The sequence below is a fragment of the Drosophila rhopaloa genome, unplaced genomic scaffold, assembly GCF_018152115.1.
Source record: "Drosophila rhopaloa isolate 14029-0021.01 unplaced genomic scaffold, ASM1815211v1 contig_2, whole genome shotgun sequence".
NCBI lineage: Eukaryota > Metazoa > Arthropoda > Insecta > Diptera > Drosophilidae > Drosophila > Drosophila rhopaloa.
Genome location: NW_025335083.1, coordinates 2318633 through 2458278, shown reverse-complemented (window position 1 = coordinate 2458278; position 139646 = coordinate 2318633). Strand labels below are relative to the sequence as shown.

The 139646-nt window shown below is 40.7% G+C and overlaps 16 protein-coding genes and 1 long non-coding RNA gene across 36 annotated transcripts; 9 read left to right on the top strand and 8 right to left on the bottom strand.

The window, feature by feature from the left end:
- Positions 1–8741: 8741 nt before the first annotated feature.
- Positions 8742–10570, top strand: LOC108043576 (male-specific sperm protein Mst84Dd). Of its 5 annotated transcripts, none has more exons than XR_001769252.2 (4): positions 8742–8853; positions 9679–9727; positions 10158–10318; positions 10365–10473. XR_001769252.2 is itself a non-coding variant. In XM_017122340.2 (3 exons), the coding sequence occupies exons 2-3, from the start codon at positions 9697–9699 to the stop codon at positions 10373–10375; spliced, it is 204 nt and encodes a 67-aa protein (XP_016977829.1). In that variant the 5' UTR covers positions 8743–8853; positions 9679–9696; the 3' UTR covers positions 10376–10570. The 5 variants fall into 5 exon arrangements, 3 of the variants coding, with proteins under 3 accessions (XP_016977829.1, XP_016977830.1, XP_016977827.1); XR_001769251.1 differs by lacking the exon at positions 8742–8853 and adding an exon at positions 9499–9618; XM_017122340.2 differs by lacking the exon at positions 10158–10318 and having other exon boundaries at positions 8743–8853; positions 9679–9889; positions 10365–10570.
- A 521-nt stretch (positions 10571–11091) lies between these two features.
- LOC108043577 lies at positions 11092–11453 on the bottom strand. The gene is made up of 2 exons (XR_001769253.1): positions 11355–11453; positions 11092–11300 (listed from the first exon to the last, which is right to left on the bottom strand). It is a non-coding gene; the product is annotated as an uncharacterized LOC108043577 (long non-coding RNA).
- Positions 11454–12416: 963 nt separating this feature from the next.
- LOC108043579 (sodium/potassium-transporting ATPase subunit beta-2) lies at positions 12417–26156 on the top strand. Of its 4 annotated transcripts, XM_017122347.2 has the most exons (8): positions 12417–12600; positions 14820–15147; positions 16985–17396; positions 24752–24892; positions 24953–25072; positions 25218–25510; positions 25574–25742; positions 25808–26156. In XM_017122347.2, the coding sequence occupies exons 3-8, from the start codon at positions 17252–17254 to the stop codon at positions 25909–25911; spliced, it is 972 nt and encodes a 323-aa protein (XP_016977836.1). In that variant the 5' UTR covers positions 12417–12600; positions 14820–15147; positions 16985–17251; the 3' UTR covers positions 25912–26156. The 4 variants fall into 4 exon arrangements, with proteins under 4 accessions (XP_016977836.1, XP_016977837.1, XP_016977838.1 ...); XM_017122348.2 differs by lacking the exons at positions 12417–12600; positions 14820–15147 and adding an exon at positions 15287–15634; XM_017122349.1 differs by lacking the exons at positions 12417–12600; positions 14820–15147; positions 16985–17396 and adding exons at positions 22041–22147; positions 23367–23541.
- An 8078-nt stretch (positions 26157–34234) lies between these two features.
- Positions 34235–43413, top strand: LOC108043581 (sodium/potassium-transporting ATPase subunit beta-1). Its single transcript, XM_017122351.2, has 4 exons — positions 34235–34809; positions 41981–42238; positions 42305–42564; positions 42639–43413. The coding sequence occupies exons 1-4, from the start codon at positions 34677–34679 to the stop codon at positions 42915–42917; spliced, it is 930 nt and encodes a 309-aa protein (XP_016977840.1). The 5' UTR covers positions 34235–34676; the 3' UTR covers positions 42918–43413.
- A 1906-nt stretch (positions 43414–45319) lies between these two features.
- LOC108043582 (uncharacterized protein KIAA0513) lies at positions 45320–52203 on the bottom strand. Of its 2 annotated transcripts, none has more exons than XM_017122353.2 (7): positions 51341–52203; positions 49966–50029; positions 49786–49899; positions 46734–48048; positions 46207–46301; positions 46066–46143; positions 45320–46007 (listed from the first exon to the last, which is right to left on the bottom strand). In XM_017122353.2, the coding sequence occupies exons 1-6, from the start codon at positions 51527–51529 to the stop codon at positions 46067–46069; spliced, it is 1854 nt and encodes a 617-aa protein (XP_016977842.1). In that variant the 5' UTR covers positions 51530–52203; the 3' UTR covers positions 45320–46007; position 46066. The 2 variants fall into 2 exon arrangements, with proteins under 2 accessions (XP_016977842.1, XP_016977843.1); XM_017122354.2 differs by having other exon boundaries at positions 45320–46004.
- A 1780-nt stretch (positions 52204–53983) lies between these two features.
- LOC108043578 (E3 ubiquitin-protein ligase lubel) lies at positions 53984–73653 on the top strand. 5 transcript variants are annotated; one of them, XM_017122346.1, is made up of 18 exons: positions 53984–54194; positions 55947–56074; positions 56138–56336; positions 57156–57292; positions 57346–57474; positions 57688–58020; positions 59143–59265; positions 59795–60083; positions 60144–61358; positions 61593–61762; positions 61820–62077; positions 63174–63606; positions 63815–67842; positions 67913–68179; positions 68493–68950; positions 71187–71558; positions 72783–72951; positions 73322–73653. In XM_017122346.1, exons 2-18 carry the CDS (start codon positions 56021–56023, stop codon positions 73355–73357), a joined length of 8670 nt encoding a protein of 2889 aa, XP_016977835.1. In that variant the 5' UTR covers positions 53984–54194; positions 55947–56020; the 3' UTR covers positions 73358–73653. The 5 variants fall into 5 exon arrangements, with proteins under 5 accessions (XP_016977835.1, XP_016977834.1, XP_016977833.1 ...); XM_017122345.1 differs by having other exon boundaries at positions 63174–63729; XM_017122344.1 differs by having other exon boundaries at positions 58984–59265.
- A 1977-nt stretch (positions 73654–75630) lies between these two features.
- Positions 75631–94719, bottom strand: LOC108043575 (serine/threonine-protein kinase meng-po). Its single transcript, XM_044460226.1, has 2 exons — positions 94202–94719; positions 75631–77865 (listed from the first exon to the last, which is right to left on the bottom strand). The coding sequence occupies exons 1-2, from the start codon at positions 94212–94214 to the stop codon at positions 76508–76510; spliced, it is 1371 nt and encodes a 456-aa protein (XP_044316161.1). The 5' UTR covers positions 94215–94719; the 3' UTR covers positions 75631–76507.
- LOC108038288 (E3 ubiquitin-protein ligase COP1) lies at positions 86972–87553 on the top strand. Its single transcript, XM_017115055.2, has one exon. It carries the CDS (start codon positions 87090–87092, stop codon positions 87405–87407), a length of 318 nt encoding a protein of 105 aa, XP_016970544.1. The 5' UTR covers positions 86972–87089; the 3' UTR covers positions 87408–87553.
- Positions 89741–91102, top strand: LOC108038286. 2 transcript variants are annotated; one of them, XM_017115053.2, is made up of 2 exons: positions 89741–90177; positions 90598–90764. In XM_017115053.2, the coding sequence occupies exons 1-2, from the start codon at positions 89831–89833 to the stop codon at positions 90656–90658; spliced, it is 408 nt and encodes a 135-aa protein (XP_016970542.1). In that variant the 5' UTR covers positions 89741–89830; the 3' UTR covers positions 90659–90764. The 2 variants fall into 2 exon arrangements, with proteins under 2 accessions (XP_016970542.1, XP_016970541.1); XM_017115052.2 differs by having other exon boundaries at positions 89756–90177; positions 90648–91102.
- LOC108038287 (E3 ubiquitin-protein ligase KCMF1-like) lies at positions 91099–91879 on the bottom strand. The gene is made up of 2 exons (XM_017115054.1): positions 91651–91879; positions 91099–91595 (listed from the first exon to the last, which is right to left on the bottom strand). The coding sequence occupies exons 1-2, from the start codon at positions 91662–91664 to the stop codon at positions 91232–91234; spliced, it is 378 nt and encodes a 125-aa protein (XP_016970543.1). The 5' UTR covers positions 91665–91879; the 3' UTR covers positions 91099–91231.
- A 3221-nt stretch (positions 94720–97940) lies between the features above and the next one.
- LOC108038285 (tubulin glycylase 3A) lies at positions 97941–104090 on the top strand. The gene is made up of 4 exons (XM_017115051.1): positions 97941–99309; positions 101391–101458; positions 101525–101969; positions 102961–104090. Exons 1-4 carry the CDS (start codon positions 97941–97943, stop codon positions 104088–104090), a joined length of 3012 nt encoding a protein of 1003 aa, XP_016970540.1.
- Positions 104091–105040: 950 nt separating this feature from the next.
- Positions 105041–109981, bottom strand: LOC108038290 (tubulin glycylase 3B). 4 transcript variants are annotated; one of them, XM_017115056.2, is made up of 6 exons: positions 108349–109981; positions 106547–107355; positions 105540–105729; positions 105386–105482; positions 105298–105336; positions 105041–105246 (listed from the first exon to the last, which is right to left on the bottom strand). In XM_017115056.2, the coding sequence occupies exons 1-3, from the start codon at positions 109667–109669 to the stop codon at positions 105598–105600; spliced, it is 2262 nt and encodes a 753-aa protein (XP_016970545.1). In that variant the 5' UTR covers positions 109670–109981; the 3' UTR covers positions 105041–105246; positions 105298–105336; positions 105386–105482; positions 105540–105597. The 4 variants fall into 4 exon arrangements, with proteins under 4 accessions (XP_016970545.1, XP_016970546.1, XP_016970547.1 ...); XM_017115057.2 differs by having other exon boundaries at positions 105041–105224; XM_017115058.2 differs by having other exon boundaries at positions 105298–105315.
- A 1041-nt stretch (positions 109982–111022) lies between these two features.
- On the top strand, positions 111023–112984 carry LOC108038284 (keratinocyte proline-rich protein-like). Its single transcript, XM_044460324.1, has one exon. It carries the CDS (start codon positions 111023–111025, stop codon positions 112982–112984), a length of 1962 nt encoding a protein of 653 aa, XP_044316259.1.
- Positions 112985–116627: 3643 nt separating this feature from the next.
- On the bottom strand, positions 116628–120246 carry LOC123037808 (liprin-alpha-1-like). The gene is made up of 5 exons (XM_044460323.1): positions 120199–120246; positions 117380–118005; positions 117114–117316; positions 116950–117058; positions 116628–116752 (listed from the first exon to the last, which is right to left on the bottom strand). Exons 1-5 carry the CDS (start codon positions 120244–120246, stop codon positions 116737–116739), a joined length of 1002 nt encoding a protein of 333 aa, XP_044316258.1. The 3' UTR covers positions 116628–116736.
- Positions 119933–129497, bottom strand: LOC108049174 (liprin-alpha-1). Of its 4 annotated transcripts, none has more exons than XM_044459833.1 (15): positions 129309–129497; positions 128166–128435; positions 128003–128104; positions 126829–127182; positions 126658–126759; positions 126419–126586; positions 126241–126360; positions 125621–125761; positions 124025–124948; positions 122012–122637; positions 121747–121949; positions 121584–121691; positions 121067–121386; positions 120885–121001; positions 119933–120826 (listed from the first exon to the last, which is right to left on the bottom strand). In XM_044459833.1, exons 2-15 carry the CDS (start codon positions 128412–128414, stop codon positions 120737–120739), a joined length of 3624 nt encoding a protein of 1207 aa, XP_044315768.1. In that variant the 5' UTR covers positions 128415–128435; positions 129309–129497; the 3' UTR covers positions 119933–120736. The 4 variants fall into 4 exon arrangements, with proteins under 4 accessions (XP_044315768.1, XP_044315770.1, XP_044315769.1 ...); XM_044459835.1 differs by having other exon boundaries at positions 125633–125761; XM_044459834.1 differs by lacking the exon at positions 129309–129497 and adding an exon at positions 128606–128684.
- A 1994-nt stretch (positions 129498–131491) lies between these two features.
- On the top strand, positions 131492–135812 carry LOC108049190 (homer protein homolog 1). Its single transcript, XM_017130301.2, is given in 7 exon segments — positions 131492–131589; positions 132176–132464; positions 132521–132966; positions 133026–133104; positions 133520–133792; positions 134032–134166; positions 134220–135812. Coding segments are annotated over 7 exon segments (1629 nt in total). The 5' UTR covers positions 131492–131575; the 3' UTR covers positions 134613–135812.
- A 201-nt stretch (positions 135813–136013) lies between these two features.
- Positions 136014–137685, bottom strand: LOC108049191 (protein Aatf). Its single transcript, XM_017130302.1, has 2 exons — positions 136244–137685; positions 136014–136176 (listed from the first exon to the last, which is right to left on the bottom strand). Exons 1-2 carry the CDS (start codon positions 137605–137607, stop codon positions 136074–136076), a joined length of 1467 nt encoding a protein of 488 aa, XP_016985791.1. The 5' UTR covers positions 137608–137685; the 3' UTR covers positions 136014–136073.
- Positions 137686–139646: the final 1961 nt, after the last annotated feature.

The following is a 139646-nucleotide window of genomic DNA, read 5'->3' as shown; positions in this document are numbered from 1 at the left end:
GAGTATCCTCTATATCTAAGCTCAATATGAATAAATTCAATTTACTTAACTGACCTTTCGGCTATCCAAACGGAGGTTATCCCAGGTTTTTTAAACAAATGCAACTGGCAAAGCCCTGTCATTTTCGGATTACTATATGTTGCCCAATATGTTCTAATCACCTCGCCGTAAAGGAGATATCGACGACTGAAATAAAAATGCGTTTTTTTTCTAATTGAAAGACACTACATTTTTCACTGACGACAAGCTTGGTGTTTTTTTTTCCTATCGCAAATATTTTTATACCCTTGCAGAGGGTATTAAAATTTCAGTCAGAAGTGTGCAACGCAGTGAAGGAGACATTTCCAACCGTATAAAGTATATATATTCTTGATCAGCATCGTCGGTCCGTTTCTAAGCAAACTAGTCTCTCAGTTTTGAAGCTATCCGCTTGAAACTTTCCCAAAAGTTGTCTTACTATTGCAGGTAATATATAAGCCAGAACGAGCCGGATCGGGCGACTATATCAAATAGCTCCCATACACATACCATAGAACAATCGGAAAAAAGAATGCAACAAAATTATAACTTTCTTGTTTTATTTATTTTTATGTTTGGTAATATTTAAATATTATGGAATTACGGTTTTAATAAAATTAAAATCGGACAACAATATCATATAGCTGCCATAGAAAGGATGTAAAAAAGGCAGCTCGAAATCGACATAGCTTCATTATTTTTAGTAATATAGGCAAAGAAATCAAAATGTAATAGATTTGTAACAACTGCAAGGGTATATAAACTTCGGCTTTCCGAAGTTTGCTTCCTTTCTTGTTTATTTTGTAATAGTCGAGGAATTTTAAGATTTGCTTTACATATATTTAAAAGGGCAAATCACGTTAATGGTGGATGCGGTGTGTATTATAACTTTGTTCGCCTGGTTAAAGTTTCATCTATCAGTAAAAACTATTTCTGAAGTAATTTATTTATGAAAAAACAGTGATAATAACAGTGATAACAGATATATTTAATAGACCACCGATTAAAAATATTATTTATTTATTACCCGTTTATATTCTTATTTAACACACCACACAAGGATCGATTTTCTTGTAGGTGTATTCTAAAATACCAAAAATTAATGATTTTATATTTTTTTGTTAGACAAGTATGAATTAGGGGGAAATAAAGTATTATTATGAAGGTAATAATGAGGTAAATATGAGGCTTAATAATTTTATTTCTGGCTTTAATTGGTCTGATCTTTACTTATGCAATAATATGTCCGATGCAGTTAATGTTTTTTATACTGCAATAAACTCATTTTTTAATTCCTGTGTTCCGTGGTACTATCCGTCAACTTCCAATAAATCACCTTGGTTTAGCAAAGAGTTGACACACTTAAGAAATGTAAAGTCCAGACTTTTTAGGAAATATAAAAATACCGGTTCTCAATCTGTTTTTACTAGATATCTAAGTACTCGGTCAAGATTTACCGTGCTTAATGCTCAGTGTTATAATAGTTACTTAAACCGTTGTAAGGTCCAGTTCTCTCAGGACCCGAAACAGTTTTATAATTTTGTTAACACCAAGCGTAAATCTAATTCTTATCCTTCCTCGCTGTCGTTCGAAAACATGACGGGAACCACAGATCAGGCAATAGCCGATATATTTGCCCAATTTTTTCAAACGACTTACTCTACTTTAGATTATTCATCTCAGCCTTATTCTTCCACCATGTCCAAGTCAAACCTCATATTCTGTCCCATTTTAACAGAAAGCTCTCTTCTTTTTGATCTTCTTCGTATTAAGCCTGTTTATTCGCCAGGGCCCGATGGTATTCCTGGGTGCGTGCTTAGGTATTGCGCTAAGGCCTTGTGCAAACCTCTTCACAAGTTGTTTACCTTATCTCTAGAAACCTCCCAATTCCCAAATATTTGGAAGGAATCATTTGTTATTCCTCTTCTCAAAAAAGGTAACAAGTTAGAAGCCAGTAACTACAGAGGTATTTCTAAGTTGTCAGCTATTCCTAAGCTTTTTGAAAAAATTATTACTCCTCATTTGCAGCACTTTTGCAGATCAACCATTTCTCCGTGTCAACACGGATTTATAACGGATTATGTAGATCCACAATCACAAACCTTCTAGAGCTCACTTCATTTGTGATAAAAGGCTTCAATAGTAGTTTTCAAACAGACGCCATTTACACTGACTTTAGTAAAGCATTTGACTCTGTAAATCACTTACTTCTCATTCAAAAACTTGACCTTTTAGGTTTTCCAGTTGATCTGCTTAAATGGATTTCAAGTTATCTAAATGGCAGGTCACAAAGGGTCCTTTTTAAAAATTCAATTTCTGAAATTCTCCGTGTTACCTCCGGTGTCCCACAAGGGAGCCATCTGGGTCCGTTACTTTTTACATTATTTATTAACGATCTTCCCTCAATTATAAGTCATTCTCGCGTACTTATGTACGCAGATGATGTTAAGTTGTGCCTGCAGTATAAGGACATTTCCTGCCATGTAGACTTGCAATCCGATCTAGATAATTTTCAAAACTGGTGCCGAGATAATTTACTAAATTTAAACGGCTCCAAGTGCAAGCTGATGACTTTTTATCGGGCCAATCCGATATACGCGACTTACACGTTAAGTGGCAGCTCTTTGGATAGAATAACTCTTGTAAACGATCTTGGCGTTCTCTTGGACCCTAAACTAAAATTTTCTAATCACATTTCGTCCATGGTTAATAAAGCCAGAGGAGTGCTTGGATTTATTAAAAGGTGGTCAAAAGAATTCGATGATCCTTATTTGATTAAAACTTTATTTATTTCGCTAGTCCGTCCGATTCTGGAGTATGGGTCTCCCGTCTGGAGTCCACAATACGGAATACATATTGGTCGTATTGAATCTGTACAAAAAAACTTCCTTCTTTTTGCTTTACGGCGCCTAAACTGGGATGCAAATCTTATCTTACCTTCTTATTCTAGTAGACTTCTTTTGATTAATTTACCATCCCTAGCCAACCGTAGAACGATGCTTGGTACTATCTTTATTTATAACCTTATACATGGTGATATTGACTGCCCCGACTTGTTAAGTCGGCTAAACTTTTCTGTGCCAAGTAGATTAACTAGAAATTATATTCCCCTAATTTTAAATCATTGTAGATCTAACTATGCCTTGCATGAGCCTTTCAGAGTATTATGTTCTGACTATAATAGACTTTTTCCTGTAATATCAAATCTTGACTCTCTGCCGCTCCTAAAACGATTAATACTTGCTTCATTGGCACAAGAAATCAAATCAAAAAAAAACAAGAAAGGAAAGCTAACTTCGGGCGGAGCCGAAGTTGATATACCCTTGCAGAATATTTTATAAATTATATTGTCCAAAATTATTCATATGATGTATTCTTAATACTCATAAAATGTCCCAACTTCCTAACTTTAAAAACACCAAAGTTATGTCATTTCCAATCGTTCAGTTATATGGCAGCTATAAGATATAGTCGGCCGATCCTTATGAAATTTGGTAGGTCGGATTGATTAGCCAAAAATAAAACCCACAGAAAATCCAAACTTCCTAACTTTAAAAACACCAAAGTTATGGCTTTTCCGATCAATCAGTTATATGGCGGCTATAGGATATAGTCGTCCGATCCTTGTGAAATTTGGTAGGTCGGATTGATTAGCCAAAAATAAAACCCATAGAAAATCCCAACTTCCTAACTTTAAAAACACCAAAGTTATGGCTTTTCCGATCGTTCAGTTATATGGCAGCTATATGATATAGTCGCCCGATCCGGCTCGTTCCGACTTATATACTACCTGCAATAGAAATACAACTTTTGGGAAAGTTTCAAGCAGATAGCTTTAAAACTGAGGGACTAGTTTGCGTAGAAACGGACGGACAGACGGACAGACGGACGGACAGACGGACATGGCTAGATCGACTCTCCTGGTGATGCTGATCAAGAATATATATACTTTATAGGGTCGGAAATGTCTCCTTCACTGCGTTGCAAACTTTTGACTGAAATTATAATACCCTCTGCAAGGGTATAAAAATCAAGAAAGGAAAGCTAACTTCGGGCGGAGCCGAAGTTGATATACCCTTGCAGAATATTCTATAAATTATATTCTCCAAAATGATTCATATGATGCATTCTTAATACTCATAAAAAGTCCCAACTTCCTAACTTAAACAAGAGAGAACGATATAGTCGGGTGCCCCGACTATCAGATACCCGTTACTCAGGTATAAGGAGTGCGAGGGAGATGGAGATAGAAACTTTGATCACGCATAACTTTTTAACGAATGGTCCGATTTGAAAAATTTCTTCTACATTTCGATAGGTATTGATAAACACAACAAAACTGCATTTTTACTTTTCCGAAATATTTAAATTTTTAAAGTCGTATATTAGCGATTGTGGGCGTTTAAGGGGGCGTGACACCTTTTTGAAACAAACTTGCGCTGCGTAGGAACTCCTAGAATCTGCATACAAAATGCCAATCTTCTAGCTTTTATAGTTTCCGAGATCTCAGCGTTCATACGGACGGACAGACAGACGGACAGACAGACGGACAGACAGACGGACAGACAGACGGACAGACGGACATGGCTATATCGACTCGGCTAGTGACCCTGATCAAGAATATATATACTTTATAGGGTCGGAAACGCTTCCTTCTAGCTGTTACATACTTTTGCACGAATACAATATACCCTTTTACTCTACGAGTAACGGGTATAAAAACACCAAAGTTATGGCTTTTCCGATCGTTCAGTTATATGGCAGCTATATGATATAGTCGCCCGATCCGGCTCGTTCCGACTTATATACTACCTGCAATAGAAATACAACTTTTGGGAAAGTTTCAAGCAGATAGCTTTAAAACTGAGGGACTAGTTTGCGTAGAAACGGACGGACAGACGGACAGACGGACGGACAGACGGACATGGCTAGATCGACTCTCCTGGTGATGCTGATCAAGAATATATATACTTTATAGGGTCGGAAATGTCTCCTTCACTGCGTTGCAAACTTTTGACTGAAATTATAATACCCTCTGCAAGGGTATAAAAATCAAGAAAGGAAAGCTAACTTCGGGCGGAGCCGAAGTTGATATACCCTTGCAGAATATTCTATAAATTATATTCTCCAAAATGATTCATATGATGCATTCTTAATACTCATAAAAAGTCCCAACTTCCTAACTTAAACAAGAGAGAACGATATAGTCGGGTGCCCCGACTATCAGATACCCGTTACTCAGGTATAAGGAGTGCGAGGGAGATGGAGATAGAAACTTTGATCACGCATAACTTTTTAACGAATGGTCCGATTTGAAAAATTTCTTCTACATTTCGATAGGTATTGATAAACACAACAAAACTGCATTTTTACTTTTCCGAAATATTTAAATTTTTAAAGTCGTATATTAGCGATTGTGGGCGTTTAAGGGGGCGTGACACCTTTTTGAAACAAACTTGCGCTGCGTAGGAACTCCTAGAATCTGCATACAAAATGCCAATCTTCTAGCTTTTATAGTTTCCGAGATCTCAGCGTTCATACGGACGGACAGACAGACGGACAGACAGACGGACAGACAGACGGACAGACAGACGGACAGACGGACATGGCTATATCGACTCGGCTAGTGACCCTGATCAAGAATATATATACTTTATAGGGTCGGAAACGCTTCCTTCTAGCTGTTACATACTTTTGCACGAATACAATATACCCTTTTACTCTACGAGTAACGGGTATAAAAACACCAAAGTTATGGCTTTTCCGATCGTTCAGTTATATGGCAGCTATATGATATAGTCGCCCGATCTGGCTCGTTCCGACTTATATACTACCTGCAATAGAAAGACAACTTTTGGGAAAGTTTCAAGCAGATAGCTTTAAAACTGAGGGACTAGTTTGCGTAGAAACGGACGGACGGACAGACGGACAGACGGACGGACAGACGGACAGACGGACATGGCTATATCAACTCAGGAGGTGATGCTGATCAAGAATATATATACTTTATAGGGTCGGAAATGTCTCCTTCACTGCGTTGCAAGCTTTTGACTGAAATTATAATACCCTCTGCAAGGGTATAAAAAAGTGATAAGAAGTCTCTACGTAAAGGGTAAAAGTTTATGTTTCGTCTAATTTGCAAGTTCTGTTGCTTCGAATATAATATAACGGAGTATCGTTAAATTTATTTAATCAATGAGATTTTGATTCGCATTTCAAAATGAAATTTTTTTTCCTTTGTTAGTATGAATTAAATCGTTAAATCGTTAATGGCCAGGATAACGTTTGTTCTACCACAGTTAAATATATCTATATTTAACAAGAAAGGAAAGCTAACTTCGGGCGGAGCCGAAATTGATATACCCTTGCAGAATATTCTGTAAATTATATTGGTTGGCCAATAAATCCCATAAAAATCCCAACTTCCTAACACCAAAGTTATAGCATTTCCAATCAATCAGTTATATGGCGGACAAGGTCGGCCGATCCCGGCCGTTCCGACTTATATACTGCGGGCAAAGGAATGAAGTGTGTGTGCAAAGTTTGAATTTGATATCTTTAAAACTGAGAGACTAGTTCGCGTAGAAGCAGACAGACGGACAGACGGACATGGCTATATCAACTCAGGACGCGATCCTGATCAAAAATATTTATACTTTATAGGGTCGGATATGTCTCCTTCACTGCGTTGCACACTTTTGACCAAAATTATAATACCTTCTGCAAGGCATAATAAGTTGACTCTAAAATCAGTAAGATAATTATCAATATAATTATCACTTTAAAAAGTAAATGTTGTTTTGGGTGTTTTGGAGACGCCATAAATTATAATAACTTAATGCTAAGTGTACATTTTATCTGCAATTGGAATTTTCTAGTCAACTCACTTTCCGCTTTATTCGCATATGAGTAATCAAAAGTGGCCTTGGTGTCTAATGGTGCCCACCAAAGAATTACTTGTATCACATTTTTTTTATGAAATATGCAAAAATGTTTCTTGCTGATAAGGGGTTCTTAAAAATAAGAAAATACAATTTAAATCAGTACATTTTAAACATTCGCCCTCGTAGCACATCGCTCTCGAAATGTTTCAGAACGGAATTTATATTTTCTACGCCTTTGTCGCCTATATCCTTTTCGGGATTTCTAAGTGCCAGGATAACACGGGTTTAGTTTCTCCACATGACATTACCGATCTCAGGCAGCAGTTGTATATTCAAGATGGCAATCTAAATGGAAAACTGGCGTTTATGGGCGCCATTCAAACAAAAACACTTAAAAAGTTGGATACAATTGAAAAAGAAATTTCGGCAAATATGGAAAAAATGCTAAAAGAAACATCGGCAAATAGGGACACAACACAGAAAGACGGACCATGGGTGCCAACGGATACCCCCAATCAATGTGGGGTATTCTGTCTTGCCGCTCTGAGCCCACTCTTTGATCACAATGACAAAGTTGAGGAGCAACTAAATATCCTTACCGTGCTAATAAAGGAAAATCGGGAGTCACAAAGGGAACTACAGGAAAATATAAAGAGCATTCAAAACGAATATCAGGAAAAGCTGGACAAAATTCAACAAGGAAATCAGGAAAAGCTAAAGAAATGCAGCAGAATGTAGACAGCATCGTAACGAAGAAGTTAATTGAAGCCAAAATGCAAAAAGAACCAGAACAGGAGCCACAGACATATATCCCTCCAGGATTTAAGCGGCTGGGGTCAAGATATTTTTATATCGAAAATAATAAACAAGCAAATTGGACTATGGCAGAAGAAAGCTGTCGTAAAATGGGAGGTCATCTTGCGGCCTTCCGAAATCAAAAAGAGATTGACGACTTGGAACCGCAAATCATGAAAGAAAACTTGTACTGGCTGGGCATTAACGATCGGGAAGTATTAGGCCAGCATTTATCTGTGGCTTCCGGTAAGCCACCACTATTCTTTAATTGGCCCACGGTTATATACGATGACGGCCCGAGATGCGCTTGTCTCCATTTCGCCAAAATATGGAAGCGTTTTGTATCGCTTATCGTCAAGAAAAAGTTTAGATTAAACGGCTAATAATAAAATGATACCAGTAAAAAAAAAAAAAAAATTGAATTAAATTCTGCTGCATTTCTTGTTGAATTCTGTCCAGCTTTTCCTGATTTTCTTGTTGAATTCTGTCTAGCTTTTCCTGATTTTCTTGTTGAATTCCGTTTAGCTTTTCCTGATTTTCTTGTTAAATTTTGTCTAGCTTTTCCTGATATTCCTTTATTAGCACGGTAATGATATTCAGCTGCTCCCGAACATGGTGATTATGATCGAAGAGTGGACTATGCGGCAAGACAGAATGCCCCACATTGATTGGGGGTATCCGTCGGCACCCATGGTCCGTCTTTCTGTGTTGTGTCCCTATTTGCCGATGTTTCTTTTAGCATTTTTTCCATATTTGCTGAAATTTCTTTTTCAATTGTATCCAACTTTTCAAGTGTTTTTGTTTGAATGGCGCCCATAAACGCCAGTTTTCCATTTAGATTGCCATCTTGAATATACAACTGCTGCCTGAGATCGGCAATGTCATATGGAGAAACTGAGCCCGTGTTATCCTGGCACTTAGAAATCCCGAAAAGGATGCAGGCGACAAAGACGTAGAAAATATAAATTCCGTTCTAAAACATTTCGAGAGCGATATGCTACGAGGGCGAATGTTTAAAATGTTTAATAACCCCTTATCAGCAAGAAACATTTTTGCATATTTTTTTTTTTTCATAAAAAAATGTGGTTTAAGTAATTCTTTGGTGGGCACCGTGACGTATCCACTTTTGATTACTTATATACGAGTAGAGCGGAAAGTGAGTTGACTAGAAAATTCAAATTGTAGATAAAGTGTACACTTAGAATTAAGACGCAGTTTTTATACCCTTGCAGAGGGTATTATAATTTTGGTCAAAAGTGTGCAACGCAGTGAAGGAGACATCTCCGACCCTATAAAGTATATATATTCTTGATCAGGATCACCTCCTGAGTTGATATAGCCATGTCCGTCTGTCCGTCTGTTCGTCTGTCTGTTTCTACGCGAACTAGTCTCTCAGTTTTAAAGATATCGAATTGAAACTTTGCACACACCCTTCTTTTCTTTGCACGCAGTATATATGTCGGAACGGCCGGGATCGGCCGACTATATCCTATAGCTGCCATATAACTGATTGATCGGAAATGCCATAACTTTGGTGTTGGGATTTTTTATGAGTATTAAGAATGCATCATATGAATAATTTTTGAGAATATAATTTGCAGAGTATTCTGCAAGGGTATATCAACTTCGGCTCCGCCCGAAGTTAGCTTTCCTTTCTTGTTTACTTAGGTTTAGCAAAAAGGCATAGAGATGGGGAAAAGTGCTTTTAAGTTGTTATAATAGCAAATTTGGGATTAGTAGGCCTAGAGATTCGAGAAAGTTGGCCATGACTTTCAGCTCAAGCCGAACAAAATCTTGAACCCGACGTGGCTTAGGAAGTAGGACTCTATATTCATTCGATATCCAACTCTCTGACCAGTCGTTTCGGCCTCTAAAATTTCCTAAATTCCAAATTATATTTCGAAATTATTCAACCAAAATAGTAAGTCCGTAAAAGGCGTGCAAGGGTATTTGTTTAATCGGGCTAATCTCTCGCCAACAGCGCTAAAAAGAACTCAACATGTGCAACGGATGTGGATGCTGTGGACCCTGTAATGAAACCCCCTGCTGTGGCCCGCACAGTCCCCCCTGCGGCGCTCCGTCGCCCATTCCGTGTTCTCCTGCCCCGGGCATGTGCTGCCCCCCGCTCCCCGAAGGCGGCATTCCCGATCCGCGTGTCTGGAACTACTACAACACGCCCGTGACGTACCCATGTAAGTCCGGTCCTGGGGTAGACCTGACCATTCCCCTCCCGTCCATCTGATCGTCCATCTGATCGTCCATCTGATCGTCCATCTGATCGTCCATCTGATCGTCCATCTGATCGTCCATCTGATCGTCCATCTGATCGTCCATCTGATCGTCCATCCGATCGAAATAAAGGAGAGCACGGGACGAGGGCGGCCAGCGTGCGTGCCACAGCGTCTTGGAACTAGATCCCCGCGATCAGTTCTTGGTGTGACCCTCGTTCCTTCCCCCAAGCTCCCTGCCCCAAACGCTACCTTGTGAACAAGGACAACATGCCCTGTGTTTGGTGTGCCCCGTGCAAGGCCCACTGCTACAACACTCCGCCCAAATGCTGTTGCTAGGGCGTGGAGCCCCGGGCTTGATCCCAATCCTTTCCACCCTACACCTTGCTGCAAGTAAGTAGTTTCCAAACTCATAGACCTTACTGATTTCTTTCTGCAGGTGGATTTTAAGTGGCTCCGGAAAAGTCTTGACGTCGGACACGTTGGGTGCCGCATTTTGGTTGGAGTCTCTTTCGAAACCAGCTTCAATCGAGATGAAGAACGCCAAGCTGCTGATTTTCCGATTGAAGCGCCCCATCATTTGGCACAATTTTTGACTGTAGATTAATTAAATTAAAATAAACCATAAACCATTTAAAAGTTCAATCAGTACTCAATCCTTTCTGGTAACAGGTCGCGATTAGAAATTTACAAGCAACAGCGACGTGCAGAATTTTTTTTAGGTAATCATCGTCTAGTCGCTTAATCCCGATGAGATGCAACCCGTTACATTCACCAATTTACTTGGCACTTTCCGATTCCTGTGTAGGCCAATACCTCGCTGTAAAGAAATCGACAACGATTGAAATTAGTGACTACTGATTAAAAGGAAATGAATTTTTCTTTTTCGTCTCGCGAAAATTTTCTATTTTGTAACATTCTACAGGTCAAATCCATTTAATAGTGCTTGCGGTTTGGATTATAACTTGCCTTGGTAAAGATTTATCTACACCGACTGACTTGTTAATTAAAAGCTGTTAAACATGGATCGTATTCTTACATCTATCATGAAAAAGTATTTCTGGTGCTATTTTTCTGTATTGTTTTTTATACACCAACCAACTTGATTCCCTCGCGTTTTGTAATATTACATTGACTTAGTTTATTTGATCGAAAAAAATGTACAATTACATCCGCTCACTCTTCTTTTAATAGTTTTGCTCAGTTGTCATTTCAGTTGCATTTGCATTTGTGCTACAGGGCGGATCATGAATATACAATCCGACGATAAGAACGATGGAAATTATTATAATTGCGATGATCAGAATACCAATCAAACCATAAACTGCAATTGTCTGAGGACCCGTCATTATTGAATGGCTAACGCTATCCGCACCTGCTTAATAAAGAAAACATTTTCAAGCTTTCTTTAAATGGCATTTTAACTTACCAACGATTTTTCCAAAAGAGTTCCGTTCTTATTATGCTTTAAAATAATTTCTATACTTAAAGATTTGTGTTTAAATATAATATAACCCTTTGAACGTAAGAGCTTAGGCAAACTGATGTATATAAAATATGTTAAAGCGCAAAACACATTTCCACGTTTTTATACCCTTGCAGAGGGCATTATAAGTTCATTCAAAAGATTATAATACAGGGAAGAATGTATTTTATTTTAATCCGCGGACGACAATGCTAAGCAAATTTGATGATTAATATTCTTATTAGAGCATTTTTAAGAAAAATGGAAACAAAAGCTAGAAATTATTGACCAATTTGACTTTTTTTGTGTGAATCACTGTGGACGGCAGTACACGAAATAAAATCTGCTGTGATGGTTCGATCGCAGATTGCAAAATGGAATTGTAAAATTTAAAAATGGGAGATGTTGGGGCCAGTGGGTCAACATTTTCCAGCCTTCCTTCATTTTTGTCAAAAATATGCGTCGAACGACATCACATCGGATTCACAGATCCTGGAACGATTTTTTTTTGTCTTAAGCAGTTCGATCTAAAACATATTTGTTCTACGACTCTTTAAGAAACAAATCAGCTAAGCGGGAAAACATTTTCGATGAATTGTATTTGAAGTTGTAGCCGATATTTGCTGTGTAATGAATATTTTTAACTACAATTTTTTTTTTATTTTACGTAAAAAATCCTATTTCTATTTTTTTAAGTGTTATTTTGGTATATTTTTACGACAGAAATCACCATTAATTTAGATATACATTTTCTGGACGAAAACTAAAAAGTCATGTATATAGTTTTCAAGGAAAAATTAGGAAATTTATATACCCTGTAATAAAGTATATGTATTTTTTACCAGCATAACCAGGAGACTCGATCTATGCAAGCTTTTATAAAGTAACCCAAATCAATCTCTTTGATTTTTAAAAAATTAAAACTAAATTAAAACAAAACTTGTCAAATAGCTTTTGTCTTTTCTGCCAAAAGCAGTATAGTTATTTATCCAGTCAAACAATAGAAATAGAAACTACCGATAGGAAAAAAAATTAAATTCTCTTCAAAATTATTGCCATTTTAATACATTAAAAAATGGAGACTAAAAATATAGTGATAATTTTCGCGGTTATTATTGTCCTGGTTGTTATTATTAACATTCTTCTCATCACGTATATTATATTAGACTGCTATTATCGTGAACACGTGTATGCAAATGCAATGCGTCCGGTAAGAGCAAATAAATTATAAACTTATTATTTATTTTTGGTAAATGTTCAAAAACTGTTTCAACAATTCAGCTGCGTATACTTTTTGTGCAGACCTATAATTTTTTCGAATAATATCAAGTAAAAGAGAGCGTTGAAAAATATAATACAATATTATATATCCTTACAGAAGATATTAAAATTTTCGTTAAAATTCCGATTTTGAATACGGTTTTAGTTTTATAGAAAAAGTTGGCAAAGCATTTCCGACTATCATATAGCCGCCATAGGAAATAAAGAAAAACGAGAAAGGAAAGCTAACTTCGGGCGGAGCCGAAGTTGATATACCCTTGCAGAATACTCTGTAAATGATATTCTCCAAAATTATTCATATGATGCATTCTTAATACTCATAACAAATCCCAACTTCCTAACTTAACAAACACCAAATTTATGGCATTTCCGATCAATCAGTTATATGTCAGCTATAGGATATAGTCGGCCGATCCCGGCCGTTCCGACATATATACTGCGTGCAAAGGAAAGAAGGGTGCAAAGTTTCAATTCGATATCTTTAAAACTGAGAGACTAGTTTGCGTAGCAACAGACAGACGGACAGACGGACATGGCTATATCAACTCAGGAGGTGATCCTGATCAAGAATATATATACTTTTTAGGGTCGGAGATGTATCCTTCACTGCGTTGCACACTTGACCAAAATTATAATACCCTCAGCAATGGTATAATAAATAGAACGAGGACGGAAGCTTACTTCGGCAAGCTGAAGTTTTAATACCCTTGCATACTTTTCCGAAATTGGTAAAAATGTAAAAAGTAGCGAAAGGAATAAGGTATATTGTTCCTATAGGAGCTATAGGATATAGATGTCCGATCGCCAAGCGCTTTTACCCTGATCAAGGTATCCATAAAAAAATAAGATTTGGAAAGATTTATGTTAATAGCTTTTACACTGCGCGAAATATCTTCCATTCTTGAAAGTTATATCCGATTGTTCCTATGGGTGCTTTAGGATATAGACAACCGATCGGGGCGGTCTTCAAACTTGATCTGCATACACATGTTTTAGGACAACTGTGAAAGTTTCAGATCGCTAGCTTTTAAACTGAGCTCGCAAACGGTATTGAAACAGACGGACAGACGGTCATGGTTATATCGAATCCTCTATTGATCCTGATCAAGAATATATATACTTTATGGGGTCGGAAACGTCTCCTTCACTGCGTTACAAAGTTCTGACCAAAATTATAATACCCTCTGCAAGGTATAAAAATAACATGCAAATGCACAGAACTTCGTCGTTTTCAAACATCTACGAAAATTGTCGGTGGTAGATTCTTTACGATTGTAGATCATATAGCTTCCATAGATCTGAAGATAATAGGAAAATTGCCATAGCTTTGTTCGCTGTTTTTCAACAAATTTGCAAACATTTTAGCTGATTTTATTTACCTTGCCTTTAAAACTGAATTTCTTGTTTTAATACCCCTACTGTCGTAGTTTTTCTTAATATCTTGCAAAATACTCATTGTTATACGAACTTCGGCTTTCCTAAAAGGTTTAGATCATAAATTCGTATACTTTAGGCTATAAATAGCCCTCATTTTAGTTCATTTTTTCTTTACATTTTAGGTGTTTTTTCATGCTTTATGTTTTATAATAGAAACATCTTATAAACAGCAATTATTCACCCTTGCAGCTGTTAAAACAATGAAGATAAGTTGATTTCCCAGACATTTTCCGATCGTTAATATATCTAAATGAAATAGTTGTCAGTTATATATAGATATAGCTTGCTCTAAGGTACTACTTTTGCAAGGCTTTAAAAATGGCTTGATTGTCAATACAAGTGATCTTGCCTTATAGAATTTTATATACTGGGGTCGTACTAAATCTAGCTATTTTTATTACCTCTAGCTATTTCCCCAGTTCGACCGGAATAACAGAACCAAAAAAACAAGTTATTTTAGACCAATTTGAAAATTAACTAAAAGTCTTGGATCATTTTGGTACCGATGGGTGTATTTTGTTTTACATTATTATTAAAATGTATAAATATTTACAGTACTTTTACATCAATTTTGTCCAATCTTTGTCCAAGTCGAAAAATCATGTTTTTTTAAACAAGAGTGCTCTGACTTTAAATTCGTAGATTACATTTTATTCAGACTACACCAAGTATGATTTTCTCGCATTATTAACATAAATCTTTTTTATCTAGGATCCAGTCGTGCAACCAAAGGCCGTTCCATACACAGCGATTAACTGGGGCTCTATATTTTCTGACCTCGGAGTTCGTCCACCTCCTGAACAATGACTCAACAAATAATACTTGCTGTAATCGGCATATCAGTTATTCTGTGCCTGACCGTTTTGAATTTACTCTTCATTTACTTTATAATCAACAATCCGTACCGAAAGAAAAAATCGACCACTACAACGCCCACGCCCACAACCACCATCGAGACGGAACCAGAAGAAATAGTGACTGAGCCTGGTGAAGGAGAGGGAGAGGGAGGCGATGAAGCTGCAGCAGAACGCTAAAAATTGTAAGTGTTTCCCGTTTCACAGGCGATGATGTTAACCCAAATCTAGGCATCAACCGTCCTGTGACTTAGTTTTCGAGGCTGTTTCCCTAATGTTGAGAACAGTCAGTCCAAATACTCCTGTCGTCGCGTCGCAGGTAACACTAATCTCCAAGTCCCGTGACACATACAAGTTATGGAAACGAAATTATTAACACTAATTCTAACTATCGTTGTAGTGATTCTTTTTTTCTTGCTCATGATCATATTTTACGTATTTTTGAATTTTGATCGCGTTATTACGACTCGACGTCCGGTTTAAGGCGACGCAGACTCTATTGGCACTTGTGCTCTCCGCGAAGTATTTAAGTTTGGTCATGGTAGAAAACACAACACTTGTCACAATTTTACTGGTCGTAACGGTGTTTCTGGTGACCTTGATGCTCATACTCATTCCCATGGCTTTCTTCAGGGGCAGGAGGGGTGAGGCGTCCTACTTTAGGTTTTAATAGTAAGTACTCTCTATTCAAATGGTATTCAAGGTGGTTACACTGCCCAACCGTTTCGCGCGTTTTCCGATGCCCCGGGGCGCCTGAGTTCATTGCCGCGATCGGCTTTCCGTGGAATGTCGTTACCCGTTTGGAAAATACAGTGCTGCCAGACCAAACTAGCGGTTTAGCGGGTTTCCCCAATTTCTCAGTTTTACACCTTGCACGCCCACCAGTGTCACCCCTTAAAAGTTGCGTCCCGATCCCAAGCAAATTCACCACGCTGGGCAGCGCCTCCAAGCCTCACGGCCGAAATCAGAACCTAACTACTGACGGCGTTGCCATTCTCACGACCCTTACGACTGACAGCCTTGCCACCCCTACGATCCCAACAATTTTATTTGGCGACATCTAGCGGCGCAGTTGAAACCAAATGAGCTAAGACATGTACCGGATGGTTAAGTACAGCCACGTCATGCCTAGGTGGCGTTAAATTCGAATTTTGTCCGTTCATCCGTTCGTTCTTATGGTCTGCAATCTTAGTAATCACTACACTCAAAAAGAAACCGAAAGTTTAATTTAAATAAACGTGTTTTAAAATAAAACTATCGACAGTATTAAATTATACGTATTAAGTCTATGCTTAATATAAGCCCTATACTTTTTAGTGCAAATTCTATACCGAAGAGTCTACAATTATAATATGTGGAGTAATTTGCATACCGCAAACAAATAAGTTTTCGGATTTAAATTAATACAGCTATGGTGTATTCCGCCCAGCGAATAATTCCTTCGTCTCTTCTCGACCTGACGTAATGTCGTATAATTTATGTACACTGCTCTCCGTCTACGGATCCGAGTAGGCGTACAACGGAAATAGTAGTTTCGCGTCATTAATGCAGCCTCATCCACAAATCACTTTATCTGGGAGTGGCTGACTTAGCCAAAACCTCGATGCGTTTCCAAATCAATCCCTTCCGATCTGCAGTTCACCGGCCCGGAGGCAATCTTCCTCCTCCGCCGGGCTAAACTTAAATTGTAAAAAGCGTTCAGTGCCAAAGGAAGCCATATTTCATACGGCAATTAGTGCGACGATCATCATACATAGTTAATTTTCGTTTGCTGTTCGGCGGCTGCGGCGGATCGGGATTTGTGGGGCAGCCAGCAGATGATAGTCCCGGCGATCTTAGACTTCAATTAAATGAAAATTGTGTCACGCGCCGCGACTCGCGTCTTCCACGATTTGGAACTGGAGATGCCAGCTAGCCTGGTAGCTAGCTAGCTTTGGTTGACATCCCGTGTCGGTGCCGCGGCGCGTATTTCCGCACACATGCTCACAGCATTTGATTAAGCCCGACTCTTGCGTATTCCAGATTTTCAGACCCATCACCCCCGGTTCGGTGTTGCTTGGTCTTTCTTGTCAAATTCGGATCAGTGTCGCGCGGCGCTCAGCGGTGTCAACTTGTCGTGTGCAGCGCAAATTCCCAGTGCCACAGAGTAGTCCAGTCCAGCAGCCTTCCCAGTGCAGACAGGAGCCTAGTTGGATACCCGAACCGATCCCCAGATTGCAAGCCCGATCCCGATCCCGATCCCGTATAGCCGTTGAACTGAGGAAGCGCCAGCTGCCAAAGCGCGGAAGAATGCCGACCATAACCGAAGACTGCATCGATGGATTCCAACAGTATTACTCGCGGCCGCCGGAGAGACCGAAGAAGAAGTCCCTGAAGCAGATGGTCTACGACTCGGAGGACAACTCCTACTTCGGCCGATCCATCGACAGTTGGGGTAAGTCGCTCCGTGCCCCATAGCCTCCGATTACGTAAGTGCCCCGTCGTCAGCGGTCGACAGTCTTGATAAAAGTCTGACCTTAATCAAGCGAATCTCTGAATCTCTGAATGTCTGAATCTGTGAATCTCTTTTGTCGTCGCATTAGCGCTGGCGGCAAATGCAGATTGCTGTGGATGTGGGTGGATGTATCTATTTACCGGCCTCCCGCCGATTCGCGTCCGTGTCCGTTTTGATTGCCCGCCCAATGGCGTTTGCGCTTCGAGGCCCCGGCGCGAACAGATCTGTGTGCTTGGGGCACTTGTGCCGCAATATCGGTCAATTACGCCATTATGCAATCAGGCTGTGGTAAGCACGCCAGCGTTCTCCAGAACCACCTCTGATTTCCATGGAGGGGTGTAGCCAACCTGGCCCTTGCCCATGAACCAAGCGAAGTGGGGGATCAAGGACTTGGCTGTAAGTGACTTGCAGGACGGATTGAATGCCAAATTTTATCTAAGCCGTAGTGGGAACGCATTTAAAACTAAAAAAACCGAAGATTTACGCCACTAATTAAGCTATAGGATCCAAAATTAAACAATTTTTATAAAAACTATTTTCAAATCGACTGTTAATTAGGATAGGAAATATATTTTAAACGAGAAAGGAAGCTACCCTTGTAGTTATACCGATATTATTGCCAATCGGCAAGATTTAACGCTGAAAAAGTTTAATAATCATGCCGATCAGCTGGTCTAGCCCGAAATGGTATGTTGAAATTGAGATACTCAGTACCCTATACATATACTCAACTTATTTTGTACAATTATTATGCAAATTATAATAACTTTAATAATAACTTTAAATAACAGCAAATTAAAAAAAATGTTCAATAGTTTTTAAACTAAGCTCATTCGTGCAACCAAATTATATTACAAAAGGGTACAAATATGGAATATTTAAATACATCGCTAGGTTTTATACTCAATAAGTAATGTACATATGTGGCATGCCATAAAACTACAAATTTTTCGAGGCACCAATTTACCCACCTAAAGCTAAATTAAATCAATCCTTTTTGTTTTTTCAAGCAAAGGTCGAATTGTATTCAATGCAATTTTATTGCGTGTTGAAAATTGAGATTAATTTTTACGAGTAGCATATATACGCGAAATATTTTGTACAATTATTATGCAAATTATGGTATATCAGATATGACAGCTTTAGGATACAAAACTTAATTAAGGGGATGTACTGGATATATAATTGAATAATAACTTTAAATAACAGCAAATTAAAAAAAATGTTCAATAGTTTTTAAACTAAGCTCACGAAGCCTAATATATCGCTAGGTTTTATACTTAATAAGTACATATGTGGCATGCCATAAAACTACCAATTTTTCGAAGCCCCAATTTACCACATAAAGCTAAATTAAATCAATCCTTTTAGTTTTTTCAAGCAAAGCTTCAATTGTTTTCAATGCAATTTTATTGCGTGTTGAAAATTGAGATTAATTTTTACGAGTAGCATTTATACGCAAAATACTTTGTACAATTATATGGAAATTATGGTATAACAGATATGACAGCCATAAGATACAGACAGATACAGCAAAGTAAAAAAATGTTCAATACATTTTAAACTAAGCTCTCGAACGACATAGATGAATTTAATGCGTTTCATTCTTGCAACCAAATAATATTATAAAAATGTACAAATATGGAAAATTTGGATATATCGCTAGGTTCTATACTTAATAAGTAATATTGAAGAATGTCAAAACACAACCAATTTTTCGAGGCCCCTATTTACCCACCTAAAGCTAAATTAAATCAATCCTTTTTGTTTTTTCAAACAAAGGTCCAATTGTATTCAATGCAATTTTATTGCGTGTTGAAAATTGAGATTAATTTTTACGAGTAGCATTTATACGCAAAATACTTTGTACAATTATATGGAAATTATGGTATAACAGATATGACAGTTAAAAGATACAGATCTTGATTAAGGGTATGTATTGGATATGGATTTAATTAATAACATTAAATAACATAACAGCAAAGTAAAAAAATGTTCAATACTTTTTAAACTAAGCTCTCGAACGACATAGATGAATTTAATGCGTTTGATTCTTGCAACCAATTGATATTACAAAAATGTACAAATATGGAATATTTGGATATATCGATAGGTTCTATAGAATTTGTAAGGTTAATTTGAGAAAATTTTTCTATTTTTAAGGGTAAATAATTTTTTAGGGCAGAATTTCTAATTTGAGGAAAAAAATTCTAAAAACCTGTACCATTTTTACTAAAATAGAGAAATTCTTCCTTGGTTTTAGGGTGAGTTTAGTTTATGGCGACAATTTCTACATTTGAGAAACACTTTCTTGATTTAAGAAAAGTTTTCTTGTTTTGAGAAAAAAATTCCTTGAAAATATAAATCTTTTCTTGGATTTAGAAAAAACAAGAGAGAACGCTATAGTCGAGTGCCTCGACTATTATTATTATTATTATTATTATTATTATTATTATTATTACTCAGCTAAACAACTTAATATTAATAAATATTAATATTAAACATACATACTTATATTGGCTAAACACATACATTCTTAAATAGTATTATGTATATTAAAGTCTAAATGTTTGCACAACACGAGTAACGGGTATAGCGATACATACATACATACATATGTATATGCTTACATACATACACACATACGCCATTGTTTGACTTAGACCTCCAATTTGGCTAACTAGATTTGATTTGCATAGTTCTTGGGATATAGTTCGGTATTGACAAATGAAAACCATCGCAATTTCCTTTAATAGAAATCCGTATCGAGAATTAACGTTGACTCTGTTGAGCACCTTGGCCAGCTGTTCCAAAGTCATCCGTTAGATGGCGCCATGAAAGGCGGAAATGTAGGCGCTAGCCAGGCTTAAGCGTTTAATGGATTTTTGGGCGCTAGAGTGGGCGTGGCAAACTTTTATTAGGCCAATCGATATTTATTGACGAAACAAATACATATCAATTCAAATTTTCATAATATCATCAAAACTGTGCCCACAGCTTGTGGCTTGTGGGCGTCAGAGGGGGCGTGGCACCATTTTGAAACAAACTTGCGCTGCGTTGGAACTCCTAAAATCTACATGCAAAATGCCAATCTTCTAGCTTTTATAGTTTCCGAGATCTCAGCGTTCATACGGACGGACAGATAGACAGACGGACAGACGGACATGGCTAGATCGACTCGTCTAGTGATCCTGAACAAGAATATATATACTTTATAGGGTCGGAAACGCTTCCTTCTACCTGTTACATACTTTTGCACGAATACAATATACCCTTTTACTATACGAGTAACGGGTATAATTAAGTTTTAAGGCGAATTTCTAAAATTTAGGGTTAATTTTGCTATGAGTGTATTCTTAATAAGTAATATACATATGTAGAATGCCAAAACACAATCAATTATTTGAGGCCCCAATTTACCCACCTAAAGCTAAATTAATTCAATCTTTATTTTTTTCAAGCAAAGCTCAAATTGTTTTCAATGTAATTTTATTGCTCGAACAAACATTGTCCTATCGCGTTGCTCGCAATAGTGCGCAATGCCGTGGTATAGTCCCTTAAATACAACTTCAACGGAGGAGTTGGCGAGTGGAAAGGAGAGCTCCATGAAACCCACCCCCTGTGCGTGTATGTATAGCAACTCTCAGTTTGGCCCACTTCCCTGGATATCTGAATATCCTGTTGCCGCTTTTAAACCAGTTCTTTCCCCCGTTCGGCCATTTGAGCAGGATTGCTTTAATGCTAATATGTGCGTGCCAACGATATTTAAATGAGCCGTTTCTTACAACCTTTTCGTGGAACTTTTTTAATCGTTTCAATAAATATTACCATACAAAAATTATTTTTGAAATTGTAGGCTTTTGAGTTTATTATGCTACCTTGATTATAAGAAACAATTTTCTACATTGCAAATAAGGTTAGGGATTTTGTTCCAAAATTGGCCAACGATATTTAAATGAGCCTTTTTTTACTACCTTCCCTTGGAACTTTTTTAAACGTTTAAATCAATATTACCTTAAAAAAATTATTTTCGAAATTGTAGGCTTTTAAGTTTATTGTGCTACCTTGATTATAAAAAAATGTTTTCTATATTAGAAATGAGGATAGGAACTTCGTTCCGAATACGATTCATTGGCCAACGATATTAAAATGATAAATTTTTCAATAAGAATAAAGGGAAGGTATATTTCCCTTGCAACTTTTCTAAATGGTTAACTACATTTTAGACGAGAATTGACACAAGCGTTATTTACTGGCCTATTCTCTCAGTGTGGCCATGGGTCTGGGATCGAACCCCGGGCAATTTGCACTAAATGCGCTGCAGTAGAATCGACAATCGGCGGCAGCGCCTAATTAAAACGAGTGCACAAGGAGGCAGCGTTTCCACGGCAATTACAACGCAACCCAATCTCAGTCCGGAAAAGCCGACCGATCCCAGCTCCGCTTCCACTCGGCTGAGAGATGCACTGCTGCCAAAAGCGCTTTCCACTCAAAACAAACTCGGCTCGAGAGAGCCGTCAAACAGACTCAAGCCAAGTCTGTTGTTTGGCTGCGAATCGACGTCGACGGGCAGCAGATTCGGGCTTCAGTCTAAAATTTGTTTTGAGCGGCGACCAAACGTGTCACGGAGAACTCGTAACGTGGTCGAATCGCGTTTACTTGCAATCAACAAATTAACAAAAAATATTGTGGTCCGTTCAGTGAAGTTTCCCCTGCACTCCTTTGAGAGAATTACAGAAAAAGAGTCCTTGAAAATAGTTAATAATTCTGATCCGCTCACAGCCCCCTGGGGCAGAATATTTATAAAGACAATAAACAGTTCCAGACGCAGTCTTAAAGAACGCTCCGATATTTCTTCTAAAAAGGTGTGGTTGTTTGTATGTGCCGATACGAAGCGTTAAGAGTGCCAGTTAAGAGATGCACATACAACTCACACCCCGCTCGCTCGTTTGCAAAGAGAAGGAAGGCACTGGTGCGCTTTGTTGTGGTGGTTTCGATGCGAAAATAAAAGAATGCCCATCACACAACGTGCCAGTGGATATGTGCTTAAATAAAGAACCGAGATACTTTTGTATCTGCCAGATTGCCAATGCCGGGTCAAAGCCGATGCGGCATTGAGAGCTACATGGCAGACGCGGAAATGCGACTATGTCGCCGACCGACCCACTTTGGGCCCACTCTGGCCCATTCCAGCATTGTATTCGTATTCGACGGATGCACCTCAGAGGCTAGACATTTCCCTTGACCAGGAGAGCCAAAAAAGGCGCCAAATTTTCTGCACGGCAAGAGGGTTGAAACGGCGGGCTGCGAGTGAGAGTGGAGAGAAATTAAGAGAGCGAAGGACCTGGATTGTAAAAAAAAAAGGATACAAAAAGTGTGTGAACGTGTCTGAATACTATTTGTGTACATCTGTAGAACTCACCGCCGGTGCAACAAATATTTGCAATTTAAAAATAAACCAAGTGCTGGCAAAACATCAGAATATAAGCCCTTTCGTGTACAATTCAGTTGCAGTGTTTCACATGGAATTTTAAATGTTCAAAACATATTACTACGTTTATACGCACGCCTTATTTACAATTTAAAAGGTTTCGATGGAACAATTGAGAAAATTGTTTTGCGGTTTAACATTAAAATAAGAATCCCCAAAAATGATATAAATAACGTAACTTACAAAAACGTGGGGACTTAACATTAAAAGCGCCAAAGAAATGCACTAGAATTTTGCCAAATTAAAAATATATCTATTTTTGGATTTAATTCAGGTGGGGTCACACCTACCAGCAAAAACTAATACCTTATAAATATTAAAAAAAGCGTATTGAAAAATTGTTTTAAAATGCAAAAAGCAGGCGTATATTCGTAGTATATGTTTCGATTCCATGTCATAATTAAAACTACTAAACACAGGCCTTTAGATCAAAAGAAACCCACCGATAAAACATGTCCAAGCCAGTACCGATGAGTCCGTCCTTTGTGGACGAGGATCTGCACAATTTGAGGAAGCCCAAACCGTTCAATCTCGGCCAGTTTTTATATAACTCCGAGGACGGCACGGTTATGGGCCGAAATCGTTCGTCATGGGGTAAGTTTATTGAGGTGTTTATTGCACTCTTTTGCCATAAATCTGACGGAGGAGTTATTTGTTTTTATCGCGTATGCCTGTTGTAAATCAAGCCAATAAGTCATATTTTGCTGTCACCAATTCGAGCCGGGCTTCGGAATTTATTTTAATAACACGGCACTGCGAAAATATCGCCTGAAGTGTCGAGAGTTGCACTCATTCGTAAATAAGTAGAGCAGAGGTTTGGAAGCGGCCGACAAATTAACGTCTGCATGTAACGATGCTCGGTAATGGGGACAAATTAGGGTGGGGAAATGTGGCATCTTATTTTTGTTCGCTTTCAATTACCGCTAGTTAAGCTGTCCGCTGCAACGTTTATCATCAATTGTACGGGAAAGGTTTTCTCAGCACGCCAATATTGGCATTTAAAAGTTGGCAAGCTCAAGGCCCAGTATATATATGCATATATATATATGTATATATAGACAAGTGTACAGTGCAATTATGCTGAAATGGGCAAAGCAAAGCTGAAAATGTACAAAAATGGAAATAAGTACTATTTACATTGGCCGGAAATTGGCAGAGAAAAGAATATGTGCATTAAGCACTATGTAGAGATTCGATTTTTTCGAGAATACAATAAATATTTTAAAAATAAATTACTAATACCATTCCTTAAAATTTACACTTGTCACTTGAAAATAGTTTTTGACGTGAAATGTGCTACCCTACTTGCTTTTTTATTGACCCAACTTCAGCTTGGCTTGACTTCTCTCTTAGCTGATAGTTCTCTTGCTGGCCAACTTCTCAGACTAATTGAGGTTATGTTGGTTCAGTATATGGAAGAGATGAGAGCGATCACCGCACACACACACACACACACACCCATGGACCTGGTCCTAACCAGTTAGCTCTTGAGCGCAACTGACTTGCCAGACAACTCTCTTACTCTCTATACGAATGTTTGGATTGTGGCGATGATTCAGCGGAGAAGCTCGGCGTCAGTTATCCGTCTACTTCGAACTTGAGAAGCAGCGCAGCTTGGGGGTTGGTTCCCATTTGTTTATGTAGCCCACTTGCGCCGGCTGTCGTCAATTATCGGTTTAACCCATGCTGACCGAGGGGCCAGTGGCAATTAACTAATTCAATCGCGTCAATTGACTGAAGATCGTTAGGAATGGCTTTAATCAGAGTAATTCAATGAGCATTTCCCGTTCCTTTCCTGTCGCAGCCAAAATCGGAATTTTCTATGTGGCCTTCTACGGAGTCCTCGCTGCCCTGGTGGCCATCTGCATGTGGGCCTTCTTCCAAACCCTCGACCCTCGCATTCCCAAATGGACCTTAGACCGCTCCCTGATCGGCACCAATCCAGGTGAGTCCTCGATTTCCACAGCTTTCGTTAATCTCATTTAACCGAGCTCTACGATCTTAGGTTTGGGTTTCCGCCCCTTGCCGCCGGTCGACAACGTGGAAAGCACTTTGATCTGGTACAAAGGGACTCAGCATGAAAACTACAAACACTGGACAGACTCCCTAGATGATTTCCTGGCGGGTAAGTAATTAAAAATGAGATGTGAACCCGAAGTTAAAGAGGGTTTCTCTAATTAATGTACTGCAAAAAATACTCTAGCAGTCAATGCATTGTTTTTCTGTTTGGTTTTATACAATTTTACTTACTGAATTTGTTCCCATTGCAGTTTACAAAGTACCCGGACTGACTCCCGGTCGTGGTCAGAACATCTACAACTGCGACTACAACCAGCCACCGCCGAAGGGCCAGGTGTGCGACGTGGACATAAAGTCGTGGTCTCCTTGCACCAAGGAAAACAACTACAGCTACCACAAGAGTGCGCCGTGCATTTTCCTCAAGCTCAACAAAATCTATGGATGGATACCAGAGTACTACAACGATTCGCGGGACCTGCCCGAATCCATGCCTTTGAGCTTGAAGACCTACATCGGTGAGGTCGAGAAGACGCAGCCACACAAGGTGAGTGAAGTACTCCGATTCAAAGCAGTAAACTAATTTACTAAATACCATAATTAAATCCAGCTAAACACTATTTGGGTGTCGTGCGAGGGCGAGAATCCAGCCGATCAGGAAAACATTGGAGCCGTCAACTACCTGCCAATCAGGGGCTTCCCCGGTTACTTCTATCCCTACCAGAACTCCGAGGGCTACTTGAGTCCCTTGGTGGCCGTACACTTCCAGCGCCCCAAACGTGAGTGGTCTTTGAATAACGTCGGTCTACAGTTCCCGATTTAATGGTTTTTCCTTGCTTTTCAGGCGGAATCATCATCAACGTGGAGTGCAAGGCTTGGGCTCGCAACATTTTGCACGATCGCAAGGAGAGGATCGGTTCGGTTCACTATGAGCTCCTTATCGATTAAAGTGTATCGAAATATTATCTATAACATAATGTAAAACAGAATCTCCGATGAGCAAGAATCTCGGAACCAGAGGGGTGAGGACGTCGTTAAATATCGTCTAAGACAATCCTACCAGAGGCAAACCACCAGAAGTTTGTTGTAGTAAAAATTGTGAAAGGTTCAGATTTCCGTTTGTAATTTAAAATTCAAAATTATTGAATTGTATTATTTCATGAAGTTATTAAACATACAAATTATAATCAAGACTTGCTACGGCTAAAATATACAATTTTTAAATTTCAAGATTTTTGTATGCACTTTACGACGAAAGTTTTCACATATAATTATAAAACCAAGATGGGAAATCAATGAACAGGATTGTAATAGCCTGAATCTCATTTAACGCTGGCCACTAAATCAAGCAAATGCAACAAAGTTACAGCAATTAATCGAAACTGCCATTTCAAATAAATCAACAAACAAATCCTTAGATATACAAATTTATAAAGAAAATTTAAAGATTTCATTTTTATACCCGTTACTCGTAGAGTAAAAGGGTATATTGTATTCGTGCAAAAGTATGTAACAGCTAGAAGGAAGCGTTTCCGACCCTATAAAGTATATATATTCTTGATCAGGATCACTAGCCGAGTCGATCTAGCCATGTCCGTCTGTCCGTCTGTCCGTCTGTCCGTCTGTCCGTCTGTCCGTCTGTCCGTCTGTCTGTCCGTCTGTCTGTCTGTCTGTCCGTATGAACGCTGAGATCTCGGAAACTATAAAAGCTAGAAGATTGGCATTTTGCATGCAGATTCTAGGAGTTCCTACGCAGCGCAAGTTTGTTTCAAAATGGTGCCACGCCCCCTTTAACGCCCACAATCGCTTATATACGATTTTAAAAATTTAAATATTTCGGAAAAGTAAAAATGCAGTTTTATTGTGTTTATCAATACCTATCGAAATGTAGAAGAAATTTTTCAAATCGGACCATTTGTTAAAAAGTTATGCGTGATCAAAGTTTCTATCTCCATCTCCCTCGCACTCCCTTTACCTGAGTAACGGGTATCTGATAGTCGGGGCACCCGACTATAGCGTTCTCTCTTGTTGAGTCTGCTATACATGTAACCCCAAAACAGACCAATTTTGTCAACCAAAAAAAAATTTTTTAATATTTACAGCTAGCTTCAGAATATACCATATTTATAAATAACTTAGTCTAAAGTGAAAGCTCTATACATCACATTAAGATGAACTACAAAATAATATTTGGCAACCAGAAACGCGAAACTTCGGCTAATTTGTAAGTTTAACATAACATAATTGCGAAAAGATAAATTTAAGGAAATTACTTGAATTAAAACGGCTGAGACGAATCACTTTCAAAACTTTTTCAATAAAAATTAAAAGAAAGTAGTCAGACATAAATAAAATGTTTTGTTTAATTGAAGGGGTTTGATATGATATACGAAAATGGCCGTCTCCAAACAATTTTCAGATGGCCATATGACATACTTTCGGATTTACGTAAACGCTGGAGTTGCCCTGCTGTGATAAGATAATGATGAAGTTGATAATGCCATATCGAAAATCTCTGCCGTCACCTGACAGTGGTCACCTACTGACTGATAAATAGACTTAAAGCCAGATCGATTGGATTTTGGTCATTAATAAAGTTCATTCTTTTATTTAATCAAGATTAACCATAGAAATACATATGTATTAAGAAATTAAATTAAATGTATTTATTGCGTACGTGTGTCAAAAGGGTGGTTCGATAGTTTCATTGGCAGAATTCCATAAAATTGTCTATGGCTTTTTGGACTTCCAAATCGAGGTTCAAAGAAGGAGACTGTCAAATTTGATTTTGTTTATAAGCCTTGTATATTTGTATTAGAGTGGGGACTTGTTTGAATTTGTATGAGTATATTAATGGCTTTCAAAACAATAGTGCCCTGGCTAAAATTTAGAATAACAGTTTTCAGTCTTCGAGTATTTGGATTGCACACCGATATATACAATATATGTATATGTTATATTAATCGGAAAAGGAAGTTTTTTGAACCACCCTAATGTACATATAACCATTTATGTATATAGAAGATTTTTTATCAGCCCAAATAATAAGTCGGCCAATTGCGTCATTTAAAATCATTAACGAAGCGCTTCTGTTTGCTTTTTGATATTCTGTTTATTTATAACGTTCCCGGCAAAAAGTATACACAACAGAAGTGATTAACACTTAGGAAAAAAGTTCGATTGCCTGGTGTGCAAACCTGGGTTTAATATCTAATCTAATTTTTTATGTGAGCCAAAAAAAATGAAACTATTTAAGTAAAATAATGAGTCTGTAAGGTCTTTTCCGTCCTAGGGTTTGTTTAATAATGCAACATACGTAGTTTTAGCTTCCCTTGCAGGCGAGGAAACTGGCCTATTTTTTTATTAAAATATTTTGAAAACAAAAAAATGTTTGAATTCCATCGTTTTATCTACAAATATGGTCTTCTTGAATATGTTCAATAAATTTGAGTAAAATCGAAATATATTGTCCATCAGGCAATTGAAATGCGTCAGGCTACTTGATCTCGAGGGCGAATGTTTCGAAATCTTTTGAAAGTGGCTCGACGATAGTGAAAAGTTTGGATGCATATAGCAGCCATGATTATAAAAGTTTCGGGGGAAAATGATCATTGTCATTGAAAATCGACTATCCATGATGAATGTACCAAAAATTAAAATGCCCATATAGATTTATTCGTCAAGTATTTGGAAAAGAATAATTCGAAATTCACCATTTCTTTAAATTCTGAAAAGCGTGTTTTCTAAATTATAATAAATTTTTTGGACACCAATTTAAAATAATAATACTTTCAATTGTTGAATGAAAAGGCAGTTGATATTTTTATACATCTTCTAGACCAACCAAAAAAAAAGGGCAAGACCAAATAGAGTTTTATTTAAGATTTTTATAAGTAATTATAATTTGAGATTAAACAAAATTAAATTTAAATTATTAAAAACAAGAAAGGAAGCAAACTTATACCCTTGCAGTTATTATAAAACTACGATTTTGTAATACTTAAATACTATGGAATTACGGTTTTAATTTAATTCCTATGCTCCCTTAGGAAAATGAAAAAATTAAAAAATATAAAAATGAATAAAAATTATTTTTTTGCTGTTATTATTTACTATATTAGAATTACGCTTTTAGTTTTATCAAAATCGGACAACAATATCATATAGCTGCCATAGAAACGATGAAAAAATGCAGCTCAAAATCGACATAGCATCATTGTTTTTAGTAATATGGCCATAGAAATAATAATAAATTAAATAATATTTTGTAATCAATAATTCAGGGCTTAAATAAATTGTGTACCGTCAGCAGATTAATGTTGAAAAATTATTACTTGTCTTTTAACGGGCTGGTACTTTCAGAGTAATCAAGTGGTTCCATACTTTTATCAGTCGGTCAGCTTACTGCATACATATGTATGTACATACATGCATGGCAAGAATTTATACCCGCTAATTGACAGCTAATTAGCTGAATGACAGAACATTGTCCACAGAACCTAAGCCAAATAGTTGCTGAGATCTTAGTAAAAAAAAATCAAAACGCATATCCAATGAGGAAGCTCTATGAGATTTAAAGATTGTCACGCACACAGGAGTCGCTGTAAATTCAGTTTCGACCGGATAAATCAGATAGAGTTGTTGGCCGAAGATATTCCCGGGAGCAAAGTCGGTCTGTCATGTGTAATTATGTACATTTGCTTAATTATACCCTTGCAGAGGGTCAAAAGTTTGCAACGCAGTGAGGGAGACATTTCCGACCCTATAAAGTATATACACTCACTCGCATATCTCTGCGTACACCCCAAAAAAATTTCAAAATCTGACTTTGAACATTAATTGTTCGGCCATTTATGCATGTATTTTATTCATTCTTTTTTTAAACAAAACTATGGTTTATTGTCTTCATTGACGTAGAAATATTAGAATTTTAATTTTAAACCTAACACTACGAAAAAGTGTACGCGCAAAAGTCTGCGTACAGCAGTTTTCAACTTCGAGGAATGCAGGATTGTGCGATTTCCGTTAATTTTGTTGTCGCCGATCTACTTTAGAATGTCTAAAAATAGACATTACGCAGTTAAAATGAAACTTTTTCATTATAATAACGAGCATATTGCAACATGGAACAAAAAGGCAAGGAAATTTCTGTTGAGGAGTGGAAAATTATATTAAAAGGTTTTTTGGATGGAAAATCTTATAGAGAAATTGGTGCTTTAGTTGGTAGAACCCACTCATCCATCCAAAGAGTGATAAATAACTACAACTCGGCTGAAAGTATCTTGACAAAGGCTCGTTCTGGCCGTCCGCCTTTGCTTATAAACCGCGGGCACAGGAATATTAACAAATCTATTCAGCTCAACCCAAGGACGACAGCTCATCAGGCAAAGCTGAAGGTCGAGGATAGATTTTCCAAAAGAGTTTCCGAAGATACTGTACGCCGGACCATAAAAAAGGCTGACTACCATAGCAGAGTCGCACGCAAAAAACCTCTCATATCGGAAGTCAATAGACATAAGCGCCTAACCTTTACTAATGAGTATATTTCCAAACACCAAGACTTCTGGAATAAGATTATATTTCCCGACGAAACTAAATTCTGCATATTTGGAATCAAGGGAAAGGTTTTGGTATGGAGGAAAAGCGGAGAAGCCTCAAATTAAGAAAATTTGGTTGGCACAGTAAAGCAAGGAGGAAGCGGAATAATGGTGTGGGGGTGTATGGCAGCAAGTGGCGTTGGAAAATTGGTATTTATCGAGTTAATAATGGATCAGAAAATCTATATTGACATATTAAAAAACAATTTAAAAGAAAGTGCTGAAAAATTAGGGCTCGAAAGTGAATGTTGGTTCCAACAAGACCACGACCCGAAGCATACGGCGCAGAATACCATGCTTTGGCTGCTGTATAACGTCATAAATCAGCTGCGAACACCTCCCCAAAGTCCTGATCTAAGCCCAAATGAGTATTTTTGGGATCTTCTTGAGAGGAAGATCCGAAGACACACGATAACATCTAAAAAAATGCTCAAGAATGTGATTCTCGAGGAGTAGGGGAAAATTACTGCAAATGAGACAAAAAAAAAGGGGTTTCCATCCCGAGACGCCTTACGGAAGTTTTGCAGAGAAAAGAATACCCTACCAGTTACTAAAAATAATATTATTTGTGTTTTAAACAGGTGTACGCAGACTTTTGCGGGTACATTTTTTGGTAGTGTTAAGTTTAAAATTAAAAATAAAATATAAGACACTGTTGAATAATTTCAAAAAAAATACGTCAATGAAGACAATAAATTATAATTATGTTTAAAAAAAGGAATGGGTTGAATATATGCATAAATGGCCGAACAGCTAGGGTTTAAAGTTAGATTTTGAAATTTTTTTGGGGTGTACGCAGAGATATGCGAGTGAGTGTACATATATTCTTGATCAGCATCCCCAGGAGAGTCGATCTAACCATGTCCGTCCATCTAGTCACTTAGTTATAAACCTATCTTCTTAAAACTTTCCCAACATTTGTCTTTCTATTGCAGGAAGTATATACATAAGTCGGAAGGAGCCAGATCGGGCGACTATATCATATAGCTCCCATTTAAAAAATTTCAAAACAGATAACCTTTTTTTTTTTTTTCTTTGGGATTTGGTGATATCTAAATACTATGGAATTACGGGGTTAATTAAATTAAAATCGGACAGGAGCAAATCGACATATGTAGCTTCATTGTTTTTAGTAATATAGGCAAAGAAATCGAAATGTAGTCGTAAAGGTATATAAACTTCGGCTTGCCGAAGTTTTCTTCCATTCTTGTTCTGAGTTCATATTAAACAGAAACAGGGGCCTGACAACGCAGCTTCTTTCATAGGCAACTATTGTGGAGATCTAACCGGACAAAACCAAACGAGAAAGTTACACATCAAGTCACAGTTTCCATACGTCCTAACCTGCAGATGTGTGACATTCGTATGCATGTACGTCATTAAAAAGGTATTTATTGGTTGAAGGTACTATATCAATTGAGGTTTCTTGAGGTAATTATACCTCTATCATTCATAATTCTGGCGCAGAGCATCAAAAACCCAACAAGCCAAGATATCACAGTAGATATGTACTTATATTCGTACTTATCAGCAAGTAATGATTAGTTAATACTGCCTCCGTAAATGCCTCTAGTCTGAGAACCCAATAAACTCAGAGGCAGGAATTGCGCCTTACAATTGAATTGTCGACATAATGTGCTCTGCCGTCGTCAAGTGTAATTTAATCAACTTGTAAAGATTACAACAGTGAAGCACCGAGATACATAAACATAATACCATGACCATTTATCCATGCATCAACGTACCCTTAATCAGCAGCAACAGCCCAAGAAAGAGGAAAATTGGAAATGGCAACCGATTGTTGTGGGAGTTGGGGTTGGACGCTGCAAGGGGTTGCCATGCAGGAGGAAGTGCACATTTATGTGAACTAATCAACTCAAAAGTTCTTGACACTTGGCAACGGTTCTTACACTTTACAAAAATGTAGATACTTCTGTTTCCTAACTAATAAGAAACAAGTTGTTTAGGTAAAGTTACTATAATTTGCTTTTCGCTTATTTTTAATTATCTAAATATATAATACATTTTATTTAATAAAATTAAAGATATTGTTCTTCTTATTTAAATGGTTTAAATATATTTTTCTTTATTTAAAAATAGTTATTAATAGACATTAAAGATGTCATAAAAGAGAACATACTAGAAATTACAATTGTTTCAGTGTACAACTAGCATTATGCAGATGCTGAGGACGACGTGTAATGATTAAGGAACAATAACAAAAAGTTTTCCCATTTTCCTCGTGGAAATTTCCGAAGCCCAGAGCAGCCAAAAACTGATCCAACCATTTTGGAGAGCGTGGAAAAGCAAAACAAAGCGAATGTTAGGTACAACAACACGCAAGCATAATGAGCGCAAATGTGGTTGGGGTTGGCAGAGGGGAGAGAGCGCGGTCTGTGGAGCGGGGGTTGGGGAGGGTTGGAGTTTGGTGGAGCCAATGTACTCAACTCTCGGCGCAGGTCAGTGCGATAGACTGGGAGAGCGGAAGATTGGGAGAGCAGGAGAGACCTGAACTAGTGTGCGTTCGATTTTCTTTGTGCTTTCTGTTTTAATATTTATAAAGCTAGAGCGCATAACATTTTTGGGGGGTTGCCTGGGACCAACTGATTTTAAATACAAAATTTGTTCTGTACTTGGAGAAACTGCTTGACCCAAACAACCACCCTTGACTGTGTTGTCGTCTGGCCGCTGTCTGCACTCAATCATTTATTCTATTTGCATAGCCAGCAAAAGAAAGAGTGGAAAGGAAAGAGAGAAAGACAAGGCACACACGACACCACAACTCGCAAACACACCTTGGCCAACCACCCACCCCCCGTGGCCAACAAGTTATTGCTTTGGCCTTTTCTCATGTTGCTTGGCAAAGTTTCGAAAACGTTCAACAGCTGTTGTAGTCACACAGCGAGAAATCGTAACCGCGTGATTAACACGTTATTGTGGAATATGCGCGAGGTAGTTAACCGCCTATAAGACATATATATAATCTAAAACCAATAACTTAAATTCTAACCATCTCTTCGGATCAGTTATGTATAGTTAAAAGTTTAATATGTATAATTGAACTTCTAGATCGCAGGATCTTACTATTTTTATTACAATGCAAAAACCGTTTGGCCTCTTTCTTTAATAAAAATTGGAAATTGTACGTTGATAAGATAAGCCACTATTAAATAATTTAAATTTTAACAGAACTTGACCTAATATAACTTACCAGGATATAACTTAGAACCAGTCGTTGGCTTAAACGACCCGATTTAAAATTACAGATAACTTCTTTTACAACAATGTTTAAAATAAAAAGACTTTTATTTTATTTGATATTATTGTAAAGAATGTGAAATATGTTCAGCAAATCTAATATCGTTGAATAACTACTTATGTGTGTTGTATGCAACCATAAAACATTTACGTTGAAACTGATATTGGATTCGGTTTAAGTCCCTGGAATTTACTATTATGATGACTTCTACTCTCTATTGCAAATAATAAATATAAATTATGCAAGTTCTGTATCGTGAAGAGTAGCCCCCTTTCTTTTAGTGCATCGGCACTCTTATCTTAAAGCTTTTTGTTGGCGGGAGAGCGAGAGCGAGTAGCGTGTGCCTGTGTGAGTGTTGAGGGGCGAAGAACGTTCGTTGAACGTTGTTTTACGCTTTGCTTTGACTACACTGCGTTCGGTTAGTTGGTGATCTTTCGCCGAGAGCGCAGCACGCAGCACGCACCGCCTTTCGCAGTCGAAGTTAGCAGGGATTTTAAAAGTTGGAAACAACTTTTCGTATCCCTCAGACCGTTTAGTGTGTGCTTCTATTCTGGTATTCTGCTAACTACAACCGTTTCTAACTCTTTTTACATCCTTACGACCATCCGAGTATTCACACCGCAAAAAATTGCATAATTACAAGTTTTTCAAAATACTGTGCTGTGAGCGCGAAAATAAAAGAGAATTTATTTCCGAGTCTGTTGAATCATCGCATATACACAGCTATTCGTATACATAAAATCAGTTTTCGTAGCCTTCGCGCCATACACGTCATAAACGAAAAACATTACCGAAATTTTCGCATCCAAGCGAAAAATAAAATTAACCGTTGGAGAGTGTGAAAGAAAAGGGCCAAAATGTCAAAGAATGTCGGAAAGGGAGGCAAAGGCGAATTCGAATTCCCGCAGCCAGCGAAGAAGCAAACCTTCTCGCAAATGATCTACGATCCACAGGATGGAACATTTTTCGGTCGAACCGGAAAAAATTGGAGTAAGTAATTAAAATTTAATTAAATACTTACAGGAATAATAATTTGTAAACTACTTTCTAAAACAATCTAAAAAGAGATGCGACACTTTTTTAAATATGTAAAATAGATAAGAAAATACACGTTTAAATCCATTTTCAAATGATTAAATACTTAGAGTAAATTAATTTGGGTACTTTAGTTATATCTATAAGGTTATATATTTTATCAATTATTTTTAGACTTAAGGTAAACTAATTAGAGCACCTTCTAACTCTTCTTTCTACGCAGTCTACAACTAATCTGCTCGAAAACGACATGAGATATCCGCATCTAATCCACACTCCCTCTCTACATAGAAACAAAAATGCGATTGTTTATTGTATACAACCAGACTCATGTTCGTCATTTAATTATGAAAACTATATATGAGGACCGTGTGCTTGTAAAAATGGCTTATCAGTTGACGAGTCATATTAGGGAAGTGAGATGAGGCAGAGAGGCTGCTTCAGAGATCTCAAAAGCGGTGGCTCAAAAATGCTGAGTCGGCGCCATAAAGTAGATAAAACATTACCAACCAACGTGATAAAAGGGGGTTTTACGGTCAGTCATTATTATAAATAATATTAAAAAAAATTACATTCGCTTTAAAGTTTAAACCATTGTAGTTAACGTGCTAGGGACTAAGTAACGATTGTCTAAAAAGACACAAAAACGCCTACTAAAGATTTGAAACTAAACAGATGTCTTTATTGCTTCCACTTTTTTGCCCATACAAATTTTTGTTAAATTGCCTTTTTAATTTGGTTACCAATCCCCTCATTCTCGCTACCCACAAAGCAAAGCAAGCATAATTCAACGATAATGCGAATTCTTGATTTTTGAAAATGTACACGGACCCACGTTCGCAAAAGGTAATCGGGGGAAAACGTGAAAGGGCAGGAGCGTGAATACAGAGCAGATCGCTTTTATCGCCTATAATATTTGCCTTTTTATAATGGGTTTTGTAAACAAATTCAAGGTTTCGCAGAGAGAAATGAGCTCTGAGAGCATGAGAGAACCAATATTTCAGAAAGCTGTCGATCGTAGAACGAATTGCTGAAACACCAGAATTTCTTAATTGTTTTTTGTTTTTTTCCCCTGGGGAAATGGGGCTTGTAAGTGGTCATGGGAATAAAGATTTTAAAAATCTTATCAGGAAACACGCTGAAAAGTTTTCTTAATGTCATTTGTTAGCTTTTAATTAAGTTGGACAAATTCGTTTCTAGTTTTATCGAAATGATTAAATTGATGTATAATTTATTTGCCCTATGGACGCTCCAGGAAAGCTTTCATAACATATTATGTTCTTTCTGAATAATTCTTGATTTACTTTTTGTTGGAGCCGGACCCTAAAGAATTTATCCCTCTATTGACACACCTGCTTCACGCAGCAGATGTCGAATGTATATTTAATAAAAAGTATTTGCTGGACATACTACAATATATAGTATGTAAACATTTAGCTATGTTAAATTGTTTGGCTTGGCTTGAGCTAATTACCATCATTAAATCCAGTTCTTGGTGCATGTCCTTTGACTTTTCGCTGCTTATTGCCACCCAATTTTTGTCGTGTGCAATGTATTAGTGGGAGAATTTAATCGCAACCCCAGGGAAAATAGTGTGACACCGAATTATACACAGCTAATGTTCCTCAAGGTAATTACGAATAGCTGTCCACAGGTAAACAAAACTCAGAACAAGATCAGTTAACTACGATTTGATTTATGATCGTCCGATAAACTTTGATAAAATTCTGATTTCAAACGGTGGCAAAGCATTGGACGGTTGGCTGAGCTTTGATTTCTATTAATTAACGTAATGAGAACTTGTTTAGGTTTAGGTAGTGCTGGTTTTTTTTTAGGTGGGGATGAACAACCTGAGAGAACCGGTATAGCTGGTTTTTTTTGGGATGCTTCTGCTTTGTTACACATTTTAATTCTCTACAGCGCACTTACCTCTATAGAAATAAATCGAAATTGTTCATGATTTAACTTTTGTTATTAATGTTACATTGCTGATTTAAGGAATAGTAATGAACTGTACAACTAAAATAGACATAGGCATTGGTACCAATATCAATTCCTTAACAAAGCATGGTCAATTTAAAATACCCTCCTCCTCTTTTGACTGATATCAGATCAATGCAACCGCAATGCAGCAGAGACGACAGACAAATCACTGCCCTAGCCAGTTTCTAAAACGGACTCAAACCGGCTAGAACCGCATTTCCCCGGTTCTATCTGATTTCCCCATTAATCGGCCCCCGCCACGCCCCGCGTTCTGCTTACATTGACATGCTGCTAACTAATTGCCACGATAGTGACAAAGTCTACGATAAAATACACGATTTAATAAAAGCGCAGGAAACTAGCCTAATTTGCTAATTTGGAAACAAATGTATTTTTCACAAACCACTACTTAATTAAATTGAGCCTATTGGACAATTATTTCTGATTTTCGCCGACCTTTAAGCTAACAGTCAAATAAATATTTGGTTTTATCAACGTTGTGGAAAAATATGAAAAAACAAAAATGTGTTCCCATTTATTTGTATGTATAAATATGTACTTAATTATTTCCTCTTATTATTTCATGTTTAACGGCTTTGAACTTTATAACTCACACTTTTTATTTACCCGTTAAAATTATATTTTAGCGCATTTTTTCTTTGACCTTCCCTTTTGTATACCAGTGCTGTTCCGATAGGAACAATTGGAAAAAAAAATAATTAAAAGAATAAATTTGTTGTTTTTAATTTTTTGTTCTTTGTGATTTAGTAATATTTAAATACTATTACGGTTTTAAATAAATTAAAATCGGACATCTATATCATATAGGTCCCATAGGAAAAACAAAAATCAAAATATTCCCTTGAGATATACATAGTAATTATTTACCATATCAGAGTTTAAGTTTTGTCAAAATCGGATACCATATAGCTGCCAATGAAACGATGCCAAGGTGCAGCGCAAAATCTGCATAATAATCGACAAATATAAATTTATAAATTTTCTTTATCCTGTTTCCTAATTATAAAATCTATAATTCAGACTAGCTTACTCTAACGCAATTATCCAACCCAATCTTTTCGCGTCATCAATTTATTACTGGGTTTTTATTACATACTTTAAATAATTCAGCTGTTACCTATCTAGGTGAGCCGAATAAAAAACACAGTGTTGGACAAAAGAGAAAAGCTTCCAACCCGCATACTGGCCCAGAAATAATCAGCAAACTAAACGTTTGCAATGTTTACCGTGGGCTGGGCATTTGGATCATACCCCTCGTTAGCATGTGAAATTAATTCACTTAAAATGCCGCAAAGTATGCTATAGGCCCTAAGCACACAGACGGCGAAAAGAAAGATGGCCAAAGGATCCTGGGTGTGCGAGTGGGAGTGTGTGTGTGTGTGTGTCTGTGGCGGTGACGCATGGACAAAGGGTGCGGCGAGCAGCAACAAATGGAGCGGCGCCACGGAGGCGAGCATAGCTCTCATTCGGGACGGCTTATTGGTAATAAGGACGGGACGGGACGGGACGGGAGGTGACGTGACCCACTTAATCTGGCTGGATGTGGTCCGGGGGTAATGAGTATAATATTATGATGACAGACACCAACAAGTTGCACACTTGTTCTTCCTTCATTACTTGCCGCCTCTCCTCGGCCAAGAACTTCGTCTCGGTGGCGTCATAATTGTTGCTAGCCTTTAGATTCATTTAAGAAAATATTTTTTCCAACGATTTGGATAAACCAATATGAAAGAGACTTAAATATAATCGGGATAAAAATTATAAATTATGAAATTATTTGCTGCATTCTATTTCCACGCTAAAAATCTGATAACATGTAACACTCACTTATTGATTAGTTTCTCACTGAAAATAACCAATAATATGTTTTAGGGAGTGTACATATGTCCTCTTTATTAAAGTTCATTTATAATAGTGGAACATTTCCGAAGTCAACTTATCACACACCTCCATCATGCGGTTGCACATGTGCAGGCCGTTAACCGATTTCCCACAACTACGAACCTTACTGGTCAAATGTGCAAATTAAGCCACTTGGCGAGTTGTTTTTAGTGCTTGCCGTGGTGTCCAGGATTCCGGCCATATGTGCGACCAGCATGTAACTAAATTATTAAGCTCAGTCGGCCTTGGTAGTTTTGCTTGGACGAAGCCAAGTCCGCGTCTAGATCAGAGCGAGGTTATCAATCGTTGGTCATGCAAACTGACTAGCCTTTCCAGCACTATGGGTTGGGTTTTCCGGGGATGGGAATGGGAATGGGGATGGCAATGCTAGTGGATGGGTGGGAGTGGCGCTTTTTATATGGGTCACGGGTCCTTAAAGTTTGTTTACCGCACCAACGGACAAGGATAAGCGAAGCCCTTGTCCTCTCTGTGTGATTGCTTAGTGTTATTATAAAAACTTGGTCGCTGAGTTGCGCCACTTCAGCTCTACGACTAGTTGCACAATTCCACAGTGTGCGTATGCCCCATAAGAAAACTTTCCTTTATGAGTCGCATTTACTGTTATGCATAAACTTGATACCTCCCGCCGACATCTTGTTTGATTTTTATATAAGTGTTTAGTAAGTTTTCAGCCAGACAAAGGGGTTTCTCAGTCACTTGTTCTTCGGCATAAGTGATTTTTTCTTTTAAATTTTAAGCCGAATTGGGAATTCGCTCATTTTATTTGGCACGCTGACTTCTTGGCATGCCAGATTATCGTTCCTAATTATAAGTGCCAGATCTCAAGTTTATTTTCGGTTTGTTTGCATATATTCCAAAAAATAAATACATTTCAAGGCAAAAAAATGCCTAACGTAAAAGTAGCCTTGAAAAACGAATATCATAAATTAAATTTGTAGTTTACATATCCTACATTCGCACATTAGATAAATGTTTCCCTTTTCTGATTTTTTGCCAGCACTTCTAAATAAAATGGGTTTAAAATATCAATTTGGGTCATATAACTTATCTCCATCATGGAGTCATTGTCATTAAATTGTCATTTGCCATATATGTCATCAAGTTTTTTCTTAGTAATAAACAATAATAATTTACGCGAAACCATATTTTTATGATGGGAAAAAAAGTAATAAATGCATTCAGTATTTTAAATAGATTTGCTGCATTGTAGTAAGGGGAAGATGGCCTGCAATAGACATATGTCAGTGGCTCCTATATACGCTTTTTATTTCTGTAGGACTGTAGTATAAGCTGAAGTGGAGTAGACTTATCGATTTGAGTGGAAAAGGCAATGGCGGTCCCTCCTAGTGCGAGTTTTTGTAATGCCTCATTCGGCGAAGACATAAGAATGTTTGGGGACTCTGCCGTCATATAATCGTAAGCGTGTAGACCAGAATTCCTTACACATTGGATATTGGTAGCCAACACCACAGGCCGTCGCGACGTCCCACCTCGCCGGGCGGCGATTGGAATTGGTAATGCGGTGGAGGTTGGGTGGTTCGGCGGACGACTGGCGTCACACCACGAGTGTGATAGTCTGCCCATGGGTTTTGTCTATGTCTGGGTGCGTTCTGGTCATTGCCAAACTTATTTCCTTGTACTTGAACGCAATTATTTTCCATTTGGACTTGGCAACAAGCAGACGAGCCATTTGGCGGACTGAAACTTTGATGAGCAACTGGAAACTCAAATACATAAAAGTCGTTACCAACCGCCGGTAAAGGCCATCGATTACCAATTGATAGCTCCTGTCATTGTATGTTGGAACCGGTCAAGACCTGATATTTGCTTATGCATTTTTAACAAGCCATTGAAAACATATATGTGGAAATTAATTTTATATTTTAGGCCATGATTAGCAGTTGATAATTCAGTCTATATAACCAAACAAAAGAGTGGTTTATCTCAAATTTAGGCCCGTGATAGTTCGTCTTTTTCAGACTATTCTAAGGACACTGCTTAATTTATAGATCAATTTAACTAGTTATAGAGAAATATGTGATCACTATATCTAAACTCACATATTTTATAACATGATAAGTGCTTTTGAATGTTCATGTTGTATCATTGAAAACTTAAATGTAGAAGAGCCATTACCAAGGGAATGCAATCGATTATCAAGTGATTAATTAATGGGTACTCAAATATGGAACAAAATTGTGGTTTTCTGGTCGAAAGCAGTTTTCAATCGATGTTCCCAAAGCCCACCGATAGCTTAGTGCCAGAGAGTGTTTGTACAGGTCACCATCAACCCTGTACCGAGTAATTTCCTCTTGCCTTTGTTACGTACTGTACTCTGGGGCGCGTGCATTGTATTCGATATTCATTCATACGATTAATTTGTTTGGAAATTTGAGCTCTAGTGGACAGCCGTCGATTCGGTCGTTTTTCCGGGGGCGCTGTCAATTTCGGTTTGTCAATGCTGTCGCTTTTTTATGCAATTGCTATGGGGCTTGGCCAAGTCGGGCGCCCGATGTCCGGTGTTCTGTGTCCGGTGGCCGCAGGGAAAGTAACAAGCAGCCCACTGAATTCTAGCTGAGTCGTCATTGTTAATGACATTGAAATACAGAAAATCGCCGGTCCCGCGCACAAGTCCCGGCATTCTGTTTGTTGTTCTAGTCTTATTTACTGCACTCATCGTAAGCGTTCGATTACTTGCGTGTTCGTTTGTATTGCATAAGCTCCGTCCCTGTCCCTGTCCCATTCTCATTTTCATTTCCATTCTTAGATCCCCCATTTAGCCAGTTCGACAGATTCATGGAGCCCCCATTTTCGCAAATGACAGAAACAATCAAATCGATACCGTGAGCGCTACAAAAAAAATGTACAAAGATTGAAGTAGTATTGGAATTCATTTTTCTTTTAACAAACTTGCGATAACGGATTGGCCGTCTTTATCAACCCCTTAACCATAACTAAAATCAACACAACATTGGCTGTCCATTAGCTAAATTAGCGAACACATTGAGTCAGTCCATCATCCTGTTATGGAAAATTGTAATAATAATGGAAGTTATGGAATACTTTTTATAGAGGATTTGTGAAATATTTCAGTGTTATAAAGTATTTGTCTTTTTCTAAAAACCAACAGAGTTCGAATTAAGCACAATTTTATCTGGTGATGATATATGTACATATAAAGAATACTATTAAATCATATTCATTTCTGTTATTGCCACAGGTCAGCTGCTGCTGTTCTACACGATCTTCTATATCGTGCTGGCCGCTCTGTTCACCATCTGCATGCAGGGTCTTTTGTCCACTGTCAGCACTACGGAGCCTAAGTGGAAGCTGCACGACTCCCTGATAGGCACTAATCCCGGCCTGGGATTCCGTCCCTTGAGCAAGCAGACCGAGCGTGGATCGGTGATCTCTTTCGATGCCAAGAAGGAAGCCGAGAGTAAATACTGGATCGACCTAATTGATGAATTTCTTCAGGGTGAGCCAACTTGTATTATTTAGTTGGCAGCGGGTACTAATCATTTTGGAACTTGGCGCATTGCAGACTACAACCACACCGAGGGTTCGGCGTTGAAGCATTGTGGCTTCGGTCAGACCCACAATGTCACAGATATTTGCCTGTTTAATACTGAACTGTTTGGCAGCTGCTCGAGAGCCAATGGCTACGGCTATAAGACGAAACAGCCCTGCATATTCCTGAAGTTGAACAAAATCTATGGCTGGGTACCGGATGTGTTTGACGAGCCGGAGAAGAGTATGCCAGAAGATCTGAGAAAGGTGATTAACAACACGAAGAAGGAGGAGGTAAGTGGAACCAAGAAACTTAGATCCATGCAATTCAATTAAAAACATTAGAGTAATGACATACTCTCTTTTAGCGCCAGCAAATCTGGGTGAGCTGCAACGGACACTTGAACAAGGATAAAGAGAACTTTCAGGACATCAGTTACTTCCCCAGCCAGGGATTCCCTAGCTACTACTACCCGTTTATGAGCCAGGTGGGCTACCTGAGTCCCCTGGTCGCCGTGCAGTTCAACTCGCCGCCAAAGGGCCAAATGCTAGACGTCGAATGCCGCGCCTGGGCCAAGAACATCCGCTACAGCGGCAGTGCCCGCGATCGCATGGGGTCCGTGACCTTCCAGATCATTGTGGATTAGGTCCGGAACACAGCCGCATACTGGCCGAGGATACGGCAACCGCATCGGGTACCAACTACCACCTACCTTAAAGAAATATACACACATGCATATATAGATATATATGGAAGGAACTAAGACCTTAGGTTTTCAAATGTATTGTATATATTTATATGAGAGGAATGATCCGACCGTCAATTGAAATCAAAACATCTGGCCTAAAATTAAAATAGAAAAGTCCAACATTTTCAAATTAAAGTTCAAATCGTACACATGCAATTGTTGTTATAGCTTTTACCTTGTCTATTGCTATAAATTATTACTATTAATATTAATCTTATTATTTCATTATAAATTCTTGTAATTACGATCAATATTTTTCGTCAGTTGTATTTAGTTTTTATTTATAAATGTTTAAACATGTCCGAAAGTTTTTTGTTTCCCTCACAAGACCTAGGCTTGTTCAGTTTGTACAAAGAAGTATATAAATAAATTTATTGAATCGTGAAAAATTAAACATTTTGAACTAAGTTAAATGTTGATTATCTTTTTCAAGCTGAAAAGTATTCAAAAATCTCTACGTAGAGCAATTTTAAAAGCATAAACCGTAGCAAAGAGAAATTCCAGCCATATTAAAACTACATTTTTATTTATTTTAAACATATATTCATTCACCCCAACAAATAAAAAGAAGTTAAGCGAACAATGTTCTTTTGTTGCATCAATTTAATAAAGAAGCAGATTATTAGTATTAAAATTGTCTTTTTGTTGCAGATTAACTTTACAGCATACAATATTTTAATTAAATATTTTCGAAGGAATTAACACACATAATAAATAATTCATAAAAAGTTTGCTGGATACGACAGTCAATATTAAAGGATTGACAATTTATAGTATTTCTTGAAAAAATATGAATATAATGATATAATTTTAATCTAATATCCGTTAATCGTACATATATTTTATTCGCTTGACAGTGTATATATATATCTAAGCTATAAGAGCTAGAGATTTGGGATTAGCATGAAGATTCAAAATGTTGCCACGGCCACGGCCACAAATCACTAAACACTAAACACTTCAGAGACCTCGTAGAGGGCAGTTATTGGGCGGAAAATGTCAAAACTAGCATTAAAATACTTATTCAGTCTATAAATATCAACACTCCAAAAATTTCCGAAACGCAACATTACTTTATAAATTATAGAACTTTTTAAGTGTTAATTATGACGTCATTGCATATTTGAAAACGGTTCATATATTTTGAGAGAGCGAAAAAACTGGCCGTACCGCTCTCAACTTGAGGTATTTGCACTGTAGTTCTTCAGATGGCGCTACCTAAAATTGATTTATTTTGAAATTGGTTAGCTAAGTAACGGGTATTTTATAGTCGTGGCACTATAGCTTTTTTCCTTGTTTATCATGAAATTTTATTTTTCTGTATATGCTAGTAATTGGTTGAAACGCTTGTCTCTTGATAGAAAAAATAATGGATGCAAGCGCCATCTATGAGAGAGGTTTTACAGGGCAATTAACAGGGCCGAATGTTAGGCTTTTTCCAGAGTGAAATTCACCTTTAGGAGGGGGGGCGTTTATTCGTTCTATTCTCTTTTGGCGGCCTTAGAATTCGGTATAATCAGCTCAGCTGTTAAATGTAAATTAAACAGAAAGAAAAGCTTTAAATATATCAAAAGTTTGGCTAAAAGCCAAATTGATTCCTGTTTTAAAGAAGTCGGATCTTACAATTGGCCCGGGAAAGGAATTGTTGCATTTGTGTTGCTGAGTCCTCTGAAAAGGTAAGGAATTTATGGGGAATACAGTGAAAATTAGTCATATAAAGATAGTGTTTTGTTGGGGTTCGGCAAAACCGTTCGTCGACCGTGCTGGTGGAGTTTATCGCATCCGGAAACGAGACGTTCTAGCTGGGGGCAGAAGATCTACTTACATAGACTGCGCAAATATATGTATACCATCTCCCGCATAAATATATAGAAAAGATGCAAGAATAAGCGGAGAAACTAATTTCCTCTCCCACCTAGTTATTGTTTTTGTGTGGTGGTGTTCTAATTCTTACAGCCTCGATCTCCACGGCAAAAGCGCTTTTTCCGCTGAACATCTGCAAATTGTTTGGGTGAGTGTATCGGTGGTCAATGATCAGAAATACCATTTTTTATAATATAAATTATATAAATAATTAAATTAAAAAAAATACACACGAAAAGAACGCCTAATGTTATCTTTTAATAACTTTTTTGGTTTCTGCAAAAGTATTATACATAATATAATATACAAGTATAATTGGGTATAAAAACATCGTCTCGGTGAAATTAACTTCTTTGGCATTATGGATCCTTATAAACGATTCTGTAAGTATTAAAAATCTACATAATGGTAAATAATTCGTGTGACTTTTTGAATTTTGTTAGAGTTTTATTAATTTGAATGTATTAAACAATTGCGAAATGTTATCACTTACATTATAAACATACATAGCATAGTTATTGATCTTGATTTTTAACAAATTAATCTGAGATATTTAAGCTATTTGCATTGCATAATTTCGGTACACGTAAATATTTAGGTCTATATAAAGTAATCACAAAATATTTTTATCACAATTTGTGGATACATGTATGTACATATAAGAATTTGCTTAAATGTCCACCTACTGTTCGCAGTAAACATATTCTTGTAACTGATTTTGATTCAAAGAATAACTTGATATGCAATTCGAATTCGTTGATCTTTAACAAAAAATAATTTCGGTTAGAAAAATAAAAATTCATTCTTTAAATGCATTTAAAAAATAAAAATATTTACAAACTATAGATTTTAAATTATCCCATTGCTTCATGATTCATTGAGTTTAAGTTTAAAGTTTTATATAATTTCGGGGCGTGTCAAACCCAGTTACAAGAATGCCCACTTTATTAATGTCCTTAAAGTTACAACAACGCGAGTAAAAACTTCAGATTTCAGATAAAAATTCATTGATCTGCTACATTAGGATTATTTTGGTGTTGTCGGCTGACTTACGACACAAGTTTTGCTTTAGTTGAGACGAAGATTGAAACACGATTTCGTTAGGTACTTAAACAATTGTTACTGCTGTTAAAAATGAAATAATGTAAAATCAGTAATTACGAAGTAAGAGCGTTAAGCTCACCTCAGGCGTGTCGGGCTCCCCAAAGTTGCGTCTCATGGTACATTCGATAGATATTGTCTCTTATAAGTTTGGCTTTATCTTTATGGGATTAAAATGATAGTATTAGCATGATTAGTTTAGGCTGAGTTAGTTGCTGTTTACCCTTTGATAGGTTAAGGGCCACCACGTTCTTTTTCAGGAAGTCGAGGCACAATTCTTGAGATGTACCCAGTGAGTGCATATTGCACGTCAAGGCCCTGTAAATTAAATATAAATATAAATATAATTAATAATTAAATAAATTATAATAAATATAAATATTTTTATGTTGCAAATGTTACTAAAGAAGTAATAAGTATTATGTATTTTCTTCGACAGAAATAAATATCGAGAGTGTTGTCACTTTTAAGGTGATCCCCCCCATTCGGTTTCCAAAAAAGGATTATTTTTTTCATTTAATTCGAACCTATAACTATTCCTTTATAATTTCAAGTGAATTATAAATCCAATCGGTTCCAAATTTTAATACGTTATTCTATCCATATATAGCTATGGCATGAACTAGGATAAATCAAATCGGTGAAGATCTTTTTCTTAAGGATAGAGAACTGAATACCTTATGAGTCATAAAATGTACAATGGATCTTATGGCTCTGGTCTAACATGCAGGGAAAAAAACAAGGACTCACCCAAGCTGCCGAAATGCAATGTCCTCGTGCTCCCTGACCGACTTTGGCTGGGTGAGGCTGGTTTTGCTCTGCCTGCGGTTGGCCGGAATGGAGCCAGTGGACGCCGGAGCCGCCGGAGTGGATGGCTGAACCACCTGATGCGAGGAACTGGACGAGGAGTCGCCGCCCTGTTTGCGCTGCGACTGGGAAGGCGGCACATCCACCATTCCCGATCCCGCTCCCGCTCCCGTCCCTGCTCCTTGCTGCTTCTGTTGCTTCTGCTGGCGGCGCTGTTGGCGCCTCATCTGGCTCTGACCTCGGTGCTCCCGCTCCGCCTGCAGAGCATCGTGGAAGATGGCGTTCCAGAAGCGGGCCTGCTGCCAGATGGGCTGTTGGCGCAGCGAGGAGAACAGGTACTCGCGGTAGGGATCGCAGCCGGGCACCTCCACCTCGTGGTAGAAGAGGAAACAGAGGTTCATCAGGACCGCAGCCGGGCCGTAGTCCTCGCACTCGCTGCACTCGAACAGGGCCAGGGCGAAGTACTGGGCCAGACCGCCGAAGGTGACCGAGTCCAGCCGCTTGGACTTGTGGCGCTGGTCAGTGAGGAACCGGGTGAACCACAGCCGGCCGATCTCCAGCCGCAGCAGCACTCCGAACTCGGACTTCAGCTCCAGATCGACGGCCCCAGGAGATCCTCCGAACAGCAGGGCGGTGAAGTGCTTCATGAACTCCTTGACCGGCTCCTCGCCCGCCCGACAATCCAGGCTGATTGAGGAGGCCCACGACGGCACAGAGTTCTGCGACTCGGAGCGGATGAAGTGCCGCCAGTCGGTGGACTCCATGCTGGGGCTGGCCAGCAGCTGATCCGGCTCGTCCCGCAGGCTGGTCAAGGTGCTGCTGTTGGAGGCCCGACTGCGCGACGGCAGGCGCATCGAGTTGCTGCCCCCGGCCCACTGCTGACGTCCTCCGGATCCCGCTCCCGCTCCTCCTCCTCCACCGCCCTCCGTCGGCGGCTGCACATCGATGTGTGGTGGCAAGGACTCGAGCCCTTCCCCCGTCCTCTGCACATCCCGCTGCATGTCCATCTCGCTGCGTCGGGCACCGGCAATCGCTCTGGCCCTCTCGTATCCGCCGGAGTGGCGCGACTCTATGGAATCCGAGCGGGTGGTGCTGCTGACGTCGTGCGACTGGGACCGGTTGGCCATGTGCTCGGGCAGCGACATCGAGCTGCTGTCGTCGTCACTGCTGGAGCTGCTCGATGAGCCGGAACTCGAGCGGAGGGGTCCACCCAGTTTGCTTGCGGCATGTCGACCACGCGATGGTTCCAGTCGGGGACCTTAAGAGGGTCAGCGATAGTATAAATTAAATTCTTAGTCATGTCAAATATATCCAATCTTAGTATAGTAATATGGGTTATAATTAAATTAAGACTCCTACATTAAATCTGATCTAGATTTGTTATCATTGCAGCTCAACCATTTTTTTAAATTAATTACTTAGTGGGTCATATTTATTTTACGCTTTATTTAATTTGATTATTGGTATTATTATTTTGATTCCAGACTGTATTGGTCTACAATATAATCACAATTCAAAGAGAATGGAAATATGTTGAATTCGAATGTTAGTTTTATTTATTTATAATAACTCTTTTTGAATTAAATATTTAAGTAGAATAATCCAGGAAAATCATAATAAATAATCATATACCATGCAGCATATTTAAAATAAATTGTAAACCCTTGCAGAAGCTATTATAATTTAAATCAAAAGTTTGCAACGTAGTGAAGGAGACATTTCCGACCCTATAAAGTATATATATTCTTGATCAGCATCACCAGGAGACGTGATGTAGTCCGTCTGTCCGTCCGTATGTCCGTCTGTTTGACTTTTGTTCAACTATGTAGTTTGAAAGTCGGCAAATAAATTTAAATTAAAAAATGTTTAGACTACAAATTTAAAATTTCCTCGCCTGGCTAAGTACCATGAAGTCCCTGGACAACGTTTGACATTCTGAACACCATTCAAATACATTTCCATGTGAGGCTAGGACTGGAATAAGCAAGGAACACTGAACTCTGTCGTTTCTTGGTAGCGTAAATTGACCAGCACACAGACGAAGCTCTAAGCGATTTTAAAACAAGAAAGGAAAGCTAACTTCGGGCGGAGCCTTTGCAGAATATTCTGTAAATTATATTCTCCAAAATTATTCATATGATGTATCCTTAATACTTATAAAAAATCCCAACTTCCTAACCTTAAAAACACCAAAGTTATGGCATTTCCGTTCGTTCAGTTATATGGTAGCTATAGGATATAGTCGTTCCGACCTTTATACTGCGTGAAAAGGAAAGAAGGGTGTGTGCAAAGTTTCAATTCGATATCTTTAAAACTGAGAGACTAGTTCGCGTAGAAACAGACAGACGGACATGGTTATATCAACTCAGGGCGCGATCCTGATCAAGAATATATATACTTTATAGGGTCGGAGATGTCTCCTTCACTGCGTTGCACACTTTTGACCAAAATTATAATACCCTCTGTAAGGGTATAAAAAGTACGGGAGAAACTGGATAGCAATAAAGTCGTAGCAGAGGATGCTGACGTAGAAAGAGTAATTTTTCATCTGTTTGCATCGAGATATTTCTACATTGAATACAACACCAAGAAATATTGGGCTGATGGTCAAATCGCCTGCAATCGAAAGGGATGGCGGTTTGTATCAAATGTACAAACCAATTTACCATTGGCGTTTAAAATCATTATAAAACTTGAAAGCTAGCTTCGGGAAGCCGAAGTTGTAATACCGGAATGATTCCGGAAATTAATGCCATCGTGCACTGCGCGGATGTAGAAATGACAGATACGAAATGGTATAAAACCATCATATTAGATCAAAACCAGCGAGATTAGGCATAGTTTTATTTGTCAATTATTCTGATTTATGTTTATTTTGTGAGCAAATAAATATTTGTGAAGTTTACAAATGAAAATCAAAGTAGTTCTTTAAAGAAAAAATAACGATCAAATAACGATTTTGGGACCCTGGTTGCTTGCCTTTAAAATTACTTACGTGGCGCTAAATTGGGCTGACGATAACGCCCCGAGATGATTTCCTCATGAGCCCGACGAGCTTTCACACGGCGACCTTCGAAGTCGATCTTGGTGTAATCAATGGTCTCGTCAACTGAACAGTAACATTATAATAAATTTATGAAAAGTGTTAATCTATTTTGTGTTATTGGGTACTCACATTTGGGTATATCCTCGTCGTCATCACAATAGTCGGAGTCGCTGCTGCTGCTACTCAGGGTCAGCTGCAAGTAAACAAAGTAGAAGGCACATTTTAGAAGGAACTCGATCATCTGCGGTGTACTGAACGTCCTTCATAGATGTAAGTTTCTATGTGGATATGTTTTGGGCCTAGTGTATTGTAATTTTGACATACAACTGTATGTCATTTAGTATGTAGACGGCTAGCTTTAAATAATATTCCAAAGAGACAATAAATACTAACAATGTTATATACGCGATTATTTTTACTTTACTTAATTACAATAATTATTTTACTAAATATGAGTAAGTTATCGTTTTCTGCCAAAACCGAATTCATGAAAATCATTTTTGGGTCACTATTTTTAAAATAAAACTATGTTTAAGCCACCCTAAAATCTGACGCTAATTCTTTAAGAAAACAATCTCAATGATTGATAATCCAAAACAAAGAAAGGTGCAAAAAATCGAATGTTGCAGTTGCTCCTCTTCACTGCTTGGTGTAAACATAATTAATTTCAATCAAGGACGAGGGCGCAGCGCTCAAAGCTGAAGAAAGTCAAGTACAGAGGGAACAGCAGAGAATATACCCCCTTTTCCATTCCCATTTCCAATTCCAGCCCTGACCCACCTCCCGCGAACGCAGATTGGGGCCTCCAAGTGAAGGTCAAACGAGTGCAGGAGCAAAGCGGAAACGGCGAGAACAAACAGCACAACAAAAGCATCAAAGTGTCAGTTGCTTTTGCTTTTGCAGCATAGACATAGACACACAATCTGCCAGCCCAGAGCCACCCCCAAACACCTCTTGTCGCGTTCATTACCAAGGCTAACCCAGCTCAACCATAGAGATGTGCGTGATTCATTGTCCATCGTGCTTACACTACCAATAATCAAGAACTCTTTGAAATCATAATTCAATGCCTGCATCAGGGCAAAACTTTAAAACCCCACTTAAAGAGAACATAGAATATTCGGAAAAAATTAACTTAACTATTCTGGATATATTTTAGGTAATCCAAAACTTTGTTGCAAAACCACTCAAAACCTTTGTATTCTTTCCAGACTCTTCCTATTCCCATATGATTTTCGGCTATGCTTGTGTGGCAACTCCTCTTAAAATTATTTCGTTGCTTTATAAGTTTAAGGAATTTATGATTTCCATGTTTGTATTTCAATTAAAAGTTTAAGGAAAGTTTAGAAGTTTATGGAAAGCGAATGCATGGTTTATATTTATGATTTCCATGTTTGTATTTCAATTAAGACCCTGCTTGAACCATCAATTTGAAGCTAAAAAGCTTAGAATATACCATAATATCACCATTTAATCAACCAAATTTGCTGCTGCCTTTAAATACCTTGTTTGATATGCCGTTGAGCAGCTCGTTGCTGTTTCCCAGCACCGTGAGGAACTTGGACTTGAGGGCTCCGATGCTGGGCGTCCGTTCCATGAACAGTTTGATCTTCGATCGCTCGCCGGCAAAGCCAGCGGGTGGCGTTCCGGGCATCGTTCCCGGAGTGGGTGGCTGCGGCTTGGCATCCACCATGCCGTCGGGATTGGGACTCCTGCGCGGACTCTAGTCGAGCTAGCAGACCTCTGGACCTATGGTTCCCCACCCTTGGAGCTGCAGATGTTTGTGGACAAGTGGGAGCGGCCGTAGGGCGTTGCAACTGCCGATGCTTCTAGTATCGATTTTTCATATGCCTGCATGCCACACTCTTTGGGTGAAGGTGAACTTCGCACTCAGCTGCAGATATTTCGGCGCATTTTATGTACTGCTCAAAGGAAAGTGTTCAGGGTTGGTAGCATTTCTTTACTTTGCAGCTGTCTCTAGTTACTTTTTAAGCAAGAGTGTTTTTATATAGGCCCTTTAACTGCAAATTTATGTAATTTCTGTGAAACATACATTTTATTGTGTTTCTTGTGGTTTAGTACATTTCACCGCGCCTATATACTCTTGATCCGTAGGCCTTGGACGACTGAAACAGTGTTGGGGCAAAGCAATGTCAGGAAAATCGGTAAACTATAAAGGCACTTCTTTGACTTTTAGTATTTTGCATGTACTCCTTGGGCGTCGAAGTGGAATACTACATTTTGGATTCCCCCTGGCCCACACACACACAGGCGCACGCACACGCCCCTTTGGAACACGCAACACGGAGTCGGGAGGCTAGCGGTAAATATTTTCCTGAGAGTTTCCCACTCGCGTCCATTGCCTGCAGCGAACATTGCGCGAATGCAGCCGGGAAATGCTGGCCAAACTCGAAGTTCCGTTAACATTTGTCGGGCTTTGCGTTCGCAGCTGTTATCGATTGCAGGGTAATTTACATGCTATCTACATCCCAACTCGAGTCGAACTTACTCGGGAAAAGCTTAGACCGAAGAGCTAGGCAGGTACTCTCAAAGAAGCTTTCGAAAGCTTTATTATGGGTGGAGAAGAGTGCAGAGATTGGCCGGCATTTTTGTTCTGCCTCCCGTACAGCTGGCGAACAGCTGAGGCAAGGTCAAACCGTGGGCGTTCTGAATCGGGGGGTGGTGCCACCCAAAAATGTGCGGGTCTGCAATTATCGAACTTTGACTCTGTCGCAGCCAATTTAATATGCATCTCTTCTATTTTTAGACCAGCTGGCGGTTATCGAACGGACCCCACGCGAACCCAGCGACGGGGGGCTTCGATTCCATAATTCCCATAATATTCCCAATATCTCTCATCTATTGAAATTGCCTTTTGATTTGCACCTCCGGCAGACAGCAGGTGGCCCCTGACGATGCTTTTATTGTTGATTCCATTTGTCCGATCTAATAGGTATGGATGTGCAGAAATTGTTCAAGGTTGGCCTGCAGGAGATCCCCATTTATATTTGTTTGTCATAAATCATAATTATGGCTTGGGTGTATCTGTATCCCGATGAACGATTCAGCGCTTTCTCTGGGGCGCCATAGTTTGGGATAATAGGTTTTTAAAAAGGAATGCCGATATAATCGTATTATTACAGTTGCGATCGAACTTGCTCAACTGTTAACTACCGAGTTGAAAAAATGTACAAGTCGATTTATTTGTAAGTTACAATATTTTGAACTTTTTAATCAGAGCTTGAACATTATTAAAAATATTAAATATAACTAACGTAACTCCTCTTGTTTGTATTACCTTCAGCAAACTTGTCTTCTATGCAACTTAAATGCAACTATTGAATGGTTAACTGATTTTTATACCCTTCCAAATATAATTTATAATTTCAGTCAAATATTCTTGATCAGCAAGACAACTTTTGGGAAAGTTTCAAGCAGATAGCTTTAAAACTGATCGACCTTCCAGGTGATGCTGATCAAGAATATATATACTATAGATATATACATATCTTGGGTCGGAAATGGTCTGAAATTATAACACCCTCTTCAAGGGAATAAAAAGTTTAACTTTGTTGTTTTAATTTTTTTTGCCTTCGAGATTTGGTAATATTTAAATACTAAGGAACTACGGTTTTAATAATTAAAATCAGACATATAATTATGTGATGCTTTGGACGGTTCGATTAAATAAAAGACGCCTATTTTCCTTCACAAACTTCGAATTTACCTAACAGAAACTTGTTTATCAAGCTAAGCGGTTTTTTTATTTGGCTATTGCTTTACTTGTTTATGTAAACAAAACATTTATTTTATATAATTATGCTATAAAATGTATATATTTTACTTTTTTTAAACTAAGCCAAATACTGGAGGCGCAACAAGTAATAAATTGAGAATAGCACTCGGTTTTTCATCAAAATGTTTAACAACAAAAAGAGATTTCAATAATTAATGTTATTCACACACGCGACGGCGTCTCGCAGTCAAATTGTTCCGTTCGAAAACGATGTATTTATAAAACAACGCGAAAATGCTGAAAATAGGAAATAGAGATGAGACAAGGCGCAGACTGAAGGAAATAGACGGAAAACCAGCAAAATGAGAGTGTAGATCTGCGTTGACTTCTTCCTACTTGTGCGACGACTGGGGACCGAGGATTGCAGTAAAAATGCTGTTTAGAATCTGATTGAGATTTCAGTTCGCTGGGAGACGATCGCCGAACGAGACCGTAGCAGAGTTTTCATGTCGTGCTGTGGCTAGACATCAGATATATATATTTTCCTATATATATTCATGTGCTACCAGCTGGCAGTGGCAGTTTTGAGTGCGGCAAGACGTGTCAAGTGAAATCGAATTATGTAAGTGACCTCTGCATTCGCGAAGACCGATTGCCGTTCGATCCAAACAAGCCACAAAGTTCAACAACAAAATTAAGTTCGCATCGTAATTAAATCTATTTGAAGTGCTCTAAATATAAAACTCAGCTAATTTTAAACACAGAACGCTCCATGAGAAAGTTCAAGGCATTTGGCAGAATAAACAATCAAACGAAAAGTCAAGTATACAAACATACGAAATATTATTATTTTTTTAGTTAATCAGAAAACGTTAAATATTAAAAACTGTGCACAAAATATACGCAAGTATAGGCAAGCCAAAGAAAAGTTTAAAAATAGTTCCCAACGTTCTCCCATAAAAATAAAAACTGTTTCGTTCGCGGCGTGAGACTGTGTCTGTGAGTCAGCGTTGCGTTCGCCTCGGTGGCTGCCTCCCAGGGCATCTGCCTCTTGAAAACGCCGGGCGGAGATGACGGTGGAGGCGGATTTGGTAAGGTGTGTCCAACCACTGCAGGCGGCTTTCATAAATATTGCGCAGTGTGACACGATTTGGGCCAAAAAGTATGGAAAGGCTGCATGGTGTTCCGAAAATAGCGCGAGAAGAGGGAGTTTGGGCACAGAAAACACGCTGCGTATACGCAATGAAAGAGAACAAAATGTTTACTGGTCGGGAAAGACCTATAGTTTGTTAAATGTATGGACAAATTAAATGGATCATTAACCACGCAATTAGAACGTATAAATACTGCGAAAACCGTTTGATAAAATTAGTTTTTTGTTGCACATTTTTTTATGTTATACTTTTTATTACTTTTCAACCAAAATGGGTGCTTGCAACTCTTACTTTTCCCATGAAAGCGTTCAGAAACCATATATTTACCTCAGTAAGATCACTTTTTACGGTCGATTAATACTGCTTTAATCTTGAGCTTAAAAGTAATCACTTTCAAAAGAATTAAAGAAAATATTTTAAATGTTTTTAGATATAATTAAGTTACTCTTTTAATAGTGTAGACAATCCCACGATTTACAAATTCGCACCTGCAGTCGACTTATATAGATTTAAATAGATTTTTGAAAGCTAAATACCATAAGTTAAATACCATAATAGTATTTGAATAAACTTTCTTTAATTTTGTTGCATCAAGTTTTTTGATTAAATAATTTGGCAGCCTTTAATGTATTGCCACCTGCGTCATTACAAACACGATTCGCTCTCTGTTATTTTTGTTTATTCGCTTTTGTTTTCAAGCATTTACATAAAATGCTCTTCAATTGGAAATTTGGATTTTCTCTTTTCTAATTCAATTCTCTATTCCTGGCATCTCAGCCACTTAGCCGCGTTGACAGAGCGATCCAATTGAGTCACTAAGAAACATTTCCCTCTTTCGCATTATTTCATAAATAAACAAGCCCGAACATGTTTTGCCAAAAAATATTTTTGAACTTATTCTATGCACCGAGAGAGGTTTTAGCCTAAATTTAGCGGTCTTATTCGCGATGGAACTCTGGCTGCATTTAGTTTTGTGCACAGCATCCACGAAATTGCATTTTCCGAGCACCTTCCGCATTGGTTGCCTCCGGAATTTGGGTGAGCAAGCTAAAAATATGCATTCATAATTCGCTTTTTTGGCAGACTGCTTAATTAAATTTGAAGTCGTTTGACGTGGCTGTGGATGAGTGAAAATATGGAACAGGGAATTAGTTTTCTTAAAATAAAAATTCTAAAATAATAAAAACCCTCAAAAAACCAATTATTACTTACGTAAACAGATTAAAGGAGAATCCAATCAAGTTTATCGAAAATAAAACGAGACAGCAACTATCTGACGGAGAAATCTTTAAAGATGTCGACCTCACAGTTGCTCAACAAGAATGTTCGCTCGATGCCCTCATGGGTGGTAAGTACCTACCGTGCCCCTGCATCCCAGGTAATATCGAATTGCCTTAATTATCCATTTCAGACTGAAGCGAATGACCGCATTGGACCGAAGCCACCGCCCACGCCCCCCAACGGAGTGGCGGGGGGTCCTCCCAAGGCTCCTGCCCTGCCGCCCAAGGCGAAGAACTCGCCCGAACCCGACTACGAGATCATCGAGTTTTCGAACCAGCAGTACTCCAACGAACCGATGAAGACCACAGTGATTAGGACCAAGACACCAGGTGACGAAACTAAGAGTATGACATCTAAAAGCAATTTGATTAACATAAAAGACGTCTTTTATTTATTCTAATGGTTGAAATGAATTGAAAATAGTTTACATACATATATTTTAATTTTATAATTACCAAAGTATATATGAGCCAACTTAAGCTTATTGTTACTTTAAATATGAATCTTAAAAACGTATTCCCAGTCCATTAAAAAAATTATACTTTTCTATACTTCAATTAAGAAAATTTGTAACCTTTTTAAAAGGGTTACTCTCAGAAAGGCAATCGGTTCAATAATTTCGGAGATGAACCCAATATTTTCGAAATCGTATCAGTTCTATCCATTTTTTCTCGAAACTACTTTTTAAACCTTTTTGACATTCTAACTCAAAAAGTTTTTTCAATTCAATATATATTGATGGAACGGACGATGTTGAAATGTTGTAATATTAACTAATTTTAAAAGTTTTAAGCCAATGAAAAAATTTGGTGAAACATTTTTATTTTCTTGCAAAAGTTTCGCTAGAGGCTCAAATTTTAGTTTCTGCTATTTTCCTTCTCTTTATCAATTCATTTCAAAGTAAACTTCTAAAAAACCCACCGGATGGGTGCCTTTTTTTTGGGGCCCTGGTAAAATTGCTTTTAGTTTGATTCTTAGTTTAAAATTCTTAGAAAACGAGCATAAAAGATATAAAAAAACATAAGGTTGACAATGTTATTTCGTTGTCTCGCGAAACCATGTAACCCCTTACGATACACATATGTAGTTGGGAAAATTGACCTCAACAAAGGCATTTTATGAACCTTCTTTTTATTCCCAACATGTAGATAACAAATTAAAGTGCACGCTGTGTGGCTCCCAGAATCCCTGGGTGACCTGTGCCGAGTGCGCGGGTCAGATATTTTGCGCCTCCTGCGACGACATGTTCCATAAGCATCCCAAGCGCAAGCAGCACGTGCGAAAGGTATGATTCCTCGATCCGGAAACTAATCCGATATTAATGTCATAGCCTTGCAGGCCGTGGAGCGGGGCACGCCCCCAATTCCCCCTAAGGTGCAGCCGGGAGGTGGGGCACCTGCCCCTGTGGCGCCACCCCGTCGCGGTAAACGCGGCCTGCTGACTCCGTTTCTGGGCCGCAAGGATCAGGTACGCCACTGCACGATCTCCTAGACCTGTAAGAAAAGCCCAGCGATGGCCTGCTAGAGAACCAAGTTTGTAATATTCAATTTGAATGCTTCAATAAAAACTGTCCTTAAAACCAGAACGCCCGCCCAGAATCGAACCAAAGAGCCAGATATATTTGATCATTATTTTTTCGACTACCGAAACCGAAATGGCACCCAACCCGACTCTTTCCAGATGCTGCCACCGCCCTCGCCCACGCCCTCGCACAAATCGCTGAGCGGCTGGCGGGGATCGCTTGGGGGCGGGGCCACGCCCCCAGTGCCACCAGTTGCCACAACCAGCCAGATGAACAACCGACCGCTTCCAGAGCCGCCCCGCAGCGAGGGCGGAGGATCCTCCCGATCAGGCACACCCAAGTCCGTGTTCGACACCATCCAGCGTCCGCCGTCCGTCCAGCTGGAGAAGATCAAGACCAAGGCCAGCGCCACCCTGGACCGCATGGCCATCCTGCAGCAGCGGTACCGCCAGCAGAAGGCGCGGCAGGACCTGAGCGCCAACAGCGAACAGGTGAGAGCCCGCCCACCTCAGTTCACAATGGAACGAATTCCCTCATCATCGAGTGTTTCGTATTGTCTTTGCTTGGAAAATATTATTTCAACGATCAAGTCCTTTTTATTCACCTTTCTTTTAGAACATATTGCTGTCATTGCTTATAAGGAAAGGCAGAATTTCGTACTTTTTTTATTTACTACAAATTTTTTATAGTGAGTAGTTTGGAATAACCCATAAAAAAATATGTATATTAAATCAACAAAGAGTAACTGTTACTGTTATTTTTGGGCAAGTTAGTACTTACGTCACAATTAAAACTGTAACAAAACAATTTTATTTCTTGTACTATGTTGATTTAATACGTATCTCTTCGAACAACTTGAGGGAAGTTCAGTGCTAGTAATTTGTGGATTGTGAGTTAAAGTCAAGGTTTTGCTGAGAATATATTTTTTTAAATTCGTTAATTTTTCGCTCAAAAATCAACTTTAAACTTTTCTGAATAGCAAGTTTAAATAACTATGAAATGTTATATAGAAAGAAAGTATGCAACTTTGCAAACCGATGTTTATATACCCTTGCAACTGTTAAAAAAAAAGTTTTTGTTATTTCGATTTCTTAAAAACAATAAAGCTATGTCGATTTTCGGATTCTAAAATATTTTAATATTACTATCTCTCGGAGTATATTCGTACACGTTAACGAACCATAAAATTATAATATGTTTACCCTTGCAGAGGGTATTATTATCATTGATTTACTACAATTATAATAGAGTAAAATATTGTAGAGATAGTCAGACAATGTAAGCAGTCAAGTCCAAATTGAAGTCTCTTTTAACAAATTGAAGAAAAGGTATTTGATCCTTGATATCATTTATTTTCCGTGTACACCTCGTATCGTGCTGTCTCGTTTCGTCATGTGTCGTTTCTCCCTTTCCTCTCTTTTCTCTGTTTCTCGTTGGTCATTTCCCCACCGCAGCATTTGTCGAATGGAGCCGGCTTTGAGCACTGGTCAAACATTTCACCATCGCCCTCGCATTTTCGTTCCGGCAGCATGTCATCCGGTTTGAACTCATCCCATTTCGATCTCTCGGATGACTCACAATTTCACAATTCCTTGCTGCTCCAACAACGACAGGCGGCTGGTGTCCAGCGGCGACAGATGAGCACCTCGGTGTTCAACCTGAACACCAATACCCGTCGACCCTTGGCCGAAACCCAGAACGGGAGCGCCTGGATCACCAATCAGCGCATCCAGCAGGTGAGTGGATGTAAACAGTTGAATAAATCAAATAATATCTTAGTAATGCTTTCAAATTGATTTGACGTTTGGATTTTTACTGAATTTCCTTAAAAGATTCCGTCTATTTTCGGTCAGCATCAAGCAAATATTGGTTTTAATATCTAATTTATTCAGTCAGACTAATTCAGTTTGAATTACTTCCTCAGCTAATTTAACAAACTAAAAAAGTAAATTGAACTCTAGAAAAATGTATCCACATGCATTTCTTAGACGATGTTTGCCCACACAAAGCTTTGTCCATATTCAACATTAATATCAATATATTTCAAAGGACTAAAGCTAAGTTCAGACCTAAAAAAATATTTTTGAACATTTTAAATGTCGAAAAATAGCAATAAATATATAAAGGAAAGCAGAAACATTATAAAAGCTGCAAGCAAATCCACTTTGGACCATTTTGCACAAATATTTTGCCAGTTTTCAATTTTAGCCTTAGATATGTTTCCCTAGTGGTTTTAACTAAAAAGTCCCGATTCCCCCATTGCAGGCCCAATCCTTGGCGCAACTTAACTGCGCCGGCTGTCAGCAGAGTCAGCAGCATCCTGGCTGGCCGCAGCATCAGCATCCGCATCATCATCAGCACCACCAGCAGCAACATCCCGACCAGTGGTCGCAGTTCGGCTCCCAGCAGCAGTTCAACAACTCCAACCTGTCCCTCAACGTGGGACCGGGCTACATGTCGCAGCAGCATCATCCGCACTACCCGCCGCCGGTGTTCATGACCCAGCGAGGAATGATGTACCCAGGGGCGCCTGGCTATCCCATGATGCATCCAGGTAAATACCATGCTCCTACTATGCTATACCAGCAGTGGCCTCAAGTGTCTTCTTTCCCAGGTGTCATGGGCATGCCACCTTCAGCCGCCTCCAGAGCCGCCTCCCGATCCCGGTATGCCGCCTCCCCGACGCCCAGCCGCAAGTCCATGTCCCTGCGACGCAAGCGGAATAGCTACGTGGACGACGAGCTAACAGACGACGAGGACTCTGACCAGGACGACCGAAGGTCCTTGGTCTCCAATCGCTCGGCCATGACGAGTGCCTCCCGCTCCCAGCAGCACCACCAGCACCACCACCAGCCCCGCCAGCGGCGCCTTTCGAGCGCCTCGCAGCTAATTGCCGGTGATGAGTTGGATGGCGACCAGAGGCATGGATTGCGGCAGCACAAGGGGCGAGATCGGCGGGGATCCGTGGCCAAGTCCGTGCAGAGCGAGTGGCTGCCGGAGAGACGTGACAATGAGGGAACCCTGACCAGGAACAAGCCAGCAACAGACTCGTCCCGCACCACTCGCATTTACTCCGACCTGGAATCGGAGGGCTCGGGTGCCCGTGCCCTGGTTCAAGCCAAAATCCAGCAGAAGCTCCAGGAAGCCGATCAGCACAGGTCCGCGAAGAAGGTCGACCACAAACGCAAGCCGGAGATGAAGGACGAGAACACACAGGCTGCGGCGGTGGTGCAAAAGACGGTGGCTCCGGCCCAGGAGGAGAGTGCCTCCGAATACGAGGAGGTGGTCGAAGAGGTGACCGCTTCGGAGAGCGAGGCCGAGGCTCAAACCGCTCCCGATCCACCGGATGACCCGCAGGAGATTGAGCCCGACGATCTGGGCCCACCACCTTCTACGCCCGATCACGAATGGGAATGCGAGTTTTGCACGTTCGTGAACGAGGCCAACATCAAGATCTGCTCCATATGCTGTAAGACTCCCTGCAAGCCACCAGTGCAGCCCACCAAGGCCAAGAAAGTGGAGGAAAAACCACAGGCGCAGGCTGGAAAGCCCAACAACATCAAGGTGGCTTCCATGCCGGAAGTCAAGCCAGTGCAAAAACCTGCTCTGAGGAGCCAACAGCCCAGTCAAAAACCTAGTAGTGGCAATACCACGGCCTCAAGTTCGACTATGTCCAACCACGTCACCACCAGAACTCCAAAAGTTTCACCCACCGTCAACACCAAAAACGCCTCCAGCATCCCTGTCAAGACACCTGCGAAGTCAACTCTGAAAACTTCGTCCGAGAACGAATCCGATAACTCGCTGGCCAAGAGCCTACTGCACAAAGGTAGGATACAAAAGAGAATCTCATTTTTCGAGGGCACAAAGGCCTAGAAACACCCACCCACCCAAGCCTAAGTACACCTAGTTAGTACACTAATAGAGCCAACCACTGTAAGCCTACAATTAACGCATTTATGGAAATCAAATACAGAACATGACCAAATCCCAGTTTGTTTAATTTGAATCCTTTGGTGATCCCATACCCACAAAGCTAATGCTCTCATCCGTATCGTTCCAGAGTCCGTTGAAAACATTTGGAATACTCTGGATGAGAGCATTCAGGCACAGGCGGAGAAGGTTCTGAAGAAGGCCCAGAAGGTTTCCACGGGCTGCGGTGGAACTCCGCCTCGGGAAACAGCGGCCGTGGAAATGGGAACCTCGCCGCCACCTCAAAGTATATCCACACAAGTAATTAAAGCCTTAAGGTTGACCCGAGCTCTAGCCTAATCCACTGCTTAATTGCAGACCTACGACGCCCTGCCCTTTAACTCAAAGTCGGAGGAGATCTCGACAGTGGTTCCGGATCGCTTTAGGACCCCGGATCCAAATAAGATGGAGCGACGGCCCCACTATCGCAGCAGTTCCCAGCTGCCGCAGGAAAATGATCGCTATCGCAGTGCCAATGATCTGAGGTATCACGATAGTCCTGGCCTGGACCCCTACAGTGCCGGTCTGGTTACCAGACGGCCCAATTTCATTAACGAGCTGCGCATGCTGCAACATGTAAGTTATGTTGGTCTAATAGACCAACAAAATAGTTAAAATTTCCTACTCATGCATGATGGTTAATTTACTCTTACGTAATACCTTACCAAAAAGAATAAAAAAAGGAACCATTTCGTTATTATTTCACAATAAAAAAAAAAAAAAATAAATAACTATTTCCAAAAGTAAGGTCATCTTTATTAGAAAAACTAAAAACCCAAAAGTATGCAACAACAACATACAAATATTACGAAAATAATCTAATTCGGAAATTTTAATGTTAAATAGTAACTAATAATAGGAGGCTAACAATATATAGGTTCTGCCTAATGTGCCAAGAATCCCATTACCCGCTCAAAAGTTAAAAAAAAACAAGATGTTTTGGTATTCTTCAAAATGACAATTAGTAAATATCTACTATATCAGAATTAGGCTTTTAGTTTTGTCAAAATCGAAATGTAGTCGTTTTGTAATAACTTTTTGCTTCCTCTCTTGTTAGTCACTGAATTTGATATCAGAAATTTAGTATGTTGAAAGTGCGATCGTCACGACATTTTTAAAACGTTAAGAGGTGTTTTTAAGGTTTCAATTTTAACAAAATATTTTTCATAGTTGCATAGCTATGGGCCTTGGTCAATTTGACCAAGCTAACACATTTCATCAAAGACGCAGAGTCAATTTCAAGTGCGATCGTCTGCTACTCAAGACATGAATTTTCTACATCCGTTTCTCGTACAGTAAAAGGGAATATTAAGCCGAGCCTATCAAATCATGACCATCGCTACACCAAAGTTCGGCTAAGTAGTTATTTAGAAATTTAAATCGAAAGACTTAACAAGTTTATTGTCAATAATTGGGAATTTATACCTGTAATACTTATAAGTCAAGTTCCCCTTCACCCCATTTAATGATTGTCCACGAAGGAAAGTGTTAAATAATAAATTCCAATCTAATACAAAAAAAAAAAAAAAAAAATTGGGAATTTAAGAAAAATATTTGTCAGAGACTGCTATAAAACAAAGGCAATGACATTTTAATGGTCAGTTTATCGCTTTATATAAAAAACCATGTAACCACGATTTCTAAGCCAAACTCCTTTGTAAAATGTTTTCAGCAAACCTCTTCGCCCTTCGACATGCCCCTAGAGACATTCGGGGTGAAGCACGAACCAGCCAGAGACCCGGAAACGGAAATGCACATCATACTGAAGGAGCTGGAGCTGTACAAGTTCACGGTGGAGGAACTGGAGGCGGCCCTGAAGTACTGCTCCCCCGACACGCACCCCATTCAGTGGCTACGCGAAAACTGGCCGAAACTGGTGCAGACGGTGCAGAGTTTGTCCACCAAGTACGGCCAGGAAAGAGGCGAGAACACGATCGGAACCGTGTCCCAAAACGAGGCACGCGAGGCGCTTCGCAGTTCCGGGGGAAATGTGTGGCAGGCGGTGGCAGACTGCATCCAACAGCGCCAGCAGAAGTACAGGAAACTGGCGGCCAAGGGGAACTTCCTGCGGGAGGACATCGTGAATGCGCTGACGGCGCACCAAGGTAATGTGGACCAGGCGCTGGTGGAGCTGAATCGCACGCAACTCAAGCCATTTCTAATGCGCATCTGGGGCTCGCCTAATGGCGTTGAGAATGAGAGTGGCGTCGCCATAGACACCAAGTCGGGTTAGTTTGTAGAGCCTGCATCAGTCAGCCGCTGTGCCATAATGTCCCATCTTTCTTTCTCTCCCCGCATTCATTGCCAAAACAGATATCCATGACTTCCTCAACACTCATGCCTTGGACTGCCTGCAGCTCCCGTTGGCAGGGGATAGTCCCAGCGCCGCCCAATCCAATCCCTTTGAACCACCTCGCACTGACGACAGCCCCGCGAAGTCCACCTATGCCACGCCTAGTCCCTATCAAATGGAAGACAGCGCCCTGAAGAGCTTGGAGATACTCATCGGAAACATGGAGCAGAACCAGGCCAAGCAAAACCAGGAGGTGCTCCGATCCATTGAGACCATGATGGACACGTTCAAGGGCAAGCCGGAGCTGGAGTACGAGACGGATCCGGAGATAATGCGTATCCTCACAAAAAGCCCCATCAGCACGCTGAAACCCTCTGGAACCATCGAGGATAAGTCCACCGAGGACGTCAAGAACTTCGTGTGGCAGCACATTCAGGATATTGTGCCCAATCTGGTGCAGCAGGTTGAACAAGAGCTCCTGGAGAAGCCGGAGGTTGAAGGTCCAGTTCCGGAAGGCCAGCCAAAGTTAGCAGAGCCTGCACCAGAACATGCGCCTGCTCCAGAACCTGAGTCTGAGCCGGAACACACACCTAGGGTCGATCCTGCGGTCTACATCATGGAGGAGGTCATCAAGCCGAATTTGAGGGAAGCAAGCATACGCGAGGAGCTCCCACCAAGTTTTATTTATGCGACAGAAATAGCCAACTTCAGGTTGGAGTTTGATCGTGGCACTGAACGATGGCACGTGGCGGAGTGGGAATACGATGATCTTGAGGGTGCAGAACGCATAGTATACAAAAGCTTTATAGCTCCAAACGAGGAAATTAAGGAGGAGATTCAAGAGGTAGCTGTCAACGGCTCGGCAATCGTACTTCCAGCTACAAATATACAGGAGGAATCTGCTACAGTAATCTCCAGCAACCCACAAAAGACTGAACATACCGAAGTAACAAAACCAGAAACTGTAATAGTTAATGAACCACTTTCACAAAACACAAATCTAGAAACTTTTAAGCCTTTAGTAACTACAGAGGAGATCGTTAATGAAGCCACGGCAAAGCAAGGAATTCAAAATGATGAACATAAATTCAATGAAAATAATTCACAAGTTCAATCAAATTTATCGGAATCACATGCCCACACCAACCCAGAAACTTTTACAGATAAAACAGTTGATCAAGCCACCGCACAGCCAGCAAAGGAAAATGAAAAGCAGATATCTAATGAAAATAATGTGCAACTTGATGAAAAGCCTACCACGAGTAAAGAAGCCAATCGCAGAAATAACCGATCTTTGCAACAGAAAAAAGGAAGAACTCGGGAGCAGAGTCAAAAACCAACTAACCGCTCAAAACTAACAAAAGATAAGGACCCGAAACCAAATGAAGAGAAGAAAGAACACAAAACGCCAGCGGAAATGGCAACTAAAGGAGCAGAAGCAGTCACAGAGTCAAATTCTAGTTCAACTGATAATAAGTCAGTTGTGACTGCAACTATTGATGACATCTACACAACTTCTCCAAACGAGCCACAATCTGAACAAGGAGTTAACCAATACGTCGATTCCACTGTTCCCGAACACACTTCTATTATTTCCTCACAAGATAATATTCCTCCAGCTCCCTTAGACGATTCGCAAAGTTTATCGACAAATATTGTAACTCAAAACGAGGCATCGGCTATTTGGGATCAACCTGAAGAGAACCAGGAGATTGCTGGATCTTCAAGCCAGAAAGAAACAAATGAACCCATAACAAACGCTACAAACGAATCCAGAATTGAACACATATATCTGGCAAACAATATCAATTATTCGGATCAACCTGCAGAGTCACAAAAGATGGCTACATCTACCAATATAACGGAGATAACTGAATCCATTACACACCCCCAAGAAGGATCAAGTATTGAAAATGTTTCCAGCAATTCACCCGAAAACGATGATAAATTGGAGTCCATCAAGAATAACGAAGTTACTGTAGAAGATAATTTCGCTTCCAGAATCCTCTCCCCATCTTCCACAAATGAATCTCTAGTTAATGATAGTCCAGAGATCGCGCCTAGTACCACGTCGACAGCCATCGATCACAAGCGAAGTCCGAAGCGTTTTTCAAAGATTCCCGTGAGAACTTTGAGCAGCAACAGTCTGCGAAGTGAAAGCAGAGCGAGCAATCGTACTCCAACAGCAACTGATGAGTTTGAAACAGAAGAGACCACAAGAAAATATGATATAAAGATAAGTGACAGCTCCTCTATTGTTAACCAAGATATTCAGTCTGAAAAGGAAGTTTATTTTGTCGCAGAAAGTGCAGTCCAACCGATAAATTTAGAACAAGAAGTTCCTACAACAACTGCTGCAGAAAGTGCAGTCCAACCGATAAATTTAGAACAAGAAGTTCATACAACTGCTGCTATAGCCATTACTCCAACAGATTCCGATGAAGTATTCGAGGATGCCCCGGAATTCAGCAGCAGTGAAGGAACAAAACCCCACGATGAAGCCGCTTCCGATGCAGATCTTTATAGCCTGGACAGCGATGGGCCGCGGGCAGAAACAAAGTCCCCGGAGAACGAAGTCCTCCTCTTGCTGGATGAGCACACCCCCTTGGAATCATTAGTTGCCAAGTCCAGCAGCAACGCTAGCATGAACTCCCAGTCAACTCAATCGGAAACGTCCAAGGTTGTCCTCAAGGAATTTGTTCCTTCCGGAGATCCGGCCAAGCAGAACCTCAGTGAACTGGTTGAAGACACTCAACGGTTGATTAAACAAATGCGCGATGAGATCAGCATGGATGAGTTCGAGTCCACCGATGAAGATGATTTCTCCGACGAGTACTCGGATGAGTACGACGATGGCGAGGAGGAGGAGTGGTACGACAGCGAGGGCGAAGAGGAAGGCGACTACGATGGGGAGGGGGGCGATACCTACAACGAGCACCCTTCCCAAATAGAAGAGGCCTCCACCGGCGATGAGGGCACCGAGATCGAGGACATAATGGAGGAGGATGAAGATCAGGCTGACGAAGACGAGGCACAACCCACCCAAATCACACCAAACATTGAACCACTCATATCGCCTGCTCTATCAGTCACGCCCACGAACCAAGAAACTGATCCGATCGCACACACTGAGGTTGTTTCATCCACAGGAAGGAGCCTGGAGGCTCAGTCGCACAATACTGAAGTCGAGTTGAGCCTGCCTCCTCAGACTGATCATGTTGAGTCGGAAGTAGAAGCACTGCCTATACAATCGCCTTCTCTCGTTATTGACTCGGAAAGCCGACCTGCGGAACAGCCTGTTGAACTTGTGCTGGAAATACCTTTGGAAGTAGAGCCAGCCATTGAATTGGATCCCGTTGACGAACCTACTGCCCTGCCCATAACACCCGGACCACCCATTGTTGATTCCGAATCCCGACCCGTGGAGCCGCCCGTAGAACAAGTACTGGAAGAGCCCAAAAAGGTAACCCCCAGCATGAAAGGCAAGGCTGTAAGCAAAGACACCGCCTCTTCAATCAGGCCCAAAATTGCCAAGTCCACAGTCAGTAAGATTCCCAAGCCCACCAGCGAACCCACTAACAGTACGAGTAGCACCCCCCCAAACAAGAAGGTTCCGCTGCGCTCCAAGTCCTTTTCGGCTCCCATGGGTATTTCCTCTGTGAAACGCATCCAGGAGGTCTACCTCCAGAAGCAAAGCTCATCGATCGGGGCCAGTCGAGTGCCGCTCAAGAGCAGTCCGATCACCAAGAAGTCGATCAACGATGCCATTAGCAGGTTTAATTCAAACCACGCCGAAGGACCCAGCACCAGTGGAGCAGCGGCTGCAGCGGCATTGCTAAAGCCGCGATCCCAGCCCCGAATCCCCAAGAAGAAGTACCACGAGACCTGCTTCTCCGACGACGACTACGAGACCTCGGCCACGGAGGAGGAGCAGGAGGACCAGGACCTCGCCGAACCCCTCAAAGCAGAACTGCTAAAGCGTAAGCTGAGTATGCCCGTCTTCCGGGCATATCCTAGTGTTCAAGAGCCAGTAATTGAGGACCCAGCGGTGTGTACAACCCGACAAGTGGCTCAGCCAGTTCCTCAAGAATCTTGCTTTGTTTGCTCTCATTTTTTAGGTCCTGGCACGCAAGTACGTCGATCAGGAATTGGTGGCTAACATCGCTGAGGCTCAGATAGCCGCCACCTTGGTGAGCATGAAGTTCACGGAGGACGTGTCTCTGTGGGCGGCAAGGGAGTGCTCCGACCTGGACCAGGCCATCGCCATGCTCCAGCAGGAGTGCGAGCTGTGCATGAACAACTTTCCCATGAACCAGATCGTATCCATGCTGAAGTGCCTCCACAAGTGCTGCAAACAGTGTGCCAAGAGCTACTTCACCGTACAGGTGAGCGATGGGATGTGGATCTGAAGAAATTGGGGGTTGAGTTGTCTTAAGAAATCCTAAAGATAAAAAATTAAGTCTAAGTGCTACTACTATGTCCTAACGACAACAATGTGGAAATTGTTTCAATGTAACCTCGACATTAAAACTGGTATCTTTTGTATGCCAATACAGAGTCAACTTTTGTAAAGGGCCCCTCGAAACAAACAATTCTAACAGTTAAAATATGACTGACTCCGATCGTAGAATCAAAGATTGATAATTTTTTAGCTAAATAAATCTGATCGTTTTACCTTTATTTATCACTATTCCTCAGATAACCGATCGTAGTATCAACGATTGCAGTTGCCCGTTCTGCAAATTGCCCGAACTGAGTAACGAGGTCCATCACGAAGATGAGCACCTGGAGTACTTTTCCAACCTCGACATTTTCCTGAAGAGCATCCTGGACAACGACGTGCATGAGCTCTTCCAGCGCAAACTTCGCGACCGCACCCTGCTGCAGGACCCCAACTTCAAGTGGTGCATCCAGTGCTCCTCCGGATTCTTCGCCAGGCCCAAGCAGAAGCGTCTGATCTGCCCGGACTGCGGTTCGGTCACGTGTGCCCAGTGCCGGAAGCCCTGGGAGCGCCAGCACGAGGGCAGCTCCTGCGAGGCGTACCTGGAGTGGAAGCGCGAGAACGACCCCGAGTTGCAGGCACAGGGCGTCCAGGAGCACTTGGCCCAGAACGGCATCGACTGCCCCAAGTGCAAGTTCCGCTACTCGCTGGCCAGGTATGTCCAAGGCACTTCCTCACTTACAATTAGGAATGACTTAGAAAATTAGAAAACTTGACTAAAGCTTCAAAAGAAATAGTGGGAGATACCCAAAGTTTTTATATGTACCCCCTTAAAAGTTTAAAACTGGATTTTCAGTGACGCTAAAGTGTTTTCTGCGAAGGTAAACTAGCTTTGATTTATACAATGGATTGTGTTAAAAACAAGAAAGGAAAGCTAACTTCGGGCGGAGCCGAAGTTGATATACCCTTGCAGAATACTCTGTAAATTATATTCTCCAAAATTATTCATATTATGCATTCTTAATACTCATAAAAAATCCCAACTTCCTAACTTTAAAAACACCAAAGTTATAGCATTTCCAATCGTTCAGTTATATGGCAGCTATAAGATATAGTCGGCCGATCCTTATGAAATTTAGTAGGTCGGATTGATTGGCCAAATATAAAATCCATAGAAAATTCCAACTTCCTAACTTTACAAACACCAAAGTTATGGCATTTCCGATCAATCAGTTATATGGCAGCTATAGGATATAGTCGGCCGATCCCGATCCGTTCCGACATATATACTGCGTGCAAAGGAAAGAAGGCTGTGTGCAAAGTTTCAACTCGATAGCTTTAAAATTGAGAGACAGACAGACGGACAGACGGACATGGCTATATCAACTCAGGAGGTGATCCTGATCAAGAATATATATACTTTATAGGGTCGGAGATGTCTCCTTCACTGCGTTGCACACTTTTGACCAAAATTATAATACCCTCTGCAAGGGTATAAAAAGCTTATGTTTCCCATGTTTTTATACCCTTAAGGGGGTATATACCTTTTTTTGTCGAAAAAAATAGGAAAGTTTGGATTTTTTTATGTATGTAACTATTGTTTTTATTAAATGAATGATTATATTTTCTGAAAGTTTAGATTGTTGACAATGTTTATACAAAATTTTTTGAAAAAATATTTAATAGTTTTTAAGGTGTGGCTGTTTCCCTTAAACGCCTTTTTTTTAAAGAGCCTTGCTGTGATAATTCCTCAGGACGAATGGGTCAACTGATACCAAAAAAATAAAAATATTTCATTAGTTTAAAGTAGTATCCTGTACTTGAACGAACGTTTTTAAATTTTTTTTTTTTTTTGTGCATACGGGAACGATTAATGCAAAAAATGACGTTTTTGGACGCAAAAATTCTTACAAAACTATCTATTTCGGCGAAATAAAAATTTTTACATGAAAAAACGATCGTTCAAGTACTAATAAAATTCATTACGAACATTTAAAAAAAAATTTGAAGAAAATCGGTTCAGTACTTTTTCGCCAATCCATATCACCGCAAAGTCATTTTTAAAAAAAACCATTTCGAGATATTCGCGTTTAAAGTTTCAAGTTTGGGTCTGGGCGGGGACGAATCTCAAATCTCTATGAAAGTTTTGGGAAATATTCTCAAGAAGTTGTTCTTTAAGATAAAGCAAAAAAAAAAATTCGATTTTTTGAAAATGAAAAAGGTATATGCTTGCAATGCATTTTAGACCATATAAAGTGGACATATTCATGATAATGTGCTTGGCTAGAAACGTCATTTTCGTCTGTCCGTTTCTATGCAAAATAGACTTTCAGCTTTTGCAGGTAAATATATATAAACGTTCATACAGACGGATTGACGGACTGACTTACGGCCATAGCTAGATCGACTCGGTCATTGATCCTGATCAAGAACATATGTAGTCGGAAACATAATTTTCATCCATAACAATATACGCTTAAGATTAATAACTGAAGGCTTAGTAACGTTTACGAATTTGAGAAATACGGTTTACATTTTATAATAATTAAGCTCGTTACCGCAACGGAAACGATTGAAAATCGTCATTATCTTGTCGTTTGTAAACATAGATACCATAATTAGAGTTAATACCATTAATTACCAAAACAAATTCCATATTTATAAGTCTATATATTGGCCCAACGCAGGTCATTAGCAGCAAATTGAATTTTGTTTTGAATTGGGTAATGACCGGTTACTAACCAAGATTCTAGAGCCGACTAAAGGTGATGCCCACATGTTTTTACGAGTACAATTTCTACTTTTCTTTGTGACTTATAATAATTATATTTCGAAGTTGAAAACATGGGTGTATATGGCAGGTGTAACGTATTTTGGGCGCACCAAAATCTTTATTATTATTATTTATTTGCTGTTGTCCTGGCTAATTCAACCACAACTCATTTTCCCAGGGGCGGCTGCATGCATTTCACCTGCACCCAGTGCAAATTCGAGTTCTGCTACGGCTGCGCCCGGCCCTTCATGATGGGCGCCAAGTGCACCGTGTCCTCGTACTGCGCCAAACTCGGTCTGCATGCCCACCACCCGCGCAACTGCCTCTTCTACCTGAGGGACAAGATCCCACTGCAGCTGCAGTTCCTGCTCAAGGAGCAGAAGGTCAAGTTCGACACGGAGCCCATCCAGAGCCAGGACGAGTCCAGCAGCTCCTCCAAGGCCCGTGCCCAGGCCCGCTGTCCCATCCCGCTGCAAAAGGAGACGCCGCAGGGCCTCGTCGATACGGTGTGCAACACCGAAGTGCCCGACAAGCACGCTGGCATGTGTCGGTGAGTTCAAGATACCTTGCTTAATTATTTAAAATGTAATACCAAATGCAATTTGGTTTTTTGAGATCGGATATATATCAACAATAACGAGAACGGAAGCTAACTTCGGCAAGCCGAAGTTTTAATACACTTGCAGACATATAAAAATAGAAACAAGAAAGGAAAGCTAACTTCGGGCGGAGCCGAAGTTGATATACCCTTGCAGAATACTCTGTAAATTATATTCTCCAAAATTATTCAAATGATGCATTCTTAATACTCATAAAAATCCCAACTTCCTAACTTTAAAAACACTAAAGTTATGGCATTTCCAATCGTTCAGTTATATAGCAGTTATAGGATATAGTTGGCCGATCCTTATGAAGTTTGGTAGGTCGGATTGATTGCCCAAAAATAAAACCCATAGAAAATCCCAACTTCCTAATTTTACAAACACCAAAGTTATGGCATTTCCGATTAATCAGTTATATGGCAGCTATAGGATATAGTCGGCCGATCTGGCTCGTTCCGACTTATATACTACCTACAATAGAAAGACAACTTTTGGGAAAGTTTCAAGCACATATCTTTAAAACTGAGGGACTAGTTTGCGTAGAAACGGACGGACGGACGGACAGACGGACATGGCTAGATCGACTCTCCTGGTAATGCTGATCATGAATATATATACTTTATAGGGTCGGAAATGTCTCCTTCACTGCGTTGCAAACTTTTGACTGAAATTATAATACCCTCTGCAAGGGTATAAAAAGGGATATTTTCACAGCATTAAACAATTATTCCTATGGAAGCTATAAGATAAAGACGTCCGATCGGCAAGCGCTTTTACCCTGATCAAGGTATGCGTAAATAAGTAAGACTTGGAAAAATTGATGTCAATAGCTTATATACTGCGCAAAATGACCTGAAAAACATCAAATTTTAACCGTTTCACCCTATTGTTCCTATGGAAGGAATGGTCAAGGTGTGCATAAAAAAATAAGATTTGGAAAGATGCATGTCAAAAAGCTTTTACACTGCGCGAAATATCTTCCATTTTTGCAAGTTATATCCGACTGTTCCTATGGGAATATAGACATCCGATCGGGACGGTTTTTAAACTTGACCTGCGTACACATGTTTTAGGACGACTGTGAAAGTTTGAGATTCTGACCAAAATTATAATGCCCTCTGCAAGGGTATAAAAATCGAATGACCCTGTCGCTTAATCCCTATGTTTTTCAGCACCCACTACGTAGAGTATTTGGCTGGCAAGGTGGCCAAAGCAGGCATCGATCCGCTGCCCATCTTCGACCTGACGGACTGCGTCCAGGAGCTGCGTAGGCGTGGCATCGCACTGCCAGAGCGCGGACCCTGGGACACCGACGAGATCTACAAGACCATGTGCTCCGAGGTGCGTTGTGCTGATCATCAATTGATCGCTTTATTGATTTCCTTTTATTCGATTGGCATGATTTGGCTTTGTTTTCCATTTGCCTTAATCGGGTTTCGCTACGCGGAAAACGAGTTTCCTGCGGCCGGGGGCGATGTGTTTTCGCCGGGTGATTCAGTCTCCGCCCCCGTAGATTGATCAAGGCGGAAAAAACAAATAAAGAAAATAAGATCGTTTAGCCGCTAACTAAATTTTTGGATGCTGTCTGACGTATTTCACACGCGTCTTAATTGATATTCGCTTTATTATTATTTAATTGTAAACAGTTCGGTCGGTCGAACCGAAAATGTTTATAGATGTGCCCATCTCTCAATCTCGTTCTTACTTATAGGTAATCAAACAGCATATTCCCCTGAAATCGGCATAAGCGGGAGCAGAAGAAGCGATGCCATTGGAAACGGCACTGTTGCAATTCTTCATTAATTTTCATGATTTATGGCGAGCACTTTTATAGTCATTTTTATACAGCCACCTACCCACGAATCGAACTCAAGACTTGGGCAGTTCTCTAGATTAGACATCGCACACCTTCATCGACACACCCACTCATCGTCCAGAAGCCTTTGCCATTTTGTTTAGTTACTAAGAGATGAAAATCAACAGAGGACCAAAGATCCGCACGTGTAACAAAGTGCATCAATAAACCGATCATGTGAAACACAATGCAATTGTTTTAGAATTTATTCATTAATTGAACTGTGAACAACAGAGCGCAGGTGGTGCGGTTCGAGAAGGTGTTTTCAGTAGAGGGGCGTTTGACCATCCAACAAATCAAATAATCGAGTAAGTAACCACAAAATGGGCGGTTCCAAAGACAATTTGTCCCATATAATCTACAATATTATTGTATACTTTTGAGCTTGCTCTAGTTTGTCAAAGCAAAGCACAAAGTGATAGCTTTGAATATCTTGAAAGTCGTAATTCCACAGAGAAACGTATCCCGCCCCTTGGCCGTTTGCGATATTGCCAAAAAGGCAAATGCGACCCATAAATTATGTCCCGCGACAAAAAGAAAAACCACAAAAACACCAACCACATCGGCAGAAAATAAACCAATACAGTAAGTGGGGGACATTCGGATTCGCCGACGCGACGGGACAAAGTTACTTGTGGACACCAGGGAACGAGATGAGACGAGAGGCGCCGGCGGAGGCATCGTAAAAACCTATTTTCGTAGCGATTGAAATTAATTTATGCGCGCGGCACAACATGTTTTGATATTCGGACAGTTTTACACCAATAACAACTAATTAAACGGGATAAATTGTATATTTATCGATCCATAAACGATCTCGTGCCCTAGACTTTCTTGTCTTGTCAACGTCGTTGGGTTTTGAGACTGAGTCCCAACTGCAGCACTCGCATGCGATGAATTTTTTCACGGCTTCTAAGCGCGTGGCATGAAACTATGCAGAGCACATGTCCTATGCTATTTATGATCATCCAGTCAGCTTGGTCGTTCAGTTATTTACCCCTCGATCACGCGGACAGCGGTCGAAAATATACCACATTTCTTTGGAATCAATTTTTTAATATATGTCTAAACTGTATTTATGATATGGTTTGTTCGAAAACATATTTAGTAATAGTAGTAACCGCCTTACTTAGCTATAAACCTATACAGCATGGTTTAACATATTATTAACTGCATTTCTCATTCTGATTTCCAGCATCAAGGATTAGTTTTGAAAAAATCAGAATTATTTTCTCAATAAAATAATTTTAAAGAAAACGAAAAAGGTATTGAAAATGCAATCTATATTACGCCAATCTAAATTGAAAACATTCTTTCTATAAGTGGATAAGCATTTTCTGTAATACTTTCAAAAAAACAAACCACAATTTTAGAAGATTTTGAACCACTTTTTATTTTCAGGTGTTGTAGAAAAATTCAGATTCTTCGTCTAGCCGGTTTTTTAATACGCCATGTGCTTGGACGTTAAACACATTTAAGTGTTGGCACGTGCCTCGTAAAATGATGTGTTCCATTCAGATGCTTTATAAAACAAAGTCAAGGTGAAATGACAGTGACCTTAAACCCAAAGTTACAGGCTAACCAAAGAAATTAATCAATCATTTCCCAAATCGATCGCATCCGAACGGCCTTTGATTCATGGGAGCCAGAATTATACATTTTAACAGCATATTGTGGAGAAACGAGTGAACGGGCAATGCAAACAATGTGTCCGCCCACCGAACACACGGCGTAACCTCACCTTTGTTGAATTAACCTTAGCAATTGTTTATTAGAGACAGAATTACCGGCAGAGGCGTCACATCCTGTCCACTGCAAACAACACAAACAGCACAAACAACGGCTAGATGGGTCTAGATTGTTTTTCACCGGCTCTTCTTTAATTTGGCTGCGCTGGAAACCATGACATTCAATGTCTAAGCAACTCAAAAAACATCGAGGCGACCTTCGCGAACAGTACACAATAATTAGACAAACACCTATGAGGTCTGCGCGAAAAGCCATCATAAATAATTGAAATTCAAATAATAAATATTTACGGTCTGTTGTAGGGAGCTTATCCAGAAATGGTATTCCCCTGATTGTTTTGCAAATATCGTACAGGTACTATGGAAACGATTGCCAAACTAAAATTCCCTTGTTATATTAAGAACGTCCGTTTCAAATAAACTCAGTTTACGGTTTTATATTTTGTTTTTCGTAGGTTTACATAGGATATTAACTCATGATTACATTAAAGTTTATTTAAAGGTCAAATGTAATAAAATAGTATGTACAAAAGGGTTGCATACGCATTGATGGCATCTGGCCATCAATGGAGCTGATTAAGGATATCTACATAAACATGTTTGTATAGTCTACTTCGAATATAAAACAAGCCTTAGCCGTCTAATAATTGGTCGTGAATGCGCCAGGGGCACTCCTTACACCTCCTTAAAGCCTATTTCTAGATAATTGCATTATTCGGTATACCGTACACATAATGTAAGTAACGCGCAAATCACACATTAAAGTACATTCATAAATACAATCATAAAACTACATACATGTATAGATTACGAAGAAAATCATCGTGGCGGAAGACTAGAAAGGTAACACTACTGGAAAGTTATCCGTTGACGTGTTTTTATCTCAAACTGGGTTTCATTATCCTACAAATTCTTACTACTTAGTTATACCAAATTGCATCTATATAAAACTATAATAAATTTCAGTTCTGGGATTCTGCACTCGCAGAACAACAGAAAAAAACCGCCGAGGAGTGGCTTCTCTGCTCTACATAAACGATCTTCTAGATCCACAAATTCAAACAGTTCCCCTGAAGGATAATGACACACATCGAATTGGGCGATATCGACTTATTTACAAGATGATATTTTCGTGAAGCTTTGAGCAAGAGATTTTAAATCTTTCGAGCAGTCCGGAGGGTTATCAAAGTGGATTTACATATTCCGGTGCTACTACCTGTCCGGTTGGTTATTCAATTCTGCTAGAGAGATTTCTCGGTTGGAGTAGATCTTGGGGACCCAACAAAACCACACTCTACTGCAACAGATCCAGGGCGTGCAGACTCTCCACGTCCGGATCGAAGTTGGCGTCGCAGGTGGAGAGCCAGTCCCAGACCCGCCGCCTCACCATCGCCTGGTCGATGGGGATGTCCAGGCCGTAGGTGGACATCATCCGCTTGAAGCGCAGCTTGTTCTCGTCCCCGGAGAGGCGACCCTCCCGCTGGTTGAGGTAGATGCAGGAGTCCTGGTCGTGGTTGGTGGGCGAGATGAGGGTGGCCGACTTGGAGGTGGAGATGCGGCACTCCACCCAGCGGTCCTTCATGTACTTGGCCACCTCGGTGATCTTGCAGCGGTCCTCGGGGTCGTGGCTCAGGTACTTCCGGAAGCAGCGCATCAGCCGCGGCGAGAAGCGGCGGAAGTTGTCCGGCACCTTGGTCGTCTTGCGCTGCTCGTACTTCATGAAGTTGGCGTAGGACTGGTCCTTGACCCAGTCGGCCGACTGCCAGGGCGGATTGCCGGTGAGGATGTTGTACAGCAGGATGCCGAACTGCCAGGAGTCGCTGACGGGCAGGCACTGGAACCGCTCGTTCTTGATCAGCTCCAGCTGCTCCGGCGGCACGCAGCTGGTCCACGTGTGCTTCACCTTGTGCACCAGCAGGCCCTTCTTGGTGGTGGCCCCGAAGTCGCAGAGCTTCACCCGCGTGAAGTCCGGCGTGAAGACCAGGATGTTCTCGATCTTGAGGTCGCGGTGCACCAGGCTCTTCGAGTGCATGAACCCGAGGGCCGAGCTGAGCTGCTCCGAGATCAGCTTGCAGGCGTTCTCGTGGAGCCCGTTGGGTCCGATGTTCGAGGCCAGGTCGCCGTAGGGGGCGTGCTCCATGGCGAACACGTAGTAGTCCATCGTCTGGAAGGCCACCGCGTAGGCGCTCAGGATGTGGTGGTGGTGCGACAGCTCGTAGTTGTAGTGGAACTCCTTCTGGAACTCCTTGATCGTGGTCAGCTCGGCGTGGACCGCCTTCAGGACGACCGGCGTGCTGGTGGGCTTGTGCCGGCACAGCAGGATCTTGGCGAAGCAGCCCTCGGCCAGCGTCTTCTCGATGTTGTACTGGTCGGCGAACGTCATCAGCGGCAGCTCCACGTCCGGGATCTGGTGGATCTGGCCGCCGTCGTTCTTGTCCGGCTTCTTGTAGATGCTGCTCCGGCGGCTCACCGAGGCCGCTCCTGGCACCTCCAAACGGCCGGTGCTCGTGCTGGTGGGCGTCAGCGGGGTACTGCACCGCTTCTGGTTGTTGTGGTTGGTGCAGGTGCTGCTGTTGTTGTTGCTGTTCCGGCTGTTCGTGCTGCCGCCGTCGCCGAAGGAGCGGCGCAGGCGGAAGGAGAATGAGCGTTTCTCTGCAAGAAGAGCCAAAAACAAAGATTAGGGAGTGCAAAAAATATGTAATCCAAAACAAGAAAGGAAAGCTAACTTCGGGCGGAGCCGAAGTTGAAATACCCTTGCAGAATATTCTGCAAATTATATTCTCCAAAATCATTCATAATGCATTCTTAATACTCATAAAAAATCCCAACATCCTAACTTTAAAAGCACCAAAGTTATATCATTTCCAATCGTTCAGTTATATGGCAGCTATAGAATATAGTCGGCCGATCCTTATGAAATTTGATATGTCGGATTGATTAGGCAAAAATAAAACCCATAGAAAATCCCAACTTCCTAACTTAACAAACACCAAAGTTATGGCATTTCCGATCAATCAGTTATATGGCAGCTATAAGATATAGTCGGCCGATCCTTATGAAATTTGGTAGGTCGGATTAATTGGCCAAATATAAAACCCATAGAAAATCCCAACTTCCTAACTTTACAAACACCAAAGTTATGGCATTTCCGATCAATCAGTTATATGGCAGCTATAAGATATAGTCGGCCGATCCTTATGAAATTTGGTACGTCGGATTAATTGGCCAAATATAAAACCCATAGAAAGTCCCAACTTCCTAACTTAACAAACAGCAGAGTTATGGCATTTCCGATCAATCAGTTATATGGCAGCTATAGGATATAGTCGGCCGATCCCGGCCGTTCCGACTTATATACTGCGTGCAAAGGAAAGAAGGGTGTGTGCAAAGTTTCAATTCGATATCTTTAAAACTGAGAGACTAGTTCGCGTAGAAACAGACAGACGGACAGACAGACGGACAGACGGACAGACGGACAGACGGACAGACGGACAGACGGACAGACGGACATGGCTATATCAACTCAGGAGGTGATCCTGATCAAGAATATATATACTTTATAGGGTCGGAGATGTCTCCTTCACTGCGTTGCACACTTTTGACCAAAATTATAATACCCTCTGCAAGGGTATAAAAACGTTTGAACATGAGTAAGTGGGAAAAGGTGTGGCGAAAAGGACCTTCCCTTGACATCTAGGGGGTCGCCGAATAATGTTTCAGTAATACCAATAGAGGGCTTTCATAAAACGATGTCGTATCTATTACCATGATTATCTACACATCTATCGCTCATTTTATGCGTTTACCCTACTACTTTAATTAAAGGTGAAACTTGAATTAAAAATATTATTATATTATTTGTATTGTTTTTCCTCGAAAAAGTGGGCATATGCAATACACACACCGTTATACTATTGTTTTGTTCGAGTGGTGATTCTTTATAGTTCGACTGTGAGTTGTTAAGGGGTTATCCGGGTCTTGGAGCACGAAAAAAAGCCTATTTTCGTGAATTTTTTTTCAAGATCTTATGACAATTTCACAAATTTCATTTATTGTACATTAATGTTTATGGTTTGACCAACATTGTGTAAAAATTTGAATCAAATATTTTTAAAATTGAGCCGTTGAGGCAGGCTTGAACTTGACCTCATAAAAAATTGTGTCCTTGCGGTAGGCAAAATATCTCCTCCAATTTTTGTCTGAAATCAAAAAACCAAAATTATTTTGATAGTGTATGTGTCTCGCTTGTCCTCTACGAGCCATTTTTTTTAAAAATTAAAAATTGAATTTTTGTAGCGCTTTTCATAAAAAGTGTCATTTTTTACGTAAATTTTGGCCATATTTTGGCTTATAAAATGAGTTGTAATTAAAAATTAAAAAAATCCCTCCGTTAAGGACAAGAGAATTATGTCTAAAAGAAGTGTGCAAAAGCAGAAGTTGATCGGTGCAATAGTTTTTGAGAAATCGTGACTACCGACTTCAAAAAAGTGGTTTTGAGAAAAACGCGTTTAAAGTGCCGCATCTGGCCCGTTGTGACGTCCGACGCGCTGGGCTTTAAATTTCTCCCATTCCTACAGTTTTGCTTCGATCGACTTGAAATTTTCAGACAACATTCCTGAAACTTTGTACTATTATATAAAAAAGTTTGAAAAAAATGAATTTTTTGAAGTGTCAAGACCCGGATAACCCCTTAAGCTATATTTCTATGCATGATCTTGGTGAAACCCCATTTTACTTTCAGTGTCGCAAATAAATGAATTTAAGAGTACCAATTAGGCTTCTTAAAAAGCACTTAGAATGTATACATTCAAACTCAACACAAGGTTATGAAACTTTTATAGCAAAATCAAATTAGCATTGACCCCGCCCATGGCAACACAGATTTCACCTGTTAACACCTCACTTGGAGTGACCACAAGCAAAACACCATTTTGTGTCACTCTGAGCAGCTTTAATTAGATTTATTTTCGGCTTTGTTCCTTATGATTTATGGCCAGCGTTTGATGTCCATCTGTTGTTCCGCGATGCGAATTATTAATTTATCAGCCAGCGGCAAACATAGAAAAGCGTTTTACAGCCCTCCACATGGAAATGGGCGTGAGGAGGAATCGCCCACGCCTCAGACAGAGAAATAGACTGTGTTGTCGCCAAATTGTCTGTGACAAAGTTAGTGCAGAATTTGCGTAGATCCGCGGGGTGAGCTGTTCCGTCTTCACTATGAGTTATATACGGCCGCGCAGCAAAGACGTCAGCAGTTAGTCACTGACTGGCGATTGCTCCGATTTTCGGAACCCGCGATCTGCGTATTGCTAGCCCCAACACTCCTACCTACATTTGGTCCCATTTATAGCCTGAGAAATCAGGGAAAATCATTTGATTTGCAGTCGTATGGGACATACATATATAGAATGCGTTAGCTGGAAAATCGCACCAAAGCAAACTAAATTTAAGCAAAACATTTATAGGGCGTGATGTGATTCTCTGGTTTTTCTCACAGTTTCAGCTAAAATGGTATTTACACTAAATTTTGTAGCTCAGCCATTATCTCTTGCTAATATTTAATTTGGTGTCACTGGTAAGGCAGAGGGCTAACGAAATATAATTTACATCTCCTTAAAAATATTTTCCGTTTAGACAAATTACAATCAGACGGAAAATACATACATCTCAGGCTTGCGAAAACGACATTTTTCTTGAAAACTATATGAACGCGCCAGATATATATGCTCTGCTATTAGAATACTTTCTTTACAAACTTGTTGATTTACGGTATTACAAAATTATTTAATTGTTTTAGATATATGCAAATAAATAAATGTTATACCTAAAATATTACAACTCATTTAAATTTTATGTGATTTGTCAATAATAATATTACAATTATTTTTTAGAATTAACAGTTTAACATTTTTCATTCCTAATTTCAATTACTTAATCCCTGTTTTTGACTAGAAAATCTATTATTATTAGTAAGTATCAATTTATATTCTTGATCCATAACCAGGCGAGACTGCTTATTTATCATTTACTTATTAATTTTTAATTTTGTAGAGACTAGAACTCTAGTATTGGGTTCATTCCTAATGTTTTTATACCCTTGCAGTGGGTATTATAATTTCAGTCAAAAGTTTGCAACGCAGTGAAGGAGACATTTCCGACCCTATAAAGTATATATATTCTTGATCAGGATCACCTCCTGAGTTGATATAGCCATGTCCGTCTGTCCGTCTGTCCGTCTGTCCGTCTGTCCGTCCGTCTGTCCGTCCGTCCGTCCGTTTCTACGCAAACTAGTCCCTCAGTTTTAAAGCTATCTGCTTAAAACTTTCCCAAAAGTTGTCTTTTTATTGCAGGTAGTATATAAGTCGGAACGAGCCGGATCGGGCAACTATATCATATAGCTGCCATATAACTGAACGATCGGAAAAGCCATAACTTTGGTGTTTTTAAAGTTAGGAAGAAGGGATTTTCTATGAGCTTTAGTTTTGGCCAATCAATCCGACCTAGCGAATTTCATAAGGATCGGACGACTATATCCTATAGCCGCCATATAACTGATTGATCGGAAGTGCCATAACTTTGGTGTTTGTAACGTTAGGAAGTTAGGATTTTCTATGGGTTTTATTTTTGGCCAATCAATCCGACCTACCAAATTTCATAAGGATCGGCCGACTATATCTTATAGCTGCCATATAACTGAACGATTGGAAATGACATAACTTTGGTGTTTTTAAAGTTAGGAAGTTGGGACTTTTTATGAGTATTAAGAATGCATCATATGAATAATTTGGGAGAATATAATTTATAGAATATTCTGCAAGGGTATATCAACTTCGGCTCCGCCCGAAGTTAGCTTTCCTTTCTTGTTTTCCTTATGTTTTTTCTCATGGATAATTTCATTATTTGTTATTTACAGAGACTCACTTCTGGAAGGAGAGACCATTATGAGTGGGCAAATGTGATTTTTATTGTACCCCATTAACCCCCGACAATAAGAGCCATTAGTTTGGAGAGTGGACTTGACAGCCTCAAGTCCAAGTTCCTGCGGTTTTTTGGTCACTTTCGACCAATTTCTATTTCCGTTCCAGAAGCGATTGGCTTGCGGCCAGAGGTGGTCAGTGCCCACCCGCAAAGAGATACCTCCACTTGTTGGCCAGCTACAAAATATAGGGAAACTAATTTTGACTCGTTAGAAACCTCACACGTTCCTCAGTGACCTGCGTGTGGCCATAAATCAAACTTTCACTTTCCTCTCGTTCATACATCCTCCTGTTCCTCCTGCCACACTCAATTCATCTTGGCCATCTCATCTTGGTATTCTCAATTGCGGCAGAAACACTTTGCATGCCAAAAATAGCAGAACAAACAAATGAGCCAGAAAAGGGTCAGCAGGCATTCTGAAAGATGCATTGCGGTGTGCTAAATATAAAATGGAAGTCTGAATTTCCGTGAAAATCATCTGCCTTCTCAGCCCAGGAGATTCATGTAAACAGTGGGTGTGGGTCAAAATAAACAAATACCCCTGTGGACAGTCGGCCCGAAGTGAAATGTGAAATGCAATTGCAGCACAGGAGGCAGGACCTGCCAGAGAAAACCAGATGTTCTGTAAAAGTAGTTACTTAATTACGAAAACTTATTTATTTTTCTAATGAAAGTAACTAAATATAGAAGGTATTAGGTAAAAAATGTATAGACTTATTTTATTTCCAAAAGTTATAACTTATGATGAATGTGAAACCCATTAATGTAATTGCTTTTATTTATTGAGGAATAAAATATTGAGATACTTCGACTGCTTTACTTTACTTTGAAATAAGTAAATGCATTGCACGCATCTTAAAATATTCCTTTTGTTAAGGTTTTTAGCTCTTTTAGGAAATATAAGCTTCATTGAAGCAATATGATAAGTGTATGCCTCAAGATTCCTAGCAGTCATCATATTGTAGATTTTTATCTTGGCACATATATGTTAGTAAATTTATGGTATAATTGATCATTTTTTCTTGGGAAGCAGCTATTGTATTTTATCAATTAATGATTATTGATAAACCACGCTCTTAAGCTTTCAAGGCGCACTTGCAGATTTCCAATGAATCGATACGCTCGTAGACAGAGCAGATTCGCCAGCCAGCATCCAACTCGTATGAGTGACTGACAAAACGAGCGCCTTCTGCCCCCCACTGTCGCCCCTGTCCCTCCCTGTCCCCCCCTTTCCCCACAAGCGATTTGTGTCCCGGTTCCCGCCTGCTTGGCAACCCGCCCGACACTGTGCGCGACTTTGGGGGCATTGCTGACGTCAATCGGCAAGTCGTCGTCGGTCGGTGTGCCACATACAGGCACAGATATAGCTATAGCCCCACTCACCCAACGGTGCTGCCTCTGGGTCTCCATCGGATTGTAAGTTTCCTATTATTACAAAACAAATGCAAACACTTTTAGACCAGCGCCAATCCAGCCAGCCATGATGAATTGCCCGGGGTCCGGGGATTGGGGTTCGAGCTCCGACACCCGCAGTCTGGAGACCGGAGTCCATCGACCGGCCAATCCCCCTAGTGCCTTCAATCAGCCCCTCCAATCGAATATTTTAAACAATTGATCCGGTCTGATTGCCCAATCAGGGGAACTGGCTCACTCGATGCCGGACTCTTTGATGTGGGCGGAGAACTTAAGTTGATTTTCAGGACCTACGCCAACTCGAAAAAGTCGGAATAGCTTTTACGTGCTGCTCGTGTTGGATGGGGTGACCTACGACAATCTGTTGCCGTGCTTACATTTCCGAAGGAAATTAAATTACATTTCTTCACATCCCTGGGTGGGCAGCTCTTTTTTGTATACCTAGTTGACTGTTTACAATAGCACACGAATTTGGGTCAAGAAAGTTCTATTACAATTTAGAAAATGTAATGATGTCGATTTTTTGAACACAAGAAGCGTGCAGATTCGAAATGCTTGGTTTTCTTTCCACAAGCATCTTTTGTTAAGTGTTTAAAGATACAAACTATAAAAAATGATATAGAGATAAAAAGGATTTGAAGTATATAAAGCAGATAAAAAAGGAAACCATTTATTACTAAATTACTATTACTAAAAAAGGAAACCATTCATTACTAAAGTTAATGTCGGCCAATGAATTATTAAATTATTTTCGGATGGAAAATCGTATAAGTTATTATTCTTACTATTTATTTCAAGGCTTGTCCAATACTCAGTATCGCTTTGCTCACTCCCTGTGGAACAAGTTTTCGTAAACAGAATATAACATATTATACAACAATTCAATAAAAATTAACGGCTTGAAAGAAAATTTCCGCTGCGCCCACAAAGCAGAGCTGAGGCAACAACAACCAAAATAAACAAAAAGAAATAAAATTAAATATATATAGGTATTAAAGGTAGGTATACACCAAAACAACAAAAACCGAAATTAAATAAATAATATGAAGAGATATGTTTTTGTATAGATCCTACGTTTTAGAGAACGAATGAGTTTGAATATGAAAGCAGGCGGGTAATGCGAATTTTGTATATTTTTTTTTATATTTATAAAACACGATTGAATCCATTAAATTAGCTTTCCCTATCTTTTGGCCACGGAGTATATTTATAGAAAAGTAGGCGTGTATCTGCCCCTCCTCAGACCACGGAATATTGATATATGGCAGCACTCTAGAAGTCCACCAGCAGCTGTTCTTGGAACATTGCGCACATGACCATCACGAGCCGGCAGGTGGTGGGTGACGATGTCGGAGGGGCTGCCAGGATAAAAGGACGACGAGTCCTTCACAACACCTTCGTTTTGAGTGCCGCTTGACAGGATTCGCAGGCCAGGGCTAACAAGAAAAATTGGGGGCCCACGAGATGCCAGTGACCAAAGTCGACGCCCACAGCACCATTTCCATAATTTATTTTAATAGTTCCGTCTTTACGATTTATTTAATTTGCTCGCCTTATTTTCATATTATTTCTGAAAGTATATATTTTTGTGCAAAATAAATACTTATAAATAGCCTCCTGTGAAGCGAACAAATTTGTAATTACGCGCAAACGAAAATGAATGAAGATCAGCAGCGAGAAAAAAACTGAGAACATCTCGTAAAAAATAATGTAGCTGACAATTTTCAAGGTAAGGTCAAGGCAAGTGCCGACGTAAGATCATTTATCAAACCCCTCGTTGATTAAAAAATCTTGGAAAAATGTTGGAAAGTGATTAATGTAGAATTGAGCAGACCCTATAAATAATATCAGGATAGTTGCCCCTGCCGAAGGTAAGACAATGTAGATTGAGTCGATGCCTGCATTCATAAATTAAGTGGGCAATTCGTTGGGGGTCATTTCAGAGCAAAAGCGGAACAAGTAAATGTTTTTGGAAAATATTTTGCGGAGGGGGCTTTGGGCTAAACAATTGCTGTTTAATATCTCTCATGTGCTCCTGGGCTGTAATATGTGTTCACGGAACACTCAAATCGCTCGTAAATAATTGTAAGTAATGCTAATAATAATATTTGCATTGCAAACTGAACGCAGAAAATTCGCTTGGTTGGGGACCTGACGTCATCTTTAAGTTGCGATGAGTGAAATAATTAGAACAGTTTTTGGGGGAAGCGGATATGTGAAGTGGAAATCAATTGGATTGGTTTTGATACGTGGTTGGTGATTAATTGTCTGCCATTTGATTTGTTTATCTTAAAAATAAAGTAATAAGTTTGCTATTCAGCAGGTAGTACTTTGACCGACTTGAACGTTTTTGATGGACCTATAAAGAATTGGTTTATTTATTAGATAAATTTCCACTTTTTAAGCTATTCAATAATTATTGTTTAGTAATTGTATATTTCGGTTTCTATATAAGACAGAACACACTTATCACAATCGAAGATCATTCCATAATAAATGTTTTTAATATCATTCGCTCAACGCATTCAAACACTCCGTAAACAATCATATTATCATAATTTGTGCTCAATACATTCTGTTGTCCTTAGTGAAATTAAAAAAAAAGTGCCCCAGAGAAGTTAAAAAACATTTACGAGACGGACGAGACAATAACAAAAACATTTCAAGAGAAAGCTCAATGGCAAAAACATCATCACGTGCATCAAGTCCAAACAAAAGCACCGCGTCTAGACAATATCCGAAAACTGGTTAAAACTGACTTCTTTTGAAGTGTTTCTGAAACCATTACCCATTGTATTGCTTTTGGACTGTTCTCTCATCGTCAAATTATGGCAAGATGCATGTCTTAGGTTTCAAAATATAAAATAATCTAATTATTTTCTTTTAAATTAAACATTCATTAGAGAAATAATATAAAAGTTCCATCAAAATGTTAGAATATAATTTCGATCACACGTATGCACACAGATATAGCTCAATCTGCGTAAAATATTTTCCATTTATATAATAGACATTTATTGGCCCGACCAAATAGACTATTCATGTGATGTTTGAGCTGCTAAAGCGAAGCAAAAATTAATAATTTATTAAATACTACACACGTATATCCATACGTATATTCATACAAATTAAAGCAAAATGCTTTCTTCAGCGTCAGACACTCAGTGGATGAGAAGAAAAAGCGTTCACAGAATTTCCCACGCATTTGAATCAGCTTTCTCTTTTAAAAAAAAGCCAGGCAATATTTTTATATTTACTCTTCCTCTGTCTCCCATTGTTTATATTTTGTATTTGCATTGCATTGCTATATTATCTAGTAAAAGCTTAATTTGTATTTAAGCAAATTCTACCTTTTGTAATTGTAATCTAAACTACCTTCTACAAATTTAAGAGAAACACAAAACACAAGTTTACCCTTGATTACCATTTCAGAATTATACATTCACATATCAATTGCTTATTTTAGTTTTCAAAGTACATCCTTAATGCTTCCATCCTGGCGAAGTCTCCTGAGCTGGAAACCAATAAAGATGGAGGGCCGACGTCGAGCAGCCGACGGATTGAAGCCTGTGGAGATCATTGACTTGACCGATATGGAGGTACGGGCCGAGATCACGAACCTGATCGATGGAAACGGAAAAGTCTACAAGTGCCCCATTTGCATGGAGTCGCCGGAGGAGCAGGTGGCCACCATGTGTGGCCACGTCTTCTGCAAGAGCTGCCTGTCCACCGCCTTAAGCCCTTGTGAAGTCTGCCCCCTTTGCAAGAAAATCGTGTCCGGCTTTATTCGCATATATACCTAATTTTTGTTGCCAAACTTCGCTCAATTGAAGTTTGTTTTTTGTTTTCGTTTTCGTTTGTTACTAATATTTGCGTTGATTGGCTCGGTTCTGCCTTTCGGTAAACTCCAGATTAAAGGCAACAACAAAATGAGTTGCACTAACAGAGATGTTGCACATTTTTCGAATCTTTAATGTGCTCATTATGAGTATTTACAATTTTTAAGTACATATTTTTATTGCGTGTCAATGGCAAAAAGCGCGTCACAAACGCACGGAGCGCAGAACGCAGAACGCAGAGGCCCGAGGCAATTGGTCGAAAACCTGTGCAGTCCGCCTTTCTCGCACCGACACAGACGGATGTATCTTTTGCGGGGAATACTTATATACTTTATCTGTTGGTCAGCCATAATATTTCTCGCCCCGACAGCCGACAGCCGACGGCACGACCTTGTCCCACGGATCAACGCGTAGAAAGCGAAAGAAGCGGACAGCCAAATATCAAATCGAAATGAAATAAACCAAGCCAAACCAAACCACTGGGGCCATTCCTTTTGGACGGATTATGAAGATATACTTTTGTAATTACAAATTACCCATAAATGATTATTTAAAGGATTCAAAAATATTTACTTAGTATTTGTTGTCTTAACTGCCAGGCGATGAAAAAGCACCACATGCACTTTCTTAATTGTCTTATGCATTGTCTAACTGATTATTCAGAAGATCAAATGGAAATGAAATAATCCAAACCAAATCACTCATGTTGGACTCCATATGAAAATATATTGATCGGCATATGCATTAACTGATTTATTTATATATAGTATTCATTATTATATTATATTATATAATTTATTATCATATATTTACTATTATTATATTTATTTATTATACGAATGTTACTTATTTAAACATTGCAAGCCTTTCCTATTCATGTCTGTGTCACATATTTTATGGATCACTAATAAATAAAAATGATTGTGTGAAGTGTGTATGGATAATATGAAAGATATTTTAAAATACGTATTAAGAATTGGGAGGCTAAGACAAAAATAATCATTTATACATTCTCAGTTCACTATGAATATTATTCAATAAGTCGCCTTTTTGCCCATTTTCTGTTTGCAATTGTATCGAAAGGTTCATTGCACCTTCTCTTAATTTGAACACAATCAAAAATCATTTTCAATCTTTGCGAGAATTTTTTGCACATTAGCCTATCGGTGTTGAGAAAACACATCTTGAGGGCACACGAGAAGCACTTGTCTGGACCAAAATAGCCCAAACACATTACACCAAAAAGACATTGCGCATACGAAGCGTGTGCCGCTGAGGCAATTAAAAATCCGAAATCGTAAACAACGTTGAGCCTCAAATATGTTTTTTTTATTTTTTGGAATACATTTTAAAACTTATTTTAATAAAAAAAAATTAGATTTCCCACGATTGTTTGACTTTCATGTCTGTTTATTTGGGTAGAGTGTTAGTTAATTAAATTCAAAGGGTTCCCAATAACCTTTTGGGTATTAAATTTCAATAAAATATTCTGTTTGACACCCGTCCACATTTTCAACACATTTTTTCAATTAGGGAGCATTAAACATGTGTACCTAGACTTTGCACACTTTGCGTTCATATGTTTTGCTTTGTTTATCCAAGTTATGTTGAAAATTCGTTCGGGAATGAGCAATGTTTGCGTTGCCTGACGGGCCCGAGTTCAAATTTCCACCCATATCGATACAGATGTATTAAATATTATTTGAACCAGCATGAGAATTCTCTGTCTGAATCTAAAATTGTTGAAGGCGGCAATTGGCTTCGCACTTCATTAACGCTCAAAAGAAAAATACAAAAATATTACGCATTTATAAAGAAATACATATTGACGGTTTTTTTTTTGTAAGTAAGGTTGTGTGGATCTCGGAAAAATCAGCAGCAGTGCAATATTTGCTAATTTAATTTCCGTTTCAATGCATCCCAAAAACAAAAATGCTCAAAATTCGAATCAATCAAAGCATTTTTTCACCGCTTGGCCGATATTAATCGCTTCCTCTGTCCGCCCTATAAATAATGTATTTTGTTCATTTGCATTTTACTATCACACGTTATTCACTGATTGCGGGGCTGAATCCTTTTTTCGTACACGTTCTTGGCAGACAAATCTTTATTAAATGGATTAAGTTATAAGTAGACATTGATCTCTATCTGATCTTAATTAAAAACGATTTCTCTTCCCGATGCCAAACAAATTGGTTACGTTTTAAAAATCTAATTGGCGGCTGACGAAAGAGATGGGAATCGAAATTGATGGGCAGTATCAGCCGGGCAATAGACCCCCATAGGGACTAACACATCTAGTCTGCCTTGGAGGCAGCACTTTGCCATACACACAGGCAGTCTGCTAGTTAGAACACATTAAAACGTACACGTAGTCAATACACAAAATGGAACACAGAGTTGAATTATCGTTGGAACCAAGGGTGGAACACAAGTCGGGGAATGACGAGCCCCATCTGACGCAGCATCTGCAGCAGCACTACGAAACCGAGGCCGAAGTCTTGGGGCTCCTTGTGGACCTGGAAGCCCGGTATCGGCAATACTACAATCTGTACCAGTGCGAAATGCTGGCCCAGAAGACACTAATCGAGCGGATATGGCTGCTCACCCAGCGCTACCTAATCCTCATCAGCTCGGAGCAGAGCTGCAGGTATCCCGAGGTGTACACCCTGTCGACCGAGGAGGCGATCGTCAATGAGTACGAGGAGAAACTGGAGGTCCTGCGAGCATCCAAGTGAGTTAGATAGACAGGCATAGACAAATAATAACTTGTCCTCTATGAGTGAGTAATGATAAAATAATATATCCATATCAGTATTTTCTATATTTTAAAGTTTGTCAAATCAAGAGTTTGATCGATTTGGAAAAAATAATAATTTTAAATTCTATCAAAAGTTAGATAAATATTCAGCAATTATATTATATTTTATATTTTGAAACAAAATTATAATTGTTTAAAAATTAAACTTCGATAAAATTTTTTTCTACTTTTTAGTTTTGTTAAATCTATCCTAGACTTAATAAAAACAATAATAATTTTAAATTCTATAATAAGAGGTGGGATATTCGGCAATTATATTATATATTATATTTTGAAACTAAATAATAATGGTTGCAAAATGAACTTTCGATAAAATTGTATTCTGCTTTTCAGATTTTTTGAAGCTATCCTAAAACTAAATAAAAACACTAAAATTCTCCTAGCAACACCATGAAAAAAAGCCTGTTGGACATAAACCAGCACTGCAAGGAGTTTTATGCCGCCTACGAACGACTGGACAAGGCCCAGGAAACGCCATTCATAATGGGGGATAGCCACCACAGAAGCATCAAGTACCACAAGATCATGGCCGTGGATGTATTCAACTATTTGTACGCAATGGTCCTGAAGTTGAAGTGCTATATGCATCAGCTTGATCCCGTGAATCTGGAGAGTGTCGAGGAGTACCGCGACTTGCTGCACAACGAATCCCTAATGGAGGAGTTCGACGAGTACCTCAAAGTGCACTTTGTCTACTGCCGGTGCCTGCAACCGTCCCAAACTTGCCCCATCGTGAAGCTAAAGTGCTCCCACCAAAACCTTGTAAATTTGAAGTATGTCAGTCGCATGTAATTAAGCCAAAACATGTGCGACAATAAATGGAAGCCCTCCAACTTAATATTGTATTGCTTAATTTATTGGCTTTATACACAACTAATTAACGTTAATTGAGAGGCTCTTTTCCCCAAACGGAATGTGCAATAAACAGAAGCCCTAGAATGTTGATTTCAGAGCCCCAAAAGGTCCTTTAAACGTTCAGCTTGTAGCAGGACAGCAGTTCGGGGTCCGCGCTGGGATGCAGCTCGGCCAAATGCCGCTCGAACTCCTCCAAGTTGAAGTTGTTTATCTTGCAGTAGGGACAGCGAATCAGCATGGGGAATTTGCCGGCGCCCAGTTCCTCCTTGGTGTAGAACAGAGCCAGGCTGGCCGGCGTCAGGATGCAGTGCATGGCGTGGTCGAACTTGTGCTCCTCGGTGGTCACGTCCAGGGCGTAGCACCCGTTGCACAGGTTGAACTCCTCCAAACAGGCCAGGCAGTGGAACCGGCGGCCCGGGAAATTGTGGCGTTGGCAACCGCTGCAGGTGATGCCCATGTGGCGGTGGGACTCATCCCTGGGTGACATTTTATTAGCCTAGATCGAGGGTGTCCTGCTGGAGGAACACTTACTTGTCACTCTGCATCCTGCTGTTTTCTCTTGAAAAGGTTTCGTTTCACACGACTTGTTAAGATGATTCTGCAAATGTCACGCGGAATTTAAGACCCAAAACCTAACTTATAGTCGTTTGATTTCCAACACCAAAGTATATTTGAATAAAACGGGTTATACAAAATATTTACTGATAAGTACGTGTTTCCCATATAATTTCAGGATTGTCTCTGATTCTCAACTTTTAACGTGTTGACATGGCTTGAAAGGTATGTCAATGAAGCATTGTTACATGACATTGTTAAACTTTATGACAAAGGTATATTTTGAAAACTCTGATTATTACTTTCTTGAGTTTTAATAATAAGTTGCGTTTATAGTCCTAGGGGTGGATATACTTTTTCCTATTAAAATCTAAGTGTACATCGCCAGCTTTACTGTCCGAATCTCAATTTACAGGTAAAGCTAATATCCACCTCCTTTATTGCTATTTGTTTTGGTTAAAAAACCAACGAGAATCCTCAACAAAAATGTAATTATATTATTATTTAAAGGAGTCTCATTATACCCGTTACTCGTAGAGTAAAAGGGTATATTGTATTCGTGCAAAAGTATGTAACAGCTAGAAGGAAGCGTTTGCGACCCTATAAAGTATATATATTCTTCATCAGGATCACTAGCCGAGTCGATCTAGCCATGTCCGTCTGTCCGTCTGTCTGTCCGTCTGTCTGTCCGTCTGTCTGTCCGTATGAACGCTGAGATCTCGGAAACTATAAAAGCTAGAAGATTGGCATTTTGCATGCAGATTCTAGGAGTTCCTACGCAGCGCAAGTTTGTTTCAAAAAGGTGCCACGCCCCCTTTAACGCCCACAATCGCTTATATACAATTTTAAAAATTTAAATATTTCGGAAAAGTAAAAATGCAGTTTTATTGTGTTTATCAATACCTATCGAAATGTAGAAGAAATTTTTCAAATCGGACCATTCGTTAAAAAGTTATGCGTGATCAAAGTTTCTATCTCCATCTCCCTCGCACTCCCTTTACCTGAGTAACGGGTATCTGATAGTCGGGGCACCCGACTATAGCGTTCTCTCTTGTTTTTTTCTAAACTTAAGAAACTAAAAACAATTAATATATTTACTTGGTAGGTGAAGAAAATTTGAATTCTTATAAGTTAACGTTATAAAACATATCACAGAAAAAATATTTATAAATGTGAAAAGAATATCCCGAAAAATAAAATGGGCAATCTGAAATCTAGAATTGAAAAGCCAGAGGGCTGAGCCGAAAGACATTGTCAAAGTGACCTTTGCGCAGTTCTTACAGTATCGTGCTCGGAATAATGTTGTATTTCCATAAAGACAGTGTCATTTCATTTATCTATGGTTTTATTCACCCCTGAACTTTTAGCAACTGCAGCAAGAAAAATATGTTTCGAGGATGTTTCAGCGCTGAGCAGCGTGTCACACGAGCTGAAGCGTTTTTAATGCGACCGAGTGGGAAGCGCTCATGCAGAAGTCACATCCCGAGGATGGCATTCAAAAAGGCAAGTCCTGGCCGCAGGTGGCACTTGAGATGGCGACCGTGGTGTGGGGCCCCTCACAATGAACCCATTGAGGCAGAAGTGGCCGACTCTGGTGCCCCCGTGATGGCAATCAGAGCCCGTTTGTGGGTGCGCCCAAAAGGACACTGGACGTGGATTGCCGGCCCAAGGATACCGCTCTGAAGCCACCTGGCTAATGACCGGCTACTGCGGTGGCTACACCCACTTACCATGGGCTCATACATTTCTATGGGCGGGGGAAATCAGAATCTCGTGCGTCATTCGATTATGAGTTTAGGGTCTATCCACAGCCACTGGCCCGCCTAATTTATATTACACATTTTGGATAAACAAAATTCATGGCATTTTGGCCGGCGTCGTTGTCATTTGTCGCTTGGCGTTCTTTTCCCATTTCTTTTGGGTGTTGATAGCAGGTCCATGTAGTATGCTATGTGGGTTGATTGCTCTGGATTTATTTTTAGCCAGGATAATTGAAAAGCAAGCTACACAGAAAACAGCAGGAGCCAAATGGAAATGAGAGGGGCGTTGACAAGGGGACCGACTCCCACAACCAATTTGATTGAAAAGAATCTCGTATGTATTGTGTGAGTCCCCTGAAAGGGATTATTTACATAAATATAGGGCTGGGTCGCAGCTGTGCTCTTGTGACAAACAAAGGATGATCGGATTGGAGACCAAGCAATCAAAGAATCAAATTGTGCAACTCTTTGATAACCACTTACGGCACTCGGATAACAGAACTGCTCTAACAAAAAACAATTGTCAGTCGGGAGAGATGGGAATATTAAGGGTTCAAGAGAAGGGGATGAACTAACGACATTATAGACTTTGGAATTGAAAAACCAAGAAAGGATATATTGAATAATAATAGGGAACCATTTGCACATAAATTTTGTTTGGCATTGAAAACAAAAAAGAATACTTCTTCGGTAGTAAATAAAATATTTACCAAAAGGCTAACCCTCTCAAAATTTTATAAATATTTATATTTTATTCGTTTACTCACCGATAGTGCCCATTTTTGTCAATTAGGTTTCCTTGAACAGTAATCCAAAACAAGAGCTCTTATTATTTTTTGTACTTTTATTGTATCGGTATTGTGAATATTGTGAACCGATATCGCCGAATACAGATCGTGTCTTCTTGGCCTAACAAAACCTCAAAAAAGCTGCGATCACACTTAGAAAGTCACATTGCAAATAGCCAAGTTCGCTGATAATTGACTAGTTTTTGGTAAACAATATATTTTGCGTTTTGCTTTTGTTTTGCAATTTCCAGCGTGATGTTGAATTTTCAAGGTTGCTTCACAATTAGAAATAAGTTGGCAGAACAAGATGAATGGGATATTTTAGTTGACTTGTTTTTTTGCCTCTCTTTTCTTTATTTTTCGCGAACGGATACTAAGTAGCGGCAGTTTAGTCGCAAACAATAATAGCAACAATATAATACACAAAACACAAGCAGCGAAGACGCGACAAAAATCAACGGCAGAAATCGAGGCACTTTCACGTCCACACGTCAGGAGTTTTCCGTTATGAATGATTTCCCATTTCCCAGACGGTTCGGTTTTTATATTGGCATGGACAACCGAAGGCGTTCGTCGGCAACTTTAGCTTTTAAGCTCTTAAAAGAACACTTTTAAAAATTCATTAAACATCTAAAATCGGATCTGTTGCTCAAAAATTTTTTTAGCTGGAACAGGTAAAAAAAGTATAAAGTGTTTAAATATTGTATAATATTTTTAAAATTATTAAATTAAATATATATTTATTTTTAAAAATTTTTTTGGAAAATGTAAGATATTTTAGCTATTCAAAAATACATATTTGCAGATCTCTTAAATACTTATTAAACGCTCTCTCTTACTTTTTCCCCGTTTTCCATGTTGGAGAAAAGCTTCTTCGGCTGGCGGGGAAAAGCTTTCCACTTTGTTGCTGGCATGTCGTTTTCATTAATGCGTGCAGCGATGAATGATTCCATCTTAACTTTAACGCATCCCGTCCATTCTTCTTTAACTTTCTCCAGGGACGAATATTAGCATTTTCATAAGCAGCAAAAAAGGAAGATTACTTCGGCAAGCAAGATGATATACCCTTATAGCTATAAGAAAAATCTATTATAATTAAAAAAAGCGAATTGGTCATTGGTCAATGGCGATATATGTCAAGTTATATGCCCATATTCAATCAATCCTTTCTGATTTTCCGAATTATTTTTCGATCAAATCCTGTGGCAGCTGCATGATACAGTCGCTTATTTTAAATCTTGGAGAGTAACTTTACCTTGAGTAATAGTGAATAGGGTCAGAAATGGGTCTCCTTTACTGCGTTGCAAACTTACACCGGAAATAGGGTTCCCTCTGCAAGGGCTTAACAATGTCAACGGAGTTAAGTTGTCTTGCATTAAAAAAAATATCTTGCTTAATCTGATTTCATTAAATTTAAAATAATGAAGTATAAACCCCTAAATCATTGTGATTGCCTTCAAGATCCCCACGTTTACGCGGTCAGTTGTTTTATGAAAAGAGAAGACTTAAGTTAATGGCAAGCCGACTGAAATTTCATTTTATCGATAAATAAGACAAAACATTTTCAGATCCGAAAATATAATATCATGCACCTTCTTTAATGCTTTCAGTATATAGCTGCCAACTCAATCGTATTACTTTCCCTGCCCCAAATCTGTTCGAATTCTTAACCGGCTCCGCCTCTAGTGTAAATAAACTTAATCTGGTGCATTACGTCAAATTACCAGGCTATAGACCCAATCCGCACATCACCCCGCCCCGGCCAAAATTAATTACCGCTCCAGTTACAAGAACAACCGTCTTGGCAAGTAAACCAGCCACGAGAGGCTAAATACCAAGCAATTTTTAATGCAATGCAAATAAAATAGACAACGAGGAGGCGGCCTCTTAACTTCGTCGGCACGCAAGGACACCGGAGTTGGAATCCCGCTCCTGTCGAAGGTGTTGCCGTGTGCTGGGCGTCCCACTGACAACAACTTTGCCGCAACTCCGGCAGAAACCGCTACGAATCAAGTTTTGCGGCTGAATTGTCCTTGAACCAGATACCCCATACCCCTTTCCCCGCAGGAAGGGGGTAAGGTGGCACTGACGTAAGATGGCCCAACGTAACTCTGCAATCACTGAGCTCCGCTCTGATTGTGGTGGCAGTTAACTTGATTATTTTACATATAATTGAAAAGTTTCCCTTTTCCTCGCCGTTGCGAATGTTGCACAAATTGCGCAGACAAGCAGCAGTCCATCCATCAGCCGTTCAGCCCATCCCAGTAGGCTGAGGCGACTCCTCCGGTCCCTGGATCCACGTCCTTTGACGTAGGCAACTCCTTCCTTTTCCCAGTGACGACAACGCCGGCGATGACACCCACACCAAACAACAGCGATGACGACGACACCCACCGCTCCGTCGAAGCGGGGAAAACAAACAGGTATCGTGCAAAAACACCATTCACATGACGAGGATTATTCGGTGCCGAGGAGCATATGTTTCGTTTAGAGTTTGGGACTGGGGCACTGGGAGCACTGGGGTTGCTCGCACTTCTATTAAACTTTGTTTAAATAGGATAAATACTTTTTAATATCTGCGCTTTTTCGTTAAAGCAATTTAAAAAACTATATAATACTCAGTAGTTTATAATACAATATAAACATTTTACTTTCTTTGCAGTATGTTCCTTATTAAAATGAACAATTACCCAATTATCTTAAAATGGTCTATTTTTGAAACTATATGCTCATCCGATTAGTTGTAACACCTTCAACGAAAACAGAAAGTTAACATGGTTTTGAAGGTCATTTTTATGTCACCCAACATCGCCAAGTAAAAGCGACAATCATGCATATTTATTCGACCTAACCCAACGTGAAAAGTGCAAGAACTATGCTCCAAAACTACAGCACGAAGGTATCCATCACGCCTGTTCTGATTTTAAATATTATTTAGTCCGATTTACAAAACTATGAAGATTTAAAATAATTCATAAAGTAATTAATATCTTGGAGGTACTGTATAATTTTAGTAACATTTTGTTCGGCTATAAATTTTATGTGATAAAATGTTAATTCTTAAGAACTTTAAAATATTTTCGTTTACAATCAATAAATTTACATACATTACATTTTTTTGGTTTTTACATTTATTTTTTAAAAACCTTCAAATGACGAACTGAAAAAACTTAAGCCAAATCTGTCTAGCTGTTCTGAATTGATGAATTACTATTCATTTGTCAGACCACTTTTATATTTATATAAAGTTTGGGATACAAACATGAAAAAAGTATACTTTAATTTTAGACACCTCTTCAACTATCTTTTCTAGAACAGAGTAATTCTTTCGCCAATATTATATATCACTTAAATTGTTACCTAAATAATCATACCAGATTCTAAGATAATGTAGTTTTAAATTTATTTAAAGCCGATTTGGAACTCAAAAGAACTTCAGGAATGCAAGACCCGGAACGTGACTTTGAGTATCTAAACGAGTGCGGAAGCCCGACCCAGGAAGCCAAGAACCAAGTTGAGCATGTACCTATTAATAGAGTCGTTGCCGATGTGAACTTGTGAACTTATTTCTGGCTCAATGGTTGCCAGGCAGCTCGGCGAATTAACAACCCACCCACTCCGATACTCGCCCACCCAGCCACTCACCCACTGGGTGAGTCCCAGTGGCCCAGTCCGAGCAGCAAGTGCTGAAACTCAGTCGGCTGGCGAGGCTTCCGCCATGCAGACGCGTCCGAGCAGTGAGCCGCATCGCAGCAGGGAGCAGGTGGAGCCGAGGGATCAGCCCCAGAAATGCGCCAGTGCCACGTTGGCCAAGAAGCCAGTCACCCCGCCGGCTGCACCACCACCCACTCCGTCCAACAGGGTGGTGGCCCCGCTGACGGTGCCAGTGATTCAACTCACGCCCGCCCACAGTGAGAGTCCCGTGAGGGCGGGACCGCCGGCCAGCCCGAAGGACACCGTCGCGTCCCTTCCCGACAGCAGCAACAAGGAGAACCAGCCGGCCAAGCCCCTACCCCCCAGTAAGTCCTGCCCCCTGGGCGCCCCCACCAACTACGTGGCCCGGCGCACCTGGATCACCACCGAGCGGATGAACGAGCTGCGGCGGAAGGCCCAGGAGGCGGCCAAGCAGAACAAGATCTTCACCATCCGTGGGTGCTTCAACTCGGTGCGGAACGCCCTGCTGGCGAGGGGCTGGGTGGAGAAGCTGGACGTGCACCGGAAGGTGATGCCGACGGGGCAGATGACCTACGAGGACCTCACCCAGCGACTGCCCAAGAGGAAGGCGGGCGAGACGCGACGGCAGTACGTGCAGAAGTGCGAGAGGAACATCATGTCGCGGTTCCTGGAGCACATGCCCGTCGATTTCCTGTGGACGAACCGCAAGGAGAAGTGCGACTACATCGACCAGGCCAAGAACCCCGGCATGACCATCAACAAGTTCCACCGGGCACCGTTCACCTCGAAGGAGGGTCTGTGCAGCCAGCTGCGCGACTTCCACTGGTTCTTCGAGGAGGGCACCGCCGAGATGTACTTCCCCCGGTGCTACAACGTGTGGAGTCCCGAGGAGCTGGGCGAGTTCATCGAGAACTTCAAGCTGACCGCCTGCGTGGCCTTCCTGCGGGCCATGCTCTGCCGGTACCACAAGCAGGGCTCCGAGGCGGTCTTCTCCTGCGGCGGCAAGATCCCCTACTCCTCGATCGACTTCGCCTACAAGCGCCTGGTGGAGTTCCTCGACAGCTGCCAGCACAACGACATCGACTTCGAGGACCCGCCCAAGATCTGGGAGCACGACTGGGACGCCTTCCTGTTCCAGCACCACCAGCTGGTCAACGAGGACGCCCGCATCCAGCACGACGGCGGCCAGCGGGTGGACCCGATGGTCAAGAGCTGCCTCTCGCTGGTCGACAAGATGAAGGTGCACTGGCCGCAGTACAGCCTCGACGGCTACCAGAACCTGTGGATCGTCAAGCCGGCCAACAAGTGCCGCGGCCGGGGCATCATCCTCATGGACAACCTCAAGAAAATCCTGGGCGTGGTCAACCCGTCGATAGCCTCCAAGAGCCGCTATGTGGTGCAAAAGTACATAGGTGAGTGACTGGGGCGTATATCTCAGCCATCAGAAGTGCAAGATGAGCTTATATTTCACTGGCAATTCTATATAATCGGTTCGGAGGAGTCCTTTAGGAAATATAAGTTTCTTAAGGACGAAGAAAATGTATATATGCTCAACCAAACTTCTTTCCCCAAGTAGTACCTGTTATGCAGAAACATAGAACTGAAATCAGATACTTTCTGGAGTATTTTAAAATTTCTCTAATACAAAGTCAGTTCCCTATTAAAATCCGCTGGCGAAACATGTTGCCCTGAGTTGGCCAAATTTGCATTTATCAATCGATACCGTGTAAAGCATCTTAGGCGCAGACCCACAACATTTCAAGTCCTGCGAGTAAACGATATAAACAAACACATGGAAACTAGGTCGTAATTCAGGACGGAGCCAAAGTTGTAGGCCCCGATTTCGGGGAGCTTGAATCGGAACCGTCGGCTGTGGTGCCCACACGCACGAACACGGGTCCTCCTATTTCCAGCAAGAGCCTTTGTCTCCCAGGCCTACATAAATGCATAAATATTTGGCCTAAAAACGCAATCATTGCCTTTGCCGCTGTCGTTGTCGTGCTCGTTTGCTGGCAGCAATCGTAATTTGCCCCACGGCTTCTGTCTGCCCCGTGAGTTGCAACAGGTTTGCCGCAAAACGGGGAGTGGCAATTGATTTTTAAGCCAAACTGAAATGGCTTTTGTTTGCCAGGAATTAAGATTGTCAATGTGGAAATGTAATTGTAAATACATTTTTGTAGAGAAAGTTGATATACTTGTTGTATGTTTATAACCTTAATTTCAGTCAAAAGATTGCAACGCAGTGAAGGAGACATTTCCGACCCTATAAAGCATATATATTCTTGATCAGCATCACCAGGAGAGTCGATCTAGCCATGTCCGTCTGTCCGTCCGACCGATTCTTAACTAGTCATTCAGTTTTAAAGCTATCTGCTTGAAACTTTCCCAAGAACTGTTCTATTGCAGGTAGTATATAAATCGGAACTATACGAATCGGGCGACTATATTATATATCTCCCATAGGAAGCTTTATGTCTTAATTAATTTGACTTATTCCAAGTTTTACGTATAACAAAATATTTTTCGTCGCGGAAAATAAATTGACATTGCATGATATGCAAGGATAAAATGCATGATATAAAGTATACAATTGATAAAAAAGTTTTGATATAAACATTTAAAAATAAAGAATTTTTAATAACATAAAAACTGCTTTTAAGTACGATTTTTTAAGACACAAAATACCCAAATTTATTAGGATTTACTTAAGATTTGTGGCAACTGAGCGAGTTAATATATATATTCATGTTCTTTAATAATAGTCAAAGGTTGAGACTCTAATGTGTGTTTGTTTTCCATCTACCAGTTCTTTTATTTTGTCAGTTTGTCCAGTAAAGTTGTTGTTATAGGATTTTGTAATAGTTTTTGTATAATTAGTAGCTAGAACTGAAAAATACTGTTTATAATTTTTTTATAGTCTTCATAGACCTCAAATGTTTAGGACTACAACAGCAAACATTTGCAGAAAACGTGAAATGTCATTACAAACTAAATACAAATGCCACATTTATCTATAAAATACACCAAAAATTTAGTCTTTTCCTACAGTTTTTAAAGGCCCAACGACAAAACTAAATAGCCCTTGGGATTATACAACTGTAATTATTGAGCAACAAAATCACATCTCGTTTCCGTTCGGAGCAGTTAATCTATCCTGTTGATTTGAAAGTTTATTATTTTGAAGTTCATTAAATTGTTTTTCTTTTACCAAACGATCACACCTTCAACATATAATATTTCGGATATTTTTGCCGTCCAAACAAATACAATTGTATGGAAGTTTCTTATCCGGCACTTTGTAAGGGAAAAATTCTAACTTCTACGTACAAAGCGAAAATATTTTACTGCAGCGGGACGAATAAAAAAATATTATTACTTTTTTACGTAATTGAATAAAAATAATAATAATTAAATTGTTGATATGCAGACCAGAATTACGTTTTCGGGTTTAGCTAGAACTTATTAGGTTATCTTTATTTCACTTTTATTGTAGAACGACCGTTGATCTTGTTCCAAACCAAATTCGATATCCGCCAGTGGTTTCTCATCACCAACACCCAGGTGAGTGCACTCCCACCTGCTCCAAGTAGCCAATCGTAACCCGGCCCGTGCCATCCGTATCCGCAGCCCCTGGTGGTGTGGTTCTACCGGGAGAGCTACTTGCGGTTCAGCTCGCAGGAGTACAGCCTGAGCAACCACCACGAATCGGTGCACCTGACCAACTACGCGATCCAGAAGAAGTACACCAACGGGAAGCGGGACAAGCGACTGCCGAGCGAGAACATGTGGGACTGCTACTCCTTCCAGGCGTACCTCCGCCAGATCGGCAAGTACAACATGTGGCTGGAGCGGATCTTCCCCGGAATGCGCAAGGCCATCGTTGGCTGCATGCTGGCCTCCCAGGAGAACATGGACCGGCGGCCCAACACCTTTGAGTTGTTTGGCGCCGACTTCATGATCTGCGAGAACTTCTACCCGTGGCTGATCGAGATCAACTCCAGTCCCGACCTGGGAGCCACCACCAGCGTGACCGCGCGGATGTGTCCGCAGTGTTTGGAGGACGTCGTCAAGGGTGAGTCCATGTCTGGGGAGCAGAGCATAAGTGGAATTGCACTTATGCGTTAATTAGAAATCATTTTTAAGCAACACCCTACCCTAATTTTCTTTGATTCTCTGACTTTAATACACATTTTTGAAAACAACAAGAAAGCAGGCAAACTTCGGCAAGCTTTTAAACCCTTGTAGCTGTTACAAAAATTCGATTTCGATGCTTGAAAACCTTAAATTATTGTCGTAATTCTGAATTCGTTAACCATATCTTATTTTATTTCTTTTTTTCCCCAATTGTTTCTATGGAAGCCATATGAAGAAGTAGTAATCCGATCCGGCCCTTTCGACTTATATACTTCCTGCAACAGAAAGAATACTTTTTGCAAAGTTGCATCCAAATAGCTTTCAAAAAAACAACAAACTTTCCTAGTTAAGAACTTCGAAAGAAAATCGACCTAAAGTTTACGATAATCTATTTCTTAAGGCTTTAAAAATATATTACACATATTCAGCTATAGGTTATACAAATAATTTTGGTTAGAAAGTCTTAGCCGATCGTTCTTTGGCAGCTATTGAGCTATAAAAAATTAATATTTTGAAAGTTTAATATTGAAAGATAATACGCTGTAAAACAGCTGTAGAATATAGTCATCCGATTTTGATAAAACAATGTATTGGAGGAAAAACAGAACGAAAAGACCCGATCGTATAGAATATAGGATTGCGAAAGTTTCCAGTTTCTGGTATAGAAATAGACGAACGTGGCTACGTGATAATAATCACGAATATAATGTTTCATGTTGTATGTTTAGTAACTATACCTCACTGCGTTTCAAACTTTTTAATGAAATTATAATACCTTGCCAGGGATTAAAAATAAACTAGAATATAAGAATAAACTAGCAACGCAGAAATAACTTTTTAACTTAATTTCCTGGTCGTTCCTATAACAGCAATATCTGCCCATTGTAATACTTAATACTAAATACGATTCATCACCTCTGTCTTTACAGTTGTTATAGATCGGCGCACGGATCCCAAGGCGGACATGGGCAACTTCGAGCTGGCCTACCGCCAGGTGGTCCCGCCCACGCCCGCCTACATGGGCCTCAACCTGTTCGTCAAGGGCAAGCAGGTGCTGCAGAAGGTGAGCCACGGCGGGGGGCATGGTCACTACCAGCAGCAGCGGAAGGAGCGATCGCTGGCCACCAGCAGCGTTTACCGCCAGCGGTCGGCCATCATTCATCCGGCGACGAGTATTTCGCGGATCCACCGAGCCATGCCCACCTTCAATGCCACCGAGTACATGGAGAAGTACATGGTGGAGCCCCTGAGCAGCAGTCGCAGCAGCCTGTGCAGCCAGCAACTGCAGAAGTCGCCTTCCGTGGCTCCCGTCCTCACCGCTCCCCAGTCGGGCTCCCTCAGTCCCTATCTCCTCAAGCAGGCGGGTCGCTCCGTCACCCAGCTGCTAAGCGCCTCCCACAAGCGCAACACGGCCGGATCTCTTACGGGGGAGCCCATTCCGCACTCCGCCCTGCCCCCCAAACGCCAGCGCAGCTGTGGGCCCAGGCTCAGCTCCACGAATCCCGTGGAGAGTGCCGAGAAGAAGTTCAAGATCCTGATCAAAAACTATTCGGCAGCCGGAAACGAGTCGCTGCGGGAGACGCGACCGCCGGCAGCAGTTAGCTCGTCCGCGGCTCCGGTGATGAGCGAGCGGAAGTGGCGCAGCTTGCGCAACATTGCGGCCACTACGGGTGCGGGTGTGGGTGCGGGCATCTCCTCCAACTCCGCGTCGCGGTCCAAAGGAGCCCCTGCGGCTGCTCCTAGCTTGCCGACGCGCCGCTTCATCCGCACCAAGTCCGAGATCGACAGCACGGTCAGCATGCACGCCATTGGCAGGACCTTTGGCCGGAAGTCGAACGGACCCAGGCTGCCGGTGAGTATTTCCGTGCAGGCCCTGCACCGGGGAGAGCCCATTGTGGCGGCTCTGAAGCAGGCCACCAGCGAGCTGCAGCTCTCCCAGGCCCAGATGATGAGTCCTCGCACGGCCCTGGCCAACAAGCTGAACAGCTCCACGCTGACTGTTCCCACGCCGACTGTTCCCACGCTGACTGTTCCCACGCCAGCACTTCCGGTGGGCTAGGACAATGATTTAAGAGCAATTTAAAGAATAACGTATCTGTACCTATAGGTAACAATATAGGACAGCCAATACTGCCTCCTAAAACGAAATAATTCAAGAGCAATTTGAAGATGTAACGTATCTGTACCTATTGGTAACCATTTTGAGTTCATTGTGCCTTACCTGGGCAAACGAATAAATTAATACTATATACCTGACCTAGGAACACATTCTTATTTACACTGTGAATAAGCTGCACAAAGTGTTGTATTTAGAAAAAATAATATTTACATGTTTGTTATAAGAAAATATTACTTATATAGTTTATTATGCATCATACATTTTTATAATTTTAGTCCAAATGAGCAGACATTTCCGGTACTATAAAGTGTATATTCTTGATCGACATTACTAGACGAATTGATATAGCGATGTACGTCTGTTTCTCCGCAAGCTGCCATTAAAACAAAAGAAAAACCACTCAAAATCATCTCAATATATGTTTAACTTTTTTTAACGATCCGAATAGCATCGGTCGGTTAAACACTATCACATAAATCTGGATGATGTTCAGTTCCAACTCTCTAGCTTTTGTTATTCCCGGGATCTCGACGTTCATACGGACAGATCGACAGACATAGCTATTTAGACTCCTTCGATGATGATCCAAATCAAGAATATATACTTTATAGAGTCGAAAATAAGACCTATTAAATACTTTTTAACGAGTAAATGCTATTAAACTTATTGTCTTAAAAACGCCATATAAAATATTTGTAATATCGAATGACAGTTTTTCTAACACCAGTTTTTTATTATAAGAAGCATAAAGTATTGAATAGCAAATATCTAAAAAACAAACCAACGCATAAATAAATAAAATTAAGAGCGAAGTTTCTTCAAAGTATGTATAAGCATTTAAGAAGGAATCGTTTAAAATGGCATCTGACTAACCATTATATACATGTTACTAATTCTTAAGACGAGTTTATTAGAAATATCGTTATCAAATCTTGCGGATGTTATTGTATACCAAATGTTTTAGCTATTCAATAAACTTAAATCGATTTAGGAATTGATGAGTTAGTTGAGAATTATTTATTTCCACGGCTCTCGGGATATTGCATGGGGAAACGTTCCCACATAGATGGAGCACTTTGTTTTTGCAGGGAAAGTTCTGAAATTGTATTCTCTTGAGTAACTTATTATTGAGTTTTATTTAGCTTACTTTTTATATTTGCGAGCACTGTGCGGGGATCAGTTAATTCTGAGGAATAAAAAATGTATTTCCGCACAAAAGATTGCCATTAACTTACTCCTTCTTTGTTATATGAATCCAGTTTGCCGATATCCATACATATAGATACTACTAACACAGTTCTGTAATTTCTTCTGATACTATATATGATGAATCTGCTCCAAAATACAAAACCCAATTATATTTGCTTACAATACTTAAAAAATGCTTACGTCACGAACTCCTCACTGTAAGCCGGTGATCCATGCATACTTGCAATTTTTTCCAGCTTCACTTGGGAGCAGTGTACTGGAGTGCCAGGTTCTCACGAGTTGTTGGATTTAGTGCGATCTTGGGCACCAAGTTCTGCGATGATGGCTGGACCGAGGCGGCGCTTGAACTTCCGACAGAGGTGACCATTTTCTTTAAAGATTGGGAATACATGTAAAAGCCAAATCTTGTAATGAGTCATAATATATTTCCCTTTATAAAGGTGTATTATTTGTCTGCTATCCCCAGGCCATTTACCTCGCCTTTGCAACATATTTTTAATGCGAAGAACTACGATGACCTTTTAGAGATGACATTATTTGTGATACTTACTATATGTAAGTAACTTACACCGATTTTAGAAAAGTGTTTGATTCTGTAAATCACTTGCTCCTTGTGCTAAAATTATCTTCAGATCTTAAAATATATATTTTAAATTATATGAGGGTGGTATACAAAAGCTTTGTCTTAAGCCTCATACGAAATACTTAAGGCATCTTACAAAAATTACTTGAATCTCAGACTTATTAAAGATGCATGTTCCTGTGTACGGATATATGTACTTACAATCTGTTTAGAATTATATTATTTGGGAATAAAATATATCTAGACATTTTTACTGGGTCACTGTTCACCAGCTTCGAGTCTTAAATACATATAGATCGGATTGGGTATGTGCAAAAGAAGAGTCCCGATTTACGGGGTCATCTGTGCCCAATATAAATATTCGAAACTATAGTTCACTAGTTTTGATCATTTGTTTGACCAATGATTGATTAATTTTATCATACTTAACACAAAACTAGTATTAGTATTAGTAGTTTTTCTGGTATGCCTTTTACTTCGTATATCCGTCCCTAAGTGGTTATTGTTGTTGCATTTATGCCCTAAGGGAAGTATAGCTTTGTTTTGTGAGGGTCACTTCTTTGTACTGATCATAATACATAGTCCTTTAAAAAATATTTCGTACCTTCTTTCTGGAGATCTTGGCAACGGCAGTTTTCACATTCTTGGCTTGAGCCTCCTTGACCTTCTCCACTTTCTTGCCGGTGGAGGTCTTCACGTTGTTCAAGATCTTGCGGAGGAGTCGGGTCCGCGGGCTGTTCCGCATCTTGGGCATGTTCTCGAAGAGGGTCATCTGCTTGCCATTCAGCTCCAGCGGCTTGCCATCCGCGCCCTTGTTGATGCTGTAGTTGACCTCGAAGGCCAGCTCGAAGAGTCCAGTGCCGGCGGTGGGGTTCTTGGGCAGATCGACCACCACGCGGATGCAGTCCTTCAGGACCATGGGACAGATCCTGGCCGTGATTTCCGTTGAGGGCGAGAGATCCGGCGTCGAGTTGATCTCGATCAGAATGGGGTTGTAGTGCTCGTCGAGCATGAAGTCGCAGCCATAGAGTTCAAAGGCGTTCTGCAGCAGCTCCGTCTCATCCAGGCTGGCCATCACAACGGCCACCAGGTTCTGCTTGAATCCGTTGTAGGTCTTCGACCACGTCCCATCCGAGGCTCCCATGTGGCGGAGGTAGCACTTGAACTGGTCCAGCGACCACATGTTGTTCTTGGGCAGCCTCGAGTCCCGGTTGGTCTTGTTCTTGTACCGCTTCTGAACCGAGTTGTTGGTCAGGTGGATGCACTCGCGCAGGTCGTCCATGGTGAACTCCTGCGAGCTAAAGCGCAGATAGCAGTCGCGGTACGTCCAGATGCTGACCTTCGTGTCCGTGATGGTGAGCAGCATGTACTGCCGAATGTCGAACTTGGTGCGGTAAATCAGTAAGGGTCGCTCTGTCAAGAAAAACATGTTAAGCCAAATAACGAAGAAAAAAAATATATAGAGCGGAACTATTTCTCCTTTAATCAATCAAGTATTATTGCTGCTGTAGTCACTACTTTCACATGAGATCATTAAGGAGATTTATCTTAAAACAACTACATATTACAAAACAACTACATTTCGATTTCTATGTCAACATAACTAAAAACAATAAAGCTAAGTATGTCGATTTTGCGCTACATTTTGCCAGCGTTTTTATGGCAGCTATATTATTGTCCGATTTTGACAATATTTTAATAAATAGAAAAAATGAAAAATACAATTTTTTTGGAGCTATCCGATTTTAATATAATTAAAACCGTAATTAAATATTATTTAAATATTACCAAATCCCAAATATAAACGATAGCAAAATGCAGCGACAAATCCACATATGTATACATAAGTATATATAGCTATAGCTTCGTTGTTTCAAGTAATATAGGCATAGAAATTGAAATGTGATAAAGTTTTGTAATAACTGCAAGGCTTGCCAAAGTTTCCTTCCTTGTTTTATTTTATATTAAAGTAAATGTCGACTACGTGCTGTTTTAACCAAAGGCTTGTAAGCTAGTAACTAAATGTAGAATGAAATTTCACATTATACACATGGTGATGATAAAATATTAAATATTACGCCTTTTTTCAGTTGCATTTCGTGGTTTTTTATGCAAAGTAAGATTATTTGTTTTTATATTATTTCAAATTTTTATTCATATTTTTTGTTGGCATCTAGTATCTAGAACTAAGAAAATGTTGCACCTTTTACCTTAGCAATTATTTATTTATGCAAATACATTGCACGCCACCTTTAGGTTCAAAAAAGTAGTGCTATATATCTTCAAATATTTGAAAGAAGACAGTTACAGAAAACTCTTCCAACCAAATTCCATTGGATAGTCCATACAGAACCGATAGAAATTTTGTTGGAAGAGATTTCTGTGACACCCGAAAAATAGACTTACCTATGTACTTCTGGACGATGTACTTCTTGTTCTGATTGTTCGATGTCCACTGCAGGATGTCGTCCAGGGAACTGCGTATGACGATGCCTATTCCGCGCGACTGGTAGCCGGGCTTGAGGATCCACAGGTTACGGCTGCCGTCCCACCGATAGTCCGGTCGCAGCGACTCGATCTGGTCGAGGTAGAGCCCCGCCAGACGGGCGTACTCCGTCATCACCTTCTCGCTGATCCTGAACTTGGCGTTGGACTTGAGCACATCGGTGGACTGCACCATGAACGTCTGGTTCTCCACAATTTCGGCGGGCGTTGGCGGCTTGATGCGCGCATCGTCCAGGGAGTAGTGCTCCGCGTGGCGCACCATCTTCTTCACCTTCCCGAGGGCGAAGTCCAGGGTGGTGCTGGATATGTTGCCACTCTCGCTGATCATCTCCACCGGCTGGTGCTCCTTCACGTAGAGCAGCAGCGACCGCGCCTGCGTCTGCTGGTAGTCCTCAATGAAGGCCATGCGCTCCTCCAGGTTGTTCCCGCCCAGCCGGTAGAAGCGCGGGTGGCTCATCCCGCAGACGCCGTCCTCGCGATACCAGCGCTCCTGCTCGGCGCAGCCCACGAGGCCCACCTTGGTGGAGAAGTCCAGGAACTGGCTGCGGCGCACCCGGTTCCGGAAGGGCCGCACCTCCGCGCACAGATCCCGCTGGCCCTTGCCCTGCCAGATGAAGAACGCCGGGAAGTGGTTGATCATCTTGGAGATGACCACCGCCTCGTAGTCGTTGCCGCGACGGGCGTGGTCCAGCAGGGCGTCCTCGGACATGCTCTGCAGCTTGGCGTGCCGGGAGGCCGGCAGCTTCTCCAGCCAGCCCCTCCGCATCAGAGCCCGTCTTACCGTGTGGTAGTTTCCGTACACGGTGAAGATCCGCCGGTTGCGGTACGCGTCGATCACACGGGTTCGGTAGACATTGCGCATCTGGCGCTTTTGGGCGTCCGGCGCCATCGGTGAACTGGGCGTGGTCCTGGTCGTCGGGTTGGCGGCACGGGCGCGGGCCAGCAGGTTGCTGATGCTGTCGGGACGGAAGTGGCTGGCCGCCATACTGCTGGTGCCCAGCGAGCTGGAACCGCCGCCCAACGATCCGAAGGTCGCGGCATAGGGACTTCCACTCATGCTGTTGTTGTTGTGGCTGCTCAGGGGCTTCGGCACGGAGCACTGCTTGCACAGCTGGACCAGCTCCGCATCCAGGTTGTGGATGAGCGACTGGATCTTGGAGACGGGGTTGTAGTAGCGGTTGCGGTTCCCGCTGAATCCCGTCGGCGTGGTGCTCTGTGTCATACTGCTGGCTGCTGCTCCCGTTCCCCGCCCTCAACTGCGACGGTTCAGTCCTGCGGCCTTCTCCTTTCAATATCCGTGTCCCGGGGTGTCCTTGTCCAGCGAACGTACCCCTTCTCCCGAAAAGGGCTCGTGGTTGGTCAGTGGGCTAGTTGCCAAAGCAGTCAGTTGCTCCGTGCAATTACGTGGAATTTTGAAGCAGGAGCCAAACAGTTTCTAACAGTATCGCATTTACTAACGAAAAGTCTTGATTGACTTAAAATACATTTCTTCGCAGAGACAATCAAATTTAAGACCAAAAAAAGGAAACGAGTGTAAAACTGAAGGTAACACACTTAAATCAAAGCTTGCTACTTTCTCAGCTCTGTAAAAAATATCAAAAAATGTCAAGTCGGGTGACAAATCGATGCAGTGGGTTATCCTTGACTGCTTAATACATTAACTCGGTCATTGCAAATCTGTTCAGTAAACTCAGCCTCAGCAACAAGATGTTGCTGTATAAGTCGATTGTAGTTCCTTCAGACTCAAATGTCATGAGGGTCCAAAGAGTGCAAAACCGGGCGCTACTGACGATTGCGAATGCACCGTGGTATGTAAGAAACGAGGTCCTAGCTAGCGATCTTCACATCCCCACGGTGAGAGAGGAGATCAACATGCATTCTACCCGTTACAATGACTGAAAGGAAAGCTAACTTCGGGCGGAGTCGAAGTTGATATACCCTTGCAGAATACTCTGTAAATTATATTCTCCAAAATTATTCATATGATGCATTCTTAATACTCATAAAAAATCCCAACTTCCTAACTTTAAAAACACCAAAGTTATGGCATATTCAATCGTTCAGTTATATGGCAGGATATATTCGGCCGATCCTTATGAAATTTGGTAGTTCGGATTGATTGGTCAAATATAAAACCCATAGAAAATCCCAACTTCCCAACTTTACAAACACCAAAGTTATGGCATTTCCGATCAATCAGTTATATGGCAGCTATAAGATATAGTCGGCCCATCCCGGCCGTTCCGACTTATATGTCTGTCCGTCTGTCTGTTTCTACGCGAACTAGTCTCTCAGTTTTAAAGATATCGAATTGAAACTTTCGCCTTCTTTCCTTTGCACGCAGTATATATTACTTCTATTAGAACGCTTTTAATCGATTGAACAGTAGTGTTCAAAGATTCAGAGAGATGTAATTTCTATCCCAACTGTTTGGGGGCAATCCAGATCCTCCAATCTAGTAGCTTTGCCTGCTCACTTTGAATTTTCCTGGATGACAGTTGTGGCCATTTGCCCAGCAGCTCCGGAATATCGAATTTGTTCGCAGTTTAAGAGTTCAGGTTGTGCAAGAGTTCAGATGCCTAAGGAGAAGAGCAGCAAGGCGAAGGACGGGGCTGAGCCACCCACAAAGCGGCAGAGGAAGGATCGCCGGGAGCGCAAGGAGCGCAAGAATGGCAAGGAGGTAATCCCCGCCGGAGGAGGAGAAGGAGAAGGAGGAGGAGGAGGAGCTGGTCCAAGGGTGAGGAACAGGTCGTCCACCCCCTCGTTCGCCACGGAGAGCGAGTCCAGCTACTCGGACTCCAGCTTCACCTCCACCACATCCTTCAGCTTCTCCAGCTCCACCAGCAGCAGCTCCTCGTCCAGCGACAGCGATGAGGAGCCGGAGGGCTCCACCAGGAAGCCGGATGGCCCGAAGCCCTCCTGCTGCCGCCATCGGCACTATCACCGCCATCGGCGCCACCACCACTCCTCGCGCCACCCGCACCGCCGATGTGGGCGTGGCAGTTGCCACCATCGCTCCGCACACGGCCGCTCCACGAAGCGCTCCTCCAGGAAGGGGCGTCGCGGCGCCACCCACTCCTCCACCAAGGCGCCACTTGTGATCAAGGAGGAGGCCCCAGCCGCGCAGGCCATCCTGATACCGGATCCCATTCCCCTGCCCGTGCCGGCTCCCATTCCGGCCGTCCTCGCCACGCATCCACATCCGCAACCGCATCCGCAGCCTGTGCCGGCTCCCGCTCTAGCCCCTGCTCCTGCTCCTGCCCCTGTTCCTGCTCCTGGTCATGCTCTTGGTCCGGTGGCCAAGCCAGCTCCCCAAACGGTGCCCATGGAGCATCATCACCGCAAGACGCGCGTGCGCAGCTCCGGTTCCGGCTTGCAGAACCTCATCCCGGCCACCAGCAGCCACAACCAGGCCGTCTTCCAGTCGAATACCGTCACCGTCACCAAGAGCACCGCCACTCCCACTGCCGCTCCAACCGCCATAACCATGCCCAGTGATGACCAGACGATGGGCAATTCCTCTGAAGGCAAAATCAAGGTCGGCGGTGCCCGATCCTCCGGCACGAAGATACCCCTTGCCAATGCCATGGCCAGCAAGTCCGCCAACCAGGTCAAGACCACGGTGGCCTGCTCCTCTTCGAAAGCTCTGGCAAAGCCTGTTAATCCCAATTCGAGCCACTCCAATGTCAACCCCCCCACCGGCACCAAGAATCCGGAGACCTGCAAGATTAGGACTTCCAACAATGAGCGACCGCGTCGTGGACCTACCACGCCCACTGGTCCGGCACCAAAGCGTCAGTGGGATGATGAGCGGAGTGATGGCTACCAGTGGAAACAGCGGCGCAATCGTAGTTTCGAAGGATCAGGAGGAGGCGGAGGAGGGGGAGACAGTGGAGGAATCAGAGTAGAACGAAGAGGAGAAGGAGGTGATGGAGGTGGTGGAGGAACCGACACCGAGGACAGCCAAGTGGCCTACCGCAACGGCAAGCCCACCATCAGATTCCGGCAGCCCGTCCGCATTGTGCGTCTCCACATCAAGGGACTCACCCGCCAGGTGACCAAGGAGCACATCACCGAGATCTTCGGCCACTTTGGCGCCCTCACCGCCGTCGACTTTCCCATGGACCGCTACCAGAGGCGCCAGGGGCGTGACTACGCCTTCGTGGAGTACGCCCGTCCCGAGGACTGCGCCTGCGCCATCAAGCACATGAACGGCGGCCTGATCGACGGCAAGCGGGTCACGGTGTCTGCCTTCCAGGAGCGCATGCTGAAGGCTCCGTGGAGCCACTACCGCCGCTACTCGCCGGTGAATCGCCGCCAGCGCCACAACTTGCCGTCCCACTCTCGCTCACGCTCCCACTCCCTATCGCGCTTCCTGTCCCGCTCCCGTTCGCCGAACTTCTCCCGATCCCGCACCCGTTCCCGCTCACGTTCCCGCTCGCGTTACAATCGACGCTACCGCACCCCCTCCCGATCACGCTTTTCACACGGTCGCTCGTCGCCGCATTACCAACGCACCGCATCACGTTCGCCTTAGGCAGGTCGCTCTGTGGCCGAGGACGCACTGTAGGAAGAGCCATTTAGATGACAGCGAAGTACAGCCAGTCCCATACAAATAAAGACTCCATGCAACAAAATGTGGTTGGGGATTTGTTTTTTTGGGGCCCTTAAAAGGCCCGAAGACAATCTCCCTATTTCAAAAACAAACAAGAAAGGAAAGCTAACTTCGGGTGGAGCCGAAGTTAATATACCCTTGCAGAATATTCTGAAAATTGTATTGGTTGGTGAAAAAAACCCATAAAAAATCTCAAATTTCTAACTTTAAAAACACCAAAGTTTTGACATTTCCGATCGTTCAGTTATATGGCAGCTATAGGATATAGTCAGCCGATCTTTATTTTGGTAGATCGGATTGATTGGCCAAAAATAAAACCCATAGAAAATCCCAACTTTCTAACTATACAAACATCAAAGTTATGGCTTTTCCGATCAATCAGTTGTATGACAGCTATAGGATATAGTCGGCCGATCCCGGCCGTTCCGATTTATATACTGCGTGCAAAGGAAAGAAGGTGCAAAGTTTCAATTCGATATCTTTAAAACTTTGCGTATAAACAGACAGACGGACAGACAGACGGACAGACGGACATGGCTATATCAACTCAGGAGGTGATCCTGATCAAGAATATATATACTTTATAGGGTCGGAGATGTCTCCTTCTTTGCGTTGCACACTTTTGACCAAAATTATAATACCCTCTGCAAGGGTATAAAAATGCAAATCTGTTCGATCAGGACAGAGGGCTAAATTTAAAATTCAGGAAGACTGGCCATTGCTAGTTTATACCACAATTTAAAAAGCATCGCTTTAAAAAAGCATCGACTATAGATCGTTTCCATCGATCGCTTTAGGCCCGAAACCTGATCCCACCTGATTTTGAGGATTTGCCCAATTTCAGAGCTCTAGCTCGATTTGTATTCTCGCTGAATTTCCACTTTGTGTTGAATTGATTCATTCATCAGACATCAATCAACCCATTTCCTCGAAATAATTTTCTCTCAAATAATACAGATTTTTTTTAAGGAAAGGCTCGAAACATTATCGTGTGGTTGCTTTTTTGTAATAAATTTTAATTTGTAGTTATATTTTCATCATTTGTTTTTGTGGTTTGCTTGTTTTGTTTTTTAATATATATTGTACATATAAAAAACTCCTAAGCGGAATTTTTACCTAATTTGCTTGTATAGCATTCAATTTTCATGTTCACAATATTGGTATAAATATATTTACATATGTGTATGGTAATCAATTTTATATTTATATTACGCATTTAGTTTAGTTTAGTTACGCTCGTTTTTCAACTCATTTTAGTGGAATTTTCAACAAAAGTCAACAATTAAACCAATATTTGTTCAAATTAACTTACATATTTTGGATTAGTAGTTAGTCAATTTAGGTTACACATCATAAATATTTGCTTTACTCTTGTATTTACTTAGGTAATGCTACAGTTACATTCATAAATAAGTTCTCAGTTTTTAGAGCTTTTATAAGTTTCTTTACGCGTTTGTTTTTTAATTTTGCTAATACAGTTGAAATAATTTCATGAAGTATTTTCTTGTTAGTTTTTTTTATAATATATATTTTAGTTTTATAAATTAATTTAAGTATATCGTATTCATTTTAATGTTTTTTTTTATTTTCTATTTCAACTTAAAAACAAGCGTTAGTTGCAAATTTGGTTTTTGTACAAATAAGTAAAAACATCAACTTAATGTACATAAGACCCCAAAAACCAACATTGTTAGATGCTGTGGATGTTTCTTTGTGTACGTGTTGTTATGTGGCAGTTTGTGTGCTTTAACATATATTGGACAAATAAGTACTTGCGAAACTTAAACAGAGTGGTTAGTTTAAACTTTAAAGGGATTAAACAGAAGAGAAAGATTTGGTTCATGACTCAATTTGCTGCGCTTGCAAGAAAAGTTAAGTAACAACGTAAGGTAATTTGGAAAGGGATTTGTATTTTTATGTTTTCAAAAACAATGGATATGCTTTTAGATTTTGTGAATAGATCGTTACAAATATTTAAAGATGTTATTCGCTATTGAAAATCGACTTCCCTCATGACACTGAGCAAAGAAATTCTTTTAATAAGGGCTTAAGCAAAGGCTAAGATTTTGAGTTTTGGTTTAGGTTTAGTTCGCCTTTAAAGCTTTTTCGATTACTTAATGACCTCGTATATATAAGTATGTAAATAGTTGATTTCAATGGGCGCTTGCGACTTCTCCAAGGTTCCTTCCCTTTTCTTCACTTCACACTTAATACTTTCTTGTTAGTTACACGTATGTTTCATAATGTTTTAATAATTAGATTTATTATGATATATAAATCGTATATATATGCAGTTGTTACTCTATATATGTATGCCTGATTGTTGTGCATGTTGTTCAGTTTATAAACTCAATTGGAACGCTGTCTCTGACTTCTACGAAAAACTAAACAGAAACACTATAATGTCATATGTAAAGCGTATGTTAGTGGTTTTAATTTAAAGAAATTACGATTGGATTAAATTAAAAACTGTACAAAATGCCATAAAATTATATAACAAACAAGTTTGGTCACGAATTTGGTTCGAAGCACGCTATCATCTCTGTCCATCTCTGCCTTATCCAAAACAAAATACTGTTAGTCTATTGCAAGCCCAATTACACTATATAAAAAAATACAATAATAATTTTACAATCGAAAACTGATTAGCTTCTATAACTTGTACACGCCTGGCAGCAGCAGCGACTTTGCGCCAATGCAACTACGTATGTCCTATGTAGAGTATGTGCTATGTCTTGTATACATTGTCTTGTTATGGATTATGTGACTATGCGTGTATTTATATATATTAAATATGTGGATTAGACGTGCATCATGCTGGGGAGTCTCTTGCGTTGCGTCTTTCTTGTTAGAGTTTTTGTGGCTTAGTTGCTGCTCGCATTTCTATCCTTCTCTTTTAGTTCTGCTTGTCGTTACTGTTGCGGTTTAGGAAACGTTGCCTCTGGTCTTTACGTTCTTATTGTTGTAGGTTGCTTTTGCTTTATGTTCCTTAAGGTAGTATTCACTCATCCACCGAAGACGTTGGAGGACTGTAACTGCATCAAGAAGCGCTGCGCTGCTCGTTCTCCGGCCTGCGATCTGTGGCGATCTGCAGAAGATTATTGAACTCGGTATCGAGTATTTGGCGAGCCTACCCAGAAAAATAATTATTAGTTATTAACCTAAAAAGTAGCGTTTGTCTGGCTCACCTGAGCATTTTGTGTGGGTATTTGGAGGGCCAACCCCATAGCATTGGCATCGAATCCCTCGTCTAGGGCCATTAGTCCTCCATGCACTCCCGATTCGAGCAAGTTATTGGCATATTCCTGTAAAAAGTCGTTGTTTAAATTGATTTCCATCGAAGACTGATCATCCTGGCTGTGACACTCACCTTCAATCCGATGCTGCCCACCCACCGTATGACCCTCTCGTTGCTCCAGACGAGCACATCGCACAGACCGTTTTCACTCATCTTGCGCCTGTGCTCCAGCTCCGTGCGATCATAGTTAAGGCGCTTGAGCATCGATATGCCGTACTGCAGGCTGGTGCGATGGAAGCTGTCTACCATTTTGAGCTGACCGCGCAAGTCCTTCTTGGTGAGATGGTCCAGCATGCGGGCATCGACCAGACACTCCATGAAGGTTGTGCGATATTGTGGCAGGCCCAGACCAGGCAACCAATAGTTTCCAATCCACTCATGGTTCATATCGCCTGCAGAAAAAGAGGGGACAATAATTTTAAGTTTAAAACAATTTTTTAGTTTCATAAAAATTGATAGTTTAATTAAGCTGAAAGGCTTTTTTATTTTAACTTAAAAAGATTTTTTCAATTTAAAATTAAAAGGTTGAAACTTTTAACTTAAACGTGTTTTGATTTTACCATTCTCCCTGCAAATTATGAAGTCTTACCAAATGCCAAGGTTGTCCGTGAGGTTTGTGGCGCCGAGGGAGAGGTCAGTGAAACCATTTCCTGAATGGCCAGGCGCAGCTTGGAGCCGGTGCAAGGGATTGCTGATGCCTGTCGAAGAAAAAGGTTACTCATCGAAAGCCATGAAGACACCCAGGATCCTCACCGATTTCCCGCTGAATTTCCGTGTCGCTTAGCGCACTCATGATGGCCCCGGACTTGACGTTGGCCCGACAGGCGGCCACATACCAGGCGGGCATGCCCACCCACAGCTCCAACCAGGCCACGATGGTGGGGCCGTTCCAGAGGGCAAATGGAGTGCCCGCCTTCATAGCCTCGCCCAGCAAATCATTGCGATAGTCGTGCTCCCTGAAAAAAATAAATCATGTTAGCGTACATCTTTAGATTAAGCAATATCAGCTTTATGCTCACTTCTTCTGCCTGCCGTAGTCAACACTGCTTATTTTTGATCCTTGGGAGCTGGCTATTCGGGGCATCATGCCCCCAGTCATGCTCATAGCATCGTAGTTGGAGTCCACCTCGCTCAGTCCGATCGACAGGTTGCCGATGGACATCATGCTGGGCGAGCCGTCAGGCAATGTATCCTTCACGCCTTTGACCTTCTCCTTTTTGCTGAAGAACCTTCCCAGCGAGGACTTGATGCCCTTTTTCTTCTGCACAGCAGCAGCTGCCGCATCCCTGGACACGCCGGAGGTCGGCGTCTGCAGCATGGACATGGAGCCCATGGTGTTGTAGTGGCGCAACGACTCCTGGCTGCCGTAACGGGAGCTAAGCGGTGACAGCCCGTAACTGTGGCTGCTCAGCGGCATGTGACCCCCACTGTGATTGGGCGCCACCGGGGCACTGGGATTGAGGCCAATCGAACGGCGCCTCAGCTCCTCTTGGCTGTGGGCCAGGGCTTGGGCCACACGCTCCAGGCGCATGGAGCGGGCGGTCAGTGGAGAAGCAGCTCCACCGGAGCTTGAATCACCTGTGGTAGACATGCCGCCATGGAGCTCCTCGCGGGACGCATCACTGGACAGTACGGGCAAGTTGAGCTGACATGAAAGCGAAAGTATTATAGTTAATAATAGAGCAGGCAGATATTACTAACAAGAAAGGAAAGCTAACTTCGGGCGGAGCCGAAGTTGATATACCCTTGCAGAATACTCTGTAAATTATATTCTCCAAAATTATTCATATGATGCATTCTTAATACTCATAAAAAATCCCAACTTCCTAACTTTAAAAACACCAAAGTTATGACATTTCCAATCGTTCAGTTATATGGCAGCTATAGGATATAATCGGCCGATCCTTATGAAATTTGGTAGGTTGGCTGGCCAAATATAACACCCATAGAAAATGCCGACTTCCTAACTTTACAAACACCAAAGTTATGGCATTTCCGATCAATCAGTTATATGGCAGCTATAGGATATAGTCGGCCGATCCTTATGAAATTCGGCATGTCGGATTGATTAGCCAAATATAAAACCCATAGAAAATCCCAACATTCTAACTTTACAAACACCAAAGTTATGGCATTTCCGATCAATCAGTTATATGGAAGCTATAGGATATAGTCGGCCGATCCTTATGAAATTCGGCATGTCGGATTGATTAGCCAAATACAAAACCCATAGAAAATCCCAACTTCCTAACTTTACAAACACCAAAGTTATGGCATTTCCGATCGTTCAGTTATATTTTTTTTAAGGAAAGGCTCGAAACATTATCGTGTGGTTGCTTTTTTGTAATAAATTTTAATTTGTAGTTATATTTTCATCATTTGTTTTTGTGGTTTGCTTGTTTTGTTTTTTAATATATATTGTACATATAAAAAACTCCTAAGCGGAATTTTTACCTAATTTGCTTGTATAGCATTCAATTTTCATGTTCACAATATTGGTATAAATATATTTACATATGTGTATGGTAATCAATTTTATATTTATATTACGCATTTAGTTTAGTTTAGTTACGCTCGTTTTTCAACTCATTTTAGTGGAATTTTCAACAAAAGTCAACAATTAAACCAATATTTGTTCAAATTAACTTACATATTTTGGATTAGTAGTTAGTCAATTTAGGTTACACATCATAAATATTTGCTTTACTCTTGTATTTACTTAGGTAATGCTACAGTTACATTCATAAATAAGTTCTCAGTTTTTAGAGCTTTTATAAGTTTCTTTACGCGTTTGTTTTTTAATTTTGCTAATACAGTTGAAATAATTTCATGAAGTATTTTCTTGTTAGTTTTTTTTTAATATATATTTTAGTTTTATAAATTAATTTAAGTATATCGTATTCATTTTAATGTTTTTTTTATTTTCTATTTCAACTTAAAAACAAGCGTTAGTTGCAAATTTGGTTTTTGTACAAATAAGTAAAAACATCAACTTAATGTACATAAGACCCCAAAAACCAACATTGTTAGATGCTGTGGATGTTTCTTTGTGTACGTGTTGTTATGTGGCAGTTTGTGTGCTTTAACATATATTGGACAAATAAGTACTTGCGAAACTTAAACAGAGTGGTTAGTTTAAACTTTAAAGGGATTAAACAGAAGAGAAAGATTTGGTTCATGACTCAATTTGCTGCGCTTGCAAGAAAAGTTAAGTAACAACGTAAGGTAATTTGGAAAGGGATTTGTATTTTTATGTTTTCAAAAACAATGGATATGCTTTTAGATTTTGTGAATAGATCGTTACAAATATTTAAAGATGTTATTCGCTATTGAAAATCGACTTCCCTCATGACACTGAGCAAAGAAATTCTTTTAATAAGGGCTTAAGCAAAGGCTAAGATTTTGAGTTTTGGTTTAGGTTTAGTTCGCCTTTAAAGCTTTTTCGATTACTTAATGACCTCGTATATATAAGTATGTAAATAGTTGATTTCAATGGGCGCTTGCGACTTCTCCAAGGTTCCTTCCCTTTTCTTCACTTCACACTTAATACTTTCTTGTTAGTTACACGTATGTTTCATAATGTTTTAATAATTAGATTTATTATGATATATAAATCGTATATATATGCAGTTGTTACTCTATATATGTATGCCTGATTGTTGTGCATGTTGTTCAGTTTATAAACTCAATTGGAACGCTGTCTCTGACTTCTACGAAAAACTAAACAGAAACACTATAATGTCATATGTAAAGCGTATGTTAGTGGTTTTAATTTAAAGAAATTACGATTGGATTAAATTAAAAACTGTACAAAATGCCATAAAATTATATAACAAACAAGTTTGGTCACGAATTTGGTTCGAAGCACGCTATCATCTCTGTCCATCTCTGCCTTATCCAAAACAAAATACTGTTAGTCTATTGCAAGCCCAATTACACTATATAAAAAAATACAATAATAATTTTACAATCGAAAACTGATTAGCTTCTATAACTTGTACACGCCTGGCAGCAGCAGCGACTTTGCGCCAATGCAACTACGTATGTCCTATGTAGAGTATGTGCTATGTCTTGTATACATTGTCTTGTTATGGATTATGTGACTATGCGTGTATTTATATATATTAAATATGTGGATTAGACGTGCATCATGCTGGGGAGTCTCTTGCGTTGCGTCTTTCTTGTTAGAGTTTTTGTGGCTTAGTTGCTGCTCGCATTTCTATCCTTCTCTTTTAGTTCTGCTTGTCGTTACTGTTGCGGTTTAGGAAACGTTGCCTCTGGTCTTTACGTTCTTATTGTTGTAGGTTGCTTTTGCTTTATGTTCCTTAAGGTAGTATTCACTCATCCACCGAAGACGTTGGAGGACTGTAACTGCATCAAGAAGCGCTGCGCTGCTCGTTCTCCGGCCTGCGATCTGTGGCGATCTGCAGAAGATTATTGAACTCGGTATCGAGTATTTGGCGAGCCTACCCAGAAAAATAATTATTAGTTATTAACCTAAAAAGTAGCGTTTGTCTGGCTCACCTGAGCATTTTGTGTGGGTATTTGGAGGGCCAACCCCATAGCATTGGCATCGAATCCCTCGTCTAGGGCCATTAGTCCTCCATGCACTCCCGATTCGAGCAAGTTATTGGCATATTCCTGTAAAAAGTCGTTGTTTAAATTGATTTCCATCGAAGACTGATCATCCTGGCTGTGACACTCACCTTCAATCCGATGCTGCCCACCCACCGTATGACCCTCTCGTTGCTCCAGACGAGCACATCGCACAGACCGTTTTCACTCATCTTGCGCCTGTGCTCCAGCTCCGTGCGATCATAGTTAAGGCGCTTGAGCATCGATATGCCGTACTGCAGGCTGGTGCGATGGAAGCTGTCTACCATTTTGAGCTGACCGCGCAAGTCCTTCTTGGTGAGATGGTCCAGCATGCGGGCATCGACCAGACACTCCATGAAGGTTGTGCGATATTGTGGCAGGCCCAGACCAGGCAACCAATAGTTTCCAATCCACTCATGGTTCATATCGCCTGCAGAAAAAGAGGGGACAATAATTTTAAGTTTAAAACAATTTTTTAGTTTCATAAAAATTGATAGTTTAATTAAGCTGAAAGGCTTTTTTATTTTAACTTAAAAAGATTTTTTCAATTTAAAATTAAAAGGTTGAAACTTTTAACTTAAACGTGTTTTGATTTTACCATTCTCCCTGCAAATTATGAAGTCTTACCAAATGCCAAGGTTGTCCGTGAGGTTTGTGGCGCCGAGGGAGAGGTCAGTGAAACCATTTCCTGAATGGCCAGGCGCAGCTTGAGCCGGTGCAAGGGATTGCTGATGCCTGTCGAAGAAAAAGGTTACTCATCGAAAGCCATGAAGACACCCAGGATCCTCACCGATTTCCCGCTGAATTTCCGTGTCGCTTAGCGCACTCATGATGGCCCCGGACTTGACGTTGGCCCGACAGGCGGCCACATACCAGGCGGGCATGCCCACCCACAGCTCCAACCAGGCCACGATGGTGGGGCCGTTCCAGAGGGCAAATGGAGTGCCCGCCTTCATAGCCTCGCCCAGCAAATCATTGCGATAGTCGTGCTCCCTGAAAAAATAAATCATGTTAGCGTACATCTTTAGATTAAGCAATATCAGCTTTATGCTCACTTCTTCTGCCTGCCGTAGTCAACACTGCTTATTTTTGATCCTTGGGAGCTGGCTATTCGGGGCATCATGCCCCCAGTCATGCTCATAGCATCGTAGTTGGAGTCCACCTCGCTCAGTCCGATCGACAGGTTGCCGATGGACATCATGCTGGGCGAGCCGTCAGGCAATGTATCCTTCACGCCTTTGACCTTCTCCTTTTTGCTGAAGAACCTTCCCAGCGAGGACTTGATGCCCTTTTTCTTCTGCACAGCAGCAGCTGCCGCATCCCTGGACACGCCGGAGGTCGGCGTCTGCAGCATGGACATGGAGCCCATGGTGTTGTAGTGGCGCAACGACTCCTGGCTGCCGTAACGGGAGCTAAGCGGTGACAGCCCGTAACTGTGGCTGCTCAGCGGCATGTGACCCCCACTGTGATTGGGCGCCACCGGGGCACTGGGATTGAGGCCAATCGAACGGCGCCTCAGCTCCTCTTGGCTGTGGGCCAGGGCTTGGGCCACACGCTCCAGGCGCATGGAGCGGGCGGTCAGTGGAGAAGCAGCTCCACCGGAGCTTGAATCACCTGTGGTAGACATGCCGCCATGGAGCTCCTCGCGGGACGCATCACTGGACAGTACGGGCAAGTTGAGCTGACATGAAAGCGAAAGTATTATAGTTAATAATAGAGCAGGCAGATATTACTAACAAGAAAGGAAAGCTAACTTCGGGCGGAGCCGAAGTTGATATACCCTTGCAGAATACTCTGTAAATTATATTCTCCAAAATTATTCATATGATGCATTCTTAATACTCATAAAAAATCCCAACTTCCTAACTTTAAAAACACCAAAGTTATGACATTTCCAATCGTTCAGTTATATGGCAGCTATAGGATATAATCGGCCGATCCTTATGAAATTTGGTAGGTTGGCTGGCCAAATATAACACCCATAGAAAATGCCGACTTCCTAACTTTACAAACACCAAAGTTATGGCATTTCCGATCAATCAGTTATATGGCAGCTATAGGATATAGTCGGCCGATCCTTATGAAATTCGGCATGTCGGATTGATTAGCCAAATATAAAACCCATAGAAAATCCCAACATTCTAACTTTACAAACACCAAAGTTATGGCATTTCCGATCAATCAGTTATATGGAAGCTATAGGATATAGTCGGCCGATCCTTATGAAATTCGGCATGTCGGATTGATTAGCCAAATACAAAACCCATAGAAAATCCCAACTTCCTAACTTTACAAACACCAAAGTTATGGCATTTCCGATCGTTCAGTTATATGGCAGCTATAGGATATAGTCGGCCGATCCCGGCCGTTCCGACTTATATACTGCGTGCAAAGGAAAGAAGGGTGTGTGCAAAGTTTCAATTCGATATCTTTAAAACTGAGAGACTAGTTCGCGTAGAAACAGACAGACGGACAGACAGACGGACAGACGGACAGACGGACAGACGGACAGACGGACATGGCTATATCAACTCAGGAGGTGATCCTGATCAAGAATATATATACTTTATAGGGTCGGAGATGTCTCCTTCACTGCGTTGCACACTTTTGACCAAAATTATAATACCCTCTGCAAGGGTATAAAAACAATGAAGCTATGTCGATTTTGCAGCAAAATACATTTTTTTTAAATATATATTTTTTTTAATTTTTTGATTTTTTTATGAGAGCTATATGAGCTACTATATACTTAAAAAAAATTTTTTTTCCGAATGTTGCTATGGGAGCTATATGATATAGTCGCCCGATCCGTCTCGTTCCGACTTATATACTACCTGCAATAGAAAGACAACTTTTGGGAAATTTTCAATAGCTTTAAAACTAAGGGACTAGAAACGGAAAGAAGGACACACGGAAATGGCAAGATCGACTCTCCTGGTGAAGCTGATCAAGAATATATACACTTTATAGGGTCAGAAATGTCTCCTGCTTTGCAAACTTTTAATACCCTCTGCAAGGGTATACCCAATTATACTATTATATTATATATACACAATTAAGCCACTCACCGTATGATACTTTTGCATGAAATCCCTCTGCGGGCTGTTTGGCGTGCTCCGTCCACTCATGGGCGGACTTTGCCTGTCCATGGAGCGACCGCGGGACAGCAGGTTGACGTGCTCCAGACTGCCCACACGCGACTCCAGCTCTTCGGCCCGCGCCTCCGTCGACTGCTTCTCCTCCTGGATCAAGCGAATCTCGTTGTTGATGGCGTCCAACTGCTCCTGCAGCATCATGGCCAGTGTCTGGGCATCCGTGTGACCCGACGGAGACATCATGTCCGCCGTGGCCGCCGCGTATAGGACATCCGCCTCATCGCAATCCGCAGCACTAGCCACCAGCTCGTAGGCCTGTTGCTGGGCGTGCGCCGCCTGCTGGAGCTTCTCCCACTCCTGCTCGGCCATCGAGCGAACCAGGGCGTTCTCCTCGGACAGGCGCTGTTTGCTCTGGCGCCGCAGCGAGTGCGTCTCAAAGCTGGCGTGCGAGTTGCTCCGGCTGAAGGCTCCACTTGGGTCCACTACGCTGCTTGGCGAGAGGCTCCGGGTGAGCGCCTCCGTCTGCTGGATGTTGTAGGCGATCTCCTGCTGCAGCAGCTGGCGCTTAAAGTTCTCTATCTCCAGCCGCGTCTTCGACAGTTCTTTCATGATTTCGCTCTTCTCGTGGTGCAGTTCCTCGGCCACTTTGCGCGCCTTTTCCAGCTCCTGGGTGAGGGCATTCTTCTCGTCCAGCGCATGCATGCGCTCCTTCAGGTGCACCTGCAGCCGCTCGTTGGACTCCGAGAGCAGTTTGTCCACCGTGGAGGAGAGCCGCAGGTTGTGCTCCTCGTTCATCTTGAGACGCTGGTTCAGTCTTACCACCTCGCCAGTCTTCTCGTCCAGGTTTGTTTCGAGTCCCCGGATGCGGTCCTCCGCTGAACCGTGTCTTTCTTGAGCCTGCAAATGGTTCGAGCCAGCGAGTTTAATGAGCTTGTTCACGAGGTTCAATCAGTGGCAGTGAGAAATGTTAGTTTGGGTTTTAGTAATGAAAGCTAAAAGTGAGTGATCCCTCATGTATACCAACAATAAATTCTGATGAATTTAATAAGACTTTTAGTCAATGAAAAATATAATTTAAGCTACAAGAAAATGGCTGAGCAATTCAAGGGGATGAAATGGCCAAATTGTAAATTTCAAAAAAGTCTAAAGTCTTCGCAATTATTGCAAGGAATTTTACATTTAAACTTTACATAGAATGGTAATAAGCTAAGTTAACTTAAAACAATTTACACATATGTACACATAATGTCCTAATCAAACAGTGAAACAAGGCACAGTTTAAATGGTCATTAGAAAGTATTCATAATTGGCATACAGAGGGGATTTGGTCTGATTTTGATTGGGTTTCGAGTGCGTGAGAGTGAAAGTTGCAGTACAGAAAGAGAAACAGTAGATATAGATCATAGAGACAGACTTGTTGTTGAAGTTTTTGGTGTAGGTTTCTTGTGTTGGATAGTACGCAAAAGAAAAGAGCATTACACAAAATAGAGTTCAAGTTGTACGGGATAATAATTGTTGATACTTGTCATATGGAACCTGTCCGGCGCGCATATTAGTTCGAGTGCATACCTTGTTTCCTACCTTAGTCAATGCCTCCATGCGTGCCTTTAGCTGCTCCTCCATGTCAGGCTGCAGCTTGGCGTGCTGGGCGAGCTTCTGCTCTGAGAGCTCCAGCTTCTCCTCGATGGCCCCGATCTTCTCCTCGTGCAGCTGATTCGGTTTCGGAATCGGCATTGACATTGTGGCATGGAGTGTTGAGGTTCGTGTTTGGGGCGGATGTGTTCGATTAGTTGACGGGGGATTGGTTGCGTATGCAAATGCAATTGATTAGTCACGCTTGAGGGAACTTAATGAGAGAGAAGGCTTGGGCGCAATTAAAAGTAGAGTGGTTCGAATTTAAGTCACAGGAGCAGATGTAGCTCTTCAAAACATTTTAAGAACTAATTTGCAAAACTTTTACAAATAACATTGCTTTAAACATATATATTTAATCTTTAAAATTTTCAACAAACTTTTACTTTTGAAAATTATCGATCAATCTGATTAACAATAACATATGTATAGGAAGGTTACTTTAATATTTAATCCCGTTTCTGTGACAACAAAAATCGATCCTCTGTACATACAAGTTAATATAATTTGCCAGCCTTGACCGTAAACCCAGTGATAATTATCTTTTTTTTACCCACCTTGAGCTGCGCCTCCTTGTGCCGAAGCTCCTGCTCTAGTTTTTCGTTGAGATCATGCAACGATGTGGACTCCCTTTGAGCATTCAGGTAGCGCTTCTCCAGTGTGGTAATGCGCTCCTCCTGAATTTAAACAGGTTTAAAAACATCTATGACAATATGCTTTGCATTATCCTCTCACCTGATCCTCTTTTTGGGCCACATTTTCGCGCAAATCTCGCTGCAGCTTGGCGCACTGGTCCTGGGCTTTACAGTGATCTTTTTGCACTCGCGACATGTTTTCCTCCAACTCGCTGATCTTGTTGTTCAGATCTGACACCCGCCGCTGCCATTGCGAGAGTTCCGAGGTCTTAAGAAAAAAAAGGACGATTAACACCTCGATAGCAGATGCAGACTCTGAAGTGCCCCTTTGACCCTCACCTGCTTCTCGATGATCGTTTGCAGTTCATGGGTCTTGGCCGCGTAGTCGTTTAGCTCATTCGTCTCGCCATTGACTCCGCCAGATCCGGCCACGCCCGCCATCTAGTGTTCCAGAGAAAAGAGTACATTTAAAATCGTCTTGGTTGAATGCATTTTGTGAGATAAGCGCACCTTCTCTTTGAGGCCGTTCTCCGCGCCTCCACCTCCGGCGGTGCCAGAGGCACTCCCCGCTCCGCCGCCACTGCCCACGCCTGCAGGCACCACACCAGCCTTGTACTGGGCCAGCTCCTCCTTGGCGGAGCTGAGTTCCTCCTCCATCATGTTATTCTTCTCAATGGAGAGCCGCAGCCGCTCGCGCACCTTCTCGTCCAGCGCCTTGTGGTGCTCGAACAGCGACTTGAGCGCCTTGAGCACCTCCACCTCGCTGGAGACACCACTTTGGGCGGCGGCCTGTCGCTTTACAACGGTCATTCGCAGGGAACGCTCATGGCGGGAAACCAAGCACTCCAGGTGCTCCAAGAGAAGCTAGAATAATCAGATTTGGACAGTGTAATAGCTTGAAGATCCAGCTAAATAAATATTTATCATATTAATTGGTAATGAGTGGTAAGGAATAGAGCGCAATCCTGTAGCAAACTCTCTAATCCTTCCATTTTGCATACCCTAGGTAATTTCCATTTATGTGTTTGTTACTCTGTGATGAGTATTTTTGTCAGACCTGCAATTTTGTCTATAGATTCTTATGCTTAAATTAATTTATGTTTAAATGTATAGTAGTTTTTAAAAGTCTCGTTTATATATGCACAAAAAAACACAAATAGACATCTCACACATACAGAAACATGGATGTGACTGAAATACACATTGAATGTGTATATAAACTTTTGTAAGAGTGAACATTTAAAATTCCGCAAACAGTCCCAATCAAATTAGATTTTAATCGCAAGTTTAAAATAAAATCTTTAAATACTGCATATAAAAAGTATACAACACTTCTGTTGTAATAACGTATTCTAGGCGACCAGAAAAATAATTTTAAAGTAGGAAGAGTATTAAATTCACTGGGGTGCTCATGGTCTGCTTATGAAAGTGTAAACTATTTGGAGAAAAGGACAATAGGTGCAAAAATATTTTGGTGAAAAACACCGAAGACCTGAATACCAAAATCGTTTATGAATTTCGCAAAAGTTCACAGATATATGGATAATAGTCGCTATTAACATTTTTTTATAATACCTTTCGGGCAAATTAATTTTGTATACATTTAGCTTGTACATTCTTTGAATGCTAACTTTTTCATATGGGAGCACCTCCGTAAAATAATGAACATGTTGTAGAGTCTTACCCTGGTATTGTTGCGCTCTGCCTTGAGCTCCCCGATCTCCTCGTCCCGCTCCAACAGGGTCTCCCGCGCCTGCGTCAGCTCCTTGGTGAGGGTGGCGAACTCCTGGAAACACAAGGATCAGATGGTTAGAAGCCCTCGGCATGTATACGCAGACCCAATTCACCTGCGGCAGATTGGCATTGATCTGGCGCTGCAGGCTATCCCGCTCCTTCTCCACGTCGTGCAGCTTGTTCTCCGTCTCGCCGAGCCGCTCCTGCGCCTCCCTTAGGCTGTCCATCAACTTGTCCCGCTCGTCCAGCATGGAGACCATCAACTGCTCGAAGTTGGCGTCCTCCCCGCTGAACTGCGAGGAGCGCTGCGAGATGCTGTCCTCGGATATCGTGGGCATTACGTCGCACATCATGTTCCACATTATTTAGTTGGGGCCGCCAGACTGTGCGAAGAAAGGCAAAGAGACGTTAAAGATTATATATATTTTCTAAATTCAAAAACATGTGATCCTCATGGTTTTTTCTCAGTTTTAATCCTGCTTTTAGGTGCGAAAAACAAGCCTAAGATTGTCAAATACTTTAAGTTTTATAATTATCCTTTTAAATTATGTACCTAATTTTTAAATTTCCTTGTCCCTTATTTATTATGGGGTACAAAAAGTAAGCTCAAAACATGTTTTAGTGGAATCCGTCTGTAATGTAAATTAAAATTTGTTGGGTGATATTACAATAGTAATAGTTTTTGTGGACGTTGACTCTTTTTCACATTCAGTTATCGCAGGATATGAAAATTCGACACAGTAAGATGTCAACATTTGGTAGAGCTTATTTTTAAAATAATTCACATTTTAGGCAAATGGGAAAATGTGTGCCAGTGGAGTCCGGCTGTTACATACACATACACTGAAACACAAGTTCGCTCGCTATTACAATTGGAATGCCCAGCATAGTGGGAGAAACATGTCTAATGAGACTTATCATAGGCGCCGCATTGATAACAAGTTTTCTACACCAACACTCACGCACACTAGCACATGCACGGCATACACACTCACACGCACACTCACACTCACACAGCACTTTTTCTCTTTCGCATAACTGGCATATTTTTTGTGCCTAGGTGTGTCGGTGTCGCATTTTGCAACCACTAATGCCCGAAACAGGGTTAAAACGGCAGCAGGTGCGAGTTTATTACGAATTTGTTTCTGTTTAAATGGCTTTATCACCATAAAATTCCGTTTTGAGGGACGGCGTTTGTGCGAAAAAAAAGCTGCGAGAAAAGAGCTCCACACTTCCCAATCCGCTGTAAAACGTACCCCGATCGATCACACGGCGGCTGGGCAGCAGCAGCAACAACAACTCTGGCCGCGTTTTAGCCTTCGCATAGGTCTCCCGGCTGCTTTTAATTAAATAAACCAAATTCCAAAGAGGTTTTTTTCCCCAATTTACGATTGTAAAGAAACTAGAGATGGAATTGCCCGATTGGTCTGGCAGCGCTTGTCGTAAAAACTCTGTTAGCTCTTTAATCGATTAAAAAACGGCGAGGGCTGCCATCTCGCCAAAAAGGTCTGGCAATACTGACATGTAAATAACATTTTTTGAGCTCATGCTAAAATCGTTCTTAGCAGTTACTTAATATTTAAATTTTAACGTGCATATCGAAAACAATATTACATTATCCTAGACGATATACATATAAACAACGAAAAATTTTTACATAGACTTTAAAGGCCTGTTCAGACAAGGGCACATCTGCATGAAAGTCCAAATTTCGAATAAATGCCCGTTTTAATTATAGCAAACTCTGCATCACCGATTATTGTGCTACATTTATCGAAAAAAAAACTGTTGGGACCCTGTATATTTGACGTATGTAGGTAATATCATCCTGTGCTTATTTGAAATGCCTGAAATTTTAAAAGCCTTTAATGAACAGTGCTCGAAAATATTATTATAAAAGATAAATCAATGAAGTCACTTTTATTTTACAAAAAAATAATGATTCTATCAAAAAATATATATATATATTTTTTAATATCAGCATATTAGAAGAAGAAAAATAGCCTTAAAGTTTAACATGCTTGCTGTGCCAATAATTAAGTTTGGCTCTTTCTGCAGGTATTTTGCTGCCATAGAAATCAACATAGCTTCATTGTTTTTAGTAATATTAGCATATAAATCGAAATGTAGTCATTTTGTAATAACTGCAAGGGAATATAAACTTCAGCTTGACGAAGTTTGCTTCCTTTCTTGCTTAAGGCTAACTTTGGCAAGCCACAAGGAGAGCGCAAATTACAATAGTTTCAAGAATTTATATTTTACTCTAGGCGAAATGTCAGCATATAACCCCGTATGTTTAGTATGAGATTTGTATGGAAGCTACAGGTTATAGTCAGGGATAGGTTTTAAACACTAAAAAAAAACTTATTTTGGTCAAAAAATACGATTGCGAAATTTTAAGTCTCTAGATTGTAAGCTGAGCCTGAAAACGGTTTAAAAACATACGAACCGGCGGACATAGCTATATCAACACGTCTAGTCATGCTGATAAATAAATATATTGTAAAGATGTCCTTCTTCACTGCGTCACAAATATTTGAAGAATTTTAGTATACTCTCTGCAAGAGTATAAACAGGGCTAGCAATTTGGCCTGCTGGTCTTGATTACGATTTTCTACTTCAAACGATGGTACTTAAACAAATATACGAATTTTGCTAATTTAGGGCTTGCGAGCTCATCTTAAAATATAGAAACTAAAGAATCGGAATCGTGCAAAAGCACTGATTTGTAAAAAATTGTATTATTCACAAAAAATATTATAATATAAATATATTTTATTTAATAAATAAATCATTTTCATAATAATTTAAATTATACTTAAGAGTGAAATAGAATTTTATATAACGGAAATAAACGATTTCCTTTTAATTCTCTACTCTCCCCTAGACAATATTATTTGAAAGTGTATTATGGAATATAACTTTTATATTTATTTTGGTAAATTCTCTTGAAAAGTATCAAAAAAAGGCTAGATAGCCATCACCGGTTTTTGAGTCAAGATAGCTTGCAATATTTTAGTACATTTTCCAGACTCAAACGGTATATTTAAACAAGAAAGGCGCGGTCACACTGGTTTTGCAGGCGTTTGTGTTTTATTTTTTTTAATCGTGAAATTAAACAGTATAAGCAACTAGCATAGGTTTAAACCGTTGCCAAACCACCGAGCTAGCGTCGAAGCCAACGAATACAATGGGGTAAGACCGGTGGTAGGTGTAAGACCGGCCCATACAAACCGTTTTTGGTGTGGGAAAAATCGACGCCGTACTAGCTGACATCTCGCCTGTGTTGTTGTTGCTGGCGTTCTGTGTGTAGCGGGCGGCGTAAATATGTACATAAACACACACGCACACGCGTGGGCAGGCCAATTATGTGGGTGTAAAGGTGTGCAGGTGTGCGTGTGTTTTCCGCTTAAGAACCAAAAAATCAAAAGCAAGGCTGCCGAAAGGCTTAGCACATAATGCAATTTAGTCGGCGGTCGCCAGTCACCAGCGATAACGGAAAGACACCAGAGCTCAGCGGACAATGTCGGCGGATGGGTAATAGATAAGATAGATAAAGGCACTGCCGATCTGAACGGGAATTGCAGAACCCCAATAAATCAATCGCGAATTCCTCAGTACAAAAGGGACAAACAGGACGGTGTGGATCTCCTAAAGAAGTTACTCAACCAAATCAGACCGCGAGTTTTTCAGAGCTAAAAAAGCAACCAAAATACTCCTCACTAACGTAGTTGCCAGTTTAAAGCCTTAGGTGAATTCGATGGCCTTAATAATTCAAAGCCTCAAATCAAAAATAAGTCGACAAGTCTTTAAACCAAAGGAATTAGCAATCGGTAACAAATCGAGTAGATCCAGCTTTGAAAGTGGCTTAAAATAACGTAAAACAAATCAAAAATTAGTCACGTTTATTTTAAATAAACACTATTAAAAGCTCTGTTTCATCGTCATCATGGATAATTAATTAATGTTAATGTTTTAGCATGAAGCCGAGATAATGGCCCAAACATTTTATATTTTGTTAAGACGCTCATCATCCGGTCCCTTACTACCTGTCGTCTACTTACCGAAATGGAATTTTTAATTAATTACACCCCCGCCATTACAATCCTTTTATGACCCACAGCGAACAACCAATTTTCACCTGCCAGGCGCACGTCTTCCACATCGATCCGAAGACGAAGCGCACTTGGATCACGGCTAGCATGAAGGCGGTCAACGTGAGCTTTTTCTATGACAGCTCGAGGAACCTTTACCGCATCATCAGCGTCGAGGGCACAAAGGCGGTGATAAACTCGACGATCACGCCCAACATGACCTTCACCCAGACCTCCCAGAAGTTCGGCCAGTGGAGCGATGTACGGGCAAACACGGTGTACGGCTTGGGATTCGCTTCCGAGGCGGAGCTTACCAAGGTGGGTGTCGAATCTGTTTACCATCGTCTTCGTGACTGATACCTCTTCTTTCACAGTTTGTGGAGAAGTTCCAAGAGGTCAAGGAGGCAACCAAGAATGCCATGAAGTCGGCCAACGGCTCTAATGCCGTCACGCCCACCACCTCGGCCAATACGTCGCCCATTTCAGGGCGTGCTGTGGGCTCCATGCAGAACGACAACACAGCCATAGATCCGCACACAGTGGAGCCGCCCAACCTGAGCAACACGAATACACAGAACGCCAATCCGGACAGTCCCTCCCACAAGTTGCTGAACACCAGCGATGTCAAGTCGGACATCGGATCGGCCACGCCCTCGCCGCAGCCCACTTCAGGCGGACCTGCAGGTGGTGGCGGCGGGGTAGTGACCATCTCATCGGGCGGCAGCATTGTGGGCATGCACACGGGTCCGGGAGCCGGGGCCACCGCAGAACAGCAGCTCAAGTACGAGAACGAGCGCCTGAAAATGGCCCTGGCACAAAGGTGAGTGACGAATATATAGTCCTAAGATCTGGAGTAAAAGGTTCTTTGTTGCTTTTCAGCTGCGCCAATGCCAAGAAATGGGAAATTGAGCTGGCTACCCTGAAGAACAACAACATTCGCCTTACCAGCGCTCTTCAGGTAAGCTAATCGCTTCACAAAAAAATCTAAGCAACAGCTAAATTATACCCACCAGTTTTGTCTACTAGATCAATGATTTTATGCCGAATTGTATAAATCCTTGCAATTATAGGAAAATTGTATAGTCATACACCTATTCCATCACTTCCTTCTTATTAAAGTGTTTAATACCCTGTTCAATTTCTTTCTGTTTTTATAACTTAGTTTTTGAAAGTTTTAAGTTTTATCTAAATAGATTTCTAACTAAGAGCCTAGTTTTCGTAAAAACAGACAATCAGATATAGCTAGATCCACTCGGCTGATCCTGAACATGAACATACATTTAAATACCCTCTGCAAGGGTGTAAAATACAATTTTACCCAAAAATATTTATTTTGGATTAATAAAAAGACACATTTTCTTCTTGACCATAAGGAATCAACTGCCAATGTGGACGAATGGAAGCGCCAGCTACACACTTACAAGGAGGAGAATATTCGCCTCAAGAGGGATATGGAGCAGATTTGCGTGGGCGGTGTCGGTGGGGGAGCTGCAACCGGAGGAGGAGGTGCCGCGGACGATGAGTTACGTCGTGAAGTGGCTACACTCAAGGCGCGGACCGAACAACTGCAGAAGGAACTCTTGCAACAGGAAATTGAGCTTAAGTCGGCCAACCTTAGTCTTCGCGAAAAGTCCAATGACCAGACGGTGAGCAAATCCAAAGCCATGACTGTTGACGAAGGTTCATTTTTTATGGTAAAATAGTTCGGATTAAATAACTATATCCTATGCCAAACTTTTATTGTTTTAAGAGACTCTTTTAAATTTTGTTAAAAAATTAGATGGCAAATCAATATATTTGCTAATAATTTTTGTTGGTGATTAAATTTCGCTTTCTTTTCCATATTTACCTTCGTTCTGAGAAAATAATTAAATTATTTTTCCAGCTGGCCAAGCTGAGCGAGTTAAACGTGGTGTTCGCCAAGCAACTTTCGGAGCTATATGGAGTGCAGAAGGATATGGAGAGTGTTATACAACTAGCAAAGTGCACTTGAGACACAGAGTTGGTGGTTATGCGAAAGGTATGGTGTATAAAACCTTTGACTATCGTTGTGCTAATTGATCTCCATTTCAGGTTTCAGCGCAGGAACAGACTACAATGATAAACACTACAACGACATCATCGACAACAACAGGAAGTACGACTAGTAAACGATATTTAAGCAACTTTCCAACGGCCGAGGCCGAGAGCACGCTCTCCAATGTCACCTCGATCCACACCCAGCTTCAGTCGTCGCTCTACGAGACCCAGAATACGGCTCAGCTGAAGGCCTTAGACAAGCACTCAGCCCTGCTCCAGGAGCTGCATCAGCGGCAGGCGGCTCCAAGGCGCCTCTCCGCCTCCGCTGAAGCGACTGCTGCAGCAGCGGCCGGTTCTGGTGGGGCCAAAACTGCCACCATACTCGTTTCCAAATCAAAAACCAAAACTGGTCTGCCCCTGTTGCTGAAGAATTCCATTAACAATTAGAAAAAATTCAAGAGAAAGGTGACCAGACAGAGAACTTAGTCTGTGGCATTTTTGTAATCTTTATATTGGTAGTTTGTATACAAGGACGGCGCTAAGAGAGAAACGTCGTACTCCCTCAATCCCTCCCATCCTTTCTCATTTTGGGCCGATATTTGTCATTTGTGTGTCGTAACGACTTTTGGTATCTTCGAATCGAAAACAGAATAATCCTATGCCCAGTATTTTCGTCAAAATTGTTCGTGTCCTTGTGGCACTTTGGTAGATCTTAATCGATTGATTCTCGTGCGCATTGAAGTGCAATATACATGTATCTCTAGTATATAAATGTAATGATGATATTATGTGCTCTATACACTTTCAGCTAATTGTTAATTAATTTTTAATAAGAGCTTGCTAACGAATACTCCCCGAAACTCATTTCCCAAAGAAAAATCAAAGCATTTCTATCGAACCAGTGTCACAAAGATTATTTGTAAATGTGCTTGAACTTTTTATAGTATTTTTAGAAAGAACCTTTTGTATTCTATAAATCATAGGTGTAAAATTTAAATATTTATTTATTGAATTGTATTTCGACCACATCCGATTTCGATGCCCCATCACTAGGCTCCCATTTATTGCAGTTATGCACTGATTTACTAACATTCTATATATGATATTTATAAACATAAAAAATAACATATGCATAACTAACAATGACTTAGACGAAGAACACATTAAGAAACCAATATTGAATATAAAGCTAAAATAAAGTGAACTAAGAGAAAATTTTATAAATGGAACGAAGTCCAAGTAAAACACGAGACTAGCAAAGTAAATTTAAACAAAAACCAGTCAAGTATGTGCATCAGTGGACAACTAGTTTAATGCATTAACAAATTATTAAAATTAATTTATATGTATCGAATCGAATAAAAATCGCAAATCGAAAGAAACCAGCAAATAATACTTAACAGTACACAATCTCCAAAACACAAACACCCACTAAACGAAATGGTTATGAAGCGGTAATTTCGAACGTTTGCGGTTATATTCAAGCCATATTGTTATGCAATCGCTGCATAAATTACCCAGTTGAGAACAAATAAGAATTAATAACGAAAATGAAATGTTGAACATACAAATTTAGCAGTTAAAAGTAAACAACAAATGAAAATATACATAAATAAATATATGAAATAAATTAAAGTCAAATTCTAAGACATTTTTATTTTAGTTCAAATGAATTTAGGCTTAGGAATTATTTTAGGCATTCGCTAACAGTTGTGTTAGTACCTTTAATTTCCAGCATAGTACCATCATAATTTATTTGTGGATTATATTATCTAAGTAAAGTGGAAAAAAGAAAACAAGAAATCTTCTTGAATGACAATATTAGACACTGACACTTTAGAAATTTTATTCTTATTTAAAAAATTCATATACCATTTATTGTTTTATTAAACTTATATTATATTTTATCTAGACAAATAATGATTTGTACAACTCTGACTTGGAGCTCTCCGTCCAGTCGCTACCTTCATTGGGCGCCATGAAGTTGATGAGTTTGTTGTGAACCACGTACCTGAAGTAACATTTAAAAGGCAACCATTGAAACATAAAATAGCATAACTTTAATTTCATTTACATACCGCAGTTTTCGGCCCTTGCTGGCCCTGGTGTCCACCTTCTTCTTCATCTTCTGGCGCAGCTTTTGCAGCTCTACGAATTGCTTGGTAATCTCACTCATGTTGGACGAGGAGCTGGCCTTGTACTCGATGAGCTCTCGAAGCTGCTGGTGGTAGAAGTCGCTGTCGTCGTAGATGTGCTTCAAAGGTTGCACCGGCTCGTTTTCTTGCTGCTCCGCCTGATTACTCTTTGGCGTCTGCGACTTTTCCACGAGCGCCTCCCGATTTGCCAGAGCGCTGTCGATCTTCTTGATGATGTCGTAGTCCTCCTGTAAGGACTTGCGCTTCACACCTGCTCCGGGGGTCAGGAGTTTGGTGCGATCGTCCCACTTCAGCAGAACTTCATTGCGGTATCCGGTCATCTGCTGGAAATTGTTGTGCAGTACAGAACCAAACCGTTTCGCGGGTATTTCCGAATCCTCTGAAGGCTGCTTTCGTTTCACTGATTTTCTCATCTCCGAGTTTTGCTGGTGGAGCGCCGACTGAAGGGCCAGAAGTTGCTGCAATAGCTTGGATGAGCGCTCCTGGGCCTCGCTTAGCACCGATTGAAGCTCATCATTGTGGGAACCCATTTTCTGCAATGTCTCCGGTCCAGGCAACTGATTAGCCTTGCTTGTGAACTTCTGAGTGTTGATCCTCAGCTCAAGGAGACGCTCCCAAATGCGAAGTTGGTTTTGGACGCACAGTCCTTTTTGGATTTCAGCCTGGTGGTTGGTTTTGGACATTACATCCGAGGGTTTAATGGTGTCTTCCTCTGCTTCTATATCTTCATCGTCATCGTTGTCGTCATCATCATTCTCGTCCTCTGTTTGACTATCTTGACTGCCAGATTCAGAGTCGTAATCCTCCTCTTCGTTTTCACTTTCTTTAGATTCGGAATCTCCAGTAGAACCTTTTGGTTGCTCTTTAAAGGAAGCCATAGCTTCCTCATCCTCTTCTTCACTGGACTCCTCTGGATCTTCAGCCTCTCCAGCTTTTAATTTTAACTTAAAGTCAGCCAAATCCTCATCATCTTCCTCCTCATCGCTATCCTCATAGGACAGCTCCTGGTCCTGGTCCTCATCCTCCTCATCGTCCAGTTCCCTGCGACTGCTGATCTTGCCCTTGTACCGCTCACTCTGCTCCGAGAGCAGCTTGACGTTCCTCTTCCGAAAGTCGGTGCTCCGAGCATCCGGCAGGTCGTACTCCTCCTCGAAGTCCACCAGACGGGGCCCAGTGGCCACGTCAAAGTCCGAATCCTCCGCACTGTCGCTCTCGTTCGGATGGGCCAGGAGTTTGCTGACCTTTTCGGCCACCGTTTGAGGCTCTTTCTTTGATTTGCGCAGCATTTCTTTAAAGTTTCATTTATAATTTGAAAGTGAAAGACCTAGTTTCACCACATGGGACTGGACAGAGCGGTGTGACCATTGTCGCAGATTTAAAAAATACCTCTTCAGAAAGAAATACCATATTTTGGGAAGAGAATTGTAACGTTTGGGTATTTTTTAAAAGTCAGCTGTTCGAGTATAGGCATTTCTACAGAAATTTCCCAAAAATGTATAAATTGTTCGTAATTAATATTAATAATTGCAAGATACTATTTTTTGTTAAACAATTTGCATATCAATTTGTTTACTTATGGAGGAAATATATTTATGACATATATTTATAACAAATTTTTTTTCTTTTTTTAAAATAAAACATAATTTTTTTGAGTTGTATTTGCTTGATTCAAAACATACACATGCAAGAAAAAGTATGCGTACAAACATGTCCCGCAACTTTGGAGTTAAAAAAAACATGTTGAAAAAAATCTTACAAATTTAATTTTTATTTTAACAGATAGTACATTTATTTACCTCTCGTTTGATGTAACTTTTAAATTTCTAACACTTATACTTTTCCCGATATTAAGAAAAATGTACAAAATGCAAAAAATGCAAAATTGCAGTTTTTTCATTGATAACTGATAATCAAAGTTTAATTAATAGTTTGTAATCAAATCTGGCATATTTATGTTGTAACCAGACGTTATTTTTATGATGGGAAAAAATATAAAAGAAATTGACCATGATTTGAGGAAAGTCATAGTAAAACTACGTGATAAAAGGAAAACTATTCGGGAAATTGGTGGGATAGTTGGCAGATCACACAAAGAGTCCTTGAAAATTTTAATTTATCGGGTTCCTGTGGGTCAAAACCCCGCTCTGGTAGACCACCAAACTTTCTGAGCGTGGGAGGAGAAGCGTTTTGAAGACAATAAAAATAAATCCAAGCACAACAACCTCCCAAATGGCAAAGGATATTAAGGACATGTATAATAACGATCATCATGGAAAAAAAGTTTGCAAAATTTTGAAGAATGAAGACTAAACAGCTGTACTGCCCGGAAGAAATTACTCATATCATAAGTCAACAAAATCAAACGAATGGAATTCTCCAGAAAATGCAATAATAAGCCCCAGGAATTCTGGAAAAAAGTGATTTTTAGCAACGAATGCAAGTTTTGCATATTCGGGATAAAGGTCCGTAAGCTTGTGTGGCGAAAGAATGGTACAGCCCTCGACATCCAAAACCGTGCCCCAACCGTTAAGCACGGTGGTGGTGGCATTATGGTTTGGGTATGTTTGGCGGCCAGTGGAGTTGGAAATCTTGTTTGCATTGAGTCCACAACGGATCACATGATGTATATCAACATCCTAAAAGAAAATTTACATCAAAGAGTCACGAAACTGGGACTGGAGGATGACTTTTGGTTCCAACAGGACAACGACCTAAAGCATTGTGCCATAAATACGAAGCCTTGGGTGCTCTATAATGTGAAAAATCGGTTAAATTCGCCACCGCAGTCCCCAGATCTCAATCCCATTGAGCATTTGTGGGAGCTCCAGGAGCGCAGGATCCGCCAGCACACCATTACATTAAAGGATATGCTAAAAAAAAGTGATGGTCTAGTAATGGAATAAAATATCGGTGGAGGACACTACGAGATTGGTCCAGTCAATGCCAAATCGGTTGGCTGAATTCCTAAAACGAAAGGGGTACCTGACTTCGTATAAAATTCAAGTCCTTTTGCCAAAAATATGGAGTTTCCTTTTGATTTTTGTCTTTGTACGCATACTTTTTCTGATGCAAAATCAGGCCATTTTGTACATTTTTGTGAATATTAGGAAAATTATAAAGTGTAGGAAGGGTTAAGATACATCAAACGAAAGGTAAATAAATGTACTATCTGTTAAAATAAAAATTAAATTTGTAAGATTTTTTTCAAAAGGTTTTTTTAAGCTCTAAAGTTGCGGGACATGTTTGTACGCATACTTTTTCTTGCATGTGTATGTATGTATATGGAACCAAAATAGAAATATTTTTAGGTTTGTACAATAAAAAA

What these genes read in the sequence shown, in the direction of transcription:
- LOC108043581 (XM_017122351.2), top strand. Translation starts at nt 34,677, where the DNA reads ATGTCAAAGAATGTCGGAAAGGGAGGCAAAGGCGAATTCGAATTCCCG. An exon ending in TCGAACCGGAAAAAATTGGA is followed by an intron (nt 34,810 to 41,980) that starts GTAAGTAATTAA and finishes TTATTGCCACAG; the next exon opens with GTCAGCTGCTGCTGTTCTAC. An exon ending in AATTGATGAATTTCTTCAGG is followed by an intron (nt 42,239 to 42,304) that starts GTGAGCCAACTT and finishes GGCGCATTGCAG; the next exon opens with ACTACAACCACACCGAGGGT.
- LOC108049174 (XM_044459833.1), bottom strand. Translation starts at nt 128,414, where the DNA reads ATGTGGAACATGATGTGCGACGTAATGCCCACGATATCCGAGGACAGC. An exon ending in AGAACGGCCTCAAAGAGAAG is followed by an intron (nt 126,760 to 126,828) that starts GTGCGCTTATCT and finishes CTGGAACACTAG; the next exon opens with ATGGCGGGCGTGGCCGGATC. An exon ending in AAACGATCATCGAGAAGCAG is followed by an intron (nt 126,587 to 126,657) that starts GTGAGGGTCAAA and finishes TTTTTTCTTAAG; the next exon opens with ACCTCGGAACTCTCGCAATG.
- LOC108043576 (XM_017122340.2), top strand. Translation starts at nt 9,697, where the DNA reads ATGTGCAACGGATGTGGATGCTGTGGACCCTGTAATGAAACCCCCTGC.
- LOC108038288 (XM_017115055.2), top strand. Translation starts at nt 87,090, where the DNA reads ATGCTTCCATCCTGGCGAAGTCTCCTGAGCTGGAAACCAATAAAGATG.
- LOC108038290 (XM_017115056.2), bottom strand. Translation starts at nt 109,669, where the DNA reads ATGACACAGAGCACCACGCCGACGGGATTCAGCGGGAACCGCAACCGC. An exon ending in CATCGTCCAGAAGTACATAG is followed by an intron (nt 107,356 to 108,348) that starts GTAAGTCTATTT and finishes TTTTCTTGACAG; the next exon opens with AGCGACCCTTACTGATTTAC. An exon ending in CCAAGATCTCCAGAAAGAAG is followed by an intron (nt 105,730 to 106,546) that starts GTACGAAATATT and finishes CAATCTTTAAAG; the next exon opens with AAAATGGTCACCTCTGTCGG.
- LOC108038286 (XM_017115052.2), top strand. Translation starts at nt 89,831, where the DNA reads ATGGAACACAGAGTTGAATTATCGTTGGAACCAAGGGTGGAACACAAG. An exon ending in GAGGTCCTGCGAGCATCCAA is followed by an intron (nt 90,178 to 90,647) that starts GTGAGTTAGATA and finishes AAATTCTCCTAG; the next exon opens with CAACACCATGAAAAAAAGCC.
- LOC108043578 (XM_017122342.2), top strand. Translation starts at nt 56,021, where the DNA reads ATGTCGACCTCACAGTTGCTCAACAAGAATGTTCGCTCGATGCCCTCA. An exon ending in GATTAGGACCAAGACACCAG is followed by an intron (nt 56,337 to 57,155) that starts GTGACGAAACTA and finishes CCCAACATGTAG; the next exon opens with ATAACAAATTAAAGTGCACG. An exon ending in AGCTGCGCATGCTGCAACAT is followed by an intron (nt 62,078 to 63,173) that starts GTAAGTTATGTT and finishes AAATGTTTTCAG; the next exon opens with CAAACCTCTTCGCCCTTCGA.
- LOC123037808 (XM_044460323.1), bottom strand. Translation starts at nt 120,246, where the DNA reads ATGGACAGAGATGATAGCGTGCTTCGAACCAAATTCGTGACCAAACTT. An exon ending in CCAAATTCGTGACCAAACTT is followed by an intron (nt 118,006 to 120,198) that starts GTTTGTTATATA and finishes CTTTCATGTCAG; the next exon opens with CTCAACTTGCCCGTACTGTC. An exon ending in GGAAATTCAGCGGGAAATCG is followed by an intron (nt 117,059 to 117,113) that starts GTGAGGATCCTG and finishes TTTCTTCGACAG; the next exon opens with GCATCAGCAATCCCTTGCAC.
- LOC108038284 (XM_044460324.1), top strand. Translation starts at nt 111,023, where the DNA reads ATGCCTAAGGAGAAGAGCAGCAAGGCGAAGGACGGGGCTGAGCCACCC.
- LOC108038285 (XM_017115051.1), top strand. Translation starts at nt 97,941, where the DNA reads ATGCAGACGCGTCCGAGCAGTGAGCCGCATCGCAGCAGGGAGCAGGTG. An exon ending in TGTGGTGCAAAAGTACATAG is followed by an intron (nt 99,310 to 101,390) that starts GTGAGTGACTGG and finishes CTTTTATTGTAG; the next exon opens with AACGACCGTTGATCTTGTTC. An exon ending in TTTGGAGGACGTCGTCAAGG is followed by an intron (nt 101,970 to 102,960) that starts GTGAGTCCATGT and finishes CTGTCTTTACAG; the next exon opens with TTGTTATAGATCGGCGCACG.
- LOC108043582 (XM_017122353.2), bottom strand. Translation starts at nt 51,529, where the DNA reads ATGGTGGATGCCAAGCCGCAGCCACCCACTCCGGGAACGATGCCCGGA. An exon ending in CGACGAGGATATACCCAAAT is followed by an intron (nt 49,900 to 49,965) that starts GTGAGTACCCAA and finishes GTTACTGTTCAG; the next exon opens with TTGACGAGACCATTGATTAC. An exon ending in TCAGCCCAATTTAGCGCCAC is followed by an intron (nt 48,049 to 49,785) that starts GTAAGTAATTTT and finishes GACCCTCTTAAG; the next exon opens with GTCCCCGACTGGAACCATCG.
- LOC108043579 (XM_017122347.2), top strand. Translation starts at nt 17,252, where the DNA reads ATGCCGACCATAACCGAAGACTGCATCGATGGATTCCAACAGTATTAC. An exon ending in AGAAGACGCAGCCACACAAG is followed by an intron (nt 25,511 to 25,573) that starts GTGAGTGAAGTA and finishes AATTAAATCCAG; the next exon opens with CTAAACACTATTTGGGTGTC. An exon ending in ACACTTCCAGCGCCCCAAAC is followed by an intron (nt 25,743 to 25,807) that starts GTGAGTGGTCTT and finishes CTTGCTTTTCAG; the next exon opens with GCGGAATCATCATCAACGTG.
- LOC108049191 (XM_017130302.1), bottom strand. Translation starts at nt 137,607, where the DNA reads ATGCTGCGCAAATCAAAGAAAGAGCCTCAAACGGTGGCCGAAAAGGTC. An exon ending in AGCAAGGGCCGAAAACTGCG is followed by an intron (nt 136,177 to 136,243) that starts GTATGTAAATGA and finishes ATGTTACTTCAG; the next exon opens with GTACGTGGTTCACAACAAAC.